General features: G+C 46.7%; 3 protein-coding genes and 1 pseudogene across 3 annotated transcripts; 3 read left to right on the top strand and 1 right to left on the bottom strand.

Moving 5' to 3' along the window:
- The first annotated feature begins 22,722 nt into the window (after nt 1–22,722).
- On the top strand, nt 22,723–22,959 carry LOC101829157 (annotated as a pseudogene).
- A 21,233-nt stretch (nt 22,960–44,192) lies between these two features.
- On the top strand, nt 44,193–81,028 carry Maea (macrophage erythroblast attacher, E3 ubiquitin ligase). The gene is made up of 9 exons (XM_040746888.1): nt 44,193–44,334; nt 66,310–66,492; nt 68,752–68,955; nt 69,178–69,300; nt 73,664–73,740; nt 76,307–76,415; nt 78,148–78,281; nt 79,282–79,477; nt 79,999–81,028. Exons 1-9 carry the CDS (start codon nt 44,266–44,268, stop codon nt 80,092–80,094), a joined length of 1,191 nt encoding a protein of 396 aa, XP_040602822.1. The 5' UTR covers nt 44,193–44,265; the 3' UTR covers nt 80,095–81,028.
- Nucleotides 81,029–86,629: 5,601 nt separating this feature from the next.
- Nucleotides 86,630–121,891, top strand: Uvssa (UV stimulated scaffold protein A). The gene is made up of 13 exons (XM_040746889.1): nt 86,630–87,335; nt 93,750–94,080; nt 94,760–94,880; nt 95,731–96,126; nt 97,160–97,272; nt 97,494–97,622; nt 107,525–107,630; nt 115,588–115,759; nt 116,040–116,162; nt 117,276–117,459; nt 117,976–118,087; nt 120,199–120,373; nt 121,162–121,891. The coding sequence occupies exons 1-13, from the start codon at nt 87,196–87,198 to the stop codon at nt 121,253–121,255; spliced, it is 2,196 nt and encodes a 731-aa protein (XP_040602823.1). The 5' UTR covers nt 86,630–87,195; the 3' UTR covers nt 121,256–121,891.
- A 13,049-nt stretch (nt 121,892–134,940) lies between these two features.
- Nucleotides 134,941–138,726, bottom strand: Nkx1-1 (NK1 homeobox 1). Its single transcript, XM_005068897.3, has 2 exons — nt 138,058–138,726; nt 134,941–136,060 (listed from the first exon to the last, which is right to left on the bottom strand). The coding sequence occupies exons 1-2, from the start codon at nt 138,521–138,523 to the stop codon at nt 135,198–135,200; spliced, it is 1,329 nt and encodes a 442-aa protein (XP_005068954.2). The 5' UTR covers nt 138,524–138,726; the 3' UTR covers nt 134,941–135,197.
- Nucleotides 138,727–142,916: the final 4,190 nt, after the last annotated feature.

A 142,916-nucleotide genomic window follows, 5' to 3' on the forward strand; every position in this document is an offset into this window, starting at 1 on the left:
GGAGGAATCCCATGAAATCGCTTGCTATCTGCTGCCGACTATGAACCAACTGCCATACACAAAACCACTGGACACGTGAGAACTTTTCTAAGGATTTGGTTGCAGAAGACAACTTGTCCTCTGATGGTGGTGTTGGAATGGCCATGGGGAACACGAGTTCTCGGGCCAGGCTGTTCTGCCGTGCAGAGCTCAGTCAGGACATGGAGGCCCACACCAGGGGCCTGGTGAACAGTGCTATCAAGCTCATGGCACTGGACTTGTCCTATACTTCCCTCTTGACAAATGCCCTCCATGTCATTGCACAGGTAAGATAGAATGGAGTGTTCTAGAACCCCTGGGCATTGTAGGCTAGACCATGGTGGCAGAAAAGGAGACCTGCCACTGGCCCGTCTGCTTCTCAGCTCTGTACCCTCAGCTCCTTTTTAACCGGAAGCTGAGAGGCAATCTCAGAACCTTGGGTTTGCTAGGCAAGCAGACTGAGCTGAATCCCCACCAATATCCGTTTTAAATACTTACTGATTGGTTGAGTGATTGGTTTTGGTTTTTTCCAAACAGGGTTTCTCTGTGTATCCTTGACTATCCTGGAGCTCACTTTGTAGACCAGGCTGGCCTCAAACTCAGAGATTCACCTGCCTCTGCCTCCCAAGTTCTGAGATTAAAGACATGGGCCACCATGCCTGGCTATTTATTCTTAAAACAGGAACTCACTGTGGTAACCTTGGCTAGTCTGGAACTCACTCTTGCCATATAAACAAGGCTGGCCTCAAATTCACAGAGATCCACCTGCCTCTGTCTCCTGAGTGCTGGGATTAAAGGTGTGTGCCACGCCCAGCTATTGAGAGAAGTCTTCCTGCCAGCCTGGCCCCAGAGCCCCATCAGTCCCAAATGAACACACAGGACACTATATTAATTATGAAACTGTCGACCTTGCTTGTTTCTTACTGGCTAGCTCTGACTTAAGTATTTACTCCATAATTGTTAATCTAAGTATTTCTCTTATGGGAGAAAAGGGTCCAGACTTCTTACCCCTGTGGCAGCTACATGATGACTCCCTGTGTTTCTCCTTCCCAGAGTCCTCCTTGACTCCTAGTCCCACCTATTTTGCTTCCCTATTGGCCAACAGTGCTTTATTCAACAACCAATAAGAGACAGATTTCAGAATGACATCTCCTATCATCTCCTCTTTTCTGTCTGAAATAAGAGAAAGGTTTAACTTCAACATAGTCAATTATATATAACAGAACAGCTATCAAGCAAGAACACAGTTACAATATTTTGTCCATCAACAATCAGCAAGATTTAAAGAAAATATCATCTATCCCATCCTCGTGAGTCCAAAGTAGCTTATCTTTTATAACCAAGGAAAACTATAATTATAACTATCTGTCTTCAACTCCATCAAAGACCACAGAAGGATAATATATAAACATTAGGATTGACAGAGACATCTCGCTACCTGGACAGTCACCCGAAGTTCCTCTGTAACATTGGGGCATCCATCTTCAGCCCATAGGCCACAGTGTGTCTGGAAGACTTCTCAGCAAAGCAGGAAATTTCAAACTGTCCATCTGCATTGGCAGTCTGTCATTCATTTTTCTGTGTCCTGCAGAAAGTCTTGTAGACTCTTCCATGAAGCAGGAACCCTGAAGGACTATTTGAGTTTAGCAGTCACTTTCCTATGGGTCCTGCATGTCCAGATTATACAGCAACAGTCAAGCGGTCCAGGCAAGAGCAGTTTCTTGCCCAAATGGCTAATCTTGTCATGTTGAAAGCAAACTCCATAACAAGTTTCTTCGATGCCTATCTTCCTCTCAGATGTAATTGGTATGCCAGGAGCAGACATTTCTCATCGTCAAGAAAAACCCTAAACCATTTTAAATGCCATTTTCTGAAGGTCTTTGAAAGGTTTGAAGACTATCTATCTCAAATATACCTCTGTATGTCTAGGAAACCTAATTATAAATTCTGACTATTTTAAGTAACTATCTATAGTCTGTATTCAATTATGCATTATGTTTTAAAAGATCAATATAAGCACAATATTTAATCAAGAGGAGAAATATACACATCACAAAATTGACCTTGAATTTGTATCAATAAATGAAAAACCATACCAAGTATTCATTTCCATACCACAATTACCCTTTTACCATTAAAAAGAGATTGGCTGTGATCATTAACCAATTATAAGCAACCCTATTTAAATGAAAACAAAGATTTATAAACAATATGGGGATTTGGACATCACTCATTCCAAACTGCTTCCTGCTGGATGGGGGCACTGTTCATATCATAGGGATCATGACAAAACACAGAAACCTGTATAAGTCCTTATTTTCGTGGTCTGTAAGGCTGCATCATCTTAGCTGTCTTAATTGTTGGAACACCTGGCCCACTGCTTCCGGGGGTCTTGGTTCATCAAACCACAGAAACCTGGAAGGAATCTGCAGCTTTCCATTTTCTGTGGAAACAGAAATAAAATATCTTTTCCAAAGTAACATATCCTTATACTTAAAGTTAGAAGTCAAAGCATTTTCGAAATATGTAAGTTGGATTAATTCAGCGGCATTTATAATCAAGTATACTTTAGCAGTTTTTCCTTCTTTAGCAATCAAAAAACTGAAAAACACAATAGCATACAGTATTCAGACTCTCTGTGTATTTTCCATCTTTACGTGGCTTATTTATTTATCTATTATTACTTTATTTCTTTTACTTTTATTTGTGTTTTTATTTCTCTGAGACAGGGTTTCTCTGGAAATTCACCTGCCTCTGCCTCTGGAGCAAATCTTACCCGCGTGTGCCACCACAGCCAGCTTCTCTATTTATTTACCACTATGCTGTTTCTTTTTCTCTCTCAATCCTGCGTATATTTTTAAACACACTGTGAACCTTTAGAGGTTTTTCTTTATCAAAGTCTGACTTTACTGTAAATCTTTATGTTTTTCTGGCCACTTGTCTTATCTGTTAAAACCGCAGCTGTTTAAACTGCAGTTATTCCAAGATGGTGGGCGTAAGCATGACTCCAGCTCACCGCCTCAGTCTATGGTAACATCCAGCAAAAGCTGCCGGCTTGGAGATGTGGTCACTGCCACTGCCAGTTGTACGTACACACCTTTCAATTGTTAGCAGAGCCTCTTAAAAGAACCTTGCTGGGTTTTTGTTTTTGTTTTTGTTTTTGCTTATGCTGAGTCAGGAAGACTCCCTTAAGTGAGCCATGTGGGTTTCTGCTTGTCGTTAGCAAAACAGAGCCCAGCAGATAAAAATGCTGCTACCAAGAAGCTGTGCTTCTCTCCTTTTGTTTCTAAAATTCCTTTTAAGCTTTTGTCATTCTATGTGCAAATGCAGTGTTCAGACTTGGGTGTTTCTTTCAGATAAGTTTAGGTTTAGATGGGATAGATGTTTGATACATTTTGTTCATTGACACAAGTTAGTTTTGTTTTAAGTTTAAATATCCTTTTTAGACTAAAAGGGGAATTGTAGGGTGAAACTTAGTACTCCGCCATTAGCCATGTGGAGTATTAGAGGCACATACAGATGAGGTAATAAAAGGGCGGTTTATCTCACAGCTAACCACACGCACTTTAGACGTGACTAAAGACATATATGGATGTAGGTGGTGAACTACGTCACTAGCCAGGCCCACTTTTGAGCATGGCTAGGGGCCTGTACAGAGGAAGGAATAAAAGACTGAGCAGCAGAACCTCTCGCCCTCTTTTTGACTTCCAGTTCAGCAGCGGAAAAATACTCGGCTCATCTGGGTTTCTTGCTTTTCTCTTGTGAGTAATTTCTACAATAAATACTTACCTATAGTCTCAATAAGTGTGCCGTTTATCGTTGTAGCATCATTTTGTATCTGCATGAACCTATATGTGCTATATGCATACAAGTATCTGCAGAAGGCATCAGATCCCCTGGAGGCAGAGTTACAGAGAGTGCCAGGAACCAAACCCAGGTCCTCTACAAGAGCAGTAAGCACTCTTAACTGCTGAGCTGTCTCTCTAGTCCCTCAGTTCCTTCCTGTTCTTGGGGATGCTCACATACATTATGTGAACACACATGCCCAAGCTTTGTCCACATCCTTACAGGTAACCTGGCTCACAGCTGCCTCTGGAACCTGTGCATGCTCATAGGAAGATATCTTCCTATGCATGCTGCTATCAGGAAGGCAGCCCTCCCCAGGCTCTGGGGCTTCAGCAGCATGTTTCTTCAATTCTATGGATTCTGTGGCATATCAAACCATGAACTCTGGGCAAGACCTTCATCCCGGTGCTCAGAGAAGTCTATAACAAGTACAAACCACTTGCAAATAGTGTCACATAATCTCAACTCTCCCACAGCAGAAAGAATGCATCTGATACGGGCTTCACATATTAAAACATTGAGTGCTAAACACTGGAGTTCTTAAGCCTCCATATAAGAGAGTTCCAAAAAGGCTCTTGCATTCATTTTTCTGTTTCATTATATTAATAAAGGAATTTAACATTGTTGTTAGTGCCCTGTTGTATAACTCAATTCTCTTACCTCAGCCTCTGGAGTATTTGAATTATAGGCATGCACCACCATACCTGGTTCAAATATTTCTAATTAAGTTTGTGTCTATAACTCAAGTGAATAAAGTAAACAGAAAAGCTTAGTGCATTGATGACTTGGCATTAAAAAATGACTAAAATTCAGGGAGCAATGTTATGAGACATTGGGATTTTAGAATGAGTAATTACCCTTGGAAAGCAGAGGGATGCTCAGTTCCAGAGAATAACAAATCTATTTTTATTGTAGTGAAAATTTATTCACACCAAACATTCTGATGGTCGAGCTGAGTGAGTATCCTTACTGGTGAGGGCATCGTGACTGAGGCCAGATGGAAACCCCAGTCCTGAAGCGCTTTGCTCCAGTTTCTCCCAGTTTGCTAAAATCAGCCTTCCAGGATGTTTGTCTTCCCACAGGTTGTGGAGACTGACAGAGCACAGTCTGCACACAGAACATGATCCTGCCCACTGGAGCATGGGGGACAGCTGGACAAGCCACAGAAGTGTTGCTTATTTCATCAAATGCCCAAAGATGCCAAGAAGCTTGGATAAGCCAAATTCCATAAAGTCTTCAGCCCTCCCTGGGCGCTGGACTGTGGCTGCTTTCATTTTTGTGGAGAGAAGGTCAGCAAGGTCAAGGAATGTACTGCGAGTTTGTGACGAGCCCTCCCAGGCCAGCGTAGGGCCTGCATTCCATTTCTAGCCTTCCTGTAGGTCTTACAGAACATACAGGTGTAGCTGGGAACCAGCTTGAAGGAGTCTGTCGTAGTTTGGGTTTTTATTGCTGTGAAAAGACACCATGGCCACACAGTTGTTAATTCAATTAATTGTGGGTGGTTCCCTTATAGTTTCAGAGGTTCAATCCGTTATCATCGTGATGGGGAGCATGGCAGTGTGCAGCTGGGGCTGAGACTGCTACATCATGTAAGCAGCAGGAAGTCAACTGACTGTCACTGAGGGAAGCTTGAGCAAAAGAGACCTCAAAGCCCGCCCCCATGGTGATTCACTTCCTCCAACAAGGGCACCTCCTGATAGTGCCACTCCCTTTGGGGGCCATTTTCTTTCACACCTCCACAGCGTCCCTCTTAGATGTAGGACTTCTTCTGAGTATGAACCAGAGCTTTCTGAAGTCTGAGGACAGGACAGGGGTCAGAGAAAGGTGCCCAGAGTCCCAGAAAACCAAGTTGGGCAGCAGTCAGACCCACCCACTGAGCTGGAAGTTCTAGAAGTCTGTGGTCCAGCTGTAAAGCCTTGAGAGACCCGAGCTTCCATCTCGGTTCTGCTGCAGGGAAGTAGTGATCTCACTTACAGTATGTTTACAGTGACTAAACCTCATTAAAGTCACAGCACACCCTGGACTCAACTGCTCAACTTCAGATGAATGGTTCATCCTGTCACATGAGTGTTCTGACCAAGGAGGAAGTCTGCCCTTCCTAGACAGATACTATTTACTTGTGTCTCAACAAGTCTTTATCCACAACAAACAGCATAAAGTTAAAAATTACCAGACACACGAGGAGACATATTAGTAGAAAGTGACTTGGAGAAGCGGCACTGACATTGTGGTCAGAAGGGACTTTAGCCATCAGTATAGATCAGAGAAGGGACAGAAAAGGTGGGCATCCTGCATAAACAAACAGGAAATTTCAGGAGATAGGTGACAGCCATAAAAAGCACCAAAAGGAAATTCTAAAAATAAAAATATGGCATTGGAAATGAATTAATCAGAGGAAGGAATCTGTGAACTTGAGGATAAGAAAATGTTAAGGGCCTGCAAGATAGCTCATCAGGTAAAGACACTTGTCGTCAAGCCTGGTGCTCTGAGTTGGAGTCCCAGAACTCACACGGTAGAAAGAGAGAACCTACTCCAACACATGGTCCTCTAACTTTTATACATGACACATGCATTATTACATTCATATACACACATGTGCACACACACAGTGAATAAAGATATGTTAAGAAAAAGAAAATATTAATTACCTAAACACAAACACAAATGGGGAAAATGAATTAAAAAAGAGGGTTCTGATCAATATATGATGGTTTATTGAGGAGGCAGGAAGACCATGTGTTTGAGTGCAGCCTGGGCTACAGAGTGAAAAACTGTTTCCCAAAACAGCCTGGAAAAGTGATGGTAAGATGTCTGCAAATGTAGAAACACCTACTCACACACATGATGAACTGAGTTCAATTAGTGGAACCTACATAAAGGAAAAACTGACTCTGTAATGTGGTCCTCTGATCTCCATAGCATGTCATGTCATGGCTCACATTCACCCATGTACCAATACACACAAACAAACAAATAATAATTAATAACAATAATAAATTGAAGCCTACAAAGAAAGCTATCAAAACAAAACAAAAACAAAAGAGAAAACTATTCAGATTATCAGGTTAAGGGTCTTGCCACCAATTTTGACAACCTGAGTTCAATTCCCAGAATCCACATGGTAGAGGATGAGACAGACTCTCTTAAGTTATACTCCGATTTACACACACACACACACACACACACACACACACACACACACAGAGAGAGAGAGAGAGAGAGAGGGGGGTGCATAAAAATAAAAACATAGAAAGACATCTGAGGTATATGGGGCAGGGGAGAGTGCATAAAAATAAAAACATAGAAAGACATCTGAGGTATATGGGGCAAGCTCAAGAGGCTTAATGGATACATAGTATGACACTCAGAAACATATGGGAGGGAGCATGAACAGAATGACCCATGGAGAGAGAAATGGTCAAGGACTTTGCCAAAGCTGTAGAAAAGTTCAATCCACACACCAAAGAATGTCACCAAATCCCAAAGAAGATAAGTCCAAGGAAAATTACTCCCTGACAATTCAGCCTTGTTGCTGAAAAGAAAAGATAAAATAATAAAAAAGTAGCTATGAAAAAGTAAGAAATAAAGAAAATTTCATCATTAAAAGTGGAGACATTGGGACATAAAAATGGCTAGGTGAGCAAAGATGTTTACTGTACAAGCTAGGCACTCAAAATTCGATCCCTGAAACCCAAGAAAGATGGAAGGAGAGAACCAACTCCATGAAACTGTCCACTGACCTCCTCATTTACTCTGTGGTACCCCGATTGTGCCTACCCATTATCATCATCTTATAAGATGCCAGAGTGTTAAAGAGATAACATAATTGTAGGCATTTCGGGCGGATCAGGTTGGACGGGTATTCTGGCATTCAGGAGTCACACAATACTGAGTGTTACACAGCTCAGGTGGAAAGGTATCCTGGAGCTCGGGAGCTAAGGACCACCACAGGTTGTAGTGAGCTTAGCAGTTTACAGCCTTGCCACAGGGAAAGGCTTTGCCAGTGTATCTGCTTTGCTCTGGCAGGACAGGGTCTTTCCAGCTTGGAATGTTCGCCCAGTGTATCAGTTTTGCTCAGCCAGAGGTCTCTCGGAAGAAGTTGCTACAGTTCAGCCCTGCTCCCGGGAGAGTGGAGAACAGAGTGTAACAACTCTGCTCTGCCAAGGGAAGGTTTCCCCAGCAAAAGTGTTACAGCCCTGCTAGCTGTGCTCTGCCCAGGGTCGCCTCTGCTCCGCCGCTGCAAAAGGTCTTCAGTCGAAGGTCATCAAAGGGGTTTATTGTGAGGGAAGAATCCAGGATAGTGGCAGAGGACAGCCAGGTAGCATGAACAGACACAAGCTAAACAGACACAGGGTTTATATAGGGCTTCCAGGGTGGGGATTGGTCAGATTTTAATGTTGAGCTCAGATTGGCTAGAGCTCCTGTTCAAGGATTGGTTAGTTTTCTGCACAGGGTTAGGGTCAAATTTGTCTCTGGTTTTAGGGCCAAAGTGTGTTTCTTTCACTGGTCCTTTTTAGCCTTTTGGCTCGAATTTTAGGGCCAGGGTGTATTTCTTTCACTGACTCTGATTCCAGGGACAAAGTGTGTTTCTTTGGCTCTGCTCAGGGTGTGTTTCTTTGACTGGTCCCTTTTCCCAACAATAAATCCAGTTCAACCTTATATTCAACACAAATCAAGGTGTTGTGAGCACACTGTGCCTGAAACACAGATGGGCATGTTCACACCCTTCCTTGATGTCCGAATGTGCTGAATAATAATCAATTCATAGGCTACCTGGTTTTGGTGGCCTCAATTTACCAAGTATTTCTGGTTGCCCTTGACCGAAGGATGTTGGCAAACAAGTTCTTTTATTACAATCTTCATTACTTATATTAAATCTTCTCTCTCTCTCTCTCTCTCTCTCTCTCTCTCTCTCTCTCTCTCTCTCTCTCACACACACACACACACACACACACACACACACACACACACAGTACAAAATAGCTACCAAAGGGTTAAAGAAGTCACAAGATGCCTGGCGGTGGTGGCGCACGCCTTTAATCCCAGCACTGGGAGGCAGAGACAGGCAGATCTCTGTAAGTTCGAGGCCAGCCTGGTCTACAAAGCCACACAGAGAAACCCTGTCTTGAAGAAACATCTGTATCACTGCACAAGTCACTAAAAGGAACCAAGCTTGACATCAGCTGCTGGAGGCAAAACCAAACTGCAGGGTCTGGTGGATTCACAGAAGCACAGGACCATCAAGGTAAGGTGTAGGACCTGTCTAAGAAGACAGGTGGTAGGGGGGTGGATGATGAGTGCACAATTTGAAATTCATTTGGACCATGTAAAGCCCTGGGGATCAACTGAGTTGAAGTCCTGAGAGAGACAGGAATTATCTGCCTGTCGGTCCCTTTATCCACACACAATGTGTCTGGATAACAGATCAGTGGTGCTGTCACAGCCATTACAGTGGTACATGCCCTCCTCTTTATGGGTTCCAGGTGATGACAGTATTGCACTTTTCCTTATTATAATATGCCCCCTACGCTATTAGGTCTGGTTCATCTGATTGTCATTTTAAGATTACTTTTACTTAACCATTTGTTTTCATGTGAGTGTGTCTCTGCATAAACAGACATGTGTATGCGGGTACCTGCAGAAGCCAGAGGCATAAGATCCCCTGGAGCTGGAGTTACAGACTGTTATGAGCCACCTAATGTGGATCCTGGGAACTGAACTTGGGTCCTCTGCAAAGGCAACAAGCACTCTTTATTACTGGGCTATCTCTCCAGCCTCTTGATAGGGTTTTAATATCTACATGTGCTCACATTTTTCTGATCTACTTTGATAAGTTTCTAGGTAATAGTTTTTCATCTGTAGTAGTGAGGGGGAAGTCGGTTTGATGAAGCAAGACCCCTGAAGCAATGGCCCAAGTGATCCAACATCTAAAACAGCTAAGATGATGCAGCCTTGCAGACCACAAAAACAAGGGCTTAGTCAGGTTTCTGTATTTTGTCATGATATGGACAGCACCCCCAACCAGCAAGAAGCAGTTTGGAATGAACAACGCCCAAATTCCCAAATATTGTTTATAGATTTTTGTTTTCATTTAAATGGGGTTGGTTATAAATGGTTAATGATCACAACCAATCTCTTTTTAAAGATAAAAGGGATATTATGTTATAGAAATGAATACTTTGTATTGGAATGGATTTTCATATATTGATACAAATTTAAGATCAATTTTGTGATATATATATGTATATATACTCTTGTTTAGGTATTGTATTTGTATAAATCATTTAAAAATGTAATGTATAATTAAATACAGATTATAGATAGTTACCTACACTAGTCAAAACTTATAGTTAGGTTAGTGTGGTTTTTAAGATATACAGAGATGAGCTGGGCATTGGTAGCACATGCCTTTAATCTCAACACTCAGGAGACAGAGGCAGGTGGATCTCTATGAGTTCGAGGCCAGCATGGTCTACAGAGCAAGTTCCAGGACAGCCTCCAAAAAAAATACACAGAAACCCTGTCTTGAAAAAAAAACAAAAAAAGATATGCAGAGATGTATATACGATGGATAGATATTCTTCAAACCTTTCAAAGACCTGCAGAATATATGGCATTTAAATGGTTTAGGGATAATGAGACACAACTACTCCTGGTACACCAATTACGTTTGAGAGGAAAATGGGCATCGAAGAAACTCATTATGGAGTTTGCTTTCAACATGGCAAGATTAGCCATTTGAGCAAGAAACTGTTCTTTCCTGGACTGTTTGACTGTTACCGTATAATCTGGACATACTAATCCCACAGGAAAATGGCTGCTGAACTTTCAAACAAGATGGACACTTCTACAGGGTCCGTGCTTCATGGAAGAGTCTGCCAGACTTTCTGCAGGACACAGAAAAATGACTGACAAACTACCAATGCAGATGGACAGTTTGAAATTTCCTGCTTTGCTGAGAAGTCTACCAGATACACTGTGGTCTATGGGCTGAAGATGGATGCCCCAAAGTTACAGAGGAACTTCAGGTGACTGTCCAGGTAGCGAGATATCTCTGTCAATTCTAGTGTTTATATATTATCCTTCTGTGGTCTTTGCTGGAGTTGAAGACAGATAGCTAAAGTTTTCCTTAGTTATGATAAAAGATAAGTTACATATAAAACTTTAGACTCACACAGATAGGATAGATGATAAAATACTTTCTTTGAATCTTACTAAATATTAATGGACTAAATATTGTATTTATAGTTCTTGCTTAATAACTGCCTTGTTATATATTTTACTATGTTAAAGTTAAAATCTTTCTTTTTATTTAGACAGAAAAGAGGAGATGATGGGGGAAGTTCTTCTGTGTATATGTTTGTCTGATTGGTTGATAAACAAAGCACTGTTAGCCAATAGGGTACAATATGGGACTAGGAGTAGAGGAAGATTCTGGGAAATGTAGTCAAGAAAAGAGAGTCACCATGTGATCTTGGGAAGAGAGAATGCATGAATCTGCATCCTCGGTAAGATAAGACTTTATAAAAATATATATTAGTAATTATGGGTTAATACTTAAGACATAACTAGCTAATGAGAAGCCCTGGACATTGGCAGACAGCATTGTAACCAGTAGAATCTCTGTGTGTTATTTGGGGTTGATGCGGCTCTAGTACCAGGTTGGTGGGAAGAACACTTGATACAGTAGTAGTAAGTTATCTATCAGGCTGTGCCTCACGGGTAGTGCAGGGCAGACATGTGGTGTCTTCTACATTCAGGAACAAGGAGAATCATGTTGCCTTTGTGTTTGCTCTCACAGAGCTGAGTGCTACGAATAAAATGGAGTTACCTTGGGTAAGGCACAGACAGAAAGCCACTGTTCCAAGCAACGTGGAGTGTCTTTGGGCAGGGCAAGACCTAATCTTCACAGAACAAGACTAAAGGTGCACAAAGCTAAGCTAAGCATGCTCATTTCCAGAAGGCCTGCACACTGCTGGGGTTATAGTACAACAGAAGCAAAAACACCAGAACACAGGAGCATCAAGGAGGAAGGATGTCAAGTAAAAATGCACTGGTGAGGTTCTTGTTTTATGGATGCAGCATATGAGCAAATCATGATGTGTTACAGGTGCACACAGCAATCTCTAGAGCCACACCTCAAAATCAGCTTGGAGGGTCCTCCTGAACTGTATCAGAAGAGACACAAGGGACACTACAATCCAAACACAACCACCAACCTGGATGGTGGTGGCATGCACCTTTAATCCCAGCACACAGGAGGCAGAGGCAGACCAGCCTGATCTACAGAGAGAGTTCCTCCAAAACAATACAGAGAAACTCTGTCTTGAAAAAAAAAAACCAAACCAACAACAAAAACCAAATGCAAGCACCTTATTTAATCTCTGTAATAAAGGCTTTGTTTTCTTTTTTATTGTTTTGCCTGGTGTTTTGGAGGTTTTCTTTAGTGAGACTCCCATGTGGGTACAGTAGACCCATTTGAGAGCCACAGGGAAGGGAGCAGTTCAGCCCCTTCTTATTGCCTACCACGGTCTGGGTGCCACTCTGTGTCCAGAGCTTCTACTCCATCTGAATGGGTATAGAAAAGGGAGGATCAATGCTCTGGCCTGGTTCTGCTTCAGGGAGGGACCCTACGCTCCCCATTCCCAAGATGCCAGCTCTGCCTCTCTTAGTTAGGTTTTTATTGTAAAGAGACACTATGGTCACAGGAACTCTTATAAAGGAAAACATTCAAATGTGGTTAGATTACAGTTGCAGAGGTTTAGTCCATTATCATCATGGTGGGACATGGTGGTGTATAGGCAGACGTGGTGCTGGAGAGGTAGCTGAGAGTTCTACATCTTGAACAGACAACAGGAAATGGTCTAAGAAATTGGGAGGTATCTTGAACATATATGAGACCCCAAAGTCTGCCTCCACAGTGACATACTTCCTCCAAGAAGATCACACCTCTTAATAGTGCCACTCCCTCTGGGGGTCATTTTCTTTCAAGCCACCACAGTCTCCTACCATGAGCCCACTTGTCACAGACCTTCCAGGATACTGGGATATGGAACCCCATTGGGATTTGGGATTGGGATATGGTCCTCCATACCCTGAAGAAGGGGAGCCTTATTACAGGGAAGCTGGAAGACACAGACACTCCAATTCATGGACCTAGCTGAGACTTGTACCACTGGGTCAGGCTGCCGCTCAGTGGCAGAATGCTTATCTACATCTGTGAGGCCCAGATATTAGGTCTTCAGCACCACCAAAATGAATAATAAAAGAATCACCTTGCTAATGCAATAAATTGTGGGCTCTCTCATTTATCATAGTTAAGTGGATAGCATGAAAAAGGCTGACACAGAGTTTCACTGCCAAATCCACCTTCTATTTTGACGGTTAGTAATTAGGGGCAGCTCTGCAAACTGCCAGTGGCTCTTCCAGTCTCCAGCTTGCCCTCTGGAGGTTCTGGTGCCACCAGAGAGACCTGGGCTCCCACTGGGCAGTGGTTCTTTGCTCAGAGGACTCACTGTCCTGCCTTCCATATCACATATATGAATGATATGATATGCCTATTCTAGGCAGCCTCTTTCCAGGAGGACAAAAGATGTTTCCATGTGATGATTTGACACTGAAGCTGCAGCAGTGCTAGGATTGCCAACAGCTGTCATTCCAGCACTGTCCTTTGTAGATCCATGAGGCCCGGGAGTGGGGAGTTATGACACAGCATGAGCACACGCTGCTAGCCAGCCAATAACTGTGACAAATGGAATTCCTGGCATCTATGGTGATGGATGAAATGACATGCCAAATTAATAAAAATAGGGACTACGATACATGCATTTTTATTAAAGAATAATTTTGTGATAACCATGTAATGTGAAGGCCTCCAAGCAAGAGATTAAATTACATGCTGGGAAAATCTGGCATTTTGTGATAAACTGCAAAATCTGGCTTTCTCCAGCAGCTGGAGAGGGAAGTGGACAGTGTCTATAAACATGCTTTACAAAGCAGCTGACGAAACAACACAGTGATGGAGCAGCTGCTGGGATCCGTGGTTCTGCCCCGAGTAATGACTCGTCTAACAGTCTTCTGTAAGAAATCATTTTCACTAACATCCCTGTTCTTAACGTTAAAACTACATCATTTTTATTACTACTCCATATCAAGCAGAATTATTACTCTAGAGATTAAATTCCTATTTTGACTTTCTACAGGGTTAGCCACCTTCTGCATTCTTTGTGGTACCGAAGCTATTTCCCTCCAGCCCATCACAGCTGGTGCTCCTGTTGGTAGTTGTTTGTCTTTTAAACAGAGCTGGCTCAGAATGTGCAGTCCTTCCAGCCTTTGTGAAAGAATTTGAGTACTAGCTCTTCTTTGTGGTGCTCTGGCTTTGGCCCTTACCTGGCTCTGCTGCATCTGCTCGTCCATCTCCCATGGGCCCACAGAGGAGGGGAGGCCAGTGTCTTAGCCTCCCTGCCATTTCTCAACCTGGATGCTCACAACTTGGGTATTGTTTGAGAGACACTGTCTGAATTTCTTTGCACACAGCTATTGTTTCCTGCTGTGTTTACCTTTTTTTTTTTTTTTGGTTTTTTTTCTCTGTGGCTTTGGAGGCTGTCCTGGAACTCACTCTGTAGACCAGGCTGGCCTCAAACTCACAGATATCCGCCTGCCTCTGCCTCTCGAGTGCTGGGATTAAAGGCATTCACCACCAACGCCCAGCTTGTGTTTACCTATTTTAAGCATTTGGGCTAGGAAAGGAGGTTGGGCAGGGATCCAGGGCAGCATAAATTGAAGACTTCTTTGGGAAGTCTGCATTCTGGTACAGGAAGCCTCAACCTTTGGAATACAGGGTCTTTCTTAGCCTTTTCATGCTGCCTGTGGTCACAGCACTGAGAAGATTCAGCCTGGTCATGGTCTGGACCATACAGCTTCATCCTCCCACCCCCTATTAGGGAAACTAGATGGCTGTGTCACTGCCCCTTGTTGAGGCCTGGATTAATCAAGGAACATAAATATGCTTTCCCTTCACCAAACCCCAACACCTCCATCCAGAAAAATGTCCTTAAAGTAGGGTATTGTTCCTCCCAAGACCTTCATGTACTTGTTTGGGTCATCTCTTCCTGCATAAACCTTACTCTCAACAGGACTTGTTTTGTTTTAAAAAATGAGATTGTATTTTCCCAGTGATGGTTAATTCTGTTAACTTGACAGGATCTAGGTTCCCCAACCTTCTGGGCATGTCCTTAAACAGTTTCTATATTGGGTAAATTGAGATGGGAAGACCTACCCTGAGGTAGGTGGCACCATCCCATTTAGTGTACTGTTCCTTGTTGGGCTGTCTTGTGGAATATTTGTCTACTGTATGAAGATGTATTGCTGTGATTGGTGTAAAAAAAAGCTGAACAGCCAATCGCGAGGTAGCAGATATAGGCAGAATTTCCAGGGAGAGAAAGGAAGATGAGAAATCTAAGTACTCAGGAGATGCCAGAAGACATGGAGAGGAAACAGGAAGTGCAAGATGGAAGAGAGGTAATGCCACATTATAGAATGTGAATTATTATAAATGTGATAAGCTATAAGAAATAGTCAGGAACAAGCCTAAGCTATAGGCCAAGCTTTCATAATTAATAAGAAGTCTTTGTGTTATTATTTGGGAGCTGGCTGGAGGAACAGAAAAAGACCCATTACACTGTCCTCCATTCATGCCTGATGGAGTTTTCTCATCCCACCTGGTCCTGTTAGGTCCCGTCACTTCAGCCCCAAATGAACACACAGAGACACTGTATTAATTATAAAATTGTTGTCCCGTGGCTAGGGCTTCTTTTTGGCTGGCTCTGTCTTAATTATTAACCAACTTCTATTAATCTAAGTATTTCCACATGGTCTTATCTTACTGGAGAAGGGTCTGGACCTATTACTCCTTCCTTGGCTACATGGCATCTCCTCGAGCAGCACCTCTCTCCCAGAATTCTCCTCATCTCCTAGCCCCATCTATCTTCCTGCCTCTATTGGCCGGTGTTTTGTTCATCAACCAATAAGAGAAACATATATACAGAAGGACATCCCCCATCACCTACTAGTCAGTATTTCTCTACAACTTGTGTTTCTGTAGAATGATCATACATAGCGAGCCTATTGAGGACAAGGAAGTCAGGACAGGGACTCAAACACAGCAGGAACTTGGAGGCAGGGGCTGATGTAGAGGCCATGGAGGGGTGCTGCTTACTGACTTCCTCTCCCTGGCTCACTCAGCCTACTTTCTTATTAGAACCCAGGATCACCAGTCCAGTGATGGCACCACCCACATGTGCTGGGGCCTCCCACATCAGTCACTAGTTAAGAAAGTGCCCTACAAGCTTGATACAGCCCCAGTTTATGGAAGCATTTTCTCAATTCAGGTTCTCTCCACTCAGATGACTTTAGCTTGTGTCAAGTTAACATAAAACTATCCATCACAGAATGTCAATGATGGAAGTCAATAGTCACCATAGGTAAAGCTGCTCTTGACTGCTCAGAAGGCTGAGGCAGAGGGGTTGCTTGAACTCACAGATGTAAGTCCATTAGATTAGTTGAGCAAAACAGGGAGTGATGGGGGATGTCCTTCTGTACGCTGTGAATATATGTTTCTCTTACTAGTTGCTGAATAAGGCTGTTTTGACTAATAGCCAGGCAGGAAGTATAGGAAGGGCTGCCAGACTAGGAGAATGCTGGGAAGAGGAAGGGAGCGAGTGAGTAGCCAGCAAGACACCACCATGTAGCTACCGGGAAGGTAGGATGTCTGAGCAAGCTCCATTAAGACAAGACCACAATGAGATACATCAATAATAGAAATGGGTTAATAATTAAGAGGGAGCTATACAATAAGAAGCCTGAACCATCAGTCAAATAGTTTATAATTAATGTAAGGTTCCATGAATTTATTTGGGACTAAAGTATTGCAAGGCCAGGCGGGACACAAACCTCCATCTACAAGGGAGACATGATATTTAAAGAAATAGACAAACTTCTGGAAAGTCAAGGTTGTTTAGAGAAGAGTCAGTACACACCTTTAATCCCAACATTTGGGAGGCAGAGGCAGGTAGATCTCTGTGAGTTCAAAACCAGTCTTGTCTACAGAGTGAGTTCCAGATCAGCCTGGGCTACATAGTAAGTTTTGTCTCAAACAAAACAGACAACAAATAGGGGGGGAAAAGCACTCGGAACATGCCTCATGCTGCTTACACTTGTCTCTGGGGTCACCCAAAATCTGTGACAGGGAGCCCCTTCAAGGCACTGCTCTAAACACTCTATAATGGGTGTTACACTAGATGGAATTCTCAGGGCCTCTAGGGCTGTTTTCACCCAGCCTGTGAGAAAACTATGGGTCACAGAGTGGTCAAGGCTCGGATGTAAGACACAAAAAGAAAGGAGGTCAGGAGCCCTACAGAGTGAAGGTGTCATTGGGTACTGCTGGATCTCACTGTCCAAGGGTCTCTGTTCTCACAGGAAACAGTTGAGGACCTACTGGTACCCAGGACTCAGCCTCCATTCAAAGGTACTGAGAGAACGCTGAAGTTCTGCGGCCCATGTGGCTTGCATCCTAGAAGCTTGGCTACAGGAATGAGGGAATGAAGAAAAGACAGACGTGTGGATGGGCGCACACACAGTGAAACTGGGATCGGGCAGTGTGGGGGTTTGAATGTAACTGGCCCCATAAGCTCATGGGGAGTGGCACTGTTGGGAGGTGTGGCTTTGTTGGAGTAGGTGTGGCCTTGTTGGAGGAAGTGTGTCACTGTGCAGACAGGCTGTGGGTTCTCATATATGCCCAAGTCATGCCCAGCTTCTCTTTTTTTTAAAGCAAATTTACCATAATTGGCTAGGTATTTCTTTTTTATTAATTTATTTTTATTTTATGTGCATTGGTGTTTTGCCTGCATGTATATCTGTATGAGGGTGTTGAATCCCATGTAACTGGAGTTGCAGACAATTGTGAGCTGCCATGTGGGTGCTGGGAATTGAATCTGGGTCCTCTGGAAGAGCAGACAGTGCTCTTAACCACTGAGCCATCTCTCCAGCTCCAATGCCCAGTATCTCAGCTCGCTTCTTGTTGCTTATGGGATCAACATGTAACTCCCTCTCCACTCTTCTCTCCTTCAGCACCATGTATGTCTGAGTGCCACCATGTCCCACCATGATGGTAATGGACTAAACCTCTAACACTGTAGGACACCCAATCAAATGTCTTCCTTTCTAAGAGTTGCTGTGGTTATGCTGTCTCTTTATAACAATAGAGACCCTAACTAAGACAGAACTTGGTACCAGGGACTGGAATATTGCTGTGATAGGCCTAGCTGTGCTTTTGTTTGAAGGAATATGGATCATGGAGCTGTGGATTAGAAAAGCAATTGAACCCTTTAAATGCTGCTTAATGGGTCATTCTAGTAGGAGCATGGAAGACAGTGGTGCTGAGTATGGTTTGAACTGTGGGTGCCTATGTCAAGATGTTTCAGAGAAGAATGTTAGTATGTAACTTAGAGACCACTCTTATAACATTTTGGTAAATAACAGGACTGCTTTTTGCTGTTGTCTGAATAGTCTGCCTGAAGCTAAAGTCAAGAGTTTTGGATTAATTCTGTCGGCAGAGGAAATCACAAAACAGCCTAGTATAGATTCTGTCCTGTGGTTATTAGTGTTAACTCTAGTGAAGATTTATAGTGAAAATGAACATGTAAAATTTGAGGAGAAAAGAAGCACCAGGAAATAGAATAAGGCTAAATCCTGTGTTTAAGGAGATAAATATATTAACAAATGGAATAAAGCTGGATGGTGGTGCTGGCACATGCCTTTAATCCCAGCACTTGGGAGGCAGAGGCAGGTGAATCTCTGTGAGTTTGAGGCCAGCCTGGTCTACAGAGTGAGTTCCAGGACAGTCAGGGATACATAGGAAAACCATGTCTCAAAAAAATAAACCAAACTAACCAACAAAGTGGAATAAAGGGAGCGGTGACCTCAGGGCAAGATCCCACCCAGCTAAATTTCCAACTTGTAAAAAGGAATTAAAGAAAAGCTTAGAGCTAGGCGAGGCGGTTCATTCCTTTAATCCCAACACACAGAAAGCAGAGGCTGGTGGATCTCTGAGCTTGAGGCTAGCTGGGTCTACATCAAGTTCCGGGACAGCCGAGCTTAGACAGTGAAGGAAACCATTGAACACAAAGCTAGCAGGTGAAAATGTAGTTGAACAAGAGAGTTCAGTTGTGTTCCAGCCTCAGCAAGCAGCAGAACTTGGCAGATTTGGCCACATGGTCTGGTTTTGGAGTTAAGGATAGAAAAAACGGACTACAGACTCTGCCTCTGCCCCTAAATAAAGCTGCCGAGGCCAGGCATTTGTCAGCAGTGTCCCTGAACAAGGCCGAGAAAGGCCATTGTGTGTAGCTGTGAAGTTGAAGCCTGGATTGCCTTGGAGAACCCAAGATTTTCGAGATGCCAGAGCCATGGGACACCCACCAAAGAGAGCTACCAACAGGAGGTGGAATCAGCCCAAGAGAAAGAAGTGTGCTGCAGTCAGCAAAGCTGAAAGGAGTTAGAGATCTGAAGAGCATTTTGACGTCGGACATGTAGCGTTTGGAGTTTGCCCAGCTGGTTTTCAGTCTTGCTTTGGTCCAGTATTTCTTCACTATCCTACCTTCCAGACATTTTGGAACTGTAATATATATCCTGTGCCATTATATGTTGGAAGTATGTGATATCTTTTTTATTTGTATTTATAGGGAATTACAGTTGAGAAACGGCAAGAATCTCAGATGAGACTTTGAACTTTGGACTTTTAAACATTGAGAATGTGATGGGCTATGGAGACTTTTGAAGTTCAACTAAATGCATTTTGCACTATGATATTGTTACAAGCTTATGGGGGCCAGGGAGTAGAATGTGGTAGTTTGAATGTAATTGGCCCCCATAAGCTCATAGGGAATGAATGGCACTATTGGGAGGTGCGACTTTGTTAGAGTAGGTATGCCTTGTTGGAAGAAGTGTGTCACTGTGGAGGTGGGCTTTGAAGTCTCATATGCTGAAGTCATGCCCAGTAGTGAAGTTCATTTTCTGTTGCCTGTGATCAAGATATAGGGCTCTCAGCGCCAGCACTCTGTCTATCTGCACACCACCATGGTGTGTGTTTCTTCAAGACAGGGTTTCTCTGTGTGGCTTTGTAGACCAGGCTGGCCTCAAACTCACAGAGATCTTCCTGTCTCTGCCTCCCCAGTGCTGGGATTAAAGGCGTGCGCCATCACTGTCCAGCTCAAATGTTTTCCTTTAAAAGAGTTGCTGTGGTCACCAGACACTAGGTCTATGGAGGTTCGAGGTCTATGGAGCGAGTTCCAGGACAGCCTCCAAAACAATACAGAGAAACCCTGTCTCAAAAAACCAAAAAAAAGTTGCTGTGGTCATGGTGTCTCTTCAGATCAATAGAAACCCTATCTAAGACACATGGCTTATCTTTCTTTAATTACCTTGGACTTATTGGCTTAGAAACAACAGGTTTCTCCTAGTGCCATACAGAGATCTCCTTGTTTTATGAAGAGGGGGTCCAGTTTTTATCCCCCACAATAAGGGCTGAGGTTCCAACTGCCATGGAGCCTGCCATACCTTCCCAGTCAACTGGGAATGAGAATGGCAACAGTTCTCAGTGTATGAGGGAGCCCAGAATCTATATTTAAGTGGGCCCTGCCCTGTTCTCCATTATTGATAAACAACTGTGCTATGATATACTGAGGACGAAAAGGAGTGGTGTCTCCTCCAGTGCAAACAATTCAGAAGATGCACACTTGGTTAAGCCATTAGTGCAAGCAATCCAGATAGTCTCTGAGGTCTGTAAATATACTTGACTGCCATTCCCAGAGTAACCCTGTTGTATATGGCCACAGGAATCTGCATAAGGGAAGTAACTAGGTGGTATTTTGATGATATCTAGCAGGCACCCTTTTCTTGGAGGTCCCCCAGGGTGATCTTGGGCTGGTCCCATTTACAGTTGTCAGGGTTGAAAGTGGAGCTTATTGTTTAACTTCTACCTTAATGCAACATTGGTGTTTGAGATCTGGCATAGCCAACAGTCTTTCTTAATTTCCATACCACAGTGGGTCTTTCCCAAGGATAGACAAAGAAGACCAGAATAGGACAATCATAATCAAAGGGCACATATCACTCTTATCTTCAGGGGTACAAGGACCTGGTGATGATCTGTCATCTTTTTTTTTCGGTTTTTACGAGACAGGGTTTCTCTGTATTGTTTTGGAGGCTATCGGTCCAGCCCGGCCTCGAACTCACAGAGATCCGCCTGCCTCTGTCTCCCGAGTGCTGGGGTTAAAAGTGTGCACCACCACTGCCCAGCGATCTGTCATCTTTTATAGCTTCCTTCAGCTGGGTGTAACTCCATGGGGTGACACTGGCAATTTTCACTGCTGTGGAGGTAGTGAGGGTCTCAGTGTGTAGACCTTTCCACATTGGTTTCAGGTTCTGGGCTGGGATTGTCTTTACCCATATGCCTTAGGGTTTTATTACTGTGAAGAGATATCATAACCACGGCAACTCTTATTAAAAAACATTTAATTGGGGCTGACTTGAAGTTTCAGAAGTTTAGTCAGTTATTTTCATGGCAGGAAGCATGGTGGCATGCAGGAAGATATGGTGCTGGAGAGGTAGCTGAGAGCTCTATATCTGGATCCGCAGGAAGCAGGAAGAGAATGCCACACTGGGTGTGGCTTGAGCATCTGAAACCTCAAAGCCAGCCCCCTAGTGACACACCTCTTCCAACAAAGCTACACCTATTCCAACAAGGCAATACCTCCTAATAGTGCTACTCCCTATGAGCTATCCATTTTCCTTCAAACCACCACACTGTACAATGTTGCCAGGCTGGAACTTGTGGGTAAGCTCAGATACAAGCAAGAGCACATCCTCTCAAGCCATCCGATGAATAGTCCTGTGGGTTTGTTGAAGGGCCTGTAAGGAACTAAGGAGGGGGTGGTTAGTAATTTCTGCTTTATGAACATCTCTGAGCTTTGTGAGTAGGGGAGGAGGCTTCAAATGGGGCAAAACCTTCTTGTTATGGGGTTCACCTAGCTCTTAGGAGGACAAAAAAAGGAGGTCGATTCAATTCTTGCCAGTTTCAAGGACATAGTCAGTTAAAGTTCCCTTTAAGGTCCTCCTCATCCTTTCTAGCTGTTCTGAGCTCTGTGGCCTATAGGCACAGTTACATTGTGCCTAATGTAATTTCCAATCAGCATTTAGGAACTTTGCCAGATTTTGGGAAACATTGGCTGTGAAGGCCAGGTCATTGTTGAACCCCAGGGAGACAGGCAATCCAAATCTAGGTGTTAACTCCTAGAGCAGTTTCTTGGTGACCACTGAGGCTGTCTCCATTCTTGTGGTACGGTGTTTTGAATTAGAATGCCCCATAGGCTCATATGTTTGAGCCTCATCAGGGAGTGGCACTATTTGAGAACTATTAGGAGGTGGGGCCTTGTTGGAGGAAGAGTGTCACTGGGAGTGGGCTTTGATTTTCAACAGTCAATACTAAGCCCAGTTTCTCTCTCCGCCTACAGATCCGGAGGTGGCTTTCTGGGCTTCCACTCCAGTGCTATGTGTTCTGTGCTGTCATGCTCCCTGCATTGGTGAAAATGGACTCTGTGAAACTGTAAGCAAGGCCCCAATTAAATGCTCTCCTTTATAAGAGTTGTCTTGGCCGTGGTGTTTATTCATAGCAATAGAACAGTGACTAAGACAGGTTCGATAGGCTTCCACCTATCCAGAGAAGGTATTTATGAAAACTAACAAATACTTATAGCCAAGAACTGTGGGTTTTGCTGTCGCGGCCGCCATCGGAGAGCAACAGCCATGGCCCTGCACTATCCCACGGCCGTGGGCCTCAACAAGGGCCACAAGGTGACCAAGAACGTCAGCAAGCAGAGGCACAGCTGGCTACGGAGCTGCTCAAGGTGTCCAAGGACAAGCATGCGCTCAAGTTCATCAGGAAAAGGGTGGGTGGGCACTCACATCCGCGCCAAGGGGAAGCGGGAGGAGCTGAGCATCGTGCTGGCTCTCATGCGGGAGATGGTGGCCAAAAAGGACTAATTCCCACCCCCAATAAACGTTGCTGCCGGGCCAAAAAAAAAAAAAAAAAAAGAACTGTGGGTTTTACTTCTGTAAAGTCCACTTCCCAGTGTCCCCTGGGGGTGCTCCCTGGGGCATGAATTCCTTCTGGGGCCTTTCTTCCTCCTTTGTGGTTCACTTCCACACAAGTGGTACATGTGGACACAATGTATTTGACAAGATTGTCTGGCAGCAGGGAACATGGGTCTCTTGTCTAGAAAGAACCGCCATACATCTATCTCCTGTTTAGCCGCTTGGTTTCTTCCCGAGTGTGGTTTGGGTATCGTTGCAGTTGGAGTTAGAGCAGGGTAACCAAGATCTGGAGAGGCCCTACTGGTTATCAGTCTGCCTTCTGGGTGGCTGTACTGGATGTCTTTATGCCAACTTGACACAAGTCAGAGTCATCTGAGAGGAGAGAACCACAATTAAGAAAACACCTCAGTAAGATCAGGCTATACGCAAGCCTGTAGGGCTTTTTTTTTTTTTTTTGGTAAAAATAGCTTTATTCTCCTTCAGAACATAAACCACCACTCTTGGGGAAAGGAAGGTGGCAGGGTGGTCTGTGGCTCACTTAAAATGGGGACGAGATTAGGAAGTCCCACCCCGCTGCTTGCCTAGCTGAGATAACATTACATCCTTAACACTGTGTATAAATATCTCCTTATATTAAAAAAAAAATCCAGGTCCCACTTCACTCTGCTCCCCAGCTGGGACATTCCAGATCAGAGAAAGGGTATGTGGGAGAGGCAGACATGGGGGGGGGAGAGCAAGGGTACATGGCAATGAGTAATTCCCCCACACAGCCCAGCCCCTTTCTCCAGAAGAGCAAAGGGGGGCCCTTGCAGAACAGAGAGGCCAATGCTGAACCTGTGGGTGTGCACTCCTGTCCCCAATCCCTGTCAAATGTTCCCTGTGAGGTCTAACCTCTAAATCAGCTCCTTCAGCTCAACACCCAAGTTTTGGGGTTCCCCTGTAATAGGAGCCAGCCCCCATTGCCCCAACTTCTGTGATCAGGTGTAGGGCGTTTTCTTAATTAGCTATTGATGGAGGAGGGCCCAGCCCATCATCCCTGGGCTGATAGTCCTGGGTTCTATAAGAAAGCAGACTGAGCAAGACATGAGGAACAAGCCAATAATCAGTACCCTTCCATGACCTCTGCATCAGTTCCTGCCTCCAGGTTTCCGCTCTCTTTGAGTTCCTGTTCTGGCTTCTTTCAATGACAGACTATAATGTAGAAATATAAGCCAAGTTGCTTTTGGCCATGGTGTTTCATCACAGCTATAGTAACTCTAAGACAGTGGCCAAGTCTGTTGCCCTGTTTCCTTGACCTCTGGGAAATCTTCTATTTTTATGCCCTTTGCAGTGGACAATGGCTGCCTCTTTTGGTAGCCATATTGCCTCCAGTAGGCCAGGATTCCTTGTTTTTGTCTTTCTTTTCAGCTGAGATGAAAACTTCTCTCTCTCTCTAGAGAAGGCCCACAGACATGGGACATGGCAAATGCATACTAATGTATGTGTACATGATAATGTCTTTGCCCTTCCCCCAGAGAAGCACCTGGGTTAATGCTAGGAGCTCAGGTCTTTGTACTAAAGGCCCACACTGTCCTGTCCAAGCTGACAATGGCAGCCCCAACATACCTGATTCCATCTTTTGTTTTGTTTTTTCCTTGTTTCCTTATTAATTTATTTTTTACATTTCAATCCCAGTTCCCCTCCCTCCTCTCTTCCTGCTCCCCCACCCCACCTCTCATCTGCTCTTCAGAAAGGGTACGGGCTCCCCTGGGAAGTCTACTAAGTCTGTCCCATCATCTCATTGAGACAGGACCAAGGTGCCTCTCCACCCCCACACCCCTGTGTCTAGGCTGAACAAGATGTCTCTCCATATAGAATGGGCTTAACTAAGTCAGCTTGTGCATTAGATTAGATCTTAAACTCACAGCCAGTGGCCTCATATATTGTCCCAGCCACACCATTGTCACCTATATTAAAGGAGTCTAGTTCAGTATTATGCAGGTTACCCATTTGTCAGACCAGAGTCAGTGTTCTCACACTAGCTCGGGTCAGCTGATTCTGTGGGTTTCCCCATCATAGTCTTGACTCCTTTGTTCATATTATCGTTCCTCCCCCACTACGATTGTACTCCAGGAGCTTTGCCCAATGGTTAGTTAATTGTGGATTTCTGCATCTGCTTCCATCTGTAACTGGAAGAGGGTTCTACCTTCTCCGGGGGTTGTGGATTGTAGGCTGGATATCTTTTGCTTTATGTCTGGTATCCACTTATGAGTGAGTACACATTGTATTTGTCTTTCTGGTTATGGGTCACCTCACTCAGGATGTTTTTTTCTAGTTCTGTTCATTTGCCTGCAAATTTTAGGATGTCATTGTTTCTTACCATTAGGTAGTACTCCATTGTGTAAATACCTGATTCCATCTTGAACAAAACTTCTCCCATCAGTGAACAGTATCTCTTCCACTTCCTGTAGCAGAGCACCTGTTAGCTTTGGTCTGATGTGCTGGACCACATCAGTCACTTCCAGGTAATCATGGAGAGACTCTGCTGGGCTATCATCTGGCAGCAGGCTGTCTGGGTTTATGGCTGAAGTTTTATAGAATTGGAGAGAGGGTGGTCCAGGGGAAGTGCTTGATATTGATTTATTTGGGCATTGGACATCCACCTCTCTGGGGTCCCCCTCAGGAGGCCTTCTACAGAGAGTGCAGGATGATTAGGGACAGTTAGTTCCTAGCCCAAGGTCAGCTTCTCAGCTTCTTTTACTATCATGGCTGTAGTGGCCACTACCCACAAACAAGCCGGTCAACTTGCAGAAATAGGATCAGGTCCTTTGGATAGGTGGGCCACTGACCTCTTCCAGGGGTCCCAGTGTCTGGGCTATACCAATTAGAGGATGGGGAAATGTGTTATCAACGAGGAATTTAACAGATTTTCCACCTATCTTTAATGTTACCCTGGGCTCCTAGGGGCTCGGTGGAATGACCCCAGCCCTCTTGTATCTCACCCAAATGAAGGACAGGGCATTCTTCTTTCCTCTTTTGACTTGGACACTCATTTTTCCAGTTTCCTTTTTGTTTACAACAAGAACACTGGTCCTTCTCTAGCCTCTTCCCCTCCCAGGCTCCTGATGTCCCCCTCTGGGATCCCTTTATTAGTCTCCCTGAAAATTGTCACCACTGCTCAGGTCAGGCTTTTGTTCTTCTTTTCTTTTACAGAGTCACCGTTAATGTAAATATTCTGAGCAATCTCCAACAATTGGGACCTGTTCATACTCTCAAGTGCTTGTAACTTCTGAAGTTTCTTGGTTTATGTTTTTGTTTTGTTGCTTTGTTTGTTTTTGAGACAGGGCTTCACTATGTAGCCCTGACCTAGAACTCTCTGTAGACCAGGCTAGTCTCCAACTCAGAAATTCACCTGCCTCTGTCTCCTGAGTGTTGGAATTAAAAGTGTGCACCACCACTGCTTGGCTCTGAAGTTTCTAATATCTAGGGCTGACTGCATAACAAAAGCAATATAGATTGCTCACTGGTTTTCTCGTGCATCTGGATCTAGAAGGGTAAACACCCAGTAAGCCTTGCAAAGGCGCTCCAGGAATCCAGTGGGCAATTTAGAAGGGGCTCTTGTATTGCCTTGCTGACCTTAGCAGATTGGTAGGTTTTCTAGAAGCTGCCTTCAATCTTCTTAAAAAGGCTTGGCAAAAATTGTCTAGAACCTCCTTACATTGGTTAGTGTTGGGGTCTCAGTCAGGTCAGGCAGTGGGGAATCCACTTTATCTGAGCTGCACTGTCCAGCTGCAATCCCCCACGTAGACCCTGGTGGCTTTCCTATTCCCAAGACAGATTCTGTCCCACTCCTTGGCCATGAAGAGAGTGACCCAGGAGCTGTTGACCTGGTGGCTGGTTGACTGGTGGGTGTAGAAGACAGTCTCAAAGAGACTAGTGAAAGCCTGAGGCAGGGGGTGTTGGGGGAAAGTTTGGGTTCTGAGTTTTCCAATTATCAGACCATTGAAAAGAAGATATAAACCATGAAAGGGGGAGGGGGTCAAGTTCTTGCTGGAGGTTCCTCCTTTAAGAGGAGGATGGGGGCTACCTCTGCCCCACGAGAATTCCTTCCAGAGCTCCCATAACCAGAGCCACTACATGTGTGTGGAGGAGAGAGGGGGTCAGAGGTGGAAGAGACTGTCTCTGCACCGCCCCCTCCCCACGTAGACAGGGTCCATATGGAGAGGAAAGTCAATTTTCTCCTGGTCCTTATGGAGGGGAAGCCAGTCTCCTCTGACAGAACTGAGAACAGACAGAGGTTTGCATTACTCTGGGCAGCCTGGCTGAACCAGGAGGATTTGGGTCCCCAATAAAAGGACAGAGAAAGTCACTGGTAAATATAGGAAAACTGGTTATGGTGGCCAGGGTCTCCAATACTATGTTCCACTGGCCACATGACTCCAAAAGAGGACCCATCAATTCACAAAAGGTCCAGAGTTCTCTAAGCAAGAAACAGACACCATATTCATCCTTGCTCACGAAACCCTCCTGGGGCCATGGCTACTCCCAGTCAACCCACACTGTGTACCCCCAGCAGATGTGGACCAAGGTCTGCTCACTCCCCCTGACATTTTAGATCTGTCTCTCCAATCAACAGAACTGACAGAAACACACAAAGACACAAAGTAAAGGCAACCAGGAGTGGCCACCACACAAACTAAAGAACAGGATCCTGTGATGTCTCACATGGATCCCAGACATAGGGCCTTATCTACCCTTTTGTAAGTGTCCTATGCAGAAGGTGCCATAAACAGACTCAACCTTGGAGGGGGCAGATCCAGGCAACTTTCCGCAGTTTCCCATTTAGAGTGGAGGCATCAGAAGCCTCTGAGTTGACAGGAGCAGCAGTAGGAGAAGTTCCTGGGGATCTGGAATGTCTCAGGGTATGCACTCCTTAGGAACTGTGTGACCCCTCTGCTATCAGCCCAGAGGGGATCTGAGTCCCCACCTCCTCACCCTGTCCCAGCATCCAGTCTCTGGGAAGTTCGTGGGTGCTTCTGGAACATTACAAGTTGAGTCCACCAGAGAACATACATGGACACTCTTAAAGCCGAATAGAAAGTCGGGCCAGTGGATGGGGATGCATGGGGAACTTGCCCAAACCATGCAGCCCTGAGCCTCACCATTCCTTTCCTCCTATGAATGAGAATCGCATCCTGGTTGACACACTTCAGTTACAGAAGCCAAAAACCAAAGTTATTACAATAGGGTTCTAAGGTCAGTTTGTTGCCTCTAACATGGCCAGCTGTGCTAAGGCTGTTACAGTCTCTGTCGTTTTTAATTCAAACAAAGGCCACTTGGTTTATACTTACTGCTCAAATTTATCCTTCTCAGTTCCCTGTGATGGCATTGACGGTGGGCCCTAGCTTTCCCAGACAGTTTAGCAGCAGCAAGCCAAACTCAGCCAGATCCTTCCACTAGGCTCCAGCTGCCAGGTCAGTCCTTTCATAGATAGCTGGCTTTCACATTAAAATGTTTGGCTTTACAGCAACTTCAGGTACGAGAGTTCACCTTCACACATTTTGGCTTTAACGTATGGCACAAGAGATGAAAATGTTACTTACTGGTGATACAAATTTAAAAACCTTCTAAAAAGTTTACATTACCCAATTCTCTTAAATAAAAGCCTTTGAGGCTGAGGTACAATTACCTGCCAGCCTGAATTCTCTCCATCTGTGAAAATATGGCCTTGCATTCTCTAGAACTACTAGGCTCCCACTGAGAGAGACGGACTCATAGCCAAATTTCAATGTAAAATCAAACTCAAGCTACCATGCTATTGTTACTGACTAGAAATTTACTTTTTACTAGTCTCCTACTTAAAAAGACTTGCTTTTAATGACTGTTCTCAGGAACCAGATGCCTCAGAATTCAAGTGTACGATTAAATGTTTCCAAAAAAAGTTTACAGTTTATATAAGTTGTAAAGGTCTGAGAAAGTGATTTAAGGTATGTGAAAATGAGGCTTAAAGACACATATGATTGTAAGACTTCAAAGTTCAATAGAATTCTGATAAAGTATAATCTAGCCCTAGTAATAGCTATTATTACCATAGTCACAGATTCAAATTTTGAATTGCCTTTGGTTATTTCTAAATATAGACTTAAAATGCATCTCACTGTACTGAAAACTTCTCTGTTCAATATATCTCTATCTCTATCTCTGTCTCTGTCTCTGTCTCTATCTCTATCATCTATATATATCCAGCCCTCTGCACAGAGGGAGAAGTGTTCACTTTTATCCCAGAGTCATCTTTTGGGGGTCCTTAAGCTATTTTTACCTTTTTTCTCTTTCCTACCAAGGAATTTCTGTCCTGTTACAAATGAATATTCATGCTCCTCTTAAGTTAGCTTTTCAGACTTTGTTTTGCTATGGATTAAAGGCTTGAATGAATTTGCTCCAGCTATTTATAGACACTGCCTTTTCTGCAATGAAGATTTCATTTCAGACTATAGACAGTGGCCATGCTAATATAGCTAAAGCTCCTGTCTCTTTTGTCAATTTTATTTTATTTTTTATTTTATTATTTTAATTTTAAATATCTTGCTTCACATGTCAATCCCAGTTCCCTCTCCCTCCCCTCCTCCTGAACCCCCTCACCATCCCCCCAGCCTCCCACCCTATCCCCACTTCCTTCCACATAGGGGATATCTAGAGTCTGTCATTTCACTCAGGGCAAGGTCCAGGCACTCCCCTAAGAGTCCAGGCTGAGAGAGCATCCCTCTTTGTGTTATGGACACACGAAGTCCGTTTGTATGCCAGGGATAAACACTGATCTACTGCCCAGGGCCCCATAGGTTGCCCAGGCCTCCTCACTGACTCTCACACTCAGGGGGTCTAGATCAGTCCCATGCTGGCCTCCCACTGTCTGTCTGGGGTCCAAGAGCTCTCCCCTTGTTCAGATCAGCTGTTTCTGCTGGTTTTGCCAGCCCATTCTTTGCCAATTTGCTCATCGCTCCTCTCTCTCTGTCACTGGGTTCCTTGGGTTCAGTTCAATGTTTAACTATGGGTGTCTTTTGTCAATTTTAAAGGATTCGTGCAACCTAATTTAAAGAGTCAAGACTGTCATGGGGTTCCTGAAGAGAAACACTCCCAAGATGACTGATTAAGTCATATGGAGTCTTTATTTACCACCAGAGGGGCTGTCCCAGGCACAGTAATGGGAAGCAGCCCACCACTTTCAATTCATTTGAGTTTTTAAAGGCAAAAACTGCAATTGTGGCAAATTCAGAAAGGCAGCACCGGATATCTGCAGCAAGAAAGCATTTACAGAAGCAGAGAGATAGCAGTTAAGTGATCAGGCTGTTCTCATAACCTTTAGGTCTGGGACACATTATATAGGAATTTATGGCGGGTTCAGAGAGCAGTTTACTCTAGAAATTTAGTTCTGTATCCCACTACAGTGACTTGGATTCATCTGTCACAGGTCAAATGGGCCCCTTCCTCCCCCTCCTGTTGGGTGTGTGTTCTCTTTGTCTTCCAGGCCTCTTAGGCAAAGAGATAGACCTGGAGGTAGCAAGTAACAATGCCCCTAAGTTCCTCAACTTTGCCTTCTGTTGCTAGTCTATATCTCAGCAAGTGTCCAACCAGCTAGCATACACCATCCAGGAATCAACTGTGGTCCCACAACTGTTCTAAAATGCTTCGCCACCATAGCACCAGGTGGTCCTGTGGAACCGTTGATCCCTGGACTTGACTCGATGAAAGCCCATGTGAACTAGTTCCACCAGGTGAAAGAGAACTGGCATGCAGACTACAGCCTCCAGGGGCCAACTCCAAGACTCTCTTGTTGTATCAGGCCCTGATATCTTAGCACAACAGACACCATAGTACGCAAGTCCCAGTACCAGCCAAAATGGGAACAAAGACCTAGTCCATAGTTTCGGGATCTGGGAAAGTCCCTAAGTGTACTAACTTTGCTTTTTGGTTTCTATAGTTTTGCTTCTCACCAACTGTTCTAACTGTGTCAACCAGGATGTGGTTTTTTTATGCACAAAGGGCAAGAAATGGTGAGGCTCAGGGATGCATGATTTGGGCAAGTATTGCAATACATACTTTCTTTTCAGCTTTACGAGTGTCTGTGTGTGCTCTCTAGTAGACCTCACAATACTGTGGCTGCCTTTGGGCCCCTAACCCTAACGCCTCCTTAGCCCACTGATCCAGGCTGGAGTTCATCCTCCCAGACTCAAGTGATCGCATGCACGGTGCTAGGAAGCAGAGGATGCCACCCCTCTGGCAAGCCGCAGATCAATGCCACACTGTCCACCTGCCAGAAAAGCCTGGTGGTGAGTTGTGGCCTGCAGAGCCCACTGCCCACTTCAGTCACTCTGTCTAGCAGCCATGCAGGGTGTGGGTCTCAGGAGCCTTCTTCAGGCTTGGATGGAAGCAGAGAGCTGGGATTCATTCCCACCCTTTCATGCTTGTGGCAGGCTCCATTTGCTATTCCGACTTTCCATATTCATGACACCTTACTGTTGCTAATAAGGTCAGAGTGGGACTGTCTGTCAATTTTTAAACAGTCAAACAGTCATTTTCCACTTGGTTTGACCATTTTTTTTGAGACGGGGTATCTCTGTTGTTCTGGCTGTCCTGGAACTCACTCTGTAGACAAGGCTGGCCTCAGACTCTGAGATCCACCTTAAAGGCATGTGCCATTCCTGTCTGGCTTGTTCTACCATCTTTAAAATGTCTAAGGTCATCATTTCTAATTTTGTCTTTGCTCTTTTGTTGTTGTTTTGGTTTTTTTGAGACAGTGTTTCTCTGTGGTTTTGGAGGCTGTCCTGGAACTCGATTGGTAGTCCAGGCTGGTCTGGAACTTACAGAGATCCGCCTGCCTCTGCCTCCCCAGTGCTGGGATTAAAGGCGTGCGCCACCACCACCCGGCCAGCCTCCACTTTTGAAAGTGGTGCTGAGGATTGAACACAGGATCTTGTCTGTGCTATGCGAATGCTCTACTGCTTTGCCACATTCTAGCACACATCTAGTAGCATACACTTTGCATTTTATTTCTCCTTTTGCAACTAATACAGGTCTTATAAGCTGTGGCTTCCCTTGAGGCCCCAAAGTGCCATTCTTTGATTACTTCTAGCAACTGCCATCAATGCCCTGGCTCTAGAGAGGACTTGATGTTTCTGGTGGGAGTTTCATTGGCAGTTTTGGGATCAAAGCCTGGACTCTATAACCCAGTTAACCTAGACACAGCCACCATCTTCTAAAGAGACAGACACATGTCAAAAGGAGAGAAAACAGATTTATTGAATATAGCCACATTGGGAAGAGGAATAGCTAAAGAGGTTCAGTGACCCCTAAGTCCATCTTTAGTGTCCTAGCATAGAGTGTAGGTTTAAATAGAGGACAGAAGCTACACATAACTAAGCAGGCCTGGTGCAGTGTGGTCCTGCCCATCACTGACCCGTCATTAACTCATCCTGAAAGGTGGTTAGATCAAGTCTTAGGACTCTGAAACACCTTTCTGGGGACAAGTCCTTTCCCCAATAGTGTGTTTCAGCCATTTTCTTCCTCCAGCTTGAGATTCCTGGGGAAACTCCAATTTCTAGGGGACCATTGCTTCAGACTCAGGCTAATCATAGAAAATAATTATAGGTTGTATTACTAAATAATTTCAGGAGAAAATCTAGTCATGTTATTTTCTTGCCAACAAACCACTCAACTCTGTAGTTTTACCATTTGATGTGAAATGTATGCATTATTCAAGAATTAAATTTTAAAACAGAATCAGCAGGTGTTCATTACCTCTGATAAAGATGTGTGGTTCAGTATAACCACAGAGAAACTTCAGTTTAGAACTTAAGAAGTCAGTATGAAGCTGGAAAAAAAATGACTCACTGGATAAAGGTGTTGTGGAACATTATTTTAAGATGTGTTACATTTATTTATGCTGTGGAACATTTGTTTTACTGATGCAAATGTGTGTTACATTCTTTTATGTTGCTTTTGTTTAACTCTGTGAAGCTCTGTTACTTTCCCTGTCTAAAACACCTGACTGTCTAATAAAATGCTTAATGACCAGTAGCTGGGCAGAGAAAGAATGGTGGAGCTGGCAGGCAGAGAGAATAAATAGAAGGAGAGAAAGAGCTCAGGAAGCAAGAAAAGAAGGGGCCAGCCATCCAGATACACAGCCAGACATGGAATAGGAAGGAAAGAAAAGATACACAGAAATAGAGAAAGGTAAAAACCCAGAGGCAAAAGATAGATGGGATAATTTAAGAAAAGCTGACTAGAAACAAGCCAAACTAAGGCCAGGCATTCATAAGTAAGAGTAAGTCTCTGTGTGTTTATTTGGGAGCTGGATGGTGGGCCACCAAAGAGAAAACAAACAAACAACTATTACTACATTTTGGCATAACAACATGAGGCTGGAATTTCCATGTGGTGCCTGAGAAAACTGAAAAAGAAAAAAAAAAAAAAGAAGAAGGATCACACAGCTCCTTTAGGAGGTGCTGCTGTTCACCCAGCAGGACAGTACTAAATAGAAAGTCAAGGTAAGTAAAAACCTCTTGTGAGCACAGGTCCCAGCTTCCTACAGCTAGGAAGGTTGAATGCAGTTCCTAGTCACACGCTCCCTGCTGGGTCATGAGATGTAGGCTTGGCTCTCACTGTCTGAGAAGTGGGCAGAGCCAGCTAACAGAGCAGTGTGGAGGACCCAGCTGTAGCTTAGCAGTTTAAAGTTTGCTCACACTGTCAAAATAGACTAGAGATATGCGGTAAAAGAGGTCCAGACGGAGAACACCTCTAAATAGGTTCCAGTGTGTTTTACAATGTGCGGTAGGCATAAGAAAGAATATGAGTATAGACAGTAATGAAAAGAAATGAATAGTTTAAAAATAATAAAGTCTTTAAAGAGAGAACTAAAGTTATAAAAACTAAGCCATGTAGAAATGGGAAATACACAGGGAGTCTGGATCCTGGTTATTGTGTTGCTTTTGAATTTTTTTAATGCTAATGAGCAAAAGGCAGCTACTAAAAGACATGAGATTGTGAACAGAACTGCAAAACTGAACCAACCTAGATACTCTGGGGCTATCTTAACTTTTAAAAATAGGTTAAAAATGTGTTTGAAAAATGGTCACAAATTCTTTGGGTACGAGAGTTTGCATTTGTTTCTGTGGGAAACAAGAGGCTGTGGATTTATTCCAGGTTCAATGGATCAGGTTTGATCAAGGGAGACCTCTTGAATCTTTTTTGTTTGTTTGTTTTTCAAGACAGGTTTTCTCTGTATTGTTTTGGAGGCTGTCCTGGAACTCGCTCTGTAGAACAGGCTGGCTTTGAACTCACAGAGATCTGCCTGCCTCTGCCTCTGCCTCCTGAGTGCTGTGATTAAAGGTGTGTGCCACCAATGCTAGGCAAATTTAAGGAAGTTTTTGTTACAACACACTATATATAAATAAATATGTTTCTATTCTTGTTTAAAGAATTTTTGTACATTGATATTAAAGATATTTTTGTTATACTGTATATATGTTTCTACTCTTGTTTGGGGTATTGCACTTATGCTGATCATTTTAAAATTCAATGTATAATAAGAAATGAGGTTAGTAGTTAATCTATAATAATAAAACTTGTAGTCACATTATACTTCAAACACTTCAAAGAACCATAGAATATAGCATTGAAATTTTTTTGTTAACTTAGGGCTTTCTGTGACAATGAGACACATCTGCTCCTGGCAGCACCAATTTACTTCATAAAAGGAGGATTGTCATCAAAGGAACTCCATATGGAGTTTGCTTTTTATTGTGGCAAGATGAACCATTTGGGCAAGGAACTGTTTTTGCCTTGACTGCTTGACTGTGTGTTGCATAACTGGACATGCAGGACCCACAGGAAAATGACTGCCAAACTTTTCAAAACAAGGTAGGATAGCCCTTCAGGATTCCTGATTCCCAGACAAGTCTGCCAGACATTCTGCAGGACACAGAGGAAAGTGACTGATGAACTTTGCTGATACAAGGCAGGACAGTCCTTCAATTTTCCTGCTTCACTGAGAATTCTGCCAGATACTGTAGGCCTGTAAGCTGAAGATGCATGCCCCAACATTGCAGAATAACTTTGGGTGACTGTACAAGTAGCAAGGTGTCTCTGGGTCTTTGATGGAGCTAAAGACTAAATAATTAGAATTATCGTTTTCCTTAGTAATTGATAGAAAGTAAATTAGGTATAAAACTTTGGATTCACTAAGATAGGATAGATAATGGAGTGTTTTCCCTGAATTTGCTAAATACCGATGGACTGAATGTTGTAAGTATAATTATTAGGTGGGGGGGTTGGATTTGAGGCAGGGTTTCTCTGTGATTTTGAAGTTGTCCTGGATCTAGCTCTTATAGACCAGGCTGGCCTCGAATTCACAGAGATCCACCTGTCTCTGCCTCCCGAGTGCTGGGATTAAAGGCGTGCACCCACCACCACCACCGGGCTGAAACTTTATTTTTATTTTATGTGTGTCTTGCCAGAATGCATGACTGTGCACCATGTACATGCAGTGCCTGATGCGGCCAGAAGATGGTGTCTGCTGTTTTATCTTCATCACAGAGGCTGAGCTTTAAAGTACTAACAGCCTGGTCACTCAGGCTGTAGCCTGGGGGCAATTCTGTTTTCCCAGACAATGACTCTGTTGCTGTAGCTAAAGGTAGGTCTAACTAAATCTCTATTGTTCTGATAAAACTTGAGATTTAAAGGCTAAGGTGATGGGTCAGTTTTTCAATATGTTGAGCATTTAACTGCTCCTGTTACCGCTCTTCTGCCTATAAATTTTCTGATGCTGAAGGCCATTGTTCCACCCCCACAGGTTTGTCAATTAACCATTTCAAAAGTAGGGCTATTGGTACCTTTGAAAGAGCAACAACTGTTGTGCTTTGCTTATGTACAATCTGAACAGTCTGTGACCGTCCTTGATAATACCTTCTAGTATTTCTCTCAGAAGCATTCCTTATTTTATAGTTTGTTTCTGAGATTAGGGAAATGTTGATCTGAGTTTTGCATTGCTGCAACAAATCTCATCCCCATAAATCCATTGCTATGCTAAACACATATGGTTTTAATTTTCCTTCTGATAGTATGCATTTGACCCACCCTGCACTTTGTTTTACCTAAAATGCAAATAGAACATTTACTCCTTAAAAGGTCAGTCTGGATGCCAAGATTCTGGTGAAATTATTTCTACATGTGTACCTGTATCTACCAAACCCTCAATTTCCATGTTGTTTATTCATATTTTTAGCTTTGGTCTTTGGTCATTTCTAGAAGTTTGCCAAAATACTTGCTTTATGGTTTCTCCCGAAAATCTTGTTTTATCTACTGCAGCTGTTCTGGCATCCAGAGCAGTATGGTTTTTAACAACAGGCATTAAATCTTTTCATTGCTCTGTGGAGTGATTTCCTTAATGCTGACGGGGAATGATTGAACCAAATTTGATATTGGGACCTGCAGGAGGTCCCTTAGGGTGTTTCCAGATAGCAAAGAGTTACCTTGCCTATCCCTTGTTGAACTTCGTTCATTAGTCCAATGAAAGCCTTTGCCACACCTTCATATTCCAGAAGGCTGGGGCCTTCTGTTTAGATTATTTCTAGAATAAACATTGCTTCTAGGAGCACCTTGCCTATAGTCCCTACTGATGGCCTCGTCCACCACAATTAAAACACCTAACATTTTTATTTTTCTTGATATTTTTAGAAAGCGCTGCTCCTATCCAAGTATCATTAGAAGTGTAGGGTTCAATCTCTACTCTATTCTGCATCCATTCTTCTATGGGTGCTGATCTTGCCTATAAAGGCCTAATCACACTTTTGCATTCTGAATTAGAATCTTCAAACGCCAAAGATTCAATTAATATTAGTCTAACTTCTGAATCTGATATTCTATTGACAGATGAAGTCAATCTTTGTAAAAAAAACTCAGTGAAGACTTCTTTGGGCCTTGTATAATTTTAGTAAGTGACTCAGTCTCTTTCCTGATTCTCCAACCCTGTCCCAAGCATTCAAAGCTGCTGTTCAGAATAGAACCAAGATGTTATCATCCAATATAGACTGTCTTAGCAAATCAGCAAAGTGACCTTCATCAAGAAGCCGGTTTTTGAAAATTTCAATACCTCTGGCCCTACTTCGTTGTTCTATGACCCTAGCTTCCTCTGTCACCAAGTTTTCCATTGTAACTGAGGACCAGCTTTTAATATTGCTGTAGCTAAATCTTTCCAGTTTGTGGAATAATTCTGTTCCTGGTTGCCCATGAACTTAACATCTGCTTCACAAAGAGTGAATGTGACATATGAAATGAGTGCTTCCTTAAGTCTTCTCAAATCTAACATTCTACAGGATTCCAATTAACTTCTACATAGCCTTGGGGGTTCTTATCATCTGGTGATCATTCTTTTAAGGTAATTGGATATGTTATGGTTGGTATTCTAATAACCTTAGGCTGCTCCTCTTCAGTTTCATAATATAATGGTGTAGTAGGCTATATTCTAAATTCCTCTGTGTGTGAATATTTTTCTTATTTTCATTAGTAGGTGTTTCTAAGGTTCGTATCTTATCAGTAGTATGTCTTTCTGAAGCTTGTATCTTATCAATCAAATTATCATATTTGGCACAGTTATCAAACCACTTTTTTTTTTTTGGTTTTTCGAGACAGGATCTCTCTGTATTATTTTGGAGGCTGTCCTGGAACTCACTCTGTAGACCAGGCTGGCCTCGAACTCACAGAGATCCGCCTGCCTCTGCCTCCAGAGTGCTGTGATTAAAGGCATGTGCCACCAACGCCCGGCTATCAAACCCCTTTTTAAAGAAGAAAATAATAATTATCAAACTGATAGCAATTACAGTCAGCATTATGTCAATCTCAGCTAGGTCTTTTGTCCCCTTATTCACATTTTCCATCAAACTATCCATAGTCGTGCTATACATGGTGCTAGCACCCTGCACTGTGATGTTCTCCATTCTTAAAGTGGGAAAGATTTCCCCTAAAGGATTTCCCAGGTATCTCACCAAATCTGCTGACTTCTACATTTCTGACACATCAGAGGAAAAGTCAAGCCCCTCCCACACTTTCCAAATGCCAGCCTGCTTTTCTGAGTCCTGGCCAGTGGCAGCCAGCTGCTGTGAGAGAGGCCCAGACAGCAACTGCAGCAGAGCGGGCTGGTGTGACCACTCCACCCGTATAATCATGCCACTCATTGGAGTGCCAAAAAAAGCTGTTTTACTTTCCTGACAGTGGCTGAGCTTTAAACTGCTAGTGGCCCAGCTGCTCAGGACATTGCCTGGGGGCAATTCTGTTGCCCCAGACAATGGTTCTTTTACTGCCACTAAAGGTAGCTTTAATTAAATCTCTATCATTCTAATAAAACTCGAGATTCAAAGGCTAGGGTGAAAACCTGGGAGCTCAGACAGTTAGAGTAGCAACTGATTAACTTTCTCTCTTTGCTGGAAGTCCCAGAAGACTCTCTTCCACACCGTCCCAACTGAACAAACCCATGCTGTGCTCCTCCCTGCTACTTCCAGTCAAATAGTTGCTAACCCTACCTCTCTGAGGCCAGGTTAATTTTATTTAATTAATGCAAACGCAACACATCCTTACATAGTTAAACAAACGCACCATAAACACATGTAATACATCTTTGCCTAGTTGAACAAATATTCCACAACAGGCATCAGATCCCCTGGGACTGGAGCAACAGATGGTATTGAGCTGCCAGGAGGATGCTAAGAACTGAACCTTGGTCCTCTGAAAGAGCAGCCAGTGCTCGAAACTACTGAGCCATAGTGCTGGAGGCAGCATCAGAGAGCAGCTCAAAGGCAATGGAATGGAGTGCATCCATCTGGGAGTTAGGGTCAGCAACTAGCCTATAATGTCTGACACAGGTATGATGCAACATCAGTAGACTTGGAAGAGTCCCAGCCAAAGACGCCACTAATAAAGCAGACCTTGCAAGTGTCTGGGGTCATATCAAACCTGCAAATCAGTATGCAAACTCTAGAACCTAGAAGGCTAGTCTATGACAAGGCATACCCACTTGCTTAATGTCAACTAGACACAAGCTAGAGTCATTTTTGAAGAGGCAACCTCATTTGAGAAAGTGTCCCCACTAGATTGGCCCACGGGTAAATCCCATGGTGCATTTTCTTCATTTATGTGGAAGGACCCAGCTCAATGTGGGGGTTTCACCTTGGGCTGGTGATTCTGGGTGCTATAAGAAAGCAGGCTACACAAGCCATGAGGAACAAGCCAGTAAGCAGCACTCTTACAAGGCCTCTGCATCAGCTCGTGCCTCTAGGTTCCTGTTCTGACTTCCCTGGATGGTAGACTCCAGGTGCATGATGAAATAACCTTCTCCTGTCCAAGTTGCTTAGAAACCCTAAGACACAATGTATCAGCCCCATGGGGTAGTGTCTGTGCAGGCTGATGCGTCCCCCTGATCTCAAGTTGGAATAGAGCCCAGGACTCAAGAGGCAGAGGTATGTCTATAAGTTTGAGGCTAGCCTGCTCTACAGCCAGGACGAGAGAGAGAGAGAGAGAGAGAGAGAGAGAGAGAGAGAGAGAGAGAGAGAGAGAGAGAGAGAGAGAGAGAGAGAGATGAATGCCATACTCTTGGTATGAACAGCATTGGGATGCCCTGCTCATGCCCTGAGAATGCTTCCCAGCATCATAGAAAAGCATTCCTGGCCGGGTGTTGGTGGCACACGCCTTTAATCGCAGCACTCTGGAGGCAGAGGCAGGCAGATCTCTGTGAGTTCAAGGCCAGCCTGGTCTATAGAGCTAGTTCCAGGACAGCCTCTAAAACAATACAGAGAAACCCTGTCTGGAAAACAAAACAAAACAAAACAACAACAACAACAACAACAACAAAAAGATGCACCATTCCTCCATGATGGCTAGCTTTCATAGTTCTGGAAGGTGATATTCAGCCTGCTAGGGGAGAAGAGTGGTCAGTAGACCTGTTCAGCTGTGGACTGTGTGCTACACCGACCTACCAAGCAAGATGTGTCAATAGTGCAACACTGGAATGACAGGGTAACCAACAACTTTCTGTCTGATTGGATTTGGAGCCTGCTCCACAGGAGAGATCTCTGCTGACACTATAAACTTGGTCAAAGTCCATAGCTAGGGGGCTGGAGAGATGGCTCAGCAGTTAAGAGCACTGGCTATTCTTCCAGAGGTTCTGAGTTCAATTCCCAGCAACCCCATGGTGGTTCACAACCATCTGTAATCAGATCTGGTGCCCTCTTCTGGCATGCAGGGGCTTACATGCAGGCAGACCATTGTATACATAATAAATAAACAAATCTTTGAAAAAGAAGCCCATAGCTGGGAAGGTCATAGACTTTGGTGGGGACTACTGCTACTACTACAACTACTGTTTTAATAAATGAACAAGATGTGTCTGCTAAGCTGCCACCAATATTTATGTTTGTGCCCTTAGATTAGTGCTGCCATTCGCTTTGTTCAGTGGGAGGTGGTTACTGCAGACTCTTAAGGGGTCAAAGTGCTAAGAGTAAGTGACTGTTGAATGCTCAACTCTTGTTTTTTGTTTGTTTGTTTGTTTTTGTTTTTCGAGACAGGGGTTTCTCTGTATTGTTTTGAAGGCTGTCCTGGAACTTGTTCTGTAGACCAGGCTGGCCTCGAACTCACAGAGATCCACCTGTCTCTGCCTCCCGAGTGCTGCAATTAAAGGCATGCGCCATCAATGCCCGGCCCTCCAGGGCAGTTTTATCTTCAAACACAAGAAGCTCTAGAACAGAGGTACTCAACCTGTGGGTCATGACCCCTTTGGGGGGGTCACATATTAGATATCCTATATATCAGATATTTATGATTCCTAACAGTAGCAAAATTACAATTTTGAAGTAGTAACAAAATAATTTTGTGATTGGTGTCACCACACCATGATGAACTGTATTAAAGGGTCTCGGCATTAGGAAGATTGAGAACCACTGGACTAGAGTGAAGGATCCAATTAGATCATGTAAGGTCTACAGCTTCAGTGTGCAAATAGTTATTGCTGCTGAACATTCCGGATTATGTGCAATGGCACCAAAACATGGTAGTTTGTTATGGAGAAGAGCAACAAGGAATCAGATCCCTGGTAGGAAGACAAACCGGTAAAAGAGGCTCTAAGTAGATCGGCGTATTTTTCACTTAAATATTTAAGATGGCTGACTTCCTGGTTCTTCTCCCTCTAAGACAGACTTGGTGGGCTTCCCCCTGACTCCCAGAGGGAACTGTTGAGTAAGACTTTCAGATCTTCCATTGGAAAGCTCCTGTGGTGGGAACCAATCAGCTCCCATGTATGTGAATCACACAATCCCCTGCTAGAGCCCAAAGCAGCCAAAGGAGAAAGGGGACTCACCCCATTCCCCAAATATAAACTCCCCGACCATCTGAGCAGACTCTGGCGCCATCTTTTGGTTCCTTCTCTACCCCCCGAGAGCCTTGTCTTTTTGTATTTTGCCATGTATTTGTGTATGTGCTTTTGCTCTCAACAAACTTGGTTAAGTGGTGAGATCTTGTTTTTCCTGCCCTTTTATTCTTTAAATCAACAGAGTAAGAATTCATTCCTACAACCCTAGACACATCATCCTGACAGTATCAGAAGAAATGTTTCCTTCTTTGGGTTAGTTTTGAATCCATGAAGCCATAAAATTGACAGTGGCACAGCAAATATTACAGCACTGAGCATAAATGTGCCCATAGAGAGAATCAAACAGGATGGTGACAGAGGAGAGTGTGTAATACTACCTGTGCAAATATGGACTGCAGGGCTGTGTACTTCTCTGCCTCAGGGTCACTGATTTCTCCATCATCTCAGGCCAGAAGAGACTAAATCTAAGATAAAGACTATCTGTGGTGGGAGGCATGGAACCTAAAGGGGAGAGGGTACCATTTGGAAAAGGACACAGAGCCTTCTTAGAATAGAAAATGCTCCCAGTTTTTTATCTGCTTGTGTAAGGCAAAAGCTCAGTAAGCTGCAGAGTTGAAATGTGAACACTTTATTCAAAGCGGTCTCAAAACACTCAAAAGTGCCTGGATGAGTGGAGTCTGCACCGACACACCTGGGGACTAGTGCTCTCCTCAGCTCCCAATCCCTGCCTTTGGGAAGCTCTTCTAAGTCATGCTTCTCTCTTCCTGGCTCTGGCAAGTCATGACTGAAGTTCCCATGCACCTTCCAGCAGGTTCTCGATTCACTGAACATACCACCATAAGTACCTTCTTTTCCAACGCTGAACTTAATGTTTGCAACATTGCTAAAGAATTGAGTCCTGATGGGTGGTAATGGCACATATCTTTCATCCCAGTACTGGGGAGGCAGAGGCAGGAGGAACTCAGTGAGTTTGAGGTCAGACTGGTCTACATAGTGAGCTCCAAGATAAGCCAGGACTATATATGTAGAGACCAAAACAAAACAAAACAAAACAAATAACTGAGCTCTATAAAACACAAACAACCAATGCAGAAGTCATTTCCTAATGAATGAAGCCGAATTTCATTTTTAATTTTAAAAGCAGGTGAGGGGGCCGGAGAGATGGCTCATGGGTTAAGAGCACTTGCTGGTCTTACAGAGGATCCATATTCAGATTCCTGCACCTATGTGCTTGGCTCACAACTGCCAGGAATGCTAGAGTTCCAGAGAATCTAACGTTCTCTTCTGGCTTCTGCAGGAATCATACAAACTTTCAACTCAACAAAAAATGGTGAAATTCAGAGAAAGGAATTTAATATGGCCACATTCAGTACAAAGGGTTCAGTGATCCCTAAGTCTATGGCCATCAACTGTCAGTTTTAGTTTAAAATAGAGGAAGAACTAGAGCAGAGGTATGATAACTAAACAATCTTAGTCAAGAGTAGTCTGGTTGGTATTTCAGCTCTGTTTCTTCGAGGTGGTTCAAAGAACTTACTATTGCCTGAGGGAGCAAGCTCATTCTCAGGCTATCAGTATTTATTCTTTAGGATGCAGCCTACATCACGATAATACGTCAGCCCCTGGCATCTATAGACCCAAAGAATCTGAGATGTTCTAGTGGACCACCCCATCTTTCTTCAAACCCTGCCTCATCTCAGAAAGGCTGCCAAATGATGACCCCTTCCCCAGAGACGCTCAAGATCACTTTCACAGGGTATTTAAACTGTCCCCTCAGAAAACAGATTCGTGGTTTTTAGGTCTCTCTTCCCCATCTCCTCTCTGGGGGTGGGGGTGGGCTGGAAAATCATCAGGGAATGTTTTATCCATTAAACCCCGGCCTTTTTTTTTTTTTTTTTTTTGGAGACAGGGTTTCTCTGTATTGTTTTGGAGGCTTTCCTGGAACTTGCTCTGTAGACCAGAGCTAGTCTGGAACTCACAGAGATCCGCCTGCCTCTGCCTCCCCAGTGCTGGGATTAAAGGCGTGCGCCACCAACTCCCGGCTACACCCAGGCCTTTTCTAATTTTGTTTTGATTTGGTCTGATTTGGATATTGTGTTGGCAGAAAGGTTTATCGGGGCGCAGATACTTTTCAGTTGCTGTCCCTTGGGGGCCCTGGGAGATCAGCATTGCTTAGCTTCCGTTGCTTGTTAGAAAGACGTTAACTGGTAAGTGCGCCATGGCTCCAGGAATCCAGCTTTTGACTACAAGTGTGGCACAGCTACTGGACACTCCAGGTGCCTGTTGGATCCAATTCAAGGAGTGAGCATTTTCAGGCAAAAGCAGTTGCCAGGTATTCCTTATGCGGGAAAGCCCGGCTGCTCGCAGGCCCTGTCCTAGTCTACTGTAAACATCCACTTTTGTCTTCCTTTGGGAAGCCCGTGTCAGGGACTCGTAAAAATGGAGACGAGGGAAAGTAGTTCCCGGGAGCAAGACCGCACCCCCCAGTGACCACCAAGAAACGACGGCCACCGAGCCCTGAGGCAGGGCCTGTGACCGGTGTGTGGGGCGGGGGTGCGGTTACAAGCGAGCCACTCAACGCGCGCTGCCCGAGCCCCAACCGCTAATAAGCCGACGGCGTAGGCGTCCGGCTCTCCTCGGGTCCGCAGCCTCAGCCTAGGCCTAGGCGGCGGACAGTTCAATGAGGAAGCCGCTCTCTACGGCTGTTCACGATTGGTCGAGTCCGAGGACAGTGATTGGCGCGGGACTTCTTCCCTTCGGGCGGTCCGGTGACACGATTGGCGCAGACTCACAGCCGCTCCGCCTGCCCCCGCGCGTCGCACGTCACTATCCGGCGTGCCGCGTACCCGCCTCCCCCGCTCGGCCGGCCCAAGATGGCGGTGCAGGAGTCGGCGGCCCAGCTGTCCATGACCCTGAAGGTGCAGGAGTACCCGACCCTCAAGGTGCGTCCTGGGTGCGGCCAGAGCCGCCACCGCACCTTTGGAGGGACCGTGGGGTCGCGGGGGATGGGGCGGGGCTGGAGCTGCTTCAGAAGGGACTGCACGGCCGGGGGCGGGGTCGGGGGCGGTGGGGCCGTGGCTCTTTCGGGCGTCAGGAACGGGCCGGGGCCTCTCGGCGGGGCCCCCAGGAGCTCTCGGCGTACTGCGGTCCGATGGCGCGCGGCGGTCGGGTCTGAGGGCCTTCGGGCCCCGGGAGACGGTGCCTGAGCCCCGCCTTCTGCCCAGCCCTCAGAGCCTAGAGGCTGCGGGCTGTCCGAGTGCGGGCACCGAGGCTACGACCCGGGCTGCGGGCGCTGGGGAATTGGGGGCCCTGGTCGCGAGCTTGGGTCACGGTGGCACCCGGCGTCCTTCCGGAAGCTCGGCCTGGGGCGTGGCGGGCATGCCTCTGGCGCTAATTAGGGGGCCAGCGGGGAGCATTGGCGACCCGATGGCACCCTGCCTCGCTGGGCGTCCCTGTAACTCAAGCGCAGCTCCTGCCCTTGGTTTCCGGGGCGTGACCTTGGGTGGTCGCTGCGCCAGTGCGTTCCTGTAGGACCAGTGTTCATCCCCAACGGAAGACTGGCGGTGGCTCTTCAGTTAAAAGAGGGTTTGATGGTGCCGGATGGACTGCGGTGAGGCACCTGGGAAGAAATCCTTCAGAAAACAAATTCGGTAGTTTTTTTTAGGAAGGCAGACTGAGCCTTGGGGTTCTGCATTCCTCCCGAGGGCTGGGCAGCTTTTCTTCTAGAGCGCTTGGCACGGTGTCTGTCTCTGTGGCGACTGAGCGGTTGCTCTGTGGCTTGGTGGTGGGTGGGTAGTTTAGCCAAAATTGATGAGCACAGGTTCGAAGCTAGCTGCCTTGTGCGCAGGGAGACCCAGAGTGTATATGGGAGGCACCTGATTGCTGGCGTTCCCTCATCAGATGTAAGCCCTAGGGAGAATTTGTTTCCCCCTAGGATGAAGTGAGTGATCACATGTTATACATGGAAGTCTTGGCATTCACGGCAAGTTATCTGCTGTCATTGTCCCTGTGACATCTGGCTGTTCTCCTGTGGTATGGTTGGTCTTCACAGGAGGGCAGAAGCAAGGTCCTTCTGCTCCTCTTCAGTAGTAGGTGAGCAGCCATACTTAATCGCTGTTTTGTATCCCATGCTTTATTTGACCAAGGAAGGAAGCAAACAATGCTGGCATCACCTGTCTCTTTGCCACATCTTCAAAACCAAGGCTTTTTGGGGGGATGGATACTGGTGACAAACCTAGGCCTTGTGTATGCTAGGCTAGGCAAATGCTTTGCTACTGAACTATTCCGTCATGCCTCGGGCTTTTTTTTTTTTTTTTTGAAACAGGCTTCTGTTGACCATGAACTCTCAATTCTCTTTCTGCCTCCTCCTGAGTGTTAGGATTACTGGTGGCTATTACCATGCTTATAGTTTTATGGCATTGTTGGATTTCTGTTGATTGACAGATGGGAACCCTGCAGCTCATAGTGGTCTATACCTGGGAACTGCTATCGGTGGACCTGTAACCACTGATTTTGGAGCCTAGTCAGGACCTCCAGGCCTGTTGCAAGATGTTGCTGGGGGAGAACGTGTTTTTGTGGTCTAGCTGGTGAATTTGGGACCCACAGACAGGAAAGGGTTCTAGAGCTCCCTCTCTGGCTTACTGAATGCAGTAGACAGTGAAATGGATGGTCAGGAAAGCATTCCTCTAGACTTAGGTCTTCTGGTAATCATGAATGCACTTTGCATTCCAAAGCTATTGCACAGCTTCTGACTAAAATGATTGTGTGGATCCTCATGCAGGTACAGAGAGGTGGTGGTGTCATTAAACAAGATTGCCATCTCTCTTTTTTTGAAGAATGACAGTAAGCAAAGTTTTTGTGAGTAGACATGTTACTTCTTCCTCCAGCAAAAAGTTCACTTCCCTTGAAGTCCTTTAGGTCCTAGCATATAATTTCCGTTCTGTTAACAGTGTGTCTTTGCTAATTGTTCCGATAAGTTATTATTGCTTGTTTGTTCTTGTTTTTTGCTTTTTGAGATGGGCTTTCGTATACTCTTGGCTGGCCTGCAGTTCACTGATTAGCTAAGGATGACCTTGAATTTCTGCTCCTCCTGCCCCATCTGAGTGCTGGGGTTTCAGGCATGTATTGCCACACCCACTTCAAGCAGTGATGGATATCAAATCCATGCCTTTCTGCATGATTGACAAGCGCTGTGCCAACTGAGCTATATAGCTCCATTTCCTGTACTTTTTCAAGAGTAATTAATGGTGGGTGCTGGAAGCTTTATAACTTTGATTCAGGAGTGTGTGTTGACAGAGAATCAATCAAGACACCAGGAGAGGTGTATTTGTGAACAGTACTTAGGAAGGTCCAGATGTGGTGTGACGTGGTTGATTGGGGTTTATAGGAAGTGAGGACTGGGGGCTGGAGGGCTTCTGAAAAGTAGTGGGAACTGGAGTATACTGGACAGACTTTTTTTTTATTCACTGAAAATTTTATAATTTTTTTTGGGGGGGTTGAGGCAGGGTTTCTCTGTATTGTTTTGGAGGCTGTCCTGGAACTAGCTCTTGTAGACCATGCTGGACTCGAACTCACAGAGATCCACCTGCCTCTGCCTCCTGAGTGCTGGGATTAAAGGCATGTGCCACCAATGCCCAGCTGAAAAATTTATAATTTATGTATTTTAATCATTGACAGATACTTCACCTTCCAAGTAAGGCCTCCTCAGATGTGCAGGCTTGGGAGCTGCAGGTGGCTTAAGCAGTAGTCTCAGGTACCTTGTAGGCACTTCTTTTCTTTTTCTTCCTTTCTCTTCACTTCCCTGTGAGCTATTGCTGGCATGCCCTGACCCTGGGCATGGCTTTTTTCTGTTCCTATATTGATATGGGTTGTCCTTCTGTGTGCTGTGAATGTGTGTTGCTTTCATTGGTTGATAAATAAAGCTTATTTGGCTAATGGCCATGCAGAATAGAGCCAGGTGGGAAATCCAAACAAAGTTACAGAGAAAAAGAGGCGGAATCAGGAAGATGCTATGTAGTTGCCCAAAAGAGTAAGGTGCCAGAACAATACCAGTAAGCCATGGCCACATGGTGACACACAGGTTATTAAAAATGGGTCAATTTATAAGAGAGAACTATCCAGTAATAAGCCCGAGCCATTGATCAAACAATTATATTTAATATTAGTCCCTGAGTGATTATTTCCTAAGCTGTTGCAGGGAATCCAGGAACTGGAAAGAAACTGGTCCAGGAGGACCAGCAGGACAGAGAAAAACATTCAACTACACTCCATAGTGACGGACTGGCACCAGCTTCTTTATTGGCCTTAGAACTTTTTGACTTTGTTATCCCAGTTTCTGGGGCCAAGAATTTCAGGATGTTTCATAGTATCCCTAACGTCTGCCCACCTAGTATCTCAGAATACCTCCAGACATTGCCGCGTTGCCCTGGGTACAAAGTCTTCAGCATGGGAACCTCTGAACTGAATGTTGCTTTAGGGAACTTGTTTCTATGTTCTTCAAAAGCTCTAGAAATGTGGTTCATGAAACATCCTGTTAAATTCTGACTGCTGCCTTTTTCTCTTGAAGTCTGTTCTGATGCCAGTTTGTAAATTACAGCCCTTTGAAGCAAGGGGAAATGGATTTGTGGCCCAACATCTTAAGCCTAGATTCCTTGTCTGGATTAATTTTTAAGCTTCTTTAGTTACAGGAGATTTTTTTCTTTAAATTATTCTACTTAAGACATTATTCCATTAATATTTCTACCTCACCCCCTTCAGATAGCTGTAGCCTAGTGTTGTGCCAACCTTCTCTTCTTACTATCTAAATCAGGAAGCAACTGTTCAGTCCAGTGTCAGGAGCTGAAGACACTGGGATAGCAGGTTCCGGACCCCAACTCCTTCCTGAATGTCAACATGGTGTCCTTTGACCCTCCTTTAGAGCTTCATCAGGTCCCCAGCTCCTGCAGGTCTCTTATACACACAGACACACATATACACAGCTGCCAGTGCTGTACAGAAATCTTGTAGTTGTGTTTTTAAGCATAAACTCGTGGTCTCACAACTTTTACAGGAATACTTAAATTTTCTGTCTTGCATTTGATAACAGAGTGGTGAACCAATTACTGCCTTGGAAATTCACAGCTTGAATTATCACACAGAAAGTGTGATACATGACCTGTATTATAACTTCCAGAGCAGTTGTGAAAACTTGGTTTTGGCAGGATTGGAAGGATCATCAAGTATGAGAGATACTGATAACCATAAAAGTTTGGACTTAAGACAGACACACACTGTGCTAGGTAGTAGGCATAGCAGTATCCTCCAATAGTCTAGATCTTTTGATATGCAAATCTGAGCCAGCTCTTCTTAGTGGGCAGGCTATATGATACTAAAAATACTTCGTCCACTCTTTCCCCTTTGGGCACCTCCTTTATGCACCAAACCCTGCCAGATCTTCAGCATGCTGTCTGTTCTAGTCTGAAGCAGCCTCCCTCTCCTTTTAGAGCCTGCCATTCATTGGTGGGTCCACCCGAATTCCTTTTGTTCTTTACGAGCTGTGCCTAATGCTCATGTCCTCCCACCTCTCACTCACCTTGTCTCTCATTTGTTGGACATTTGAGTGAATGAAGCATTTTCAGGTGTGTGCCCTATTGGTGTGCCTCTGTCTTTCTGAAATTAGGCACTTCTGAGATTAGAAAGTACAGGATTGAATTCCTTGATAATTTCTGTGTTGTTTTTTTGTTGTTGTTGTTGTTGTTGGGTTTTTTTTGTATGTTTTTGTTTTTTCAGTGTTGGTATCTTAAACAGATTTTGAATTAGGAAAAGGAAGTACTTTGTAATACCCAGTTCTGTGTGGTGGGTAGACCATGTTTGAGGCATTGCTAAGTTGAGGCACAGCGTGGCAAGGGACTTGAGCAGGGCATATCCAGGAGGTTGCACTACCGTTGTGCAGCCTAGGCCTTAGAGCCAAGACCTTGACCTTTGGATGTGATGGCAGCTGCTGATGAATTTCCTGTTAGGCACCATGAGGACCCTCAGCTGTTGTAATAAAGCACTGTGCATGTCCTCTTGGAATTCATAACCTGTCAAGAAAAGCTTTTATGGAATGGATGTTAGATTTATTGATCTGTCAAAGATAACCAGGACAGGTAAGGCAGTTAAAGGCACCTGCTGCCAAACCCAGTGGCCTGCCTGATTTTGATCCCTGGAACTCATGTGGTATATGAAACTGATTCCCAGAGGTTGTGCTGTGTCCTCCTAGTACACTATATGACACGACACTCATGCTCTCACACACATGTACAGACATAAAAAATAAACTTTTAGTTTTGGTGTGTGTGTTTGTTTGTTTGTTTGAGACAGGGTTTCTCTGTGTAGCGCTGGCTATCCTGAACACTCTCTGTAGACTAGATTGGCCTTGAGCTCACAGAGATCCGCCTGCCTCTGTCTCCCAAGTGCTGAGATTAAAGGCTTGTGCCACCACCCCTGGCATTAACTTTCTATTTTTACAGATACCATTGAAGCCAAAGTGAAGTTGAAGGGGAGGAGGGTGACAGGGTTCCTGTGACTGACAGCCTGCGTCAGGGATCTTATAAATACTAGCTGGTGCTGTGAAACCATGTGGACTTTGTAAAGTCTTGGCTGACATTGACCCAGAGGTCTGTAGGCCAAGAAGAAAGATTGACTGACGTATATAGTCAATGTGTGTATCCATCTGTTGAAATCTCATGACTACCACCAGTCTCATGGGACTGTGTCACAGAGTTCAGACTCTGCCAGTGGTGATATGCACTGTTGTAGAAGCTTTAGACATAGCAACCATTTGAAAACTTCAAAGCATTATTCACTGTTGTAATAACTAGTAACTATTTGGCAGAATGTGTGTGAATGGGAGAAAACACTGATTTTCTTTCTTTTTTTAATACCTGGGCTTGGCTTTACTTTCCTGACTGAACCTCTGGTGCTACCCATTACCTGCCTCTATCCCAGATTATCCTCTCTCCTGTCCTATCATCCATCCATCCAGTCTCTGTAGTCCTGGCTGTCCTGCAACTTGCTATGTAGACCAGGCTGGCCTCCAACTCAAGATCTATGCCTCTGCCTCCAGAGTGGGATTAAAGGTGTGTGCCACAACCACCCAGCCTCTTCCTCCTGTCCTTTTAGATACACTTCTTACCCATCTGTCTTCTCAGACCTTTCGCGGCTCAGTTGCTCATGCCTGTCATACAGTTGTAGGTCCCACGTGCCCCACTTGAAATCTTCAGGTGTCTGTTTCCTTCTGCTTTCCTGGTGAGCTTGCCCAGCTCCCCCTTGTTGGGTTGATCTGTCAGTATGTAGACAACAGCTATTGCTGCTCTCTACCTTCTTCTCCTTCCGCTTTCATTCTGTTCAACCACAAGTTTTCCAAGTTTTCTTCATTCCTTTCTTGGTACCTTTACTTCTATCTTGAATCCTTTTGCTTCCTCTGGTGTTACCAGTTTGCCCTGAGAGGTAGCCTTAGTGCTTGTATCTCAGGCTGTCTCCAGCTAGGTTTCTTGAGTACTCACTGTGTAGTAGCCATCCACTGTATGTTTCTTTGGTTATCTGGGAGGTGGGTCAAGAGTACCGCTTGCAAAATGAACAGTAGATCCTGGTCTTGAAGCCTCAGACCTACTTCTTTACCATCCTAGTTGAAGACAGTGTCTTCTTGCCTTGTTCCATGGTAAACTACAACCTCTAGGTTGTCTCCCCACCTTCTAAACATGGAGTTACATCCCCAAATCTCCGGCCCTTAGCTGCTGGGAGACAGGCTTCATGTCTAGCTGGGAAAGTTGAAGAGAAGTGTTGCCCCGCGTAGATCAGCTTCCTGCAGCAGGGCTTTTCAGAATGCCTACAGAGCGTTTGTAAACATAGATCGGCCATGTCTAGCCTTAAAGGAACCTGGGAAAAAAATACATAGCCCATTTATAGCTTATTGTTGCCTAAATCAATAAAGGGTTTTCTTGTTTTTGTTTCATTGTTTTTAGCTTTTTGAGACGTGGCTTCTCTGTCTGTCCTGGAACTCTCTCTGTAGACCAGCCTGGCCTTAAACTCACAGAGATCTGCCTGCCTCTGCCTCCCAAGTGCTGGGATTAATGGTATGTGCCACTCCTGCCTGACATAAATAGCTTCATTGGTATCTGCAAAAATAGAGAATAAAAAGGTAATGCCAGGGGGTGGTGGCACAAGCCTTTAATCCCACATTTGGGAGACAGAGGCAGGCAAATCTCTAGAGTTCAAGGCCAGTCTGGTCTACAGAGAGTGTTCCAGGATGGCCAGGGCTACAGAGAAACCCTGTCTCAAACAAACAAAAACCAAAACTAAAAGTTTATTTTTTATGTCCTTCCTTCCTTCCTTCCTTCCTTCCTTCCTTCCTTCCTTCCTTCCTTCCTTCCTTGTTTTGTGCTTTTGAAATAGTCTCTCTGTAGCTCTGGCTGTCCTAGAAGTCACTCTGTAGACCAGGCTGATCTTGAAATTCAAGAGATCCTCCTACCTCTGCCTCCCAAGTACTGGGATTAAAGATGTGCACCACTGTAGCCAGCTTAATTACTCGTTTTTTAAGGATTTCTTTTTAATAATGTTAGATATTTGTGTTTCTGCATTGTTGGCTTGCCCATGTGAGTGCAGGTTCCCTGAGAAGGCCAAAAGCATCAGATACCCTGGAGCTAAAGCCACACTTTCCAGCTACCTGGTACGAGTGCTGGGAATAAAACCTTGGGTCCTTTGGAGCAGCAAGTGCTCTTAATCCCTGAACCATATCTCTGTTTCTCCAGTTTTGATCTCTTTATAGTCACAATTCTACAGAATTATCTGTACTTATGTCTTTTCTTTTCCTTCTCTTTCTGTCAGACATCTCCTGTAGAATATGTTTTGGTCACTGCCTATTCCTAGCACATCCAAGAGTACCTGGCATACAGTCACAATAAACAGCCATTGACCAAATGAATTTCTCCACTGTCTGGTTGGAAAATTCCTTAAAACTCTGTGTCACCTTTGTTCACTTACTTGAATTCCAGAGTGCTATTCTAGGCAGGCACATACATACCTTCCATCTTTGTTTCCTTTTGCATCTGTCCTCTAACCTACTTGTGCCCTGGGATTGCAACATCGCCCTCCTGTCCGTAGATGTCCAGCATTCTTACTGATAAGTTTCAGCCTGGAGTCAGCCATCTGTATGGATTCTGCATGAACTCAGCAGTTGTCCTGACAGCTCACTTGGAGGGCCCCTTGCACCAAGCGCTTTTTCATGCACTTTCACCTGAAACTCCTACACTTGCGCCACACTTCATGGGCTGTGTTCATGGCTTCGTTTCCATTTGTGACCCGCCTGCCTCTGCTCCTTGTCTTGTTCTGGTGACTGGAAATAAGTCATGTGTCCCCTCTCCCTGCCCATCTCTACCCCTCACAGTTAAAAAATGGGCAAATAATGGCTGCCCTGTAGTTATCAGTGAGCAAAGTGTCACATTCTCTCTGAGCTTATGCTCACCATTTCTGGTGTACCCTCAGCTCTGCTTTTGCCCACTTGCCCATGCTGTAGCCAGGGCCATTGGACAGCTTTGTAGTGCTCAGACCCTATGACTATATGTCCGTCCATCACAACCTGTCAATGGGAAGAGGTGGCTAGGGTGAACCTTGGCTGGCAGTAATGACATTGAAGGAGCCTAAGAAGGGGCACAGCTGGTGCAAGTGTGAGTGTCTTTTGTATGTAGATGGTAATCATGCCTGGTACATTTTGTTCATTGTACAGTGCTTTTTACTTAGAACAAGGGAAGTACCAAGAAGAGCAGGACCCAACCGACCCCAAGCCCAGGCACTCAAAACTGTTGGTGGGCTCTGTGTTAACCTACTCACCCACTTGAAGTATGTGCTGAAGTATTAAGGCTTGGGTTGGGTTGGGTTGCTGAGCTGTGTTGAGGACTTGACCACATAAGATTGGCTGTGATGCCGGGCGGTGGTGGCACGCCTTTAATCCCAGCACTCGGGAGGCAGAGGCAGGCGGATCTCTGTGAGTTCAGGCCGGGCTGGACCAACAGCCTCCAAAACAATACAGAGAAACCCTGTCTCGTAAAAACCAAAAAAAAAAAAAAAGATTGGCTGTGATACCTTTGGGTGTCATGCCTTGGCAGCTTTAGCAGAGAGAGCCATGCTGCCTTGTATACTGGATATGGATTGTTTTTTCTATGTTTTCTCTACTGGACTGCTGGCATGTGACCAGTGGGGTAATGATAGGTATAATGGTGCACCTAGGGAGTGATGTTGGTGCTGATGGCTCTTGGTCTTTGTCAGTCACTTCTTATAGCTCCTAGAAGTTGACCAGAAACATGTTAATTTATTTTTTAAAGAAGCCCTTTAAAGTAGGGGATCTAGACTGTTGTTGTCTTTTATATTTGCCTTTGTATGGCCAGCTCAGAGTCTCCATGACTTGGAGCACAGCCCTACTCCACAAAGGTATGAGTGGCTTCTTAGCAAATACTTGGACACTTACTCTGAGGCTTTTTTCTCTTTAGGGTATGTCTTTTATATGAATGCTTGCTTGCATGCATGTCTGCCCATGGAGGTCAGAAGCAAGCATGGTATTCCCTGGAACTGGAGTAAGAGATAGTTGTGAACCACCAAATGTGTGTAGGGGACTGAACCCAGGTCCTCTGGAAGAGGAGTCAGCACTTTTAACTGCTGAGCCATCTCTCCAGCACCTCTGAGCCTTCTTTGTTTTAATATCATCTCTGGGGCTTCTTAATTGTAAACAGTAAATGCCTCATGCCATGAGGAAAATCTCTCCTTCCTATTCTGGTGGAAATAGCTAGAAATGCAATGACAAACTAAAGCGCCCTTTGGGGGTGGGTGGGGGACAAATGTCAAAAGACTCATAGCAAGTATGAGAAAAAGCTTGAGGAAAAGAGGTCCTGATGTAAATGATGTCATGCAGGGTGGGGGGGAAGATGCTGCATGGCAGGTAGAAGAGCAGGTGTTTCTTTTAGGTCTCAGCAAAACGTGTGCCAGACCAGGTTTCAGTGGTGAAAACAAGTATTTTGGGTGAGTTACTGATGGGGAAAGATGCATGGGAGAAAACATAATCCAACAACAGCCAACTAGAGAGAGCCTGACTTTAAGAACTGTCATACTAGGACTGGAGAGCTAACTCAGGTTAAGAACACTTACTGTTATTACCATGACCTGAGTTCATTTTCCAGTATCCACATGGTGGCTCACAGTTGTCAGTAGGCATGCATGTGGCATGTGTACATATATGCAGCAAAACATTAATACATATTTTTCTTTCTTTTTTGGTTTTTTGAGACAGGGTTTCTCTGTGGCTTTGGATCCTATCCTATCCTAGAACTCGCTCTGTAGACCAGGCTGGCTTTGAACCCCCAGAGATCTACCTGCCTCTGCCTCCTGAGTGCTGGGGTTAAAGGCGTGAGCCACCAATGCCCTGGTTTTCGTTTTTTTGAGACAGTATTTCTGTGTAGTCCTGGCTGTCCTGGAACTCACTCTGGCCTCAAACTCAAATCTGTCTGCCTCTGCCTCCTGGGTGTTGGGATTAAAGGCCTGAACCACCACCAGTGCCTGACTGAATAAATAAATCTTTAAAAAAAAAAAAAAAGCACCACAGGCAAGTGGTGGCTTGAGTTCTAGGACACTACTACTGTCTGGAAAAACAGAACAATAACAAAAAGAATTGCCATTGAATTCTGCTGTTGGTGGAACCATTGAGAGATATTAAGCAGGTCTGTTAAGTAGCCAATTAAATATTCTGCACAACCATATATAAATTGAAAATCAAATAGAGAATTCTAAAACAAAAGTCTCCAAATATAAATGAAGGAGAGGTGATTCAGATGCAGAAGAAAGAGGCAGGCCTTTTCTTTCTGTAGAAAGCTGGGTAAGGGCACAAACAAAATATGTGGAAGGAGGGAAAATGTATTGAGTTGAGCTACACAAAGTTTTTTTATAGGTTAAAAAATGATAACTGAGCTGGGCAATGTGGCCTTTAATCCCAGCACTCAGGAAGCAGAGGCAGGCGAATCTCTGTGAGTTTGAGGCCACAATGGTCTACAAAGCAAGTTTCAGGCAGCTAGGGCTACACAGAGAAACCCTGTCTTGAAACCTCGAAGAACAAACAAACAAAAATTTTGAAAACTTTAATACCCTGTAACATGCAACGATAGTTGTTAAAAACTTCCCAATTGTGAAAAAGTCCAGTACAGGATAGCTTTATATCAACTCCTTACAAACTTTGCCAAGAAGTGGGAAGAAGGGCTACTTTTTACCTCATTTTTGTGAGCCCAGTATTACCCATAGCAAAAACAGAAAGTAACTTAGGAAAGCTATAAACCAGCACTCCTTACAAATAACTACATGCTAAAATGTTCAGCAATATCTAAATCTAAGATCACCAATAGTTCTAGCACTTGGGAAGTGGAAGTAGGAAAATGAGATCAAGAAAGAAACTGTAGTCAGTCTGGGCTGACACATCTCAAACCAATATAATCTACATAATGTCATGACCAAATAAGTTATCCCAGAAATGCATAGTTAGTTCACCTTGTGGAAATTGGTATAATGGACGTATTAATGAAAGGACAAACCACATGATCATCTAAATAAATACAGATAAAGCACTTGGCAAAGTAACATCTTTCCAAGATAAAAATATCAAGTTCCTCAACCCAATAAAAGGTAAAAAAAAAAAAAAAGGCAATTAACATAATACCTAGTGGTCAAAGACAAAGCTTTCCTAAGATCAGCAACTAGACAGGACAGATATCACTCCTCACTTTTTAGCCTGCCTTGGCCTGGAAATTGTAGTCAGGACAGACAGACAACAAACCAGGTCTTTCAAATTGGGAAAGAATAAGTAGCAGATGACATGATCATGCAAGCCTAAGGAGTGTACATCACCACACAAACTATTAGACTTAATAAGTTGGTTTATCATTGTTGCAGAATACAAAAGCAGCATATAAAAATAAGTTGTATTTCTGAACCTAAAAGTGAGCAGCCTAAAAGGAAATTAAGAAAATTTGATTTACTATTGTTCAAAAATAATACAGTATGTAGGAATATGACAGGATTGTTAAGAATAGCTTTACTCCCTGAGTCAATGTGCAGGCTCAGCATAATCTACATCAAAACCTCAGCTGACTTTTTTGCAGAAATTAGCAAGCTGTTTGTAAATCAACAGTATGATTCAGGAACCCAACTAGTCAAGGCATTGTGATTAACAGTGGCTATAGAACTTGGATTATTGGATTTCAAAACTCCTTATGGAAATGTAAGATTGCATGATACTGGCAAAAAAAAAAAAATAGATGACTAAAGCTCTCTAAATGTATACCAAAAGAAAATGTGAGACCATAGCATGCAAGAGGATTTTTGCTAGACCCAGTTCTGTCAGGACCTTGTTCCAAGACTTGCAGCCTTTTTAACTTTATATGGTAAAGATTGTTTGTGTAAGCTGAGCTGACCAAGACAGTTGCTCAAAAAATAGGAAGAAACATTTGCAAATCACTTATCTTTTAAGAGCAGGTGTTCAGAGTCTATGAAGTCTCCGGTTGAGTAATTTAAATTTTAAAAATGAACAAACAGTGGATAAAGCAAAATTCTCACTGTGCAAGCTTGAGGACTTGAGTTCAGATCACAGGATCCATATAAAGTTGTGATATGGTAGGCTGCCTGTAGCCCATCCTAGCATCTGGGAAGCTGAGACAAGGTTATCCCAAGGCTGTCTAAACTAGCCAAACTGACAAAATTACAGATTGGGTAAGAGACCCTGCCCGGATAAAATAGAAAGTGATTAAGGAGACAACATAAATGTCAACCTCTGGCCTGTACACACACTGGTACATGTGTACCTACATGCATTCCAAAACCCAAGACAATTTGAAGGTTTTCTCCAGAAAAGATACACAGATAGCTAGTAAGCACACAGAAAGATGCTCAGTGTCTTTAATAATCAAGGAAATGCAAGCCAAAGCCAATGGAGCATAATAATTCCTTCTGCTAGAATGGCTGCAGGGGAAAGATGTGGAGAAATTGAAACCCTCAGGTTCTTTTGATGCTCTGCCTGTGGCCCTTGCTCATCTAGATGTGAGGCCCAAACTCTTTTACCCATCACTATGTATTCTATACTCTGTCAAGGTAGCTGTGAGCTTGTATACCTGGGGAATACTGGGAATATTACAGGCTCTGAATTAAGATGACTGGCTTTAAAGACTTAGTACAATTGAGGGGGGTGGTCAGACACAGCATCTCAGCTGGATGCAAACAGAGGTCTTATGTGTTCTGTTCAGTTCTTCAGCTGATAAGACAAGACCCACACCAGAGAGGCCATCAACTTTGCTGAGGACTGAGTCATTGTCTCATCCAGAAACATGCTCACAGACATCCAAAGTCTTTGGCCAAAAGCCTGTGACCAAATCAAGTTGCTGCCTAGAATAACCACTTTCTATTACAGTTTTCATTTATATTTCCTGGTGACAAACAGCATTGTCAGTCTTCCATTTGGGTGGCATTTCTGCTGAGCTTCTGACCTGTTTTGAGAATAGGATTGTTGCTATCCTTGTTTTAAATTTTTAGTAGGCATTCCACATTTTCCCTGGAAGAAGTCGTGTTAGATGTGTATATTTCCAGTGACTTCCTTCCATTCTGGCTTCTGTTCTCTTTCCTTAGGTTGTCTGCAGAGCAGACATTTGGGTTTGGTAAAGAGCATTAATGATGCGTTTTCTTTCATAGTTGGTGTGTTTTGTGTCATTTACAAAGCTCATGTCCTCCTAAAGGTCATGACAATGTCTTGTTTCTTCCTCAGTGATTTATAGGGAGTGTCAGCATTTGTTTCAGGGTGGTCTTGGTTGACATATTAGGCATGGCTTGGTTTTTACTACTTTCATGTGAGTTTCCAGTCCTGCTAATGTTACAAAGACTACCATTTCCCTTGGCCTTGTGGCTGGACATATATGGGTGGTGTGGGGCTCTGTTTATGTTTTCTCCACCCTCATTTGATCCGTATCTAATTTCAGACCAGCATCTTGCTAAGGATATCACAAAGTGTCTATAATTACTTATTTTTGTTGTGGTTTGGTTTGAGGTGATGGTATTGAGATGGGATCTTCTTATGCATCCCAAGCTCAAACTCACTATCGGCCTTGGATTCCTGAGTGTTGAGATCACAGACATATGTCATCATGTTCAGCTATTAAGTCTTGACATCATGTACTATTGCTTGTATTGTATCAAAATTGTTAGTTTCTTTTGCCTCAGACTCACTATGTAGTGAAAAGGGATATGATCTTGAACTTCTGATCCTCCTGCTTCCACCTCCTGAATGCTAGGATTGCAGGTGTCCACTACCATTGTGCAGTCTGTTTATCCAACGGTGGGGATCAAATCAGGGCTTCATATATACTGGGCAAGCACTGTCTGTACCAACTGAGACACATTCCAGCCTCGGATTTGATTTTTTTTTTTTTTGTAGTAAAAGCACAGCATAAAAATGTTGAGTGGACAATGTGTGCTATTAACTTGTGTGTACCCTCGTGGTGCATCAGGTCTCTGGAACATTCAGTCTTGTAGAACTAAAATTCTACCATTAGAGAGTCATCATGCATCCTACTTTTGCTTTTACTATCTGAGAGTTTGCTCTTTTTAAGAGTCTTATTCAGTAGACTTTCATCCTATTAGGAGTCTTGTTCAGTGACAGTTTTTTGTTGTTGTCATTTTATAGTCAGCTCATCTTAACATGATGCCCTTAGGTTTCATTGATACTTTGGTATGTGACAGAATTTTCCATTGTAAGGCTAAATTAACTATATGTATATGCTGCATTTTGTTCATTTGTCAGTGAACACCCACATGGCTGCTGTTGGGGATATTGCAGTAAATGTGGTATGCAAACATCTTGTAGAGCTTCTGCTCTTTTAGATGCATACTCAGAAGTGGGCCTGCTACTGTATGTGGTGTATAGTTGGCATTTTCTTTGGCCACCACCAAGCTCCCAAATAAAGACATAGGGACTTATTATTAATTATGAATGCTTGGCCTTAGCTTAGGCTTGTCCTGCTAGCTCTTTTAACTTAATATAACTTGCTTCGGTTCATCCACATTTTGCCTTGGGGTTTTTACCTTTCATTCTGTATGTCCTATTTTCCTGCTTCCTCTGTGTCTAGCTGGCTGGCTGGCTCCTGGCATGTCCCTGTCATCTCCTTTTTCTTTCTTCTCCTCTGAGCCAAAATTCTTTCTCCTACTCACTCTCCCTGCCTGGAATTTCCTCCTGTACCTCCTCCCTCACTAATGGCCATTCAGCTTTTTATTAAACCAATCAGCTGCCTTAGGCAGGCAAGGTAAAACAGCAACATATCTTTATATAATTAAACAAATGCAACACATCTTTACATAGTTAAACAAATATTCTGCAGCATTTCTCCCTTTTTGTCTAAATAAAAAGAAAGGTTTTAGCTTTAACATAGTAAGACTATATACATTAAGAACAATTATCAAAGCCGGGCCGTGGTGGCGCACACCTTTAATCCCAGCACTCTGGAGGCAGAGGTAGGCGGATCTCTGTGAGTTCAAAGTCAGGCTGGACCAACAGCCTCCAAAACAATACAGAGAAACCCTGTCTCGAAAAAAAAAGAACAATTATCAAGTAATAATTACATTTATAATATCTAGTCCATTTGCATTTGGCAAATTCAGAGAAAATATTCCATTATCCTATCTTGGTGAGTTCAAAGTTGTGTATCTAATTAACTTTCTATTCTAACTTGTATTACCAACCTAAAATTATATTTTTAGTCTTCAAAACATTTTCTTAGATAAACAATTTAAGTTTTTATGTTTCTCAACCTTTTAAACTTTACATCTCTCATGTAAGCTTCTTTTCTGACTTTGGTAACAAGGAAAACTCTAACTATTTTGTCTTCAACTCCATCAAAGACCTGAAAAGGATATAATGTTACCTGAATAAGCTGGGTGGTGATGAGCACGCCTTTAATCCCAGCACTTGGGAGGCAGAGGCAGGTGGATCAAAGCCAGCCTGGTCTACAGAGTGAGTTCCAGGACAGCCTCCAAAGCAACACAGAGAAACCCTGTCTTAAAAATCTGGGGGGAAAAAATACCTGAATAAACAGAAAGTGCAGAGCAAGCAACTTCCAAAATTGTAGAAATTACAGAAGCGCCTGGCTGCCTGGACAGTCACCAAGGTTCCTCTGTACCATTAGGGCATCCATCTTCAGCCTATAGGCCTAGAATATCTGACAGCTTTTCTGTGAAGCAGGGATTTTGAAGAACTGTCCCACCTATCTTGGCAAAGTTCAGCAGTCTTTTCCTTTGTGTCCTGCTTGTCCAGTTTGTACAGTATACTGTCCACAGTCAAGGCAAGGGCAGTTTCTTGCCCAAATGGCTAACTTTGCCACAGTGAAAATGAACTCCGTAAGGAGGTTCCTTGATGTCCATCATCCTATTATGACGTAGATTGGTGCTTTCAGGAACAGCCATATCTCACAGTCATGAAAAGCCTTAGGTTATTAAACATCTTAAGTGCTATATTCTGTAGCTATTTGGTGTTTGAAGATCACCTATCTAAAATATATCTGTTTAACCTTGAAAATATACCTAATATAAGTTTATTATAGATAACTAACTACTAACCTGTATTTTTTCATTATCTTTTGTTGTTGTTTTGTTTTGTTTTGAGGCAGGTTTCTCTGTGTAGCTTTGGAGCCTATCCTGGAACTCACTCTGTAGACTAGGCTGGTCTTGAACTCAAAGGCAGATCTCTGTGGGTTCAAGGCTACCCTTGTCTACAAAATGAGTTCCAGGACACCCAGGGCTACACAGATAAACCCTATCTCTAAAATTGGAAAGAAAGAAAATAAAGATTTCTTTTTACCCTCCCCCACTTTGGGGGGAGGGCAGAGGGAGCTTGGAGGCCAGAAGAGGGCTTTAGATCTGGAGCTGAAGTGCAAACTGTTTTGAGCTGCCTGATTTAGGTACTAGGAATGAGCCATCTCTACACACACACACGCAGGCAGTCCTTTATATTCTTGTGTATCATTTCAGAGACTTTGCATATTATATTTTTGCTGAGTTTGGGAGATATTTTTGCTGTTTTTGAGGTGACATCTATATATCCTAGGTGTCCATGGAATTTGCTGCATGTCATCTAGACTGGCTTTGTATTTGTAATCCTCCTCCTACCTCCAAGTACCAGGAATGCAAGTGTTGGTCACATGGCTTACATGCCATCTTGTTTTTTTTTTTTTTTAGCTGATTGTTTTTTTGCTACTTTGGAAACATCTTTGATGTTGTCTCATTTGTCATTTGTTAAGAGTATATATTTAGGATTTTGTCTTCATTTCTCCAGTTTTTCCTTAAAGTCTATTACATATATAGGCATGTTGGTTAACATCTTTGTTTAGGGGAATTGCATCTTTTCTTGGTTTCTTTTTTAGTACAGTGTCTTGTGTCTGTTGTCTTCCTTCATAGACTTCCTGTTTAGCCTCATTGAGTACTGTCTTCAGTTTTCCTCCCAGAGAAGGGTTGTGCTTGCTGAACTTTTCAGCCTTGAATATCTGGAAATGTCCTTATCCTGCCCTCGTCTGTGAGTGGTGATTTAGTTGGGGTCCGAATCCTGCTTCTTCGTTCTGCAGAGACCTTTGGAAGGAGCTGTTGGAACTTACAGTTTAGAATCGCCTGGAACAGCCAGTGGGGAAGCATTTGCTCCTAGAAAGGGGCAAAGAGAAGAGGGCTGCTTCCCAGATCTGGAAAAGGTGTGGTACAAGGAAGAAGTTGTTTTGCTGATTTGCTAACTATACATGTTCTAAGAGTCCCTAAGAATAGACAGCTTTTTACCCATCCTCTAGTCTTAGATGAGATTCAGGCTCCCGGCCCGGGAGCTAGGAGGAACACTCCAGTCCATCATGGTGGAGCCTGGGGAGGGGAAAGGTAAGCTAAAGAAGGGAGTAAAGAGGTGTGCCTGGCAAGCATGTGTCTTAAGTCTGACCAAAGGAAGTTGACACTGGGCTACTCTGAGATTAGACTCAGCAGTGGTGGCTGGCTAAAGAGGTAGATGTTCATTGCAGAACCCCAGGACGACACTCAGCTGACAGTGTTAAGAGCTGTCACAGTACCTTTCAGGTATATACCATCACATTAGCCCAGTGACATCTGTGTTGTGGGTTGTGTGAACCATGTACAATGCTGTACAACCTTCCCATAGATTCTACATGGACATGGTGGTTTTGTTCACACCTCACTTTAGAATTATTGGATCTTGGATTTTGTTTTCTCTAAAGACACTAAATGGAGCCATGAACTTAGAGTAGATGACTATCTTCTCTCTAGATAAAGTTAGAATGGACATCCTGAACTGATGGGGTTTTGCTGTCATTGCCTCTGTTGGTAGATCACATCAATAAGTGTGGGGTTACGTGGATGTTTTAGTTCAGCTGATCTGTTGACAGGTAACAACCCTGAAACCTGTAGGTGTTATGTGTTAGGTTTCACTCAGGGTCTTCATGGGGTGGAAGACTCAGCAGCAGGGTTCTTGTTCTGTTGAGAGTCTATTCACATCACCCAGTGCCACCTAGATGGACCTTGTGTACAGAGTTATAATCTTGGGGGGGGTATATTTATTGAAATATAATTTTAATGTGTAACTGATAAAATTTGGGGGCTTTTGTTTATTGTGTGGCTTTGATTTTTTTTGTTTTTTCATTTTAATTTTTAGTAACTTGGTATTACTGTATTGAAGGAAAGTATGGGTCCAGGTCAGGATGGAAATCTCCTAAAGGATGGCCATCAAAAGGGAGAAAGGGTAGACTCCTGCACTGTGTTAGGAACGAGGGGGCTAGTGGGATTGCCTTTGCTTGCTCAGTGCTCCTGCATTGTAGTCTGTAGTCTGATGTTTTTGTTTTCTTTCTTAAAGAGTTGTTTATATCAATTTATATGTATGTCCCTGAGTATGTGCATGTGTACCATGTGCATGTAGGTACCTGAGGATGCCCTAAGAGAGTATCATGGCCCTGAAATTGGAGTCACCTGCAGTTGTGACCCACTTCACATGGGTGCTGGGAACTGAACCCAGGTCCTCTACAAGAGTAGCAAGTGCTCTTTACAACTAAGCCACACATGGTAGAATTTGCTAGATGTTGCTTGTGGGAGTACCCATGACCACAGCTGGGAACCTAGTATTTTTTCCTGTACTTAGGACTAAATCCCAGAGCTTGGCAGGCAGCACATGCGGGTGTGAGTCAATCCATTGTGGCGACAGCTCATTCTTCTTATAGCATTACTCCTGTCAGAGGAGTTTTAGCAAATGCTCTTTTTATTTGTTTTGACCTTAAACATTTTGTATGTTGACATAATGTTAGGCAAAACTAAACCCTTTTCCTTTGGTCATAAAGGACAGGAGCCTGTGTCAGCAGCCTATTGGTAGTATTTGTTTTGTTTGTTATTGCACCAAATAGACTTGATAGCAAGACAGACATTCTTCAGGCATCCAGCAACACCCAGAGAGAGTACTCCTGGCCACAGGTTGGACTGTGTTGGGCCTGAGGAAGCCATCTATCTACATGAAGCCTTTAACAGTATGCTCCATTGTTTGGTGGGCTAGATTGTATTGTGATTGAATATGTATTGTATATATGTTTCATTTGCCTGCCAGAATTCAACCTCTTTGCAGGATAAACCTCACACTGGGTAGCACGTAGGAGAGTTGGACTTGGCAAAGGTGCCAGGTACCATCGTGGCTCAGGTACTCAGTGGCTACCAGAATCTCACACTGGGCCTTATGTCTGTCTACTTTCCCATTAGGTCATTCCTAAGAGTCCGCAGTAGGAAGGCATGAGACAAAAGCTATTTTGGATACATCCTTATCTATTGGATAGACAGGAATGGAAGAGTCTCTTGCATACAGGCTCGCACACACACAGAATTTTTTCCCTTTGGTGAGAAGTGCTGAATCCCCAGGAGAACATATTCATGAAGGCAAACAGTGTTGGCTGATGAAGGTAATGCAGGTTGTCTTGGCCACCCATACTGTGGCAGGCTAAGCTACTACCTCGGCTCACCTACTTTCAAGTAATGACAGCATTAACTTTGCTGTCACAGAAAACTCACATACGAAAAACATTTTTTTTTTTTACTTTTTCTTTTTTGAGACAAGGTTTCTCTATGTAGTCCTGGCTGTCTTGAAACTCTGTAAACCAGGCACAGCTTAATGTGTTATGTCCATAGTCATGGTCCAGGAAATGAGAGACAAGTATGATGGTGGTTCACTGGAAGGGCAGAGAGTCACATTGACTTGACAGTTCTTTACATATCCTTTACTTTGTAATTTTTCTGTAGGAAATGGTTGGTTTTTTTGTTTGTTTTACAGTTAAGATAAACTTTTCACAGAGGAGAAATGTTAATGTGCATTTGTAATTCCACATGAGATATTAATCTGAATGGTATGATGCTTTTTGGGCCCATCCTGACTGCCCTGCCCAGTGTTGTCTTCACCTCCAGCTCCCCATTGGCTGAATGAGAAGCCCTTTCTCTCATTTTTTTACTGTTTGTTTTTCTAGATAAAAAAAAACTTGTTATTTTGTCTGTACATGCTTGATTTTTTTTCTTTTTTGTGAAGAGTGTGACTCAGCATTATTCAAAGACTAGGGTAGCATATGTCTTAGTGTCAGTCTCCCTTCCAGGCTGTGGACCATGTCAGTCATCATGCTTTGTGAGTCCTGGTCCAGGGTGCTGTGAGATGTATTTTGAGAGCTGGACTTGGCAAAGGTGCCAGGTACCATCGTGGCTCAGGTACTCAGTGGCTACCAGAATCTCACACTGGGCCTTATGTCTGTCTACTTTCCCATTAGGTCATTCCTAAGAGTCCGCAGTAGGAAGGCATGAGACAAAAGCTATTTTGGATACATCCTTATCTATTGGATAGACAGGAATGGAAGAGTCTCTTGCATACAGGCTCGCACACACACAGAATTTTTTCCCTTTGGTGAGAAGTGCTGAATCCCCAGGAGAACATATTCATGAAGGCAAACAGTGTTGGCTGATGAAGGTAATGCAGGTTGTCTTGGCCACCCATACTGTGGCAGGCTAAGCTACTACCTCGGCTCACCTACTTTCAAGTAATGACAGCATTAACTTTGCTGTCACAGAAAACTCACATACGAAAAACATTTTTTTTTTTTACTTTTTCTTTTTTGAGACAAGGTTTCTCTATGTAGTCCTGGCTGTCTTGAAACTCTGTAAACTCAGGCACAGCTTAATGTGTTATGTCCATAGTCATGGTCCAGGAAATGAGAGACAAGTATGATGGTGGTTCACTGGAAGGGCAGAGAGTCACATTGACTTGACAGTTCTTTACATATCCTTTACTTTGTAATTTTTCTGTAGGAAATGGTTGGTTTTTTTGTTTGTTTTACAGTTAAGATAAACTTTTCACAGAGGAGAAATGTTAATGTGCATTTGTAATTCCACATGAGATATTAATCTGAATGGTATGATGCTTTTTGGGCCCATCCTGACTGCCCTGCCCAGTGTTGTCTTCACCTCCAGCTCCCCATTGGCTGAATGAGAAGCCCTTTCTCTCATTTTTTTACTGTTTGTTTTTCTAGATAAAAAAAAACTTGTTATTTTGTCTGTACATGCTTGATTTTTTTTCTTTTTTGTGAAGAGTGTGACTCAGCATTATTCAAAGACTAGGGTAGCATATGTCTTAGTGTCAGTCTCCCTTCCAGGCTGTGGACCATGTCAGTCATCATGCTTTGTGAGTCCTGGTCCAGGGTGCTGTGAGATGTATTTTGAGAGCTGAGGGTCTTAGGCTGCCTGTGCTGATGTGAAGGAGCACCATGTGCTGTGCCTGGGATGTATCCGTGCACTGAAGGTTGGGGCTGAGCTTCTTTCTGCCTTTTCTTGTCTAGGTGCCCTACGAGACACTAAATAAACGCTTCCGAGCTGCCCAGAAAAACATTGATCGGGAGACCAGCCACGTCACCATGGTGGTAGCTGAGCTTGAGAAGACCTTGAGTAGCTGCCCAGCTGTGGACTCTGTGGTCAGCCTACTGGATGGTGTGGTGGAGAAGCTGAGTGTCCTTAAGAGGAAGGTTTGTCCTCTGGGATTGGGCACTGGCTGGGAGATGAAGACAGAGGCAGACTGTGGGCAGGATGTCCAGGCCTCGTGCTACTAGAAAGAGAACTGAAAGTATCCTGAGCCTCACCAATGAGGAAGCTAGGGTTTGCAGAGATCGATGTTTCACTCCAGAGCTTCCTCGGACTGTCAGAATGACCTAGCCACTGAGGATGACCCTTAAAGACTTGAATAGTCCTTCAAAACATCTTCCTTTTGGGTTATAGAACTTAGTCCCAGTCATAGATAGGGGTCAGATAGAAGAAAAGGTCAGGGACTACAACTGCCTAGGAGCATTGTCTTGAGCATGAGAGGTCATGGGAAAGATGACTGTGGGGCCCAGGAAAGTGGGTCAGAAAAACAACTTAAACCTGCAAGAGTCGGATGATGGTGGTGCACATCTTTTTTTCCCCAACACTTAAGGTAGAGGCAGATGGTTCCCTGTGAGTTCAAGGCCAATCTGGTGTACAGAGCGAGTTCCAGGACAGCTATGGCTGTTAACATACAGAAACCCTGGTTCGAAAGACCAAAAAAAAAAAAAAAAGCAAGGAAGGAAAAGAAAACTTGGAGGGAACAGAAATTATAGGCACACTTTTTTTTAAAGATTTATTTATTACATATATAGTGTTCTGCCTACATGCCAGAAGAGGGCACCAGATTGAATTGTAGATGGTTGTGAGCCACCATGTGGTTGCTGGCAATTGAACCCAGGACCCCTGGGAGGAGCCATCGATGCTCTTCACCTCTGAGCCATCTCTCCAGCCCCTGGTGGCACACATCTTTACTCCCTGCACTTGGGAAGAAGAGGTATGTAGTCTCTGAATTCAAGGCCAGTCTGGTCTGCATAGCAAGCTCCAGGCTGGCTAGGGCTACATAGCGAGAATATGTCACAAACAAATAATAACCAGGCAGGTGGCGGTATTAAGTGTTAGAGTACCACGACGGGGACGTGGTTCTAAAGAAATAGTCTAGAATACAATGCAGACAGAAAGACAAGTACATGAGAGAGCATGGTCTTCTGACATGGTTGGCCAGAGCCCAGAGAAAGGACAGGATAGAGAAAGGACAGGGATAATGACAATGGCTACTGAAATCATTGCTTCATAGACCTACACAATACAGGTGAAGATAAATTTACATAGTGTGTTACATGGTGAGACTGAAGAGCTCAGACTGAGATCAACCCCAACAGTAGCCAAACAAAAGCCCATTCGTGACAGAACTGTAGCCCAGCAGCCAACCTGGAAGCAGGGACAGAAAGTCAGCAGGAGCCTTGTTTGTGGTGTCTCCATCTAGCTGTTAGCTCCATAACTATGAGAATGTACTCAAAATGATATAGATGTGGTTCCTCTGTCACTGACAGACAATTCAGTGGTACACAGGGCGGTAGCATCCATGTTGGGCCATACAGGTTGAGTTACCTAGAATTTAATTTTGAATAAAATTGGCTTAGCATACATATATATGTATATTATATTGTGTGTGTGTTTAGCTGGGTGGTGGTGGTGGCGGTGGTGGCGGCACACGCCTTTAATCCCAGCATGTAGGAGGCAGAGGCAGGTAGATCTCTGAATTCAAGGTTAGCCTAGTCTATAGAGCTAATAGAGCTAGTTCCAGGACAGCCAGGGCTACACAGAGAAACCCTGTCTCAAAGAAACCAAAAGGGGGCAGGGGGCCTAACAAAAAAATATAAAAATATTTAAAAGTCAGACCAAACATGGTAACACATGCTGTTAATCCCCACATTCAAGAGGCAGAGCCAGAAGGATTTTGTGAGTTTGAGGACAGCCTGGTTTACATAGCAAGCTCCAAGCCAGCTACATAATTGGACCCTGTCTCAAAATAAAATAATTAGAGTCACTTCAGTAAATAATAAGACAATGAAATTACCACAAATTTCAAATTTGAAGCATCTGACAGTGTAACTTAAACCAAAAAGGTACGCATGCATTTTAGGCCTTTTTGAGGGAAATAGGGTCTCAAATGTGCTCATCAAGTACATGAAGTGGTGGGTTGTCTGTCATGCCCCACAGTAATTGCTGTCTCATAACAAACTCACCCCAAGCAAATGTAGAACCTGGCTTCTTTTATCTTTATCATATAGTACAACACCATCCTTAGCTTTTACCTTCCTTGTCCTCTTGAGAGCATGCAGAAGAGGTAGTACATAATCTGTTTTCATGGCTGGTGGTAGGTCATGGGACAGATCATCTCAAGTGTGTTTGTTGTGACTTAGGCAGTAGAATCCATCCAGGCTGAGGATGAGAGTGCCAAACTCTGCAAGCGTCGGATCGAGCACCTCAAAGAACACAGCAGTGACCAGCCAGCAGCAGCCAGCATGTGGAAACGGAAGCGCATGGATCGCATGATGGTGGAGCATCTGCTGCGCTGTGGCTACTACAACACAGCTGTGAAGCTGGCTCGCCAGAGTGGCATTGAGGTGGGCTCTGTGAACTCTTGGTCCCCTGCTTCCATGTGAGCACCTTCATGTTCCCTTCTGTTCCCACCTGCTATGGTGCCCCAATAGCCACTGAAAGATCACAGGTATAGTTAACTTGCTTTTGGCCAACTTGAATTTGCACCTGAACTTGAACTTGTTGGCCTTGTAAAAACCAGTGTAGGCCACAAGCACGTTGTGACCTAAGCTTCCCCTTCCTCTAAGGATCTTGTGAATATCGAGATGTTCCTGACAGCCAAAGAAGTGGAGGAGTCCTTGGAGAGGCGTGAGACAGCCACCTGCCTTGCATGGTGCCATGATAACAAGTCCCGACTCCGGAAGATGAAGGTGTGTGGGCTTTCCTGGTTGGGTTTCTGGTAGAGATGGGTCTCTATTGGAGGAGAGGCCAAAGTTTGATAGAAGCTTTGCTGCCTTCCCAGGACCATCATGCCCTTACCTGCTTGTAGCCTTTTGGTTTAGTTTTGGTTTATAAGATTGAGTTGTTGGGTTTCGGATGGTGTTGGGGGTGTTTGGGTGATGGTGCTTCACTTTAGGTAAAAACCTGGAGGAGTAGCCTCTTCTGCAGGTTTGGTTCACGAGTGAAGTATAGAGCCCCATCACATATGCAGCATGTTCACACCCACTGCACTAGAGTTGAGGCAGCCAGATAGGGGCGGCAGAACTCCAGTATGTGATGTTCTGCTGAGCATATACTTTGTACATTTAAGACATTCTTTAGAAGTAAAACACAGACCACAGAACTTAAATCTGCTCACTGAAAATTACCATCCTAGGGCCCCTGCTTCCCCAGAGGAGCTGTGTTTTCTGTTTTCTAAACTGAATGCAGCTTTAATCCATCTTTTTGAGTTTGTTGGGGTGCATGTAGTCACCAACCAAGAGTGACTCTCTCTGCCACTGAGGGTTGCCAAAGTGAGCAGGGGGCGAAGATGGAACAAAAGAGTAGAGCCACGAGTGAGGGTCTTGGTGTGGAACCCCAAAAGGCAAGCCAGGATTGATATGTAACAGTCTGGCCTACTTGGTTCCATCTTCACTCCCTCCCAGAGAAACACTGGGCTTTTACCTCTTCCATGAGGTGATCACCCAAGCTTTGACCTCACTGGGCAGGGTTTCTACAAGCTTGCTGAATTTACTATGAGTACTCCATGTGGGCCAGGGATGGACAATGTGAGTAGACAACTTGAGAAATTGAAGTGCTGATTGGATGTTGAACAGGTGAGCATTGCCTTAGTGTCTAAGAAGTGAGGTAGAAGGGAATGTTAGCTGTTGTCCAGAAACTCTCTAAAAGTGCCTAGGGACGGGCCTGCCCATCACATCATATTATGCTACCTGTATAATTCGAATGCACACATCAGAGAAATCGTGGAGGAGCCACACTTCACTAAGGTCCCACAGATCAGACACACTGATTTGGATGCAAAGAGAATCATCTTAGACCCAGTTTCACTAAATTGGGAATACCATTTAACAAGGCACCACGATGATAAGATCTGTAAATTAGCTTAGGACTCTAGACTTGACAGCACACAGATGGTAAATTCAGAGTCTCTAGCTGCTGCAGAGTGAACAGGGTGGCCAGTCACACTGCCATATGATTTGATAGATACATGTTTTAGATTTATGTCTGGGGGTTAATTTGCATAACAAACAGGCACTTCTGTGTATTGATAAGGTGTTTGAAAGTTAACTGTTAGAGAATATTGCTTCGAAATAATAAAGACAGATTTAAGGGTTATTTTTTGTGAAACAAAACTTTTTTGCTGGGCAGTGGTAGCACACACCTTGATCCAAGTCCTTGGGAGGCAGAGGCAGGTGAATCGCTGTGAGTTTGAGTTCAAGGCCAGCCTGGTCTACAAAATGAGTACAAAGCTGTCTACAGGATAGCCATAGCTGTTACACAGAGAAACCCTGTCTTGGGGGGTGGGCGGATATTGCTTTTTCTTCAATAGCTGCATAGTAGCTTCATCCTGCTTTTTTAAACATCCCACTGGTGCCCACCAACTATGGAAGGAACAATGTTACTCTGTAACTTATGGGGCTCTAATGTACAGATTCGCCTTCAGTTCCTGCTTTTCTGAATTAAAGGGAGTAGAGCACCCACGCATACCTCTCCATTCATCAGTGGGGCCAGGCTGCTCCTGGGGAGCCTTGGGGCACCCTGTCTTGTCCTGATCCTAGCAAGCCTGCCACACACCACTTCAGTCAGGACAGCTCCTGCTCTGACTTGGAATGTACTGTGTTTGCAGCCTGCTTGGCCCTCAGCCTGTGTGCAGAGGGCCCAGGGTAGGGATCAGAGGAACTGGGCATGCCCTGTTGTAACATGTAGTCTTCCCGCCAGCCTGGTTCCAGAGCTGCACCAGTCCCAAATGAACACACAGGAGGCTGTGTTAATTATGAAGCTGTTGATCATTTGGTTGGTTTCTTATCGGCTAGCTCTGACTTGATTATTAACCCATAATTACTCAGATATATTTTATAAGGACTTACCTTTATGAGGACGCACTCCTGCCGCATCTGTTCCTCCCAGGAGATCACATGGCAACCAGTCTCTTCACTACATTTCCCAGAATCCTCCTAGACTCCTAGTCCCACCCATTTTGCTTCCCTATTGGCCAACAGTGCTTTATTGACATATACACGGAAGGACTTCCCACATCACCCTGTCATCTTCTTGTCCCTACACAGAGTTATGTAGGTGTGGTTATGTTGTGTTGGTGGAATAGGGTCAAGGCAGCTGCTCTGATGTGTGCTCTGCTGGGGTTACATTGAAGTGGGCCATGGGAATTGAGTACACAGAGGAGACTAGGCTAGGTAGGAAAGGGTGCAGCACTGGGGAATTGAGTTAAGTCTTATATGTTCGCGAATGAGTTACTTGCCATGTGAAGTGTGTGCTATTGTAATATAGATTCTCTAGAACCAGTAACATGTCCTCATTCCTGTTTTTGGCGGGAAGTGTTCTGTGTGTCCTGAAGCTATGCTGAAGATTTTGATTAGCTTTTAGGGGGACTTATCTTACAGTGTAGCCAAGGCTAACTCCAAATTTACTGAGGCCCTGCCTTAGCCTCCTAGTTGTCTGTTTTACAGATGGCTGTGTACATGCTGGACAAGTGCTCTACTGCTTGATACATGGGGTTCTTTAGATTAGTACTTGCATAAAAAGGTGCTTTCTGTGTGAGGTGGTAGCAGTTACTCTTCCTACTGGCTAGCCTCCAGTCACAGGAGCTTCTGCCTGCATTGGATTGGAGTGCTGGTTTCAGAGTCAGCTTTGTGCTTCTATGTAGACAACATCTACCAGCATACCCTGTATTGTCCCCAAGAGCCACTACAGTGCTATCTCAGATCTCCCTTAGAACTGCAAATCTTGGAGAGCTGCCATTCATGGACCCAACCATTCTGTCATCTCTTGATCCCCTCTAGCATGGAGTCTTATAGGAACATTAGCTTCCTTGGGCTTATTGCTCCAGATATTTTGTTCCTTCTGTCCCAGGGCATTTGTACTATCCCTGATTCTGCCTGGAACTCTTCTATAATCGGAGTTTCAGTTCCACCTGGTCCCACTGCCCTTCAACCCCAAATAAACACACAGACATATATTAAAAACTATTTGGCCGATGGCTCAGACTTCTTATTGGCTAGCTCTCTCTTAATTATTATCCCATTTCTATTAAACTATGGATTGCACAAGGCTGTGGCTTACCAGTAGTGCTGCAGCATGTTACTCCTTTGGCTGCTACATGGCATCTCCCTGGCGGCCTCTCTCTGCCTTACTCTCCCCAGCATTCTCCTTGTCTGGTAGCCCCGCCTATACTTCCTGCCTGACGACTGACCAATCAGAGTTTTATTCATCAACCAATAAGAGAAACATTTATACAAAAGAACATCCCCCATCCCCCTCCTGTCATCTTTTCAGCCTTTCATCTTTTGTTGTTGACTGAGTGTTCCCTGTCAGCACCTTTGAGGTGTCACCTTGCTACTTCATATCCACTTGGGGCACTGTCTCCTTCCCCCCAGGTATCAGTCTTTGATAAACAACTTATGGGCTGTTTTTTCCAGAGCAGCTTCCACCTCAGGCAGTGTAGCTTACAGTACAGACAAGAAATGTGCTGAGTTGGGGATGGTAGGGAGGAAACATTTTTCTTTTCCTTTTTTTTTTCTTTCTTTGAGACAAGGCCTCTTTACATAGCCCTGGCTGTCCTGAACTACTCAATATTTACACCAGACTGTCTTGAGTTCACAATGATCTGCCTGTCTCTGCCTCCTGAGTGCTGTGATTAAAGGTGTGCTCCACCATGCCCAGCTAGAGGAAACACATTTAGAGGAAGAATGCTATGTGTGGTATTCATAGACAATAGTACCTCAACTGTAGGGAACCTAGAAAGCCCTCTGCTCTCTAGAGAGTTGGCAGAGTCTCCTCATAAAGTCACTTAACCTTACCCCAAGTTCTCAGGGAGCTAATGACAGTCCCATCCAGGTGCCACATGACTGCCTTCTGCATAATCCATTGTTCCCACCATAACAGGACCGCTGCACATCAGAATAGAGGCTCTGGCCATAGCAATGCTTCCTAGTGCCCATGGAGAGGCCCTGAGTTTTGATAAAATTTGTGGGGCCTGTGGATCCTGGTGTCCAGGTGCCTAGGCCATGACACTGCTGACAGGTGGCACCTTCTAACCCTTTCTGTCTTTGCCTTCAGAGCTGCCTGGAGTTCAGCCTCAGGATTCAGGAGTTCATTGAACTTGTCCGGCAGAACAAACGCCTGGATGCTGTGAGGTAGGATATGCTAAACACAAGGTTTCTTACATTAGGACAGGACACTCAGTTGCCGTTCCTCTTTCCCTGTCCTCTTGGTTGGAGTGCTGGAGAAAGAAACGCACAGGTTGGGGCACTCTAGTCTGATGGCTTCAATCCTACATACTAACTACATTTCTGTGTTGTAAGCCAGAGACTGAGGTCCTCTGCTTCACAGACAGTTTTGTGTGACAGTTCAGACCCTCATAGCTGTCAAGTGAGCTAAACTGGCATCCCATTCACCCATGTAAACCTGTGATCAGGGCTCTAGGTCCCATCTTTTCTACTTGGGAAATAATCATCAGCTTTAAGTAACAAGTATGCTCCAAGGGCTGACTCTTGATCTGTTCAAAGTTTTCATTGTGGCCGTCTGAGAGCACACTCGTGTCAGGAAGAATACCTTAGGGCTTTCTGCAGGCATACCTAAGTTTCTGAGGTCTGCCTGTGCCCTAAGGTTACAGGGAACAATAGCTGACTGATCATGTGGCCTCTGCTTAGCAGGTCTCTAGTGGGTCTCTAGCAATCAAGCATAAGACTCATCCTTTTTTGACTGGAGTGTCACAGAGAGTCCCGTGTGCCAGTTTCCACCCCTTCCCCGGAACTACTTGCTTTCAGTCAGCTTCATGAAGGCTTCCTGGTGTCCACCAGGTATCTAGTCAGTGTATGCCAAAGCTAGAGCAGTAACTTCTATCTGTTGCTGGGGTTCTCCAATTCCAGCTTTGCCAAGGCTCCTGCCATGCAGTAGACAGTGAAAGCATGATGTGCTGCTCCCTAGACATGTGCTGAGCTGGTGGCATCTCTCAGCATGGGCACTGAAGGAATATATCTTCCAGAAGGTGTCTTGCAGTGACATGTCCCACCAGAGAACCCTGGATAGGGAGCAGAGAGTCCTGCAGGCCCAGCCCAGGCTTAGCTTTTAGTGAACCCAGGGCTGCTATTCCCAAGGAGCGTGGGAGGGCGAGGGAAGGGCATGATGAAGCTGGCTGTGGACCTTACTGCTGCTGTCACTGATTCCCCTTCTTTCTAGGCCTTGAGCATGGTAAGCAAGTGCTCTACCATTAAGTTAACTTCTACTCTCTCATTTCTTTAAGAGACCTGGTCATGCCTAGAGTGGTGGTATATGCCTCTGATCCTAGTACTTAGAAGACAGAGGCAAGTGGGTCCCTGTGAATTTGAGGACAGCCAGGTCTACATAGCAAGTTCCAGGCCAGCCAGGAAGTGAACTAACTTACCCCAGTGGGCTCCACCCTCTAAACTTTGTGATTCCTCAAATCCTGCCATAGGCTGACAGCCAAGCTTTCAACCTATAGCTCTCAGGAGACGATGAAGAGACAAACTGTTTTGTTTTTCTTATACTGTCCGTGATTGTTAAAGTCAGATTGGTTCCTTTACCCTAGGATTAGGATGTCAGAGTCCTAGGCCTGATACTGGTCTCAGCTCACTGCTTCTGTTGAGCAGGAAGCTCTGTAGACCAGGTGGTTGCATTCTAGCCCTGCATGTACCTTCTACTCCTCTGGCTTTGTGGCCATCTTGCTACTCCCTGGGGGCTGCTTGGTGACATTGTCTACTAACTTTATTTTCTATCTAACCATACTCAACGCTGCCTCAGGTTCCCAGGGCCTTCTAGCTCTTTTTGTTTGTTTGTTTTTCTGACTTAGCACAGGGCTGACATGATCATTTGGTTCTGTGGGTTCTGCTGTGTCACTGGCTACAGGTTAGAGGGATTGGTTCTGCAAGAGGGACTCGGGGTGTATAAGATATGACAGCATATAAGGCCTTGTGGAAAGATATGAAACCTAAGGCCATCAGGGCTAGTGGCAGCAGAGGAGAGTCCCATATTCCTCCTGACTGCCCAGCCCTTCCAGGTAAAATAGGCTCATGTGAAAGGCCACAGTGTGTGTTTGCATGACATGATGGGCTAGATAGGCCTTGAAGTCCATCTGTGGGCCTGAGTTGCTCTAAACAACTTAGAATTGAAAATGCTGGACTGGAAGTCCCTGGGCCTGAAAGGTAAGCACTCAGGGCAATTGGAATCATTTGAGGGCTCAGGCAGTATTTCTAGCATTAATTGAACCCATTTCCTGGTGTCTTGACCCCTCAGACCCCACCTAGGACATCTTCTGGGATGGAATTACTTTGCGCCAGACTCTGAAGGACCTGTTAGTCCAGATCCTTAAAATTGGAGATTTGAGCTAGGTGTTGGTGGTGCACACCTTTAATCCAGCACTCAGGAGGCAGAGGCAGGTGGATCTCTGTGAATTCGAGGCCAGTCTGGTCTACAGAGCGAGTTCCAGAACAGCCTCCAAAACAATACAGAGAAACCCTGTCTCAGAAAAAAAAAAAAAAAAATTGGAGATTTGGGCATTAGAGAGTTAGCAGGTAAAGGCACTTGCCTCCAAGCCTGGGTGTAACCTGTGGGATCCACATAATAGAAGGAAATAACTAACTCTTACAAGTCGTCTTTTAACCTCTGACTTGATTGTTTAAGAGATTAATTATTGAAAAGCTGGGAATACAAACTTAAATGTGCTAAACTGTTGTTTTGCAGACATGCAAGAAAGCACTTCAGTCAGGCTGAAGGGAGCCAGCTGGATGAGGTCCGCCAGGTCATGGGCATGTTGGCTTTCCCGCCAGATACACACATCTCCCCATACAAGGTAATGTTCATGACCCTGCTGTCTAGGGTCCATTGGGATGGATTAGAGGGTGCTGGCCAGCTCCTGAGGGTCCATCTGTTGTCACTTCTCCAAACCTCAAAGCTTGTCCTACCCAGCTATGCTTTTCTTGCTTTATTCCCATCCAGCTGGTGCAGAGTTTGTGGTAAAGGTCAGGAGGCTTCAACTTGCCAGGCTCTGGGTCTCCACACCCTGCCACCCCTCCTTGGTGTTCTCTTCCTGTAGTCTTTCTGCCATGTCCTCAGCCTGTCTCCTGCTCTGTTCTCTATGACCTCCTTGCTTTTTCTGAAAGGCCAGAGTTCTGGGTCTAAAGAGCACTAGAGGGTCGTGGTGGTGATCTTGCCCTTCCTTGGCTGTCCCTCGTCTTTTTCCTTGGTGCAGGCTGTTGCTTTCAGCCCTCTGTTCTTGGCCATTGGTGAGGGAGGTTTTGAATAAGATGTGGTCACAATCCATTGCTCAGACAGCTTTGTACAAACTTGAGCCTCACTTTGGGGTATCTGTGCCCTGCTGAGTGAGCATCCTGTGGCTTTTACCTCTGTTGAGTACAGCCTCACCAAGCCAGGACCTCTGAAGGCATTAGGCACAGGCTTTGTTCATAGAGTTGTATACTTTGTTCCCTGAGCCTTGAACCTAGTCTCTGTCAGATGCTTTTGAGTCTGCCCTGCAGGCTCACCCACAGTGCCAGCATGCCTGAGTAGACCCAGTTAATACCTTTTTGAAGATGCTGGATTTGCTCTGGGTCCTAGTAAACCTGCTCAGCTTTGAGGTATGGGGCGTTGTGTATTGAAATGCCATCAGGCCAGCATGCCAGGAATGTCTTAAACTCATTTTTAAACTGGTGTCATAAACTTGTCTTTAGTGCATTGGAGAAGGTTTGGTTTGGGCCTGAGGCATCTGAGTTAGAAGATGAACCATCTCTCTCTGATGCAGGGCCTCATAGCACAGGGAGGGATGGGGCATACCTGATGTCCCACCAGTGACTACAGGAAGAAGATTCCTAGTGGATCAGGATCAGCAGGGTAACAGGGATAGCTTATCAAGTTCTGTCAGTGACAGAAATTTGGTGACCAGAAAGAGAAAGACCAAGATAATACTGGAAACCTTTGTCTTAGGACAGTCAGGCAGTTTAGGGTACAGCAAGCTAAAACGGAAAACTGAAAGAATGGCTTTTGTAAATTAAGGAGAGAAAAACCAGGACACTAGTGAGGAAGGCAGAGAAGCTTCCTTCAGAGGGAGTAGTGGTCTGGCCTGAGGAGAAGGATCCTGAAGGTTGATGCTATTCCTTCTATGAGAACCTCCCATCCTAGGCACTATCCTCCGTAGACTGCTTTTATAGAAGTAATACTGAGAACGGTGTTTTATAGAAAGGTGGAACTGGAGTGTGTTGTGACCTAATGATGCTTAGTTTTTACCTCCTTTGCTCTTGTACATGTTCTTTATCTGTGCCTAAGACACACATTAACCAGGCACAGTTCTTCGGGGCTGAGATCATCTGCTGTCATCTGTCTAGCATTTCTTCTCTGGAGTGACCTCCCTTTCAGTTTTTATTCTCTGTGATTCTATTTTATAGTTGTAAAACCACAGGATACACCAGGGAGTGTTCTGGAACATTAATCCAGCAGCAGTCTTGCAATGGCTGTTGGGGCATCTGTACTGACTGGGCCTGCCAGTAACTGCCAGGGGAGGATCCCAGCACTTCCTCGTTGTCTTTCAGGACCTTCTGGACCCAGCCCGGTGGCGAATGTTGATCCAGCAGTTCCGATATGACAACTACCGACTGCACCAGCTAGGAAACAGCTCTGTCTTCACCCTCACCCTGCAGGCTGGACTCTCAGCAATAAAGACACCGTATCCTCCTTGTTCCACCTTGTCCTCTGGGGGTAAAGGTTGAGAGAGCCTAGGACCCACACTTGGTCTTTACTTGGTCGGTGTACTCTTCATGGTGTTGCTATGTACCTGATACAGGCTTCCCAAGAGTCCTTAAGACCCAAGCCCTGGCTGTCCAGCCAGCTTGACTCATAATGGTCAAGGCTCTGGCAAGGACAGCCTCCTGACAAGAAAGGTTGATCCCTTCTTTGTTTATATTTGGCATACTGAGCCCTGCAGGTGACAGACCCATCCCTTGTATGACTCCCTCTTTCTTGGCTGACCTAATCCTTCTTGGGATGAATCCCCCGCTCCCACCATGGTAGATTCTCATCCTTTGTGTGGCTGACCTTCCCAGATATGTTTGACTCCCACCCATTATATGGTTCCTGTAGTCAGAACTCAGGTTGACCTCATCTCTTGTGGGTCTGTCCCAGCCTACTCATGTGGATTACCTGGATCTATTGTGTGACTAAACTCCACCTCTCAGGCTGAACCTGTGCCTTACATGCTGGCCTGTTTGCAGCATGTAGCCATCCCTTTTCTGTGTGTGACTGGCCATCCCATAAAGTAGTGGCTGATCTGGGATCACAGCTGGTACCTGTTGTGCTGTGCTCCAAGCCGAGGCTCAAGGCCCATCCTTCTCACCATCTCTGGTGGACACTGGAGAATAAGCCTGTGCTTGTCTGCCACCTTCTGACAGTTTCCAGCACATCCCTGCCTCACACTTGCGTGAGAATGCCAGCAAGGGTGCACGGCACCCCTGGGTAGCCATGCTAGTGGGTTGTCTTGAGTCGGGTCTTGGTGACCATTGTTACTGAATGGCTATAGCATTCTTTTTACCTTCCATGATAGCCATATTGTGTTCTGCACGGTGTCCCTTTGGTCATGAGAGTGCCCTGTGTCTAGATAGCAATGGTCACAACATGCCTGCCTTGTTGCTTGCCTCGTTGGTACAACCTTTTCTTAATCATGTGTACAGACAGTGCTACAAGGAGGATGGCAGCTCCAAGAGCCCTGACTGCCCTGTGTGCAGCCGCTCTCTGAACAAACTGGCACAGCCCCTGCCCATGGCTCACTGTGCCAACTCCCGCCTGGTCTGCAAGATCTCTGGTGACGTGATGAATGAGAACAACCCACCCATGATGCTGCCTAATGGCTATGTCTATGGCTACAATGTGAGGGACCCGGATGATCAGGGCTCTGGGCTAGGCTGGGTTGGGCAGGGCAACTGTGTGGAGCATAAGGGGACACCAGGGTGGGTGTAGCAACACTTTGAACAACTTTGACAGGTGTGTCTTCAAGTGACTTTGTAAGATTAGGTGGCTTTAGGCTGAAGAGATGGCTCAGTGGTTAAGAACATTTGTTGCTCTTGTAGAAGACCTGGGTTTGGTTCCAAACATCTGCATGGTATCTCACACCTATCCATAACTCCAGTTCCATGAGTAACTCAAGTTTCATGGGATCTGATACCCTTTTCTGACTTTCACAAGCAATCAGGCACACGTGTGTGTACATTCAGGCAAAATACTCCTACACATAAATCTAAAAGTTAAAAATAAGATTAAGATGGTTGATTCTTTGGTGGCTTATTTGTTAGTCTAAGGACATTATGGTAGCTTATTTGGAATGAACTCTAATTCAGATCTTTGTGCGGGATTTTCTCATTTTAATGCCTAACTCTGGTCTTGTTTTTCAGTCTCTGCTTTCTATCCGTCAAGATGATAAAGTTGTTTGCCCAAGAACCAAAGAAGTCTTCCACTTCTCCCAAGCTGAGAAAGTATATATCATGTAGGCCCTGCGTTGCCATGTGCACGCCTCCGGCCAGAGGCTGTGGTGGGTGGGAGCCATACCCTCCTACCTTGACCCCTGACCCCAGACCCCAGCCTGCCTCGGCATTTGTTTCTTGCGACCAAAGATCAGTGAGCAACGGCAAATACTCTTAGAGAAAGCAGAAGTGAGATTTAATAAGTCTGTGCTTGAGAACAGCGTTTGATTGGTAGGATTTTGTAACATAAGTCGACTGATGCCTCTGCAAATTCTTGCACCTCTCAAAGGAGACTTCTCTACAGTGTGACCCGAACACCAAGGAAATCCAGAGCATCTCAGAAGTAGGAATTGGTTCATCGGTTATTTCCCTGTGTTTCTCCATTTCCTTCCTTTTACTAGTGATGGGACTCAGGGGAGCTTGAGGAGCAGGCTGGTCCTTTGCCGACTCCTGTTGGCCACAGCCTGGGCAAAGTGTTGGCCACACCAGGTTGGCTGCAGTGACTTGTGACATGGTGCCAAGGCCTTTCCTGACTTCATTGTCTAGCTGCTGCCAAAGCACCATGCACCTCACATGCCTGGGCTGCTACTTGAGGAGGCTCTGCCCACATGGCCAGGGTGTCTGAGGCTGTGCCTGTGCACAGGTTCAATATCTCACCTTCCAGCACCGCTTTATCTCCTGCTTTGAGAATGTATTCACGGGAAAGCCACTGGACCGAGTTTCTGCAGAGGCCTTGCCAGGTGGTTCCGTAGTCCTAGAGTGTAAATGCTTTTCATTACAGAAAACTGATAGTCGAGCTAAAATAAGTACTGACGGGTTTTCAGAACAGATGAACCATTGTAATTCACATTCAACCATATTGTAGAGGTTTGTATCTAGCGCTTATTTTTGCATGTTGATGTTGATTAGCTAATGAACTGTAAATGTAAAGCGTGTTAATAAAATAGCTTTCTATTTCTCATCTTTTTGTGTGAGGTGTTTGTAAGACCTTAGGTCTCTTCTGCTCACTCTGCCTATATGGTCCCTGGGTTTGTCCTATCACTATATTGAGGAGGACTTGGCACACCTATCCTGGTCCATTATACACAACTTAGACTGCTAATCTCCAAGGGGCTCTTCTGAGGGATGAGGGTATAAATACCAAGAGGCCTAAGGTAACAGCTGGCTCCTGCTGGCCAGAGCTGGAGCATTGCAGGTTTTTGGATGACCAAAGTGGACCTTGATAGCAATTTCTGTTGTCTCTGTTTTGGGGGATCTTGAGAACCACTGCTCGGGTAAAGATGCAAGCAGGTGTCCTGAGTGTCCACTTCCTCATACCACTCAGGACGTTGTGTGCCCTTCTCTGTTTAACTCTGCAGTTCTGATTCTTCCTGCGTGGCAGCTGCATTGGCCACATCACTCAGTTCTGCCAGTGGAACCAAACACATGTGCCTCAGTTCAAACCGTGGTAGGGGTAGACTTTGTCTGTGGTTCCCACTGCTTTTCAGTGCTCTCTGGAGCTACCTTATGCTCTATATGGGGGGCCTCTGGACCTAGTGCCATTCTCTGTGCTCATTCTGGAGCCATAGCCTATCTGGGGCCTTCTACTTCCACCCATGGCACCCATGAGAAGTGGTAGCAGAATGACGGGACTTTTCTGTGCTTCCTTGCAGTGTAGCGGTCCTTTGTGTTGGTGTGGTCATTACCATCCTTAGAGCAGCTGCAGTCACATGCAGACAGCTTCCATGTGATTAAGCATGTTAACACTGTCTTGGGGAAAGAGGGAAGGTGCCAGATTATACAGGGTAAACAGGTAAGGGAGTGGGGGTATTATAGCTGCTTTTAAGTTACTTGAGGACTGCTTGGTCCTGTAGCTGCCTTCAAGTCTCTTATGTTCTGTAAGTAATCCAAATAAACCCATTGGTTCACCAAGCTGGACTTAAATGGAATGCCTTCTGGTCTGCTGGTGCCTTGGTTTTCTGTGTGTGGTATATGTTGGCTTGGTCCTCTGCTTAGCGACAGTTACAGGGTTCTGCCTTGGGTGATAGGACATACAACTGAAGCTGAGCTGTCGGCCTTAAGGGGACTTGCATGAGGGAAGAACGACATGTGGGAAAGCTCATGCAGGTGACATTACCTATGTTAGCCTCTGATTTGGTAGGAAATAATGAGACAAAATAAAGACACTGATTTGCAAGGTTTTTGTCTTAATTTTATTGCCGTAAGACACTGAATGGTGCGGCCTATAGAAGAAAGCATTTAATTTGAGGGCTCACAGCTCCAGAGCATTAGTGTCTGTGACCATCATGGTGGAAGGCTGGGCAGCAGGCACGTGTGCAGGAGCAGTACTGGAATGGTCACATCGTGAGATAGTTACGGGTGGTGTGGACTCTTAAACCCCTAGCGACACACATCTTCCAAAAAGGCCACACCTGATCCTGAACACTTGAAAGTGGAGACCAAGCATTCAAATATGAGCCTATGAGTCTCATTCAAACGACAGTTGTGTGTGTATAGGTGTGCACACATGGAAGCTGGAGACTTAATGAGGCATTAGTGCTTTCCCACTGCTGTGGAGGTAGCAGCTCTCAAATCTCCACTACACCCTTAACAAGATGGTCAATGTTGCCTGCAGGTGAGGGCCATGCAGGGTGGTCTGAGGCCCCGCATTGAATTACGTTTGTTGGTCCTTACTAATAAGCAAAACTTGGGCTTTAGTGGATACCAGGGACAACTGTACTTCCATTTATGGCAGACACCAGGAACGAGCAGCAGCAACAGATGAACACAGAACAGTACTAGCAAAAAGGACTAAGCTTATTTTGTGGGTGAGTAATTCTTTCCCACTCTTGTTAGTACACTGTATTTTCCTCCTATAAGAAAACTGGGGGGCTGGAGAGATGGCTCAGAGGTTAAGAGCACTGACTGCTCTTCCAGGGGTCCTGAGTTCAATTCCCAGCAACCATATGATGGCTCACAACCATCTACAATTCAATCTGGTGCCCCCTTCTGGTATGTAGGCAGAACACAGTATATGTAATAAATAAATAAATCTTTAAAAAAAAAAACTGGGAGGCTGGAAAGATGGCCCAGTGGTTAAGAGCACTGGCTGCTCCTCCAGAGGACCCTGGTTCAATTCCCAGCAACCACATGGCAGCTCACAGCTGTCTATAACTCCAGTTCCAGGGGATATGAAGCCCTCATGCCACAATGTACATAAAATAAAATTAAATAAATTTTAAAAATGCAGAGCTGGGAGCTGAAGAGAAGGGTCGGTGGTTAAGAACACTTGTTGCTCCTGCAGAACACACCCAGGTTTGGGCCCCAGAACCCACATGGTGCTTTACAACCATCTGTGAGTCCAGTTAGAGAATCCAATGTCTGATAAATTAGGGCACCAGGTACACACACACGGTGCACATACATGCATTTTTAACAAAATATTTAAAAATTAGAACAGGAAGGTAATACTGCTGGGATACACCGTGTGCACAACCACTTGGAGAATTCTGTTTGAGAAATGTATTTGAGTAAATTAGAGCCTATAAAGTTGATGATAGATTACTGTGTCACCCCAAGACCTATTTAGAAAAAAAAAGACGTGTGTGAGTGTTTGCCTGTATGCATGTTTGACTGTTTGCCTGTATGCGTATACAGGTGGATGTGTACCACATGCATACAATGCCCACAGAGGCCAGAAAAGGGGATCAGATCGCTTGGATCTGGAGTTACACTTGTGAGCCACAATTCACATGTGGGTGTTGGCTTTGAATTGAACCCAGGTTCTTTGCAAGAGAAGCAAGTGCCCTTAACTGCTAAGCCACCTCTCCAGCCCAGGCTCTTTGAACATGAAAGTATGATTGCGTAGACTAGATGGATCATGGAGGGTTAGAGTTCAGAATGGTGCCTCTAATCTATGCTGCTGTACCCAAAACTGCTGTACCCTACATTGCTCTTTTGACAGAAAACCTGTGCAAGTGATGGTTTTTTGTTTTTGTTTTATTTTTTTAGATCTTGCTGGATTTTGTAGTTTCCTCATAGTTGCTGAGTCCCAAGACCAATTCTCACTTGCTGTGAGTCAAAGGCTGTGCAGCTTCAGAACCCCTGTCCACCCTTTGTATAAAGGGCCCACTATTTAATGCTAGCCTCTGAGTTCAGCAAAGCATCTGGAAGAACAGAAAAAAACAGCATTTAGACACTTTGAATGAAGATGCCTGTGTGGGTGGAAAAAAGAACAATTAGGTTATTGAATGAAAATCTCAGTGCCAGAGGTAGGCTATGAATTGTTGGCCTGAGGGCCAATAAAACCCCCTCCCCCCATACAGGCTTTTGCCATTATTGTTGTTGAGACAGGGTTTCCCTAAATAGCTCTGGTTGTTGCGGAACTCACAATGTGGACCAGGCTGTCATTGAACTTAAAAACATCCACCTGCCCTTGTTGCCTGAGTAATGATTAAAGTTGATTACTGGGATTAAAGGCAGGTGCCACCAGGCCTGTCTTTAACAAAGTATCTGTTAGACTTAAGTCTTTTGTCTGCTACTTGCTTCCTATGTCTCTGTTCTGTTCTCATTTTCACCTGTATTCATTTTATTTTAAATTGGTCCCATTGTACCATTGCTTGCAGTCTTAATAGGGATGTCCCAGTGTGTGTGTGTGTGCGTGCGTGCGTTTGTGTAGATCTAAGGCCTCATATATGCTAGGTAAATGCTCTACCGGTGAGCTACACTAGCCCAGGCTTTTTGCATCTAACATCTAACTCATTTTGTTACTTTAGGGGTTGGTTCACTTGATGGTGTTGGTATGTTCTGAGAAATAGGACATTAGGCAGTTACATTGTTCTGTGATCATAGAATACTTAAAAGCCTGCTATGTCTTTAGGTGTTGTATTTGGTCTGTCATCAACTGAAGGGTCATTATTCTATGTGACTTTATCACAGTGTACCTTCAAGTAGTGTACCGATTTATCTAAGAACACAACTCTTGGAATAGATATTACCATTTTTTCTCTCCATGTTACTTGAGTAACTATTGCCATAATTTTCCTGAATATTAAACTTCATAATCTATTGAACTGTGGCTTATAAAAGAAATTTGAAATTACCATTTACAGTTAGTTCTTCAGTTGCTCAGAGTCTGCATCTAGTATCATTTCCTTCTCAGAAAAGACTCCCTGTAACTTGTTGGCATGCAACTGCTTGCTCCTGATTGCAGCAAGCTCAGGTTTTGAAGGATGCCTTGCTGCACATGTATACAAGTCTGGCTTGACTGGCCCTTTTCTCTTACTACTTTAAAAGACATTCTAATTCCTGAGATGGCTCAGCTGGTAAAGGTACTTTATCACACTTGGCAACTTCACCTTGAGTGGTAGGACCCACTTGGCGGAGAGAACTAGCTCTCACAACTTGTCCCGACTCCACAAGAGAACCTACCTTCTAACCCCCAATACATAAATGTAATAAAAATATCTTAAGACATGTCATTCTTTTCCAGTTTTTTTGGGGGGGCAAATCTGTGGCTTATCTTTGTATGAGCATGTGAAGTGGGAAAGCACCAGGCCACAATCGTGACCCCACGAGTGTACTGAGACTGGGACCTGGCTGTGACCACGAGGGGATGGGAAGAGCTCAGCTCCTGAACATATTCTGAAGTTGGTCTGTCAGATCCTCATACACTGAACGCAGTGAGAAGAAAAGTCCAGTTGACTCTGGTCACTGGCCCAAATTCAGGATAGGTGGGTGGGGCAGTAGGTACACAGTGCTCAAATCCAATCCAGGAAAAACAAAAACAAAAAGACCTGCAATACACGCGAACTTGTTGAATGCCCGCTCCTTGGGTGGAGAACCAGGGGCCCAAGGTAGGGTAGGCAGGGAAGGCCCGTGTACACCGCTTCTTTGCTGGGTAAAGCAGGAACTGACAGGCTGACTCTAAAAGACAGAGCGAGCTGAAGGAGGGATGAAGTGACAGTGACTAGGGTCTGCGCAACCGATGGACTGAAGCAGCTTTTAGGCCGGCAAGAGGACATAGTGAAGCTATAGGGAAGGGAGCAAGCAGCTCAGCCGTGAGTCTTCACATCTTTTAAAATCACGCTACACCGAGACACTTAAAATTACCCAATCAATGCAACCACCACTACCCTGGCGCAGCCTGGCACTGTGCCTCTTACGATGGCCCGGCCTCGGGGGGTGGACAGCTGACCCGGTCAGGCAGGTGGGCCAACCCCTTCCCACCGGACTTAGCGCCCAGACACCCTTCTGAGCTTTCTTAGCAGATGTACAGGGGCATAGGCCGCGAGCCTCCTGGTGGCCAAGAAACTGATGCCCAGATCAAAACCTCTTTCTACGCCTCGGTTTCAGACTGGGGTCCGGAAGCCACCTCCCCTTTAAGAACTTGCTGCGCCCTCCCGCCTCCTTTTTCTCGCGCGTAGTTCTTCCAGAACTACCCCTCCCTCTGGAGACGCATCTGCGTCACCGCGTCGCTGCGTCCTCGCGCCTGCGCTATGGAGCCACTCGAGCAAATGACTGAGACTGGCGGTGGCCTTGTCGGGAAGGGGCGGGACGAGGGCGGTCTCGTAACCCGTCAAGATGACTTCCGCTCCTGCGCCGCGGACCTTCGTGACTGTATGCCTACCGCGCTCTGGGGCTTGTGACAGAGCTCTGCCACCACCGGAAAAGGTGGGCGAAGCGAGCTGCCGCATCCGGCGGTCTGTGTCACAGCAGCAGCACAACGCCGGTACTAGGTTTCCTGAGGCTGAGGGTCAGGCAAGCGAGTGCGGCGCACTGAGGATCGTGACCGGCCAGATCCTCGGCCCACAGGGACGGATCCGTCTCCCCTGCCGTAGTCCAAGGCTGTCGCTTGCAGACAGCGAGTATCCTGGAGGCCAGCTTGCGAGGGCCAGTTTGAGTGTAATTTAAGTGACATTTTCCCATAAGAGCCAGTACCAGCTCGGCTTCGACTCCCGCACAGCTGACTGTAGAGCGCCAGAGTTAGTCTCATCTTCAGAACCTTAGTTACCGTCGAAGGTCTTGATGGCCTTCGGTGGTAACGAGCTAGCTAGCTTCCTTAGCCTGGGAGGCATCCTTCAGAGACACTCTAGGGCCCTTGCCATAGTCCCCAGTACTTAGAGGCCCCCAGTAAGCAAGACTGAAGCGATGGATGTTCGTCCTGCGTCTCCGCGTTCCTCGTTTCTAGATATGGACCAGAAACTCTCACAGTTAATAGAGGAGCTCACAACGTCAGGAGAACCCCAGCTGAACGCTCAGAAAATGAAGGAACTGAAGAAAATTTGCAAGTATGTATTTAGGTTAAACGTGTAAAATAACTGGCCCACTGAGCACCCACACTGTTTGAACCTCTCCGCCCGCTTGTACATCTCTGCCGCCTCCTGCCTTCACCACCTGGGAAGGAGTTACCTGACCACTAGGGCATGGAAGCAGGAGGGTCATGAGTTCCAGGCCAGGGTGGGCTACATAGTGGGACCTTGTGTAAGAAATCTGAAAACCACTAAAAGAGTTCTGGGGCTGTAATCTCAGGGCACATTGGTCCAGAATGTAGCCCAGTCTCTAAGCTTGGTGCCTCTGACCATTTCCAGATATTATAAAGCAACAATACTATGCCAGTAAAAGTATAGTACCTTCTTCACTGTTGGAGTAAGGAGTGTGATTGAATGAGTGCCCGCCTGCCTGTCCTTCCCCCCAAGCACCACAGGTGAACTGTGCCACCGAGCTACCCCTACCCCTGCTCTCCCTTTCTTTTTTCTTTATTTGAGACAAGAGTCTTATGTAACCCCTGTTGACCTCTTACTGTGTAGCTAAGGCCAGCTGTGCATTTCTAATCTTCCTGCCTCCACTTACCAGGGGCTGGGTTGGGTTTATAGGCATGTGACATCAGTGTTCTCTCTGTTTTAAGGTAGTTGTTCTTATCCTTAGTAGTCCCTCCAAAGGAAGCACCCTCCCTTGCCACTTCAGGAAGTCATATTTAGTGAGGAAGCAAAATTCTCCATTGCCTTGGTCACAAAAGGAGAAAACTTAAGTGATTCTTAATGAAGTGGTAGAATATTTACATTTCAATAAAACCTCTTGTTATAATATTGCGTGAAGGGGACCTCGGCGGCTTCCACAGACACACCAGGCAGACGGAGCTTAACTGGGAAGTTTTATTAGAAAGGGGAGGGGATGGAGAAAGGGAAGAGAAGAGGGAGGCAGAAGAGCCCTGTCTTCCCCTTCAGAGGAACAGTGAGAAAGAGGATGGAGTTTTTCTCTTGAAGCCCTTTTGCACCTTCTACGTAGTGACATAGCAGTCTTAGAACCCTGGGCTGGCCAGGGCACTGCCTGGGTGCATGCTGCCAGGTGACAGGGGCAGGCAGTCATGATTCCTGGATCCTCACACCTCTAGTCCAGACCTGGTTTTGCTGCACACCCAGAAAAACTGTAAACTCTGATTACACAGGGTGTTGTAGAGAGAAAGAGGAGCCACCCAGAGGACTGTATCACTTCCACTTTAGAAGAGGCTAGGGCTTTGCACTGACACTTGGGTTCAGAGGACACCTCTGGAGGGGTTCTGGGTTTTTGTGTTTCAGAACAAAGACTTGAACAGAGACATGTGGATGGTAGCAAGTAAAGCAAGAGAATTTATTAAGAATGAATACCCTTCCATAGGAGGAAGCTGGCTAGAGAAGGGAGAAAGTTTAACGTCTCCAACATCCCTGCTATGCAAAGAGTTAGGCTCCTGTGTTATCTTATTGTGAGCTTTTCCTGCTCCATCTGTTGTAATTCTAGTATTACTAGTTCAAGCATTCCACATCTGTGGTAGTTTGAATAAGAATGGCTTATATGTTTGAATGTGTGGCCCCCAGTTGGTGGAATCCTTTGGGAAGGATTAGGAGGTGTGGCCGTGTTGGAGATGTGTCACTGGGGGCGGACTTTGAGGTTTTACAAGCTCACTCCATTCCTAGTTAGCTTTCCTTCTGCTTCATGTTGTCTCAGGACGTGAGCTCTCAGCTATTGCCCCAGCATTACACCTTCCTACCATGATGATCATGGACTCACCTTCTGAAACCATAGGCCCCAGTAAACTTTCTTTTCTAAGTTTCCTTGATTGGGTGTCTTTTTTTTTTTTTTTTTTTTTTTTGGTTTTACGAGACAGGGTTTCTCTGTATTGTTTTGGAGGCTGTCTGTCCAGCCCAGCCTCGAACTCACAGAGATCCACCTGCCTCTGCCTCCCAAGTGCTGGGATTAAAGGCATGCGCCACCACCACCCGGCATGATTGGGTGTCTTATCATAGCAATAGAAAAGTAATAAGACAATGCCTCATTAGCATTGTAATCCCCCAGGGGTGTATTTTAATTATGTAAGCATTATACAAGGCTGCCTGGGCCTCATGTTCCACCTGGGATCTGTGGTTTTAGGGACCCTTTAGGGAAGAAAGGGAGCCAAAGAAGGGAAATCTGTTAAGATGTGAGGGGTTTCCTGTGCGAGCCTGGCAACCGGAGTTTAATCCTCCTACCCTTGTGAAGGTGGGAGGAGAGAACCAGCCCCACAGAGTTGTCCTTGTGTCTCCACATGCATGTTACGGATGCACACCACACACACATATCATGAGTCAAACACACAACAATAATTTTTTAAGTTAAAAAAATGATTATCTGTAACTACTTCCATGATATCTCAGGGCAGGTAAGAGGGATCACAAAACTGCTATCTAGTGACTGCGGAGGAGAGTTTGGATTCTCCAGTTTACACTGAAATTGCTGTATCTTAGAAGACATTAGAAGAAAAGAAATTAAAAATGCCCAAACAAGAGTAACATGCTGACTACAGCCAATGGCCTTGATCCCATTTGGTGTCTGTTGCTGTGGTAAACACCATGACCAAAAGGAACTTGGAGGGAAATTGGTTATATCATTGTACATCTTATAGTCTATCAGGACAGGGAGTCAAGGCAGGAACCTGGAGGCAGGCAATGAAGCAGAAAACACTAGCTCCTTTGACTTTTGAGCATTCCCACCAACCCTGGTTATATACAAGTTTGTTTAGTAAGGGACCCTGGATTATTGCTTCAGTCTGTGTTTTAGTTGCTTTTCTATTACTGTCATAAAATCACTATGACCAGAAGCAATTTGCAGGGGAAAGGGTTTATTTCATCTTAAAACTTGACCACATTGTACCCGGAGGGAAATCAGGGCAGGAGCTTGAAGTAGGAAGGAGGAAGGAAGCAGGACCACTTAGGATGCTGCCTAGTGGCCTCCTCCCTATGGCTTGTTCAGTCTGCTTTCTTACACAGTTTAGGATTGCCTGCCCGGGGTGGGTCACCCCCAGTGGGCTGGGCCCTCCTACTTCAATATTAATTTAAAAATGCCCCTCAGACTTTCTTGTCCACAGGCAATCTGGAGACATTGTCTCCACTGAGATTTTTTTCAGATAATTCTGACTTGTGTCAAGTTGACCAAAACCAAACTCAACAATCAGGACATGCAGAGAACAAACTATATTGGAAAGAAATTTAACATTTCCCAACCACATTAATAATTTCCTGAGGCACCTCAATTTTTATTGTTAAAGGAGGTGTGTCGCTGGGGCAGGCATTGTGGCTCCAAAAGCCTTGTGCTATCCCCAAGCTCTCTCTGCCTCCTGCTTGTGGGTTAAGGTGTGTACTCTCAGCTAATGTTGTGGACTCTAACCCTCTGAAACTCTTAAGACCAAAATAAACTTGCCTTGGTTGTGGTGTCTTAGCATAGCAATAGAGAAGAAACTAAGACAGGGAGCAGCTTTTCTGGTTTTATTGTAGTTGACAGGTTTCTTAACTTTTCATCCCTTAAGGAGGTTTTCAATCTCCAGTCTACATCTGTGGGTGCCTGCTGGCCGTTATGATCCCAATTAGTGGGTTCCTGATCAGGGAAGGTATTCACTCAGAATGGACAGAGGTGAGAGTTTGGGTAAATAATCTATTGGTATACTTCCTCTTTTCCTTCCAGATCCTCTACTTTTTTTCAGGAGTACAAATAGTTTAGATCCTTCATTCTTGGCTAAACTTCCTACCAGCCAGTCTATATTGAGAACAGAGGATGGCACAGTAAAACATTAGCCTCTTTTTCTTTAAGTTCTCAGGATCGAATTTGTTTCTTTACATTTTTGAAATGTATTATTTGTACATGTGCGCACGTTAGTGCACATGTGGTTCAAACAGGTGTCTGTGGGGTATCTCTGTACCCTTGTGGAGGTCAGAGGACGACTTTGTGGAGTTGGTTCTCTCCTTCCACCTTTGTGTGGGTTCCAGGGATCTAACTCAGATCTCCAGACGTACCCAGTAAGCACATCCACCTGCCAAGCCATTTTACAGCCCAGGATCAAACATAATTTCAGTTCTTGAGGATGCTCTGTAGCCAGGCACCCAAGGGTGTATCTTAAGAGGAGAGACTCGGAGCAGCCTGTGGGTGTAGGAAGATACTCCCCTCTGACTTGTGTGGACAGTCCTCAGGAGACTTGAGGGATTCGGATAGCCCCGAGCCCATCACACTGTAAATGAGCAGGAAGGACAAGGCAAAAGAGGATAGGAAACGGCTGGCACCGGGAAGCTATCTAGATGTCCAGAGCTGCTAGTGAGGAGTTCTGAAAAGAAGGGCAGGACTGGAGAGAGGCAAGCAGGGCTTCCGTGGTGCAGGAAAGTACCAGGAGGCAGCAGCATACAAGAGAGCTAGAGACCAGATAGATCCCAGACTGGAGCCACTGCTGCCCCGAGCCAGCTGGACAGATGCTTGCATAATTGAGTCTCTGAGCATCCACCCAGCACCCTCTCTCCCCTATGCCTGCCATCACCTAAGCATTGGGGCAAGCGAAATGGGGAGATAAAAGAGATCGCTGAGGGACGTGTGGGTGTGGTTTAATGGGCTCCTTTGAAACTTCTTGTCTGCTGGGCATTGGTGGCGCACGCCTTTAATTCCAGCACTCGGGAGGCAGAGGCAGGCGGATGTCTGTGAGTTCGAGGCCAGCCTGGTCTACAAAGCAAGTTCCAGGAAAGTCTCCAAAACAATGCAGAGAAACCCTGTCTCAAAAAACCAAAAAAAAAACCAAAAAAAACCTTATTGTCCTTGTCAGGGAGTTGCCACAGGACATGGTGGTATGTGACTTTTCTTTCTTTTTTTATGGTTTTTTTTTGTTTTGTTTTTGTTTTTTTGTTTTTCGAGACAGGGTTTCTCTGTGGCTTTGGAGGCTGTCCTGGAACTAGCTCTTATAGACCAGGCTGGTCTCGAACTCACAAAGATCCGCCTGCCTCTGCCTCCCGAGTGCTGGGATTAAAGGCGTGCGCCACCAACGCCCGGCTTTTTTGTGTTTTGATTCAGGGTTTTACTGTGTAGCCTTGGCTGGCTTTGAACTCACTAGGCTGGCCTCAGATTCATAGTGGTCCACTTGGCTCTGCCTCTGGAATGCTGAGATTAAAAGTATGTGCTACTACACCCAGCCCCTGATGTGTGACTTTTGAAACATACCTTTGTTCATTCATGAAGGGCTACCTTCTAACCTCTGCTCACGACCAACCAGATTATTTCGTGTGCGTATTCAAGCAGCTGGCATGCTGATGGCTGAGTGGGTAAAGCACTTATGTTATAAGCTTGGCAACATGCGTGGGCTATGGAAATGAGAGAACCAACTCCTGAACATCGTCTTCTGATCTCCACATGCATGCCATGGCGTGTGTGTACCTGTGCTAACACACACACTAGTAGTGCATCTTCTTTAGAAAGGAAAGAAGAGTATACTTCCAAGAGAAGCTTATTTACACAGTACAAGCTTTCTGTGTATGTTTGTTATATACAGTTCTATATACACCTTCATGCATCACATGACTCATCAGCATCTTAAGTTTCCACCCAGGGTTGTGTATTTTAGTGCTAGCATGACTCTTTTGGTTACTCTTAGCCATTCTAGAGTACCTCTGCCCCTGTGTTAATGGCACCAGCATGATTTTCAGCTAATCTTGTAAGGCTTTGTACAAGACCTTCTGAACCCCACTCTCTGCTCTACTTTCCTGCCTTACTGCTGCACTGTGAAGGACCTGCACACCCTGTGGATGTCAACTGTGAAAGCAGCTGGGGACTACCCAGGGTAGACATGTTTCAACAAAACTCACTGACATTTGTGGGTTTAATTATTTTATGTGTATGGGTGTTTTGCTTGTGAGTGTATTTGTGTACCATGTTCATGCCTGCTGCCCAGGGAGGCCTGAAGAGTATGTAGGATCTTCTAGAACTAGACTTAGGGATAGTTATGAGCCTCCATGTGAGTACTAGGAATCAAACCCAGTACTAGGGCTTCTAGCCACTGAGCCATCTCTCCAGCCCCTTATACTTGATGCTTAATGTAATGTTCATATGTCAAAAAGTGTTCTTCTATGTGTTTCCACCATGGTATTCATCTTTGCAGTGCTGGAGATCCAGCTGAAGACCTCACATGCTAGCCAGGCGCTTTACCACCGCACCACATCGATGGCGGCTTTAGCCATTGACTCAGGCCAGTACTGAAACAGGACAGGAGTGGGCACCTTTGGTTCTTAGACACTAACATGTCCACTCAGCTTTAGAAGGGAAGAATGAAGGTTGGATGCTAAGCACAGTCCCTGTCACTTGTAAATGTAGTGTCCCTACACAAAGAGTGACACTTACTTGTCCTTCATGAGTGAGCATTTGGTGAGGCTGGCTTGTGCTCCCAGGTCTTCAGAGGAGCAGCTGAGTCATGCTTACCACCTGCTGAAGACACAGCTGACCCAGGACCATGCTGAGATACGCCTCTCGGCCTTCCAGATCGTGGATGAGCTCTTCACCAGGTCTCATCAGTTCAGAGTGCTGCTCGTTTCTGACTTTCAGGAATTCCTAGAGCTCACACTAGGCACAGATAATGACCATCCCCTGCCACCTCCACGGGAGGCAGCCCAGAGGCTAAAGCAAGCAGCCATGCAGGCTGTGGAAGGTTGGAATGAGAAGTTTGGGGAGGCCTATAAGAAGCTAGCCTTGGGCTACCACTTCTTAAAACACACCAAAAAGGTAAGTGGGTTTTGGGCAGAGCAGTCTGCTTCCTTGGCGTGGGTGAGACTGGCTAGCTAGTGAAAGAGCTCTTCTCGTTGAGTCTTTTGCAGGGCACACAGACCTGGGTGGGCAAGGCAGCTGGGTCAGCATGCAGTAGAATGGAGGATGCTCCCTAAAGATCAGAGCAGCCTTGGCAAAGAAAACTGCACCTGCACTTGCCTGAGGGAGGAGCTGAACCTGTAGAGTCACACTCCTAGATGCCCTCTGCTTTAGGATGGGCTCTCCTTTCTGGGGCACACTGTATTCTTGCCAGTACGCCCTGCTTAGTTCTTGCCATGGGTGCTGACTGGTGCTGTGCTTAGTAGGACACCAGGTTCCGCTGTGTCTTCCACCCCAGATTCTGTCATGCCCCTGTCATTGGGTGGGCCTTGCTTTTCTCTGGAGTTCACTCCTGGGTGGTGTGTCCCCCTGGGTCTAGCAGGCAACCCCTGGCCTGCAGGGAGAGAAGCACGATGCTTCCTAACAGGGTTGCACTTAGTGCTGGATGTGCGGGATGTGGCAGGATGAGGCAGCCTGTTTGAAATGCTGTCGACTAAGAACCATCAAGATCCTGGCTTTGTGTTGATGGCAATGTGTCTTTTTTACTCGGGTTTGTGTTTGTTGTAGGCAATCCTAAACTTCCTTTTCAAATTCTCAGGTGGATTTTCGGGATGTCAATGCTAGGACCGTGGCAGAAAGGAAGCGAGAAGAGGAGAAGCAGAAGCACTTGGATAAAATCCACAAAGAAAGTGCTGAACGGGCCACGAGGGAGATGGAAGGTCAGTTCCTAGACCAAACCCTCGAAACTGCCGCCTGTGGCTTCTTGTGCTTGTTCCCTAATTGTTCTTCAGTCTAGCCCGAAGCCCACGCAGGCAGCTTTGCAAGACAGAGTGGTTCAGGGTAGGGTTGAGTCTTCCCAGGCTGCCTGTAGCTCATGTGTCTCCTAAAGCTGCTTGGCTTACGACTCTCTGAACAGAGAGGCTGACACAGGTTTGAATCCAGGAAGGAGTCTACACTTGGCCACTAGCCAGAGGCCTTCTTGCTCATTCTTCTCCTGTCCAACATCTGTTCTTGCTAGTTGCTTTCCCAGATCCTCATCCTTCCTGGGAGTCAGGTCTGGTGAGATGGGGCAGTGCTCTCTGCTCTCAGAAGCAGGTCTTAGGTTCTTCTTGTGTCCAGAACCTCCTGCACACACCTGTCCTGGGTGTGGGCTTGAAGGCCCAGGCCTTGGGGAAGGCTGCAGTCACACAGCTGTGCTGTGGGTGACTTAGAGGGCTCCAGGAGGGGGCACCCTGTCAAGTATGTAGCAGTGATGGCATGTCTTGACCCGGCAGGAAGTGTGCCCTCTCTGGGACCACCGTCCTGAGTGCAAGGTTGGCCTGGGGTTGTGGGTCACATTGGCTCCTGTGAGCTGCCACATAGTCGTGATCAGAGATGTACTCCAAAGACTGAGCTGTTGTGCTAGATAGTTTATTAAATAGTTGGAAGTGTTGCGATTTTTGTGCCAGGGCATTGGTTTCTCTTGGCGGCACCATGAACCTTCCCTTTGGTGCCGTGGGAAGTAGTCTTGGCTGTCTGTTGCTCTCTGGTTCAAGATGACACACTAATCAGCTGTTTCAATGTCTGCAGAAATGTCTGATGAAATCATATGCTGCCTGACAGAAGTGGAAAACTGCTTTAAGCTGCTGGTGCCCTTGGACTTGGGCCCATACCCAGAGGATAAATTCTTTGGTGAGGCATTTGGCATAACAGAGGGCCATGTTCCTTGCACCTTGAGCCCAGACCTAGCAACTTCTTGTGAGTCTGATCTCCCTGGATCCCAGAATGAAGAGCAGCCATGCTGTAGCAAGGACCTGGTTGCCTCTACATGCCATGTAGGATCTGTTGCTGGTCTGAAGGTACTAGCCCAAACAGCTATGCAAGACTGCTCCAGGGACGAGGATGAGCACAGCGACCCAGAGGAGTTCCTGAGGAGCCATGGGCTAGGATCCCACAAGTACACACTGGACGTGGAACTCCCCTCAGGTAACTGGCCGCCGGTGTTGTAGGGTGCCTCTGTGTGATGCTCTCACCTAGCCAGGTTTGTAGCTCCCTCCCTGGCACCAGGTTGTCCCATGGTAGAATTTAGAACTTGGGCTGGACTGTGAGGGGTAGAGGGACCTCCATGTGGTTAGTCTTTCCTGTGTAACTCTGCTCTAGGTTCCTGCCATCATGCCAGACCTCCATCACCATGAATCAGCTACATGGGATTCTCTGGTATTATAGTCCTATACTAATGAGATTATGAGCAGGGGTACACAGTCCCTGGCAGCTGTATGGGCATTACACCTGAAGGTCTACCAGAGGCACCTTCCTAGGAGAAAAATGGGATCAAAGCATGATTTCTTGCTGTGTTTACAGTGGCAAGGATGTGGCAGAGTAGTGCTTGACCCTGGCATGCAGGCCTTGTGGGGGCAGAGGTGCTCACTTGTCCATCTGTCTGTCTTTGTTGGACCAGGTGTTCTCACATGTGTCATGTGTTCACCATGTGGGGTGTTGTTGGGAAGGATTGGTGCAGGGTCCACAGCTTCAGGGCAATACCTTAATGTACTGCACCTTGCTCCGTAAGCATACAGGTCCTTTCCGGGGGCCCTGCCTAGCAGGTGTTTGAAGGAAATGAAGAGCCTGTCAAGAAAAGGCAGAATGGCAGGGGTCACTGAGACCCTGGAGCCAACAGGTGGAGACAGTCCTGAGAAGAGGCAAGAGAAGGTGGCCCTGAGAGGTCCAGCCCTCTGGATGAGAAGCCATGGCTGAAACAGTGGAGTTGTATGAGGGGCAGCCTCAATGCAGAGCCAGAATTGTTGGTGTCACCCCAGATATTTTCCTAGACAGTGTGCTTTTCTCTCAGGGTTGGCCAGCATCTGGGACCTGCTTGAAGTCACATTTTCAATGGACTTAAAGGCCTTTGCTACATGGCCAGCCTTAGCATCCTTCTGTGACTTCCTATGCCTTGTTTTAATGGCCTCGGCTACATGGCCAGCCTTAGCATCCTTCTGTGACTTACTATGCCTTGTTTTAGATGGTCTCAAGGTGCAAGAGAATGAAGACAACCTTGCTGTCCTCCATGCCGCTCGAGACTCGCTCAAACTCATCCGGATCAAGTTTCTGCCAGCCGTTTGCTCCTGGGTCCAGGTGAGGCTGAGTACCTGGCCTTCAGCAGTGAACTTGGGCTCAAAGACCTAGCAAAGCAAGGATGTGGAAGGCGAGAACACTGAGCTGGGTGGGGATGAGCGTTCCCCTCTCCCTAGAGCTTTGCCCCGTCCTGTAAGGAGGGCCTGGGCAGTGGGCTTCCAGGGCAGACCAGGCTCTCTGGGGACTCTCTGGGGCCTATGTGTGTCACCTTTGTTTTACAGCGGCTTGCCCGTGCAGGGGTCTACAGTGGACACTTAAAACAAGCCATAGACCTGAAAATGGAGTTGGAACTTGCTCTGAAGAAATGCGAGGAACTGAACATCAAGCCTGAGAGAGGACAGAGGAGCAGGGTGAGTTCTTGGAACTGAGGCTGAGAGGTCCCAGGAGTCTGCACTCAGCTGTTTCAGCAGGCAGGTGTCACCAGCTTCAGAAAAATCTGGGCTTTTCCTTACTAAGTTCTTGTGGGGGGTCCCAGATCAGTCTCTCCTGAGAGAGGACCCACCTGCTCCTCTTAGCTTGGGGTCCTGGCCTGTCCCTCAGCAGGTCTTCTGTGAAGTCACTTCATGGTAGCTACATTACTGCTGTTGGGGTCTATTCGTCCTATGTTATAGCCAAGGATACTTACGAAGTACTGAAAACCCATGTGTCAAGGGTACCTCCTGAGAGTCCAAAGAACCAGGCTGTGCCCAACTTAGTGTTAAGTAGGGGATACTTCTGTGGGGTTGCTAGCACATCAGTCAGACAGAATGAAGCCAACAGAATGTTCTGGTGCAGTCAGGTGGCCATGGGTACTGTGTCCTTTGGGGTGGAGATCTGAAGACCACCTGTCTGCTGGACTGTTTGTGGCCTCAAACTTGGATAGGCCAGGTTGTTTGTGATTAAAAGCAGGATACTTGTGATAGTTGGGGGCCTGACAAGGTGCTGTATCTTTAGTGAGGATCTGGTGTTGAGATAGAGCCAGGGTACATGAGTCCCCTAGAGGGGGCTGGAGAGATGGGAGTCCCAGACAGGGCCAGAGAGAGGTATGGGCCATGTGTTCTGGGTGCCTGGTAGTGGGCAAGGATTCAGTCCTGTAGTGACCTAGGAGCCACAGAGGCTGTCCATGTCAGGAACACTGGGACTGGCTGGAAGGCAGAGTACATTGCTATGCCTGGAGGAGGTGATGCCCTTGGAGTGGGAATGGACATGCTGTGTCTGAGGGCTGCATGGACAAATGTCCACAGAGCTGGGGAATATGGCTGCACTTGGGGTAGATGGGTCTTGAGATTTTGGTTGCAAGACACAAAACTCACAGTCCAGACTCTCTTTGTCGCCTGCTTCTCACAGCTTCCAGCTGTCAGTCATCATCCCATGATTCTCTCAGGTGGTTTTAATTAAAACTTTACATTTATTTGTGGGAGTCAGTTATCTCCTTGTACCGTGTAGGTTCAGAGACAAGACTCAGGTCCTAGGCAAGTGCCTTTTCTAGTTGAGACATCTTACTAGTTCCTCTCAGCTGACTTCCAAACAGAGAAAACAGACATCAGAGCTGCCACCTCCCCATGGAATCATGTCCTAAACCTGGACCCTGAGCCTAGCCCCTGAACATAGCCTTAGAGCAATGGTTCTCAACCTGTGGGTCATGACCTTTTCATCGGGGTCGCCTATCAGCTATCCTACATATCAGTTATTTAAATTACAATTCATAATAGCTAAATTACAGTTTTGAAGTAGTAATGAAATGATTTTATAGTTGGGGGTCACCACAACATGAGGAACTGTATTAAAGGGTCACAGCATTAGGAAGGTTGAGAACCCTTGCCTTAGAGGTTAGTGGACCGGCTGACCTGGGCAGTCTGATTTGTGAATTCTGTTTTGGAAATTAGCATTGAGGTGGAAACAACATTATCTTTTGCTGAGGAAGAGGTCAACTTTGAAGCCATCCACAGCTCCAGTCTGAAACCAAGGGCACCCCATATCTAGCACTTAGAGACCCTGATGCGTACCCTGTGGTAGCTAGTAGGCACATTGAAATGCAGTACAGGAAGTGCTAGAGCCAGATGCCTTAGGAGGGAGCTCCTAACTCACAGTTCTGCAGCTGCCTGCTGGTCCCAGCTTTGCAGAGGGTATGTGTGATGTGGGCCAGCAGAGGGCGACCTTGCTTCTCCTTCAGTCGGCCAACGGTTGAGTTTCTCGAAACGATGGAAATACAATGCTGCAATTGAGTCTGTTTGGCAGTGTTTGGTGTGTGCCATTAATGTCTTATGAGAGTTGCATTTTGTTGTGTCACTTAACTATAAGTCATATTTATGAATTTTGAGCACTACCTGTCTACAGTGGAGAACATTTCTCCAACCCTCGTTGTAGCAGTCAGAGTTTGTTGTATCTCTGCACTCAGTGTCCCAAGTCATCAGTGCCTGAGGCTTGGCAAGACTGTGCCTGTGAAGTGGAAGGCTACCTCACTATTCTGCTGAAAATCTCAGCCACCTTGCTGATGGCCTTTGGCAGTGCAGGGACATCCTTGGGTAGCCAGTGTTCCAGGGAGTAGCCACAGAGTTTTGAATGTTCTTGGGTAGCACAGGTTTTGCAAGGCCTACATATACCAGCTGGCACTACCTTACTGGGACCACCAGCAGTGCAGAGGTCTTAGCAACCTGGCTATTCTTCCTGGCCTAAAGCTTTGTCAGACAGGTAAAGCTGAGTGTGTTGTTGGGCGCTATTGCCTTAGCCGTGTGTCTTAGCTCTCTGTTTCCTGACTACCGAGTGCCTGACTGCTGGAGGGAATCTGAACAGTCTTCTCCTGCCCTACAGGCCTTTGTGGGTAGTGAGGACATGCAACTTCTGGGTCAGGGTTCTGCATTTAGTTCAGTCAGCTCTGGGTACTACAACTTCCGCCCCCAGATCCCAGGTAAGAAAGCTCCATTTTCCCTGTGTGGCTTGTGCCCGTGGCTCGGTTACCTGCATGGTAATGGCCATGCACACAAGGCAGCTGAATGGAAGCTGGGCCTGGTGGTGAAAGCCTGGGATCCCAATACATGAAGGGTGAGTCAGGAAGACCATCTCTTAACCCAGCCTGGGCTGCAGACTGGTTTCTAGGGCTGCCTGGGCAACTTAGTGAGCCCTTGTTTCAAAACAGAAAAAGGCCTGGGGATTTAACTCAGTGGTAGAGTGCTGCCTAGCATGTTTGAGGTACTAGGTTCAATCCCCAGTACTACACCAAAGAAGACGGAAAGGCTTGCCTGGCTCCTGCTAGCTGTCCTAAGCCAGCTGCAGTCCTAGCTCTCTGTTGTGGCTCTGCCTTCAGTGGAAGCAGGTATTGGGGCCATAGTAGATGGTCAGGACATGGCTATGTTAGTGCTTTGGCTCCTAGGACTGGAGGCAGTTTCACCAGCCATTTCCTAACTCCCATGGGCACAGACATAGGTGTTTGAGACGCAGCACTTTAACACGGCAAACACAGTTTTCCTGTGGCACATGGTGGGCAGTCTTGGGTTGATGTGATGCCCAGGTCCTGCACTGTTTCCACTAGCCCTTGTTGCACCCAGTGGCTACTCGCCTGGTCTTACCCAGATTAGTACATATATCTCTGTGTATCAGTAGGTAGATGGTAACCCTCGCAGCTGAAGCCTGGCTACCTCCACTTGTGCCCGTAGGATCCGCTGTGAAGACAGGCCCTTCAGGGTGTAATAGGGGTGGGTCCTCTGGCTCACAGGCCATCCTGTGGGTGTGTAGGGCTGCCTGGGCTCAGGGAGGTGGTAGCCCTTGGACTAATGATGTCCTGCCTTCAGTGGGAAGATAGATACTGCTTTGCTCTGCTGTCAGTTGAACGGACACTTCCTAGACCTGTCTCTGCAAACTGATTTTAACAAAAGGCACTGCTCTGAAGTCCTTGGAGATTTTGCTTGCCGCAGCTGGAGAGCGAGTGAGGCGCTGCTTGTAGATGAAGTGATTGGCGGCTCCTGGACTGTGAGTGGCAGCGCCCAGGCTCAGGTGAGCACTGCTTCCCAGAATAGATTCAGCAACTGCCTATCTGCACATCGCCCGCCCTTCCTGCGGCTGGTGGGCAGCTCCTTGCAAGGCTGCTGCACCACAGTGTCTTGTGGGGGAGGGGTGGGGAGAGAGCTAATGAATGTCTATGTTAATTAGAGCTGTTTTAATTAGAAATCATGATGAGGTGTTCACTAATTTCCAAATAAAATTTACGGAGGGTTTAAATCATTTCCTAGTGTTTCCCCATTTAGCACGGGATTGGCATCGTTAACTCCTCATGTAGAACAGGCTGAGCTGGGAACACTAATTCAATAATGCATGATTTAAACATTTAAGAACTTCTAACAAATGTGTGAGATTGAAACAAATACAATGCTACCAGTCATAAACAGCAGCCCGGACCTTGGACAGATCCAGGCTGTCTTGGAAGGTTGTGTTAATGCAGGCTGTGCTGGCTCCCGCTCCCCCCAGGCATCTGTGGTCTCCAGCCCTAGTTCCTATTTGAATGTTGCCATTGGTCTCTGCACAGTATTGCTTTCCCTTTGACATAGATGGTCTGTCTTCAAAAATACTTAAACCAGTTTAAACACGTCTAAGCATTTGCTTTACAGAGTGTGTACACTTCAGCTCAGTTTGGAGGCAGGCTGGGGATAAATCTTGACCCGATCAATGTGAGGGCCATTTGGTAGAGTTAGTTTCCACCTGCTGTGTTACAGAAGAGCTGTAATAATCCATGGCGGCCTCATTATTTAAACTGATAAAAATCCTTTGAAAACTTTTAAATTGCCTGCCTTTTCATTATGTAGCTCTGATCATGGTTAGTTTGTATTATGTAATTAACAAAATACAAATCCCCACCAGCTGGTGGTCAGAGCGGTGATTGCAGACATCAGTACGTCTGACTTGTCAGCAGCTGTTCTTTCCTTCCTGGACTGTTGGTCTACCTGTTCATGTGCTTATAAATGTGTCTTTGTGCACACCAGTCTATAGGCCGTGCGGCACCACCCTGATGGAGCCGTGGTCTCATCTTTCCCTCTCACAGCAATAGAAATCAATCTGTTTGGTTCACGCTGTGCAGCTTTGCTTGCTTTCTGTGTTGGGTGCTGGCCAGTCTGCCTTTCAGAGCAGCCTCGTTACCAGGCCCATGGGTGCTGTACTGGGCACTCGCTCACCCAGGCCCACCTCTTCTCCTGCAGAGTGTTAAGAAAGCTCCGTGGGCTGTGCAGGATTTGCTTCTTGTAGGTGAAAAGGACAGAGGCAGAAAACCCAGGGAATGAAATGTTGAGGCGTCAGGCACACCCGGGGAGAGCAGGGGAACTAAATCAGCCTTGCGGGACCTTGTGCAGCAGCAGGGCCCGTAAACAGCCGTGCTCCCTCCATCACACCGAAGGCCAACCCCACCCAACAGCAGAGAGTGGGAGGGCTCTGAGCGTAAGTTCTTGGGAGGTCAGCTCTCATGGGTAGGGGAAACAGCTCTGCAGCCGCTCCACCAGCCTATACCCTCCCACACCCCGCTGCATGGATCTGATCTTGGTTCTCCCTGGCTCTAGTGTCCAGCCCAATTATTTGTCTTTCCAGAACACCTTTTCATATGTCATCTCTTTAGCTCCAGGAGTACCCCATCAGATTCTTTCCTCCATTTTACAGATAAGAAAGCAATCCGGAGAAACTTGTGTGAGTCATGGCCCCTTCTAAAGTCTCAGATGCCCAGTGGCAAGGTTCTCGCTGGGACAGGCCACACAGCATAGCATGGCCTCATGTTGTCAGAGGCCGGCCACCTGCTCTCACCTGAGATGGCAACCAAGGCACAGGGAGGGCCCTGTTCCAGTCCTGGCAAGTGTTAGTTCTCCCCTGCGGGGTCGGTTTCTCTGCACACTTCTCCCCTGCAGGGTTGGCTTTCTCTGCACACTCCTGGGAAGAATGATTAGTGATCTCACACTTCGTTGGATGTTAATGTGTGGAGTTCACATAACCTCATTCATGGTAACTCTCCCTGTCTCTGCACCACTCACACAACCTTGTCATTGGGAGCATGTATATACGGGCTCCCAGAGCAGGCTGGTTTGAGTATACCCATTAGGAACACTGAATCCAGAACACCTGGCCTGTGTCCACCTAGGCTACCAGGCCTCAGTTTGGTTGACAGCATGTGACTCCCTTACCCATCTAGCTAGCTGCTTGTTTGGATCCAGTAGAGATTTCGAGTCTTAGCCTTACTGTGGAAATGGACTCCTACGCACATGTGACCAAGGTTCTTGCCTGATACTTTGTAGCAGGCTACATACACTCCGCTCTTAAGCCCCAGTTCCAGGAAACTCCCTGGCACCAGGGCTGTTTGCTGATACTGGATTCTCAAGGGCAGGTTTTTGTGGACTGTTGCCCACTGATCCACATCAGGGGAGAAAAGAGGAGGAGAAATGACCATCCCTGTGTGTCCTGCAATTCTATTATTGTGAGACTCTTTCATGAACATGGCCTTTATAGAAAGTAATTCCAGAATACAAAGTTTTGCTCCAGTGTACTATTTGGACTTGAATGTATGTTTGGGTTCCCTGCATGTGGGCAGGTTTGACTCAGTGACCACCAGGTACCTGGTCTGTGTTGTCACGTGGTCAGCACCACTACGCCCTCTGTCCTCTGAAGGTGCATCCCTGGCAGCCGAGATGCACATGAGATATTGGCCTGGCCGGGCAATTTGCACGGCCTTCCAGGGAGGGCATTAGCATATAAATAGCAGATGCAATGACGGCCATCACAGCTGAGCACGTTTAATTTTTAGTTTATAAGATAGAATGGGTTTTTAAATGCATAGCCATCAAGCCGCTGAAAGACAAATGCAGTTTGGAACTCACTTGTCTGACGAGGCCTTACATCATTTTTTTTTAAAAGGGAAATAGACACACATAAAACTGAACAAAAGTGATTTCTTGGGTGAAAAGTAATTGAGATTGCGCACCAAGTTAATTAGATCGTACAAAATTTATTTAATGGTCCCAGCTGTATCTCTAGGCTGTGGGCTTGGCGGCCATGGCTTTCCTCGTGTTGAGATGCTCTTCCCATTCCTTCGCAAATAATTAGCACTCACCACCCCACTTCTGTAAACTGATTGCGTTGTATATTTTAGCCGTTTTATTGCTTGTTTAATTATGATCATGACGACTCATTTTTCTAAATCCTTTTAACTGTGGGTGAGAATCAATTTGTATAAAACCAGCAGTACCCCTACCATGGCAACAGCAGTGGGTAAAAGCTTGTGTCTGTCCTGTGGGGTGAATGAGCTGGCCCTCTCAAGGGGTCTGTAGTTCCCACCAGGGGGCCAACTTGGGAGAAGTCATCTGACTGGCTGGAAGGGTTTTGAGTACCCATCCTGTCCCTCAAAGGCACCCAAGGATTTTACCTGTCAGAAAAGGTATGAGTGAGATGTCTAGCCTGTGCTGATGTGTGGCTCCCATGTGCAGATCTCATTAAAGGCTGGCCCTCCCTACTGGTTTCACACAGTTTTGCATTGTTTCATGACAGTAGAAAACTTGGCCCTCATGGGATAAAAGTGAATTGTTATTGAGAACATTCAAAAGTCTGGCCCCCTTTTGAAGTTATTACTAGTCCCTCTATTACCAGGTATGAGCTCTTTCCCAGGACCCTTGGCATCCAGCTACTTTTTGTGGACCTCTCAGGATGCCGGCTTCTGTCTGACCTCCCCTGTGACCTTAAAGGCTGGTTACCACCATAGTGGTCATGACCTCTTGATTATTTAGATTCTGAAACATTAAGTGGAGGGTGGTCAACTGAGGTCCAAGACCATCCCATGAAGGCCTTTTCCCCTCTGGGCTGTGATACCTTTCCAGGGGACTGCCCCTTGACCATAATGTTCCTGGTTAGATTCCTGAGCAGGTCACAGGAGTGTCCCAACAGCTAGGGCTCAGAGCTTTTCCACATCAGAGTAACGTCCCGTCCCTCAGGTATGGCTCATCTGTCAGCTATCCTTGGTAACTTTGGCACCAAGGATTTGCAGTATCAATATTTACCAAGTGTGAATTAACAGTGGCATCTCGCAATTCTGGTTGCAGTTTGAGGACTCCATCTCAGAATAGTTGCAGAGTATAGAAATGACGTGCAGGTCTCTGTGGACCCAAAGAAAGCCTGGGTCTTTTTCAAGGCAAGCACATGGCGGTGGAAGAGCAGACAGCCAGAGGCCTTATCAGTGCTAATTTAAGAACAAGAAAGAATCCAGTGCTTCAAATTTAATCTCAAAAATAAACGATTTTAGTTGAGGAGGAAGAAGATAAAATTCTAATAGTTACCTAAACAGTTGAATATTTTTAGGGAATGAAATTTTGATAAAAAGTCCCCAGCAAAATTCAAGGGTGTGAGCAATAAGCATAATATTTTATGAAAATGACCCCCATATTTAAAACCTGGCACTATATGTTATGCATTGTAGCACCCAGCCCACATCTACCTTTTAGAAAATTAAAACACATAAATTCTGTTTAGTGTTTGATACGCACTGCACTAGCTGAGCCCGTAATGCCCTAAAACCTTGGGCTGCTTTCCACCTTTCATAAATTCCTGGGTAGATTCTATACAAAAATAATTTTCAGGTCCGTGGCTCATTGTTATTCAAACGTGATTGATCGTCGTCATTTGCTCAGCTCGGGAGTTAAGTGCCCCTGTCATTTCCAAAGAGTATAATTGGGACGTTTCACAGGTCAGCGGTGGAGACAGGCTTCCCTTTTGATCAGTGTTAGACTGATAACAAAAATTACAGTTTCCGATGATTAATGTCTCCTGTGCTTCCCAGATGCACAACTGTGGCTGCACCAAAACAAAGTGCATTTGCATCTGATTATGCTCTCTCGGGCAGCAGTCTCCCAGGCTGGGGCATGGGGCCAGCAGGCACGGCCAGATGTGGCTGCTGATGGCTCCAGCAGCCCCACGATGGAGCCTGGCTCTACCTGGGCGGGCAGAGTGCTGAGCCAGGGCATAAGTAGGTGATGCATTGTAGATCTCACATCCATGGTGGCTATCATTTGCTTGGCTTGGCTTCCGATGCACAGCGGCTCTGACCTGAGACTAGAAACTACTCCTTAGACGTTCTTTCTCCCTCCAGGAAATAGGTAGGACCATGAGGAACATCTGTGAATTCAAAGTGTGACTGTTGGAAGTAGTTTTTAAATTAGTGTTTAAGTTTTTCAGAGTTTTTCTTATAACCCTATAAGGGTCCACTAGTTGGCATTCATTTGACAGGGCCTTCCTTGATTCATCTTTGCCTTGGAGCTTTTGTTTGTTTGGTTGTTTGGTTGGTTGGTTGGTTTTTTGTTTTGTTTGAAACAGGGTCTCTCTATTATCTCTATTATGAAGCAGTCCAGGAACTTACTACATAGGTCTGGTTGACTCCTCTAACTCACAGAGATCCACCTGCCTCTGCCTCCTGATACAGCCTGGTCCACTCTCAGACACTGATTGATACCCAGTGCAGAGCTCCTGCTGGTCAGCTAGAGCTCTACATATTGTTACTGTAATTGAATCTTCTCTTCATCTCAGCTTTTATTCATTCCCCTTTGAAATTAAAGGTGTGCACCATCATTCCCAGTCAGTTGCCCTGGAGTTTTGGAAGCTGCAAGGGCATTGAAACTTGGGGAGCACCCAAATTCCAGGGGCATCACAGCTCTAGGAGCCACCACAGTCTGAGGAGTGTCACATCTCTAGGGGCATGGGCCTCCCTGCCCTGGTGAGCTGAGCAGGCCCTCTAGTGTGACAGGTGGGCAATGGAAGAAGGTTGAGTTTCTGGCATCCTGTCCTGGATGTGGAAGACTCTGGAAGAATATGAGGTCAGTGGGAGGTAGGGTGAAGAACCTTATCAGAGATGTTTCTGCTTTGAGGTTGGAGGAGCAGTGGGTCTGAGGCATAGCGGATTCTGTGACCTGTAACCCTGGTGGCTTACTTGGGCATGGCAGAGCTGTAGGTGGGATGGCAGCAGCATTAATTTAGGCTCTGCTGCCTGTTTAGGGGGGATGACCAGCTGTGTGAGTACCTGGTGATGCACACTGCATCAGGCACAAGAGAGTTGGTGGCTAAGGAATGGCTCCAGGTGGGAGCTGAGCAAAGGCACTGTGATTTAAGAATAACAGCAGCCTTAGAGACATTATAATTAAAGACCATCCACATCTGATACTCAAGTCCTAAACTGACCCTATGGGAAGCAGCACCTGTACATAGTCCATGGACAGCTGTTGTTGCATAGAGCTGATGACCTCATTTGTACTTGGGGATGTTTTCACAGACAGAAGCCCTGGAGGACAGCGAGGATGAGGATCAGGACTTTGTGGAGGTCCCAGAGAAAGAAGGTTATGAGCCCCGAATCCCTGACCACCTCCGGGCTGAATATGGTGAGCTGTGGGCCCACAAGGGTACTGGGAAGACAGGTCCCGAGTCTGGACAATGCCTCTAGGTTGTGACATCAACACAGGGAGCTTAGCCTTCAGCTTCCCTTGTACAGCTGTGGTGTCAGTGACTGTTGCTTGTATTTAAATTTTGGAGTTTTCCTTTTGGCCCTGAGTCCCCTGGGGACCAGTACATGGCAGGTTTCCATCATACAATCTTCTGGGCTGTTTGATGCTCTGGGCGGGACAGGGGTGCGGTCTGATGGAAGTGCCTTTGCCCAGGGTGGAGAGGACGCAGATACCATGATACCATGATAAAAACATCCCTACTTTGTGTCTGTGAGGTCACAGATGTGGCCTCCGACTCAGCAATGTCTGAACACCTTAGCGAGAATCAGCTTGTCATACACATTACCACTGTGACAGACAAGAATGTCCCATCTAGGATTTTCCTCTTTTCCAAGAACTCTAAAAGCCACACTCTGTGCCCTAGGCTTGTGCCCTCCAGAGAGAGAGTGTAGCCTTAAAGGGGACCCAGGACGCAGGTGACAGCCTTGGGTTATGGCACGCTTATGTCAAGAGGAAGCAAACACAAGCAAGTGCCCTGGTTCCTCTGAGGAGGTCACAAGTAGATTTGAACCGGCATCTGTGGGGTGGAGTCTGAATTTGTTAAGAGACTTAGATGATTACATGACTTGTGTGTGAAGGAAGACATGACCCATTAGGGGTGTCATGTCAAATTAGCCTAGGCAGTCTCAACCCTCTCCACTCCCTCAGTCCTCTGCCCAGTGCCATCTGCTGGACAGGCTGGGTGCTGGGGGGGTGGTCAGTGAGTGTGTGACTGTCAAGAGGAACCTCCCCCACTAAAGGGTACCGGTGACCCCTTGGCTGAGCATAGTAGCCTGGTCTGGCCCACTCTGCAGGAGTTCCAATGTTGTAATGCCCCATGAAGAGCTCCCTGCCTAGTAGAGATGCCCTCTTACACCTGCTTGCCTCACCTGCTGGTTGTGGGCTCCCTGCCTTGCTGAGTCTTGCGTATCCCTTCTGCAGGCCTCAGCCTTGCAATGCTCTCGTGGGCTTCTTCAGTCTGCAAGTCCATGGCTCTTAAGCCTCCTCCACCCACCCACTTCTCCAAGCACCAATCTCTATCTAAAATGGAGTTTGCCATTTTATCTTTTCACCTAGTGGGAGATACCTCATGGCCAAATCCTCACCCAAAGTGCCACACCTAACATCTGGGGTACCCAAAAATGCTTCAGGTATACCATGGGATGACTTGGCCATCCTCCTGTGCCCAGTGTGGTCTGTGCCTGTTTCTTTTACCCTTGGCTGGATGAGGCCCATATCTAGCAAGGTGCTGATATGGCTGTGGCTTTATCTGAGGCCACCAGTGGGCCGTGAGGTCAGGTAAGCCAGGGACACTTCTCATGGTCCAGACAGTGTAGGTAGCACCTACTTGTGTGCAGGGTCTCATCTGCCCAGATGTTCTTCTGCCTTCCTTGGAAGCCACATTTTCCTTCTGAAGCTGGGGACTAACTGGCTCTTCAGAGGAGCTGGTGGGTCTTCCCTGGAGCCTGGGAGCCAGCACTGATTCAGGGCTCATAGTTGCACCACAGTTTTTTAACTTGGACCTCTGCATCCTATTCTGATGTTCCATGTCCTTCCAGCAGGTATGGTAAGTGTGACTTTACACGGGCTTAGAGGAGCTCCAGGTCACATGTAGTAGGGCCAGCAGTGACAAACCGACACTGAGGATTGTCCTCAAACAACAGAACAGCTTCTTTCCATCATAGGGAAAGATGCCTTTGGCCTGTGGCTTGGGAATGGCCAGTGATGGTGCCAATGAGGACAGCACCCTCCATTCACAGTGTCACCTCTGGGAGATAGACACAGTGAAGCCCTTTTCAGCCACCAGTAGAAACTGACAGGGCTAGAGCAAATCCTATAGTCCTCCTGACTGGGCATGGTCCTGTGTCTGCCTATACCCGGATGGCTTGTGACTTGTTGGCCATTTGAGTCCAACAAAAGAGGCTGAGCTGTAAAAATGCTTTGAAGCATCTCCCAACATTACTTGCAGGGGCACAGCAATGGCAACCTGCACCTAGGCTGCATGGGTACTGGCTGCACAGGGAATCACAAGTGGCTATGGTTTGGCAGTCACAACCGGCATCCCTCATGGTCATCCAGCCCGACTCAGGCCCCACAGCAGAGTGTGTTCCTAATGGAGAATAGTCCATGATTTCCAATAGAATATTTCTGGTTCTACTACTGTGTGTTCAGTTATTTGTTAGATAGCCCATAGCTCCTGCGCCCATGCGCATCAGCCCATGTGTCTTTTCTTCAGAGCCTTCCATGTAGACCTGCCATGGAAGGGCCTCCAGAACTGGTGAGGGGCTTCATCTTAGCCTAACAGAAAGGCAGAGGCCCTGGTGTCTGCTTCACTGTCTATAATTCATCCCTTTCTTGGAGAGACTCTAGGCATCTGCTTTAAACCTGGAAGGCAGTAGAGACTGATGTGGTCTGAGCCAGGAGTTGTTGTTTTGCATTTTCAAAATGACTCCAAGTGGAAACCATGGCAGAGGCTGGGTGGGCTGGCCGGATGTACAGGTAGACAGACCTACAGCAGCCACACTCAATATGTATAATCTGGCCGTCAGTGCCACCACTGGGCTGAGGGTCACAGGTGGGCTCTTGAGGCCAGGATACATGACACACCTAGAGTGTGTGATGATTCCTGGAACATCCACAGGAGGGCTTGGGGTAAGAAGGACACTAGCCCCATGGGCGGGACTTGTGGCAGGGATGGTAAGTGGGAAGTCTCTGTCATGGCACCAAATGGAGACTCCCTGGGGAGTCCTGGGAACTAAGTCAGCAGCCTAGGCCGGAGTATCCAGACAGACAGACAGTGTTCAGGGAGCTCAGTTCATAATACTAATTTATAGTCCATCACTGTTTTTCCAATTAAACACAGGCGAATCTGAAGTGTTAGATTCAGTCTAAATCCACACAGCTGAGGAAATCAGGGTCTTTTTTCTTTCTCATTTCTTTCTCTGAATTTTCACTGAGGGGCTTTTATCTTCCCCTTAATCCTACCATTTCTGTCAGGACATAATCTCTTTCTCAAATTTACATTTTAATTACAAGGCCAGCTGAACTAGGTAAAATCAATAATGTCAGCGCGGCAGCCTAACTTTGTGCGGAGCCCCAGCCTCTCCATTTCCTCCTATCGATCCATCTCTCCCGCACTGTCTGCTTTAGTGCTTCAGGCAAATAGGTGCCACTTGGCCAATTTAAACAAAAAAAGGAGCTTTGGACATTTTTATGATTCTTTCTAAAAGCAACTATGGGAGTAAATTTTGGCCAAAGGACTACTGGAGTCAGGCCCTGCAAGGCAGCAGGGCCATGGTGGTCAGCAGAATGATGTCTGACTCTTTAGGGTCGCACAGAGCCTGAGGAGCGTGCTCTGCTTTTTGGGTTTGAACTTTGAAAATATGTCAGTGAGATTGATTTTCTACGATAGTGTGAAAACAGTGGTGTGTTCGGTACCCTGAGTGTTTACCCTGCTCTAACACGCTTACCCATCTTCTTAATGGGTTAAAACAACAAATCAATGAAAAATATATTTCATTCTTGTAACTCTTAGGAATTCTCATATTGATCTTTTGGCTGCGATTGTATCTATCTAAATGTCACATTGCCCACTTACCAGCCCTGCCTCCCTGCTGTGAATGTGTGTATGCAGGGCTGGGCTAACTGCTGGCTTCCACATTGCTGGTAACATTGTGATGGAAAACACCAAGGGTCTCCTGGAAGTGTTTGCCACCAAACCTTGGACACTGTTTTTAAGGACAGAGCACAGAAGGAACTGCCTCTTATCTTCTGACTCACAGTGTGCCTAAGCCTTAGGAAGTAGAGCTCCAGAGCCTGGAGGTGGCAGACTGTGACTCCACCACCCTCTCAGAGAGGCCCTGTGCAAGTCTGCTGCACCCCACCCATGAATCTCCAAGAAACAGGAGCCCTTACCTGTACATAGTGTGTACCAGAGCAGAGATAACAGATGTTTCTATAAAGGGCCACCGAGTAAATATTTGGACTTTCTGGGCTGCGTCAGGTCGTTGTCATGCTTCCACTGCAAAAGCAGGAGAGACAAATGGCCATAGCTAGGGCCAGTAAAACTTTATCATAGAAATGGGTAGTGAAACAGATTTGGCCTGTTGCCTCCAGGACCCCAGGATCCCTGAGGAGCATCCGGTTGTTTCTGTGCCGTGTCAGGCTGACCTTTTCTACAGCAACGCATGATGAGTCAAAACTCTGGTGACTTAAGTGCTGTGACCCCTCAGAGCTGTACGCTTTGCCTTCCCGAGAGCCTCAAGTGCAATGCGTTGGTCTGCCTTGGTGGATGTCTCTTTGTGTGCATAGACTTTGTTTTATTTGGTTTTGGAAACAGCGTCCTGCATTGAATTCAAGCTGCTTTCAACTTGAAATCCTTTTACCCAGGCCTTCTGAGTACTGCAGTCACATACCTATATCACATGCCTAAAACACTCATTGACCTTGAGTCTAGAAATTAATACATGGACTTAGCATTTTTAAATGAATTTTTTTCTTGATTTAGGCTTTTACTGTGTAACCCAGACTGGCCTTGGCCTTGAGATTCTCCTACCTGGGCACCCTAAGTTCTGGATGACAGGTGATGTCCAGTTATACTTTGACACTTCATCATACCTTCATGTATTTTTTCTTTTATGCTAGTTTTTAAAACGTCAAATCTACTTTCCTGGTATTAACCCATTTTCTCAGCTGTCCTTTGATTGTTTATTAACTTTTTTCTTTTTTTTTTTTAGATTTATTTATTTATTTATGACATATACAGTGTTCTGCCTACATGCCAGAAGAGGGCACCAGATTGAATTGTAGATGGTTGTGAGCCACCATGCCACCATGTGGTTGCTGGGAATTGAACTCAGGACCTCTGGAAGAGCAAGTCAGTGCTCTTAACCTCTGAGCCATCTCTCCAGCCCTAACTCTCAGTAGCTATTTATTGGCTGAGCATATTTGACTTGCCCAGTCAAATACCAATTTATTTATTAGTCTATGTGACAGGTGGTCCTCAGTGTATTCAAAACTGGGCACCATACTTTTTCTGGCTTTGCAGCTGCTGTTACTATTTGGCTTTATCCTTCGGCTTAAAAATATATCTTTGGCCAGATGGTGGTGGCATATACCTTTAATCCCAGCACTCAGGAGGCAGAGACAAGAGGATCTCTGTGAATTCAAGGCCAGCCTGGTCTACAGATCGAGTTCTAGGACAGTCTCCAAATCTACACAGAAAAACCCTGTCTCAAAAAAAGTATGTTTGTACCCTTCTGACAGCTGTCTCTAATTTTATGACTTGCCTAGTTTTATCATTCATTGCTTCATTTTGTGGTTCTGGGGCAGAACCCAGGGCCCTAGGCTTGCACACATGTTAAGCATGCTTTTCTACCCAGCCCTCAGCCCCCTCACTCACTATTTTTTTATGGTTTCTATGCTGTCCTCTGCATAAGACAGGTGATCAAAGCCCTTCTTATTCACCTCCATGGCATTGGGCCACCCTGGTATCCATTGAGTTAGTGTCCTGGTAGATATCAAGTCATGTACTCATTGTTACCATGTCCTGCACTTGTGATTTAGATTTTTTTCTCATGGGTCACTTATGCTAAGGGTGTTCTTAAAGAATCTGTAAGTGGCGGTCCTAGTAAGGCTTGGGTCGTGGGCTTGACAGCTCAGCAGGGTACCCAGCTGTAAGCCTGGCTCTTCCTCCTGCACACTTCCTGTTGTCTGCTGTGGTGCTGAGGATGGGACCCAGAGCTTCACACATGCTAGGTTCTTGCTCTGCCACAACACTATACCCCCAGCCCTTCCTTGTACCCTTCAAGATGGCGTTTCAAGGCCTTTAGCTTGCTGCTATGGCTGAAAGTGCTGTTCCCAATGGGGTTTCCAGCTCACCTTTTTCTTTGTTATCACTAATGTTCTCTAGCTTCCTCTTCCAGCCATAGTTGCCCCTTTGCCTCCTCTGGTAGCAAGTCCCTTAATTTCAGGAAAACTGGCCCATTTCTTCAGCTATTCCCTCCACTCCAGTTGTATTTTATTTCCTCTGGAACTCCAGAGACAAGGACACCAGTGCCTGTATATCTGCCCTTCACAGTGCCGAGCTGTGCAAGTTTGCTCCTGCGCACTACCATTGCCCTCTGCATTTCAGGCAGATAGCATAGCAAGTCATTATTCTTCTGCCTGTGTCCTGCGCCTCACCCTTTTTTAATTTTTATTTTATGTGCATAGGTGTCTTGCCAGCTCGTATGTCTGTGCACCATGTGTGTGCCTAGCACCTGAGAAGGCCATAAGAAGGTGTCAGGGCCTCTGGACTGGAGGCAGGCAGGTGCAAGGTAGCTGAGGTGCTGGGAATTGAACCTGCATCCTCTGGAAGAACAGCAGACGCTCTTAGCACTAAGCCATTTCTCCAGCCCCTTGCTTCTCATCTTTGATAGGAGATGTCTTCAACACCTTCTTTTCTGACTGCCAGAATGGTGCTCTGCTGTCTGCAGTCCTCCCCAGCTTGTCTTCCTTCTTGCCCTACGTCAGCTGTAGAATTTGCCTAGTCTAAGGAATGGTCCTCTGTCTTTGGCGGCAGGGCACTCAGAAGTCTGAGCTGCTCTGTCAGTGCAGGTCTCCCTGGTAGCGGGGCTCCTGCAGTGAATGTGAGACGTGGGGTAACAAGTGGGCAGAGCCTCTGGAGCCCCAGTTCAGACTCTGCTCTGGGCCAGCAAGGGTCAGAGTTGGCCGTACATGCAACCTCCTCAGAGTATCCTGTACAAATGCTGTTGTCAAGTGTCAACATCATAACTCCTCTAGCCGGCAGCAGGGTGGCATACTGTAGTCAGGAACTTGCCATCTGCCCCACAGCCACAGAAAATGTACTGCAGTCACAGAACCCAGGCCTAACTGTAGCTACCCCTGTGGCTTTTGGAGTTTAGGGCAGAAGTTGGGAACAACCTTGGGTGCTTCTTCTGAGGACAGTACAGGGGAGAAAAGGTACCATTAAGTCTCAGCTTGAATCATGTGTCACCCTCATTCACATACAAAGGCTGATTTTCTCTGTTCCTTGCTCAGTGAAGGGAGGGAGGCCTGCTGTCGGGGGGAAGGGAACGATTTATTCACACTATGGGTAGCCTCTTTTTAGCATGGCAGGTTTTGTATATAGAAGTCTGACTTATTTAAGGTTTCTATTGCTGCAATGAAATACCATGACCAAAAAGCAAGTTGGGGAGCAGGGAGGGGCATGGTTTATGTGGCTTATATTTCCACATTGCTGCTCATCACTGAAGGAAGTCAGGACAGGAACTCAAGCAAGGCAGGGTCCTGGAGGAGGAACTGATGCAGAGGCCGTGGAGGCGTCCTGCGTACTGACTTGTTCCTCATAGCTTGCTCACCTGCTTTCTTATAACACCCAGGACCACCAGCCCAGGGATGGCACTATGCACCATGGGCTGGGGAACTCCACCCCCCATTGATCACTAGTTGAGAAAGTGTCTTATAACTGGATCTCATGGAGGCATCTCACCAACTGAGGCTCCTTCCTCTCTGATGACTCCAGCTTATGTCAAGTTGACACACAAAACCAGCCAGTGTGAAGTATATCCTCTCACTGTGGGAAGCGTGGGCAAAGATGACAGTGTTGTTGGTCCCTGCTGTGAACAACTCTGGTGGCAGTTCCTATAGATAGACTAGGCTGTCTGAGACCTTGCCCTGTGTTCCCTACATAAGATGTGGTCCCTATCTAAGAAGTTAAGATGACAGGCACTTCTTGTGCTGTTGGAGGAGTGACTGTTGTCATGTGTAGGTGCATCTGAGGACTGACCACATGGTGCTCCCAGTTTGCCCTGGGTTGCAGAATGATGCTAGAGGTGGACACGTGTCATTTCAGGGCTGGAGCCGAAGGCCCCACTGAAGACTCTGGAGAAAGGGGCGGCTGTGTGCAGCTTACAGGAGAGGACAAGGAGGAGGAAGGAGGAGGAGGCGTCAGACCCCACCTCTGCAGCTGCCCAGCTGTTGCGGCTCCAGGACTGCTTGCCATCCAGCTCTCCCTCCTCTACTAGGTGACTCTAGATGTCTGCCTAACCCTGCCACCTCCTATCTGGAGCACAGGCTGGCATGGATAGGTTGCCCAAGAACCCCCCACACACACTTTGAGAGGTGGCCTGGTGTATGTAACCCTAGACAGCTGTTTGCTGGATCTCAGCAGCCATTCTGAAAGCTCAGGCCCAACATAGTTTATTCACGCTGAGCCCAGGCCTCTGGGCTACATTGGGGTGTGGGAGGGAAAGGCAAGTGGCCACAGAAGGATTGGGTAGCTCACATGTGCTGATCTGTTTTCAGGGTACTCCTGGGGCCAGAGGAAGCCCAGAAGCAGGCAGAGCGGGCCCAAGCACCTATTATACCTTTCGGAGTGGACCTGTGTTACTGGGGCCAGGAGAAGCTAACAGCAGGAAAGATCCTTAAGTGAGTGTAACATATCTGGTTCCCAGAGTCTGAGCACGGCCTGGCCTTGTCTATCTGTGCTCTGGCTCTTAGAACACTGGTGCTTGAGCCTTACTATCGCCTCTTCAGGAGGTACCCGTGAAGTCCATCCGTTACTCAATGTGAAGGAATAGCCCTCCTTGCCATTGTAGCTCCTCCTCAAGATGCAGGAAGCTGTGAGCACAGTGCTAACTGGGTCAGAAGCTGGATTCCTGTGGGGCTATGCCAGCAGAACCCAGGCTGCAGATAGCTCAGAGAAGATAGGGGAGCAGAACACATCTAGGAGTGCAGGTGAAAATGCATGCCGAAGGAAGGAGCCAGGGTGGCTGGAAGAGCCCAGGCCACATTTGCTGGCCCTGTACTTAGCAGCTAGAGCTGGGAGTCTTCAGACTAGTAAAGCCAACAATTGGGTGAACCTCAGACTGGGCTGCCTGCGTGCTAAGCTTACATGGCAGGGGTTGGCACCTGTGAAGTCTAAGGAATAGGAACCAGGTGTCCTCATGTGAAAGTCCTGGCCCAGGGCTTTAAAGTGAGGCTCTATGAGGTTAAATATTGGTACAGTTAGGTTTGTTGTGTGGAGCCTGCCCAAGTTCAAGTCATACCTCTATATCGCTGCTGCCATTGCAGTGCTCTGGTCATTGAATGCTGTTGACCCAATTACAGCCAGGACCAATCAAGATCCTGAACCCCACAACTCTGAGAAATCCACAGAGGTGCCAGCTCTTCCTCTGGGGCATTGGTGCCATGTCAATGCCAGAGCCATATTCTCCCACTCAGTGGCAAAGAGACCCTTGACATGGACTCATGTTACTCTCAAAGCCATAGCCTGAGGGCCCTGGAGCTGCTGTCCTGCTTTGCAAGGAGAATCTGAGCTCAGGCTAGTGGTTATACCCACCATCTTTGGCCAGTTCGTAAACATCAGTATTTGAACCCAGTTGGAGTGATTGTGTTCTCTAGTCCAGGAAGGCCTCAAGGCCACTAGGGGCCAGTGCTCTCCCCAGGGCTGAAGTGCAATTGGGGTGCATTGGGATTGGGCCAGACCCCATCTTTTGGATTCAGAGTAGCCACTTTAAGGATCTCTGGTGCACCTTGCAGATCTGACTCTCAGCACCGCTTCTGGAAACCCAGCGAGGTAGAGGAGGAGGTGGACAGTGCCCATGTTTCTGAGATGCTCCATAGCCGACACATTACCTTTGCGGGGAAGTTTGAGCCTGTGCCGCACCAGTGCCGGGCCCTGAGGCCTAATGGCAAGCTCTGCGAACGCCAAGATCGGCTAAAGGTAAGGCTGCTGGGCAAGGCCATTTGCATGAAGCTACCTCCCCCTCCCAGGGAGAGTCTCGGCCACAGCTAGTGGCCTGGGGAAGTGTTTGTCCTCTTTGCCTTCATTCTAGACCAGGGATACTTGTGAGTCCTGAGGAGCCCTGTAGAAGAGGCCTTATAAGCAGTGTTGTAATTGCTTAGCCACTGACCATCAGAGAATCATGTGTGGGGTTCTCTGCCCTGGGCCCTGACACTGATTTCTAAGGGACTACCAAAACAGCCAGACTGCTGCTCGGCAGCTAGAGCCCTGTGTGGGCTGTCCTGAGCTTGGAGAGGATGTGCATGCGTGCAGACGGTAGCAGAATGGTGAGAGGTTGATTTGGACAGACAGACTTGAGTTCTCAGACTCCTGCTGCTGTCACTCCCCAGATCTGCCCTCCTTGAGGAGGGCACGCGGTTACAGGGCGTGTCTGTGCCCCCCCAGAACTGTTTGTGCTGTCTCCTGACCATCAGCTGCTTTGTGCTTGTTGTATAGTGCCCATTCCATGGGAAGATCATCCCCAGAGATGACAAGGGGCAGCCCCTCAACCCAGAGGACAGAGCCCGTGAGCAAAGGCGGCAGCTCCAGCAGCAGCAGGCACACCCAGGTAGGTGTGTGGGAGCACAGAGGGCTGCAGGTGCAGCCAAGTCGTGGTCACCAAGTTGCAAATTCCCTTGTAACTGAGAAGCAGGTCAGGGATCCATGGGCAAGGTTGGGTATACAGGGCTCGTGAGGTAGTTATCTTCACAGCGGGAATATAGATACTCCTGACTCGATACACCACCATATCAGCATCTGCACAGCGGGATTGAACCCAGAGTCTTTGATATGCTAGGTAAGCTGCAGTCCCCCAGGTTCCAGTTCTTATTCCTGCTTCCTGAGCAGATGATAAAATTGAGGCAGTCTCTTTCCTGATATGGTCCCCCCTCTAATTCTTTCACCTAGAGTCTAGGTGGTATGTCTGCTGGCTCTGACTTGCCCTGCTCAGCTCCAACTAACCTCACTGTCCTGGAAGCTGTGGTCAGCCCATAGAGGACCCTTCTGTAAGGTCTACAGGCCCCTTCATGACTTCTTGCTCTGTGCTCCTGAGATGCAGATTCCTGTTTCATCCTGGGTTGTTCATGTCTGGACTGTATAGCGGCGGGGAGGGCCTGACCTGTTCATCTGCGGGAGAAACCTTCCCTGGTGGCTCACACTCAGGAGCAAATTAAGTGCCTATTTTTGTGTCAACCCTGAAGAGTATCTAGTTTTCCAGCCCTCGGTGGCTTGTTAACAAACAGGTATCAGGCCACGGGCCAAGCCCGGTGCTGGCCAGTCAGATGTGAAATAGCATCTCTTTACTAACTGCAGTATTGATCCCGCCTCCCTCGCACACGGGGCAATTTTCTTTTCCCTGGTGCTAACCTCAGTGACAATGCACACGGTGCTCCAGGGCCCTTCAGCGCCCAGGAAGGCCGCACAGCCCCAGCATCTATTGATTTTCTTCAAAGGCTTTTAAATTGCTCCTTCATTTTCCTGAGGTGCTCATTCCATCTCCACTGGATGCCGGCATTTTTTCGTTGTGTTTAAACAATTGCTCCATTCACCAGGTTCCTAAACTGTGACGCCTTCTTATTACTGGGAGATAAACTGTTTAGACAGTTTTCCTTAATCTTGGATTAATCGTCCCTGTATCTGAATCGTGCAGTCCTGAGTTCCTTCACTTCAAAAAAATCAGCTTGGAGAGGCCAAGCCATCTGTCTGTCTGGCACGCTTGCTTCTCCCTCAGTGGACGGGCTCCTCTCACAGTCTGGCTTGCTGACACCCTTCCCGGGCACTGCTCCTGTCCACTCTGCCCCAGCTCATGGGTCTTTGACATTTGGGTGCCCTTCTGCCCGCGAGGCTCACCCTGGAAGAGTTAGCTTTACTTTGCTTCACTCTTCACTGGGTTGACTTCCCCAAGCCAGACTGGATCAATGTCATGGCCAACGGAGCTTAGGGCAGCCTGTGGAGGTGAGCCAGCAGAGACTGGCTGGGGAGCCTCTGACTCCCAGAAGGGCCTGGTGCTTATTTATATGGCTAACCATCCCAGCAGCCCTACACATGAGCAGTGGTCTTGCCATGGGTCTGGCCTGGTAGTGATGAGGCTGCTCAGTGGGCTGGGTGCTGTCAATTCCCCTCACTTTCTTAGACCCTTGTGGTTACCACAAGTAGTGCCCAGTTCACAAGAGGGGTAGCTCTGCTCCGCACTCTGAGGCCTAGAAGAGAACCCATTTCTAGCCTGACATACACCTTGCCTCACATGCCCATTTGCCAGCAGATATGTCTGAAAGTGCTGCAGTTGGCCTGACTGGCCTGGCTGACCTTGTTGGCCATAACCCAGCCTGCAGCTTGGGAAGTAGCCTGTAGACACTCTGACTCCATGGTCAATGGCTTTGAGTATTGATTGCCCTGCTGGAGTGGTCAGGAATGCCAGTGCTGTTGGGCTGGGCCTGCCTGGAACCCTCCGGATTCTACGGAACTAAGTAATGGAAGCAGGGCAGTGGGAATAAGGGAAGGGATGTCCCTGTGTGGATCTCATCCCCAAAGTAGCCAGGTCACCCAGCACAGATGCTGTCAGACTGTGATACCGGAACATGCAGCAGGCAGGCTCCAGCCCTCCCTCCATCAGGAAGAAATCCACAAGGGTCACCCCTGGCTGGTGCCAGGCACCTTTTTAAATCCACAAGTTTTGTTCAGATTGGCAGGACCCTGAGTTTATGAAGGACATGGAGGCAGCCACGGGGGTGGACCTCGGCTCATCGAAGTATAGCAAGAAGGGCAAAGGGAAAAAGAGGAAGCACCCCAACCTCACTGACCTGCGAGAGCGCGCCAACACCACCCGGGCCCGCCTGGAGAAGAAGGTCTTTGCCAAGTAAGAGCTTGTCACTGGCCAAGGCCTCAGACTTTGATCTAGGATATGTTGGGGGAGAGCCACTGGAGTTGCCAGGAGCTCCTGGTGATTCTGTTAGTCAAGGTAATAATCAGGATTAGCCATCACAGTGACCTCCAGCCCTGACCAGTGGCAGGCCATACCAAGAGCTGCTTGGGAACAGAGCTGCAGCTGGTTCCTTGAGTTCCTCCTCCTAGGAGTCCACAGCACCTCTCTGTAAGTAGAGCCAGTTACAGCAAAATGGTCCTAAAAGGCCAGATGCTGACTTTGCTGTGCCCCGGGTTAGTACCATGCTCACAGGAGGGGTAACTCTGCTCTGTACTCTGAGGTTACAGGAGTAACCTGAGGAAAGACAGACATAGTGTCCATCACTGCTGGGTCCAGATACTTCATCAGAGTACTGGTCAGTAAGCTCCTTGAGCAGCCTTGGGTGGGGTGGAGGCTGAGCCACATAGGCTGCCTGCCTTCTCATTGTTCTCCTTCTGCTGAATCCCCTGACCTCTGGACATGGTGGCCGTGTTCACTGTGCCTTCACCCTGGGGTGCAGTCTGGGATGAGCAAGTGTGCTCTTGCAATTGCCTTCAAGACTGGGAGATACAACCAAGACCGATGGTGGGTTATAGCTCAGACTGGTGAGCCCCACTCTGTCTGAACCCCACCTTATAGAAGTCTAATACCCACTGGAAGCCTTTATGAGGGCCAAAGGCAACAAGCCAGAACCCAGAGTCTTTTCAGGTCCTTAGTCATACCTTACTGTGCTCTCTCCATAGGGCAGCTGTGCAGAGAGTAGTTGCTGCCATGAACCAGATGGACCAGAAGAAACATGAGAAGTTTGCAAACCAATTTAATTATGCACTGAATTAAAAGGGTGTGGGATGAATGTGCTGTGGCCCCCTTTGAGCCTTTCACCAGTTTACTAGGATAGGAGAGTAGGTTTAGGTCTGGGTTGAATCAGAACTTGTTTTTATGTATGTAAGTAACAATGGAAAACAATACATTAAAATGCTCTCCAGTAGGCCAGGGAATGTAGCTTAGCAGTAAGGCCAGGGTTTGGTTTTCAACTATTTTAACCATGCACATGATACCACACTTATAATCCCAGCTCTTGGGGACATAAACAGGACTGTGAGTTCTAGGCCAGTATGGATTACAGAGCAAGGCTGCTTGAAAAACAACAAAAAGATGTCTGAGGTGATACACACGTAATCCTGGCACTTAGGAGACAGAGCAGGAGAATCAACACAAGTTAAAAACTAGCCTAGTATATGTAGTAAGGTACAGGCCAGCCAGACTTTGTAAGGAGAGTGTGTTTTGGGGGGGTGAGGAGAGGCCTTCAGAATAGCCTACCACAAGGAGTCAGGGGTAAAGGCAGATACCCCATCTGGTTGCAGGTCAGGCCTTGGGCAATAAGTGTGTCTCCATTAGGACTGTGGACTTTATGATGGCTTTAGAAACTCACCCTTTCATGCACACGCTGTTTAATACAGATGTTCAACTCTAGCACAAAGCTCTGTGGAATGGCTCTGTTGAGCCCTAACTCACATATCATGCAGCCCACCTAGTATATGCACAGACAATATCTGCTTCCAGAACTTTAACTCCTAGGACAAATTGCCTGCAAACCCCGCCCCTAAACCCCCTTTTTGTTTGAGGATTTGTATTTTTCTAGAATAATTAATTAGGTCTGTGGCTTTTTGTTTTTATGTTTTGTTTTTTGAGATGTGGTCTCTTTATATAGTTCTGACAGTCCTGGAGCTCACTATGTAGTCCAGGCTGGCCTCAAACTCAGAGATACTCCTGCCTCTGCCTCTTGAGTACTGAGATTAAAGGTGTAAAGACATGTACCACCACTCGTGGCTGAGTCCATAGTTTTGTTTCTGGTTTCTTTCCCTTTGTTTTAAGGTTCTTCCATGTTGTAATACATACCAGTACTTCATGTCCACCAGACCAGCCAGGCCTACAGAGAATGCTAGAAGCAATACTTTGGACTGAAGAGAGGAATAAGCATAGTTACGAGAATACAGAAAGGAAACAAGTGAAGCTGTAATTACTAAAACACAAAATAGGACAAAGAATACAAAAATCAAAACAACAGTAGCCAACACACACCTTAAATGATAACTTTATAATGGCCTCAGCTCCCCAATCAAGAGATACCTGTTAGTTGGATACATTAAGAACTCATCTTCAAAGATCAGGGCTTCCTTAAAGTGGAGGATGTAAGAAAGTATTCTAAGCAAATGGGACCAGAAGCAAGCAGGTCACTACCTTTCTATGTTTATTTTTTAAGACTTTTTTTTTGGTCTCAATATGTAGTCCTGGCCTGCTATTTAAACCAGGTGGGCCTTGAACTCACAGAGACCTGCCTGCTTCTGCCTTTCAAGTGGTAGAATTAAAGCCACGTGCCACCTTGACTGGTCAGTATTTATTGCTGTTTTAATATCTGACAAAATAACCAGGTAGTGGTGATGCATGCCTTTAATCCTAGCACTTGGGAGGCAGAGGCAGTTGGGTCTCCATGAGTTCAAGGCCAGCCTGGTCTGTATAGTGAGCTCCAGGACAGCCAGGATTACATAAAGAAGTGCTGTCTTGAAAAACATATATATTTCAGACTAAAAGTAATCAGAAGAGATAAAGAAGGACACTTCATTCTAATCAAGGACAGTTGACCAAGAATATATCACAGTTCTGTATGCACCAAACTCTGGCCCGCCCAATTTCATAAGAAACATACTATTGAACTTAAAGACACAGATTACTCCAATTCAGTAGTAGTGGGTGATTTCAGTATTCCTCTTTCTCCAGTAAACAGGTCACCTGAATGAAAAAAATAAACAGAAACATCAGAATTAAGTGATATCATACATCAAATGGAACTAAACAATATATACAGAATGTTTCACCCAAACACTAAACAATATACATTCTACTCAGCAGGCCATGGAAACTTCTTTAAAATAGATCACATAGACCAGGAGTTGGTGGCACGTGTCTTTAATCCAAGCACTCAGGAGACAGAAGCAGACAGATCTCTAAATTTGAGGCCAGCCTGGTCTACAGACTGACTTCCTGGACAGCCAGGGCTACACACAGGGAAATGCTGTCTTGAACCACCCCCCAAAAAAATTCAGAAAAGCATTAAATAAATGACTTAATTATGTAATTCAATAGTTTGGAAAAACAAGAACAAACTAAACCCAAATCCAGTAAAGAGGAATAAATAATAAAAACAGCATAAATTAATGAAATCAAAAGAAAACAATACAGAGAATGAATCTAAAAGCTGATTCATTGACAAGCTTCAGCAGATCCTTGGTCCAACTAACCAAAAGAAGCAAAGATATGATTCAAATTAATAGAATTAGAATTGAACAGAGAAACAACAAATACCAATGAAATTCAGAGTACTACAGGAAATACTTTTTTTCCTTAATTCAAATACTTTATTTTTTATATCCAAGTTAGATTTTTTATTTTTAAATTTAAATTAGAAACAACGTTGCTTCAGATGTCAATCCCAGGTCCCTCTCCCTTTCCCTCCCCTCCTCCCACACCCTCCCACCAACCCCCCCCCCAATATTCCCTCCTTTCCCCAGGGAGGGTGAGGCCCTCTATGGGGGTATCCATAGTCTGTCATTTTATCCAGGGCAGGGCCTAGACCCTCCCCCAAGAGTCCAGGGTGAGAGTGCATCTCTCATTGTGGGATGGGCACCCAAAGTCTATTTGTACGCCAGGGATAAATAATGATCTACTACCCAAGGCCCCACAGATTGCCTAGGCCTCCTCACTGATACCCACATTCAGGGGTTCTGGGTCAGTCCCATGCTGGATTCCTAGCCATAAGCCTGGGGTCCAAGAGCTCCCCCTTGTCAGGTCAGCTGTTTCTGGGGGTTAAACCAACCCAGTCTTGACCCCTTTGCTCATCAGTCCTCCCTCTCTGTCACTAGGTTCCTTGAGTTCAGCTTAGTATTTACCTGTGGGAGTCTGCCTCTGCTTCCATCAGTCGCTGGATGAAGGTTCTGTTTCCCAGACTCTCTGGCCATGGGATTGTATGCTGGCACTCCCCAGATCTATGTCTAAAATACAGGGAACACTTTCAAAATCTATTCTCCATTAAGTTAGAGGCTGCAGGTGTGGACAAGACACACAGATTGCACACCTACACGCAAGCAAAACACTCATGCATACATTTTTTAAAAGAGTTTTTGTTATGTGATTGGTGTTTTCCCTGCATATATGTCTGTGCACCATGTTTATCCTGGTTCCTATTGCAGCTGGAAAAGGTGGATCACATCTCCTGGAACTGGAATTACGGTTGTTACTGGTTTTGTGGGTGCTGGGAATTGAGTCTGAGACTCTGGAAGAGCAGCCAGTATTCGTAACTGCTGAGCTGTCTTGTATCTAGCCTCTCTCTTTGTTGTTGTTAGCAATCTTAGTGGAAAGTATACCTTATAATTTTGATTCTCACTTTTCTATTTTTGGTTGTGAGCCTAGCCTTTAATGGCTGAGCCATCTCTCCAGCCAGATTCTCACTTTTCTAATGACTAATAGCAGTATATGTCTATTGGCCACTTGTATCTGCTCAGATAACTTCCAGTTTTCTATTGAGTTGTCTTGTAGGAGCGTCTGTAGATGTTCTAAAACTGCATTCCCTATGTAATGTTTTCTCCTTGTCTCTTCACCTTGATAGTACCCTTTAAACGTCTTAATCTTTTTAAATTACATTGTGTGTGTGTACATACACACACGTATGTAAGGAGGTCAGAAGACAGCGTTCAAGAGTCCATTCTCTCCTTCAACCATGGGATTGAACTCAGATCGGAAGGCTTAACAGCAAGTGCCTTTGCTCACTGAAACCATCTCACTGGCCCCAAAGTTTTTCATTTTAATAAAGTACATTTATATATTTATTCTTGTTTGTGCTGTTGTTACCATTTCTTACACACACACATTTTACTTATATGTATTGTTCAATTTCAAGCCACAGAGATTCACTCCTAGGTATTCTTCTGAGATTTTTATTTGTTTTGTTTGTTTTGTTGAGACAAGGTCTCTCTACATAGCCCTGGCTGTACTGGAGCTCACTATGTAGACCAGGCTGGCCTCCAACTCTGCCAGCCTCTTGCCTCCTGAGTGCTGTAACTAAAGGAGTGTGCCACTACACCTGGCTGTCTTCTGAGAATCTATAGTTTTAGCTCTTACATATAAAGTTTTGACCCATTTTGAACTAGGTTTCGTGTGTACTGTGAGATAGGACCAGCTTCATTGTTTGCATTCAGGACTCTAGCTGTCCTTCCACCTTTGGTGAAAAGGTTATCCTTTCCCTTTAAATCATTTTCTTATTGCTAACCATTGTAATCATTGGCCAGTTAGGGTCACTTCAGCTATGATGAAACACCGTGACCAAAGCAGGTTGGAGAGGAAAGGGTTTATCCAGCTTATGTTTCCACATCACAGTTCATCATCAAAGGAAGTCAGGACAGGAACTCAAGCAGGACAGGAACCTGGAGGCAGCAGCTGATGCAGAGGCCATGGAGGGGTGCTGCTTACTGGCTTGCTCAACCTGCTTTCTTATAGAACCCAGGATCATCAGCCCATAGCACCTCCCTCAGTGGGCTAGGCTCTCCTCCATCAATCACTAATTAAGAAATACAGGCTTACCCTTCAACCCAGTCTTATGAAGACATTTTTCTAAATTGAGGCCCCCTCCTCTCGGATAACTCTAGATTGTGTCGAGTTGACATAAAACTAACTATACACCTGGATGTGGGCTTGTGGTTTGTTTCGGGCTCCTGTTTCTTCTCCCATTGACATCCACAGCAATGCCAAAACTGTGGCCCTTAGTTACTGTAGCCACATGGTAAACTTGGGACCAGATAGGTGTGAGCATTCCTACTGTTATGCTTCTAGATTTGGCTTTTCTGAGTCCATATATTTCCAAATGAATTTTAGGATCAATGTCTCAGTTTCTGCCCTACCTCCCAGAAGATAAAATTTTGATAGGGATTTAATTCATCTTAATATCACTTTGGGAAATTGTGACTTCCTAATACTAAGACTTATGAGTCATGAACTTCTGGTAGCATTCCGTTTAATAGAATTGTTTATTTTTAGTGTTTTACAGTTTTTTATACGTCACGTTTTTAATCCCTACGTAATTTAATACTTTTATACATATGATTGTTCTAAGTTCTGTGTTTAGAATATTTGTTGCTAATGTATAGAAATACACTTGATTCTTTACTTTGATCTTGTATCCTGCCACTTTGTGAAGCTTTTCTGTTAACTCTAATAATTATGTGTATTTTTTATTTTTATTTTTAAATTTACATTTAAATTTAAACAAGGTTGCTTCACATGTCAATCCCAGGTCCCTCTCCCTTTCCCTCCCCTCCTCCCACGCCCTCCCACCAACCCCCCCCCAATATCCCCTCATTTCCCCAGGGAGGGTGAGGCCCTTCATGGGGGTGTCCATAGTCTGTCATTTTTTATGTGTTCCTTAGAATTCTCTGTACACAATCCTGGTACCCATAAAGAGAGATGTCTCCTTTCTCCTCTCCAGATATGGAGTTGGCCCTCCCCCCTCCCCCTCCCTCCCCCTCCCCTCTCCCTCCCCCTCCCCCTCTCCCTCCCCTTCCCCCTCCCTCCCTCTCCCCCTCCCTCTGCCTCTCCCTCTGCCTCTGCCTCTCCTGCTTCAATACTCTGGTCAGCACCTCCAGTCCAGTGCTGAGATGTGAGGAGAGCTGAGGTCTCCATCTCACTCCCCACCCCCCACACAGGCACTGAGTGTGATATTAGCTGTGGATTTTTGTAGATGCTCTTTATCACGTTCCTTTTTAATTTTAATGAAGTCGTTTTACTTTTTTCTTTTGCTGCTTGTGGTTTTGGTATAATTTCAAAGAAACCATTGCCTAATTTCAAGCCACAGAGATTTACTATTTTTCTTTCTTTCTTTTTTTTGGGGGGGGGGTTTGGTTTGTTTTAAACAGGGTCTCACTGTGTAACCCTGGCTGTCCTGAAACTCATAGAGATCTACCTACCTCTGTGTCCTAAGTGCTGAGAGTAAAGACATACTACACTCGGGGCCTGTGAGAACTGTACAGCTCTAGTCCTTATGTATAGAGACTTTAATCCATTTTGAGTCAACTTTTGTGTGTGTTATTGAGTGTTTTGTCTTAAAAGGTTCAATTTTATAAAATGTTTTTGCCTCACTGCTAAATGCTTTTCCTGTGTTTATTGAATTGATCATATGATTGTCCAGACAGATGCAATTCATATGTTGAGCTAATCTTGTATTCCTGGGATAAACTCCCTTTGCTCATGGTGTCTAATCCTTGTCTTATGCTCGTGCCTTTGCTGGCATTTTTCATCTGGTTTCTAGTTTCCTTGTGTTTGTTAGTATCCAGGCATCGGTCTGACAGGATACACCCTCAGCTGCTGCCACTAAGAGCACCACCTGTGCACATTCACTATGCTCCCTTTTAAAAGGGCCCACCCACCTCCCATCCTTCTCTCTTTCTCCCTCTCTCCCTTTCCTCTCTCTCCCCCTCTTTTCTTTCTCCTCTGTCCTGCTGCTCCTGTCTCCAGAGGCTGATCTCTATCCTTCCCTTTCCCCTTCTTATGATCACTTTTCCTAATAAAAAACCCATCTGCTTGAACCCTGTTACATGGTTTCTTTCTCTTTCACACTGCTTTTCTTAAATTACAACAGTGTTGCCATGCTCTAGCTTTGGGGTCAGTGCCTCTGGCCTCATAGATGGAGCTGAAAAGTGTTCCTGTCTCCTATTTTAGGAGAGTTAGTGAAGAATTGGTATTACTTAAACATTGGGTGGACTGCATCAATAAAGCCATCTAGTCTTAGGCTTTTCTTTGCAGAACATTTTTTATTGCCAATCTTTAACTTTTCTGTGCCTGATTAGACTTAGTTTCATAGTGTCTCTAGGACTTTGTCCAATTTGTCTTGGTCACTTGTAGTTTTTAAAGCTATGGTATTTTAGTTGTTTTAACTATTGTATGTTTTTGGTGTGGTTTTTGTTTTGTTTTCTTTTTATTGTTTTGTTTTTTTGAGATGGTTTCTCTGTGAAACAGTCCTGGCTGTCCTGGATCTCACTCTGTAGGTCAGACTGGTCTGGAATTCCCAGACATCCACCTGCTTCTGCCTCCCGAGTGCTGGGATTAAATGTTTGTACCACAACTGCCTAGATACATTTTTTTTCCATTTTTTATTTTATAGATTTCCACTCTGACCTTAATTATTTCTTTTGTGTTGTTTTAGATATCGTTTTCTCCTTTTCATTATTTGTTAAATTTCTTAAATTGATTTAAAATCTTCATTTTAGTAGAGGTATTTATAGCTGCAAGTTTTGGTCTAAGCATTATTTTGCTTTCACCTTTTAAGTTTTTTCATGTTATGTTTTTGTCTTTTAAATTTTGTTTTGTTTTTGAGACACGGTCTTACCTTACCCAGCTAACCTTAAACCCCTGATCTGCCTACTTCCATCTCTCAAGTACTTGGATTCATAACATGTGCCCCTCACACAGAACTTTTTTTTTATTTCAAAGAACTTTCTAAATTTTCACCTATTCTTTTCTCAATTGATTAGAAGTTTGTTGTTTAATTTTCATAATCATGAGACATCCCTTATGTCAAGGGTTTCTTATTCTTACTGAAGAATATACTTTGTATGATTTCAAGTCATCCTAAGCACATTGACCCATCTGCCAGGGAACCAGCCACTGTTTAGTTCTGTCCTGTTGCTGCTCAGGAGGCTCTGTGATGCCTGCAAATTTCACCTCCTGGTATGCCGGCCAGCCTTCCCTTGTCTGTCCTTTGAAGCAAGATGTTGAGATCTTCAGCGGTTGTCTCTGTTACCCTCATTCTGATAGTTTTAGCTTCATGCATTTTGGGGCCCTGTCAAGCCTCTTTGTATTGGCCATTTCTTCCTAGTGGATGAGCCCTGGTCTTTGGCCCAGTCTTCCTCCTCTGGTAACAGTGTGGCCTCCCAGCTCTCTCTGGATGACTACTTCATGCTATGTCTTTTCCCACCTTTTCTTCTTCATCGTGTCTGTGTATCTGTTTCCTGCCCACTGTGGAGACTGACAGTGCTAATCTCTCCCCTCTTTTCTGCAGTCTGAGAGGATTCTCTCAATCTGCTTACATTTACTAGTGTTGGACTTTTACCCACTCTTCGTTTCCTCCATTTCTGTGTTGTGTAAGTATTTAATTCCTTGTAACCTCTCCTTTGGTTGTAAACAAAATAAACATTTATTTCTCTCCTAAGCCCAAAACTTCTGCCCCCACAAGATCCTGGAGTTCAGAATCTCAGCCAAGTACTTGGTACCATAGTCTCCAACCACAAGATACTGGGATGTTTCTGTCAAATCAGAGCTGGGCCATGCGGAGGCCACATGACACCATGAGGATTGTATCTGTTTCCTGCTTGTGGAACAGCAAGCAACCATGCAGGCTTCATCAGGCTACCTCACAGTCTGAGGAAACTGGACTCCAGCCATTGCACTGTCTACAAAAGGAAAGAGGAATCTGCTTACTGAGACTTGCCATGAACCACACCCATTCCACACACATTGCTTGTGTCAGCCTGGCCAGAATTTAGTGACACTGCCCAGCAGCCCCTGTCCAAGAAGCAAAACTTAGTTGGTTTTGGTTTGTTTTTGAGGCAGAATTTCATGTATCCAGGCTAGCCTCAAACTCACTATGTAGTCGAGGATTATCTTCAACTTTAATCAGCCTGCCTCCATCTTGTGAGTCCCAGGATTACAGTCGTACACTGCCATATTCTGGTTAAGCAGTGTTGGAGACTGAACCCAGGGCCTTAGCTAGGCAAGCACAACTGAGCTGCACCATCAGCACCAGAAACTAGTCTTCATCCCAGGATGTGGTCGGCATCCCTGGGAGAGCTAACTGATCGGTACAAGGTACCATACCCAAAGGTGGCTGCCATGCAGGACTTCCCTGGAGGCTGTGGAATACAAACATCCCAGACTTGTACTCATGGGAAGGTGACAGGACCCTGTAGGAGAGGGGCCTCTGGGGCTGTGTGAGGCTAGGGATCATCCTAGGGGTGGGACACAGTGCAGGGATGGTTTCCCTGCCTTTCCTGTCCTGCTTCCCTGCCGTCACCCCCTCGGCCCATGCCGTGTTCTGGGTCCAGCTTTCCTATCTCCCAATGTTATCCCTGCTCCTGGGGCTAGGGCGGGTCCCTCTGACCCACCTGACCCAGAATAGATACCTAAGGAGCTCACCACAGGCCCTGGTCACAGCCAGCAGGAAATGACCCACCAGGCATCAGGGAGCACTCAAACCACTCAAACACCACGAAAGACATGAGGGGAATGGCACTGGCCATTGACGCCACTGGCAGCCTTTGACAGGGTCAGCTGGGCGTAGGAGAGTTAGGCTCCAGGTGTCATAGCTCGAGAAGGTGATGGGTCCTAGACATTTTTGGGACTGAGGGTTGTGGCACAAGGTGGACACCTGAGTTGGGCAGTGAAGGCCACCAGCCACCTTGAATGGGGTCTGGATGAGGCCACAGCCTCCCTCAGTAGGACAGCGGATAAGGTGAGAAGATCCTTAGGGCTCTGAAGAGGAAAGACTAACACGGGGACACCACGCTGGGAAAGAGAGGAGGAAGTGCAAATAACTAGTGTGGACAGCAAGTACAGCCCGTGAACAGGAGGAGAGGAGCCGTACAAGCAGAAAGAGGAAAGCCAAGGCAGCCAGGCTTGTGGTGTGGGTCTGAGGCCCAGGGCCAGAGTGGGAGTCGGAATCGCCCATCGCTCTCTGTTGGGCCTGACCCTGGGAAAAGACCCCATTTCCCAGCCTCCCTCAGTGACCACATGGCTAAGTTCTAGCCAATGAGGCAAAAGCAGCCTGGGTTTCTGGGAAAGTGTTTTATAATGAAGTGGTATCCATTTTTCTTTGCTGTTTGCTGACCAAGATGAGGACATGGTGGCCGGAGATTCTGCAGAGAACTGGGTAGAGCTGGACATGGTAGGGCTCTGTAAGGTGTTACATCTGCCTAGGGCTGCCACAATGCTCTCATGAGAAAATAAAGTCTTTTTTTCTAATTCTTTCCATTTGAGTCCTTTTCTCTCAGGATAACACACACAATCTTAGCCCATACCCAAGGGGCCATGGAGAACAGGCAGGATGGGGGCGAGGAGGGGGTGGTGTAGGTGTGAGGGATGTATGTGGCCTTACTGGGATCTTCGTCAGTGTCTGGGTTCAGCAGTCCTCAGACAGGAGGTTGGGGGCAGACAGGAAGGGGGCCTGGGTATGGGTGAAGGCCCCTCCCTGTATTTCAGGGCACTTGCCCTGTTTGGCTTCGCCTTCAGTCTTGCCTTCCTGTTGACAATCCTCTGTCACTAGAAACTACCACTTGTGGAAGACAGGCAGCTAGGTGTTATAGGGCACACCTGTATTCTTAACACTTTCATGGCTGAAGCAGGAATATCACTTTGAGTTTGAGAATACCCTAGGGTATATAATAAGACCCAGTCTTAAGGGAAAAGAAATTATATGAGCACATTCTGTATAGAAGAGCTGCCCAGGTCAGAGCTGATTCTAAGTTCTAGGAGGAGGAGGAGGACTCCCTGTCCTGGGATCTGGGCACCTTCTCAACCACCAACACCAAAGGGGTGTGATAAAGGCCAGAAGACCTAAGACCTCCTGACATCCAGTCTAATGGAGCACCCAAGGCCCAGGCTAAGAGCTAGGCAACCTGGTGTGCCTCCCCAAGCCTGGCCAAAGCAGAGGAACAGCTGGGGGCTCCCCCAAAAACACACCAGACACCAGATGTATGTTGAGAAAGCCAACTGAGAGGCCAGAACTAGACAGGCCTGGCTGGCTCCTCCTATCCCCACACCCAAGCAGCCTCTAGCCTTCTGGATCTATTCCTGTCACAGACAAAAGATCATAGTTGTGATGTGTAACAGTGTCCTCCAGATTGAAACATTCCATCCTACAGGAAGCTATTTAAAAGGGAAGGAAAACAACTCAAAATAGCTTCAGGAAGTTCCTGAAACTGACCAGACTCACTATGCCCCCTCCCTACCAGAATAAACAATAAAAGCAGAGAGTCCCTGTTAGAAGAGCTGAGCTGCCTAGAGACTCAGAAAGTCAAGCTGCAAAGATCAGCCCAGCTGCCTGGAAGAGGTTTACATCAACAGAGGCATCCAGAAACACTCCAACCTGTTGACCTGTCTGCAGGCTGTGCAATGTCCTCCCGGTTTCCCAGCTTTTTATGAGCTGTCATCCATGCTGGGGTGGGCCTTGGTGATGCAGCTGTCTTGGAGTCATTTCTGCTCCTGTAAAGAACCCCATTACCCATACTCCTATAAGTAACCCAATAGAACCGATTGGCTCACCAAGTTGGACTTTGGTGGCATTTGAAATTCGGTCTATCATGGAATCTCTATCTGGGGTGAGTAAATGTGTTGCATCTCCCCAGAAAAAGTTTTGTCACACAATATCACAGGCAAAGTGCTCTATACACAGTAAGAGTCCAGCAAGAAAGACTACGGGACCCAGGGGATGCCAGGAAGCAGCCTGTACTCCATGTCCTGGCGAGTGGCCATACACCAGTGAGGAGTCGGCAGTGAGCCCAGAGATAGAATTATGTGTGGTGGGCTCACTGCTTTGCAGCCTCACGGCCCCGGACTCGTGTTCTCTACTTGGTCTCAAAGCCTGGGATGGATGTCAGAAGTCCATGAGTGTAAGTAGCACTATTTGGGACTTAGCCTTGGCAGATGTCCAGTCCAGCCAAAACTCATTATCACATGGCCGAATAGCTGTGTCCCAGGGAAGTACAGATACCTGCTCTGCCTTGTCATCTCCCCATGAGAGCTCTAGAGTAGCTCTAGAGTCCCAGATTGTCTCAACATTCACAGCTGAGCTCAGCAAGACTAGCATAAGGAAGGGGACCGTGGGCCCAGGGTCATCTGGCAGTTTTCCCTCTCCTACATAAGGACCCCTGAGCACCGACACGGGAAGCTTACAGAGAGGCCACCCAGCCCTTCTTATGCCATGGCATCTTGCTATGTGGGCTAGGGTTGTATGTGTTGGCATGATAGAGAAGATCTCCCTGAGCCTGGGGGAGTGGGTTGGATGGGCAGACCCTTGGTATGACCTCTCCATTCAGGGACAGTGGCTTCTGGCTGGGCAGCCCCTGCACAGGCCATGCCTGTCGGTCGTGTTTTAATGCCAGGAGTCTTCTGAAGCCTTTTAGGGCTTCCTTGTCAGCTACCTGTATCTTAAAAGGCCCAGGGTGGCCTCAGCAGCAAAGCCAAGAGAGTCCCCAACTCATCACCCACCAGTTAAATGTATCCCACTTCATGCAGGGGTCTCACTCCCTGACCATCAGGAATACAAGTGTTGTCCAGTTGAGCTAGAAGACTGGACCTGCTGCCCACCTAGGAGCTGGCAAACATCAGGTCCAGACAGAAAATTCCAGGTCAAGGGGATCTGGGAAATGGACGGTGGGCTGGCTGGAGCTGGGCACCCAGGCCTCTGCTGCTGAGTGGGGAAGCTAGAGGCACCAGTCTTGGGGAGATCTTCATGGGGCAGGCTGGCTTCTGCCTCTGCCAACTACCAGAGGCTCTTACCTGCCCTTTGACTCGTGGTGAACTATGAAGCCGAGTCTGAGGACTCTCCACCAGCGCCAGACACTGAAGCCCATTCTCAACCTGACTCCCAACCGACTACTGAGTCAAGACTCCTCCAGAAGAGCTCAGTGTGGTGGGGCTGGGGGTGGGGGCGGGGCAGACCGATGGAGGATGCCTGAAGGATAAGAAGCCAAGCCCCATCGTGGAGCACAGCCGCTTCTTTCCAAGGTGAATCTGTCACAGGCTTGAGGACAGTTGCCTCCTCCCCCCCCCATCCACATATCACCCTCTTCCCCATCCCGTCTCCACCCTTACTAGGTCTGCAAAACCTTCCAGAGCTCGAACAAGTTGCCACCATAGCCACAGGCGGTTCAGTGTATGCTTTGAGGTGTGTGCAGCCACTGGTTCGGGCCACCCCTGGGGCTCCTTGAATTCGGGACCATACGAACATTTACACAAACGTTCCAGCGGACTGACACAGCTTAACATGTCACTGGCCTTCTAGTCTGGCTATTACACTCTCTGGCAGGTAGTTCAACCCCAACCCTCAGAGCCCACCTTCATCCTCTGGGAAGCCTCCGGAAGTCTTTCCTATCTATCCACAAGAAGCCTGCTCAGGGAGGGAGTATTAAAGACAATGAGCACTCAATTTGGAGCCCAGCAGCTCCAGGCTTCAGGGAGGGGAAAGGAGAGAGAGAGCGGTAAGGAGGCTCGGCTGTGTGCTGCACCCAGCTCCCAAGGTGAGCCCCAAGACAGAGGGATTCCTGAGTAAAAGCTACCAGAGGGCTGGCCATGGACACTAAAACTGATAGGAAAACCAGAGTTTCAGCGCTCTGAAGTCCCCGCTCAAGGAGACACGCAGACAGGTAAGAACCCAAACGGACAGGAAGGCGGGATCGGCATCCTGCAGCGCCAGAGCCTCTGCGTGGCTTCCTGTGTTTTATTAAGAGTTCTGCAAAGTGCTTGAAGCAGCCCACGGGAGCCTCCCGTTTGACCCCGGCGCACACTCGTTTATAAATTTCTCTTCTGTAGGAACTGGCTATATACAGGACCAACGACTGAAACCTTAGAAAATAGACGGCCGCGCTCGCCTTAGGTCCTCCGGCCGCGAGGCCACATGGTGAGGCCCCCACCGAGGCGCGGCCGCATGGTGCGGCCCCCACCGAGGTCCTGGCATCGAGGTTCAGAGATGAGGCGCATAGAAAGCGGGCGCACCATATGTCTGCGAGCCCAGCACGAAGGGTGAGAGCACTGCGGGGCTGGACAGGAAGGGCAGCTGCGCTGCGCACACCAGCCCTCCAGGACTGTGCGCCGGGTACCCGGCCGGGCCGTGCAAGGCGAGCGGAGCGCCCATGGGCGGCGAGGGGCTGAGCGGACTGAGGCCTCCGGGCAGCCCCGCGCCGGGCCCTGCTCCTGGGCCGGGGCCCCCGCCGCCGCCGGTCGGTGCGCTCGTGTCGGCGCCTGGGTTCTGCTTCTTCCACTTGGTTCGGCGGTTCTGGAACCAGATCTTCACCTGTGTCTCGGTGAGGCTCAGCGACAGCGCCAGGTTGAGGCGCTCGCACACCGACAGGTAGCGAGTGGCCTTAAATTTGTTCTCCAGCGCCACGAGCTGCTCGTAGGTGAAGGCGGTGCGCGCGCGCCGCGGCTTCCCCGACTTCGAGTCCGAGCCCGTGCGCTTTCGCTTGGGCTTGGTGGCCACGGCTGCGCCCTGCGGGGTGCTCCCCGCGCCCCCCACTCCCGCAGCCGTTGCAGGCGGGCCCGGGGCTCCGGGCGAGTTCCCACGGGGCACTGCGGCTACGGCCTCGTCCACGGGGGAAGCCTCGACTTCGGCCGCTCCGGGGCAGCCCGACCCGCGGGCTCCGAGGCCACCGCCGCCTCCCCGCGCCTCCTCCGAGCCGTGAGCATCCTGCACCTCCGGCGCCTCGTCCTCGTCTTCATCCTGCACCTCCGGCGCTTCATCCTCGCTATCTGCGATCGGGCTGTGGCCACTGCCGCTGCTGTAGCCGTTGGCCTCGGCCTCGTCCGCCCTGTAAGAGTCCCCAGCACCTGCGGGCCGCGAAAAGCAAGAGAACAGAGGGTCAGCCCGGCACCCAGGCGCACTGCCGCTCCCTCCTGTCGAGATTCTCTTTTGCTCGTTGGTTTTCTCTTCTTCCTCGTTTGCACCCTCCCCAAAGATTTTCTTTTCCTCCCTCCTTGCAGCCGTTCCTCCTCGCTGCTTGCATTTCCTCTCTGCCTCGCTTCGGAAGGCCCCTCTCCGCGTCAAGCTGCTGCTCCATCCGCAGTCTGCACCTGTCCGACCTAAGGGCTGCGGTGAGCGGGCGGACCTCGGAGTGTACAGGGCAGAGAGAGCTCCGATCGATTCACGGGACAGATACAAACTTAATTAAACTCATTTTGTGTAATGTACAAACTAGTTAAAGTCCATTTAATTTATTTCGGCGTATATTACCTCCCAATTACAGCGTTGCAGGGCCAGCCAATTACCACACACTTAATAGCTGGAGGGGCCAGAGGCCTGGGGTGGGGTTGGCCGGCTGTGAGGCGGCCTCTTCTAGGAACCGAAATCAGTCGTCCTGAGCTGTCCCTACCTCAGGCTTCAGGCCCTGCAAACCAGGCAAGGAGAAGCGCTGACTCCCCTGCCAGTCTTGGGGCCCACCACCCAGCTCTCTAACTACACTGTCTTAAGCGGGCTCTAGCCTGCCCCGAGCTGGTCGAGTTTGGAGGCATTGTGAACCACTACGCAGGAGCCTGGGACGCAACTGAGCACCAGTCCTGCAGCATCCAAACAGAAGCTGCCGCTGTGACTACATTTTGTCTCTGAAATTTGGAAGGCTGTCTGTCTCCTATGCAGGAACCTGAGGACCGCCCATACTCCTCACCCACAGGTGGTCTTTAAATGCCAGAGGAGCCCTCCAAGCTTTCCAAGGCAGTGCCCAGATTTTGCTCTCATGTGGGGTCGGCACTCACATACGGGAGCATAAACGATACTCCTCGCAAATACCCGCAAGCTCAAAAGACCCAGGTTGCATGAAGACTGCGGGTGTTCTGTCCTCAACTCCCATGCCTTAGCAGGGTAACTATTCCCTCAGGCGACCCTTAGCCATCCACGCCCCAGCCTGGTTACCCTTCCCAACTGTGCAACGCTGACTCCCTCCCTACACAGCCCCAGCAGGCAGCTGCGGGTTCCTGGTGGATCAGCCCCGGGGCGGAGAGCCGGAGGGGTCCGACTGCAGCCTGCGGGACCCGCTCTTCCTCTCTCTAAAAATGGAAGGTCTATGCAGAAGCGCTGGCAGAGCTAGTGGCCCCAGTCCTGTCCACCCTGCGCGTTCTGGTCCGTGAGAGGCGCAGGGGCCAGGAAGTTAGAGGGAGGACGGGGGAGGGGCGCAAAAAGCAATCAGGAGCGGGTCGAATGCAATTCGCGATCAATAGCGGCCCCTAATAAGTGTAATAGGTTTTAATCGAGTAATTATCCGAATTTTGACCCTATAATTTAGATGTTCGGGGGGAGTTTGCAAGGTGCTTGAAAGAGATATGCATGAGCCGTAATGGGATATCGACCGCAAAGGGGGCGCGGGCCGCCCCATTACCGGCCGCTTTCCGCCGCTAAGCACATTTCCCTTTAACTGTAATCGAAGGGATTTAATTGTTTTTCCAGAGATAACCAGCGTTTTGTCACAATTAGTCTGATTTGTCCAAAGGGGGGGCTGGGGAGGCCACGGTGGAGGTGGGTAAGTCACCAAGCCCGCTGCCGCCGCATGTCCCTTCGTCTCCTGCACCAACAACTCTCCAAAGCCAGCGACTGACTAGGCGAATCCTGGACCTTTGTCGCAACCCTAAAGCCCTAGATCTGGCCCAGCGGAGCCTTTCCAGAGGCGTCCAGCAGTGCGGGCCCTAGAGTCCGGGTCGGGAGGAGAACCCCGCGCTCTGCGAACTTCGCACAGAGCCTGGCACCAGGTCAGGTCCAGCTCGCCGCAGGGTCCCGGGACCATTAACATTCCAGAGCAGTCAGCGCCCTCGCCCCTGGCGTCCCCCCTCATACTCACTTGTAGGCTCCGCTCCCGCGGCCGCTGCAACTCCTGTGGCAGCAGAAAGGGTTCGGCGTTCCAGCTCCGAGCGCGGCGAGCGTCCAGAGGCAGCGGGGACCGGGACGCACGCAGTCGTCGCCGGGGCGCATGGGGCACACGTAGCGGACGTAGCGGGCACCACAGGGCCCAGCAGCACGCACCGGCGTCTCCTGCTGTTGAACTTGTTGGGATCTAGAATGTCCAGCACTGAGAATGAGGTGGGGCGCGGGGGCGCGGCGGGCCGGGCCGCTCCAGCCGCCTCTGGCACCGCGGGAGCAGTGTCGCTGGCCGCGAGCGGTGGGACTCCTGCCCGGGGGAAGATGGGCAGCTCAGCTCGTCCGTCCATAGCCGCAGGAGCTGGCGGTGCGGGCCCCGAGCCGGGCCCGGGCGGTGGCGGCGGCAGCACGGGGACGTCCCCAGGTGCCGCCGGGCCGCTGGTACTCATGCCGGCCTCGGGCCGCTCAGGCGGCTCGGGCCCCGCTGCCTACTGGGCTCCCATCCCTGTGCCCGGCAAAACCAGCCTTAGCCCAGCTGTTCTCGGCGCTGCGCTCCGCTTGACTAACGCTGCCCCGCGTTGCCTCCGCCACCGCTTCAGGCGCCCGCCGCGCCCGGCCAGTGCATTTATGGCGGCCCCAACGGAGGCGCCCACGCGCCCACACGCCGCACACACGTGCGCCCGCAGGCGGCCGCGGGGTTCCGCCACCCTCGTTAGCGCGCACGCCTAATTGGCTGCGAACGGTCCCAGACGGAGTAGGCGGGCCCGGTGCGGGACACACGGACTGAGCCGCAGAGCCAGACAGACGGACGCACTGCCGGGAGCCACACCACAATCCGCTGGAGGGTGTCGGGGTCAGCACCTTGCGGCTGCGCCTCCGCGGGGCTGGAAACTGAGTGCCCGCCTCCTCCGCGAAGGGGGAGGAGACAGCCCGGCTTTTAAATAATTGCGGGATCAGTCAGCTGGAGGGTTGCGGAGGCCCAGGGGTGGGTGAAGCCGCGAGCCCTGAGTTGGCCTGGGCATCCCAGTTCAGGGTACCGTTCTGGGACAGGTCTCTCCTCCTGCCGTGGCACGCGTGGTTCTGGGCTCCCGTGCCTTTCGCAGCTGGGATCGGAAAGAATGGGAACTCCTGTAGGTTCTGAGTCTCTGCAGGGTCCTCGGCCCCTTTGGGGGCTTGTTCCCAGGGTCTAGGTTTCACTGCCCTCGGTTGCTGTCTTTCGTGTCTGGAGCTCTCTTTCCAGTCAGGATCTCTGCCCCTCCATCCTCGCCAGCCCTGACTCCCGCCCCTTTGGCTGGATCAAATTAGGGAACGCACGAAATCCCCGCAAGGGGCGGGGCTGGCGGCCGTGAGTGATGCTCATTAGAAGTGGAATCGAAATGAGGAGGGCTAGACGGCCCTCCTGGTCCCCGCCCCCAGAAAGGGTGGCTGAAAAATCGCACAAATAGCAGGCGCCCTACATAAAGATCGATATCCTTCATGTAATGGGAAAATATGTGTTTCTTCCAGAAATAATGGGGGAAACCACCCCCTTCCCACCCCTAAAGATATCAGAAGAGCCTTTCGAGGCCTAAGTATTTGTGCATGTCTTGTCCACAGGCTGGATATTCTCAGGACAATCTCTGCGACCCCGGAAGATCGAGCCTGACTTCAGAGAGTGAGGGCCGGTAGCCGATGGTTTGCTTTCGAAGGTCATGAGTTTTCCTACTCCGCTGGCTCAGGCAAATGAGCTGACCCGACTCTGATGGACCCAGGTGGGACCCGGCGGTGGAGCTCCTCACCCAGGGTGTGAGTGTGTGAGCCCACGAAGACTGTGCTCCAGCGGGTATGCTCTCCTCCTCCCACTGCGGTCCCGGGAGCCTGCTCTGTACAAGGACGGTCCTTTGCAATTACCGCGGGCAATGATCCTTCGGAAGCAGAAATTAAAAGTTAGGAGAAATAATGGAGGACCGATCGCCTGTAATTTGGGCCAAGCTCGGACATGCTGAGCCTCTGGGAGGCTGGGACGGGAGGCAAGAGGAGGGGGGGCCAGGCTCTCCCCCACTCAGTTTCTTCCCTACCCCCTCCCGCCCTCACCGCGTGCTTGTCCATCCTGAGATTCTAATCAGACCCACAACACTGTGTCCTTCCTTGCCAGGACTTGATTATTCTTTATCTTTAAATTATAAATCACCTCTGGGGAAGGAGGGTGGGTAATCTCTCATCGCAGCGAGGTAATTATCTTCCTCCCGCCCCCACCTTGGTCTTTGCTCCCTCCCTCAGCTGAGTTTGAATATAGACGTACACGCCCAATTCTCTTACACACACACACACACACACACACACTCATTCACAATCGATCAACACACAAGCAGGATTCATTCATGATCGCTCATACACGGGCAAGGTGGCTCACAGGTGCAGTGAATTCACTCATCACCCCTCCCTCTTCCTCTCCCTTCCTGTCTCCATTGAGTCCTTTAGTGAGGACTGCACTCCGCCAGGTCCCCATCTTCTTTGCTTCCCTGGGAAGCAGAAGGGAGCTTCTTTGAGGGTTGGGAGGGCAGGACGGGCCTCACGTTCAGACCTTAGTGCTGGTTCTGGGTAGTGGAGACTCTGTGTGACATCCCAAAGGCATATGCTCCCCCACAAACACTTGTCACCAGCACAGGTCACCAGAGAGGTAAATGTTGCCGAATATGTAACAGCTGCCACAGCAGCCACACCTTACTGGCTGGGTGAGAGCTGGCATGGTTCTACTCTCCGCCATCACGGGTAGCAGACACCTGCCTGTGAGGAAATACGATGACCTGCTCAGCCATCTCTATACCAGCTTGCCTTCAGGACAAGCAAATGCAAGGAAAGTGGCATTTTCTAGAATGGAGGTGTGGATTACTGCTAGGGCACAGTAAATATAATACAATGTGTTAATAGGAAATGAAATAGGATAACGTACCATGTTATAGAAAAGAATCCAACTGCATGTTGATTGTTTTTGTTTTGATTTTGTCTTTTCCAAACGCACACACACTTGGCACGGCCAAATGTCCTCCCTGTTGATGGGTAACAGCTGATCAGAGTTGAGTGTAATTCAGAGAAGCACCTTGGCCATCCAGGGCTCACTTCCCCTGCCCGTACTGCCCATCTCTTCCTCCCCTCAGTGTTCTGATGGGAGCTGCAGCAGGCAGTGAACTGCCACGCTCACAGCCAACACAGTGGAATAGGATGGGCCTGAGGGTCCTCTGTAGCTGAATGGGGGAACCTCCTCCTTTTTCTTTGGTCTGGGGCAGTGCTGTGTGGACCTAGCTCAAAGAAGACATGGAAGCAGCTTCCTCCACTTTCCCCACCCTGTCTCTGAAGACAACCCAAACAGAGGGATTCCTGATGTTCTCCCCCACTCCCAGCCTCAACCCAAACTGTCTAGGGCTATAAGGACATCTTTTAGTTCCTAATCACAATTGATTGTCAATTAGACCCTCATTTGTGCAATCTCTGCCCATCTGCCATCTCAGGTTATCTCCAACCCACCAGCTTCACTTGGGGGGCCCCAGGTGGGCACTGACAGGTGAGATCTCATGGCAGGCCAGTCGGGGTGACAAGCTGGGTCCAGGAAAAGGCAGGATGGGCTGGCACATCTGGCTCCCTTTCCCCTGAATTATGCATTTTGAAACTCTGGAAGACAAGAGCTAGAAGAGGACCCCCAACTTGTCGTTAACACACCTTGGGCTAATGGCCCTGCTTCTCTGTGTGGTGATCTCCAAGATCCCATTTGCTTCCCCTCGTGGGTCCAAGGGCTCCAGTAATAGCCACTTAGTCAGAGTAAAGGAACGCTGCATGATGGAATATCCCTTCCCTTTCTGCTCCTGGGAGCTCTGGGAGCAGGCTGTGAGGGCAGTGGTGTTCAGGGTCTCTATGCCTGGTCACATGCACAGACAGCCTCCCCTTTAGCTACTGTGAACCCCCCACCCCTGTTCTACCCAGTCACCAGCACTCTCACAACCTTTCTGGCAACATGCAGAGAACTTTAGATAGTCCTTTGGTTCCCTGAGTGTGGACTGAGGGGCTGTTGACATCCTGCAGCCTCTGAGTTTGCTGCCTCCCCATGGAAGGATGCAAGGCAGGAAATTAAGCTGACAAGGGGACAGCTCCCTTGTGCCTTTCTTGACCTCCACCCATATTGATACATGGCACACCCTGAAGCTCACTAGTCTGGAAAATGATTCATTATCCTTAAAACGTATATTTACCTTTGGATCTTCTATCCCCTCAAGAATGGGCACAAAACAGTCAGAGACACAGAAGGGAGGGAGCTCGGGCTGCTGCTGACATCTCCACCGCCAGAGGCCACAGACAAGGAACTATTATCAGCACTGCTCACAGAACCCAAGCAGGAGGCTGGCGGTCAGAACCGCGGACAGCTCCCAGAACCACGAAGAGACCCGCTGGCTGTCAGGTCAGTACCGCGGACAGCGCCACCCCCCCCAGTTGCCGGGTCAGCACCGCAGACACCCGCCTCGCCCCCTCCCTCTAAGCCTGGCCCTACCCCCACCCATCAGCGGACCTCAGCTCCCAGGAGTTCACGTCAGAGTCAGGCTCAGCAACTGGGTCCAGCTAGCACGATTCTGCTCTCCACTCATGCACCGCCCCACTGTCTATCATAAGTGCCCATCTCAGTGCCCATCAGATGAGACGCCGGCCCGTCCCGTTCACCTGGCACCAAAGGGCTAGGGAGTTCCACAAGACCAGTGGCTGCTAGTTTTGCATCCTCCTGTTCAAATGGCACAGGATTCAGAGGTGGAGGGCACAGAGGGCGGGGACTGGTTCCTAGCAAGAGATTACTTGGAAATGAAAAAGTAAAGTTCAAAC

Source organism: Mesocricetus auratus, unplaced genomic scaffold (genome assembly GCF_017639785.1).
Source record: "Mesocricetus auratus isolate SY011 unplaced genomic scaffold, BCM_Maur_2.0 Super-Scaffold_100006, whole genome shotgun sequence".
Classification (NCBI taxonomy): domain Eukaryota; kingdom Metazoa; phylum Chordata; class Mammalia; order Rodentia; family Cricetidae; genus Mesocricetus; species Mesocricetus auratus.

Coding starts and splice junctions, on each gene's coding strand:
- Uvssa (XM_040746889.1), top strand. CDS start 87,196: ATGGATGTTCGTCCTGCGTCTCCGCGTTCCTCGTTTCTAGATATGGAC. Junction 87,336..93,749: donor GAACTGAAGAAAATTTGCAA/GTATGTATTTAG, acceptor TTGTGCTCCCAG/GTCTTCAGAGGAGCAGCTGA. Junction 96,127..97,159: donor GGACGTGGAACTCCCCTCAG/GTAACTGGCCGC, acceptor GCCTTGTTTTAG/ATGGTCTCAAGGTGCAAGAG.
- Maea (XM_040746888.1), top strand. CDS start 44,266: ATGGCGGTGCAGGAGTCGGCGGCCCAGCTGTCCATGACCCTGAAGGTG. Junction 66,493..68,751: donor TGAGTGTCCTTAAGAGGAAG/GTTTGTCCTCTG, acceptor GTTGTGACTTAG/GCAGTAGAATCCATCCAGGC. Junction 68,956..69,177: donor CTCGCCAGAGTGGCATTGAG/GTGGGCTCTGTG, acceptor CCTTCCTCTAAG/GATCTTGTGAATATCGAGAT.
- Nkx1-1 (XM_005068897.3), bottom strand. CDS start 138,523: ATGAGTACCAGCGGCCCGGCGGCACCTGGGGACGTCCCCGTGCTGCCG. Junction 136,061..138,057: donor CGCGGGAGCGGAGCCTACAA/GTGAGTATGAGG, acceptor CGCGGCCCGCAG/GTGCTGGGGACTCTTACAGG.